This window comes from Erithacus rubecula (assembly GCF_903797595.1).
Source record: "Erithacus rubecula genome assembly, chromosome: 5".
Lineage (NCBI taxonomy): Eukaryota > Metazoa > Chordata > Aves > Passeriformes > Muscicapidae > Erithacus > Erithacus rubecula.
In genome coordinates, this window is record NC_136687.1 from 59,799,830 (window position 1) to 59,944,008 (window position 144,179).

Here is a 144,179-nt window from a genome sequence, read left to right on the forward strand (position 1 = left end):
TAATACTTGACTTTAGATGTTTTAAATGGTACTAAAATCTGTTGTGGCTGGTTCTGACTGGCTTGTGCCAAACTCCCTTAAGGATGTGATTCTCTTCAGTTTTCCATGTTTTTCTGTCATACAGAATAACCAATTTTTTGTCCTTTAAACATGGATTCATACAAGAACTTGAAAAAGCTATAAGTTAAATAATGCTTGTTGTAAATGTTATTCATAATGACACCTTGTGTCAAAAGTAGCTTACACTACTGATTTCTTTCTCTGTCAGGTCAGAGAATTTTATGAGCCCTTAACTAGTGCCAACATTTCATCAGAAACTTTTGCAGCTTTTTGGAAGCCCTGACTTCTGGAATTTTTTACTAGAAAAAGAGAAGAATGTGTTTTAGATATCTTGGTTCTTCTCTTTTGAATGGAAAAGCCTTAAAAATATAAGCTTAATTCCTCCCTAGTGCCTAGACAATACAATAAAAAGGGATATATCAGAAGAAAAAGTTGTTTTTAAAAGGCATTTGAGGAAAGGAATTGTTTCAGTATTGTATATAAATTGTATAAATTTTTCATTTATAAATGAATTTATAAGGTCAGGAATTGACAAGGCTCTCTGTATTCTCGAGCTGAATTTAACCTGTGCAACTGGAGGCACAGAAATGACTCCTCCCCTTTATTTTGGTGTCAGTTAACAATTTAATTTTCTCTGTTTGTTGTGTAGGTCAGATGCTTTTCCTGGTTAGTGGATTGCAGGAACAGAAAGCCCCCTCCCACTCTTTGTGTGTTATAAATTGAGATAACCTTTCAGATATGAAATAGATGCATTTAGATTCTGAATAATTTGGTGCTCAGCAATGTACTCTTCCACTCAGTTATGAGTCCACCTTTCATTTGGAGATCACCTTAACAAAAGAAGGTGTGATACAAACAATCTGGTCTTCCACTTTAATCATTCACTTACAAAAGGTTTCTTTATTTGCTTTTCAAAGAAAATTCAAGGTGTGAGGTTGGCAGGAGTCCCAGCTGATTCACAGTGACTGTGTAAAACAGTCTTGAGTAAAGCCATGGCCTCTTCTGGGTCTTTTAGCTTTTATATCTGTGTGTAAAGCTTGGGCAGGCATGCATGAGAAGGGAAAAGTGGGCTGGGAGAGATGGGATCTGGATGTGTAAGACCAGGTTGGATGGGCTCTGAGCAACCTGGTCTAGTTGAAGGTGTCCCTGTCCATGGCAGGGGGTGGGAAAAGAAGGTCTGCTGTCTTTTTTTTTCTTTTCTTTTTTTTCTTTTTCTTTTTTTTTTTTTTTAAGGGTGTCAGCTTGTGAGAGAAGAGAAAATGGAGAGTTGTCTGTTTTGATCTCACAATTTGGAGGCCCTTAAGGAAAGTCACCTGGCAAGATCATCAAAGCACTGACTTACATTAATGACAAAGTAAGAACATCAGTGGATCTACATTTCCTATGTCTGAAGGGAATACATAGGGAGCAGAATTTACTGACCATTGGGAAGGGTACTTAGTTAACAAAATTGCAATTTTTTTAGAAAATAATTTCTCTGGCTATCATCTGGTCATTTCTTGTGTGACCCCTGTAACCTACTGATTATCTTGGTGTGTTTTTCCTACATTACTTGTCCACACACTGCTTTTCTCTTGCATTATTCATGGAAACCTTTTCCCTTTATGCTATCTTGTTAGCCAGGCATTGTTTTTGCCTCCTGGTCTGGGTTATACAGGAAGAAAATGTCAGTGGGCAAACTTGTATCTTGTTTGGTGCCCCTTCCAGAGTGCTGCTGCTGTTTTGTGACTCATTCTTTTTTCTACCTGTGGTAATTTATAGCAGCTGCTGCCCTTGAAAGTGGAGAGCACAAAGGTGAGCATGTAATTGTGTCTAAAGGCAGATCCCTGAAATGCTGAGCTTTGGCATAGGGCTGTGGTGAGCATCAGAATTACACACAAGGATAGTCCTTGATATGGGAGAAACAATAACCCATAACCAGTCACCTAACCAGCACACACCCCTGCTTGATCCAAAAAGGGACCAGACACAAAAAAAGCTTTCTCTGGAGAAATGTTTGGGGATGACAGCTAGAAATTTTCTTGTGCCATTGCATTTAAGGTAGCTTGTTGAGGTTTACTATTTTTTTTCCTGAAGGAAACAAATGACTACTTGATTCAACAGTGTTCCTTGAAAGGTAGCTGTCAACCTTCTGGGAATTCCAGATCAGAATAATAATTGCAGGATTATTCTAGCTCTGCTGGATGATGTTCCTTTCCTAATGCTTCCCCTGAGCTTTGTTTGAAGTCTCTTATGAGTCTTTTTCTTAGATGGAAAAGGGAACAGAAATACTTATTTTGCTCTCCTATCAATCCCTAGATAGGAGAAGGGATATTGAATGTTCTCTTTTTACTCATTCACTGTTGCCACTTTCCAGCAGACACTTCATTATAATGACTTATTGAAAGCTCTGGCATGTGATCACTGGAAGTGGCAATGAACATTTAGAATTTAATATTGAGCCAGTCTAAAGGAAGACAGTATTTCTTGTTCACTCTAGTCAGTGCTCTCAGACTTTTGATGTCTGCTCATCTTTCCAATGAAATCTGATGATGTCAGTGTACCTGAAATGCTGAGAGTGTTTGGAAAGTGAGAATAAAAAGAAGAACAGAGTTGACAGTAGATCTGTTAGAGAAAGAAAACAAAAACATTGTAGGAAAGCAACAGATATTGTCTTATACAGAGAATCTAAGATCAATATTAGTAACTATTTAGAAGGACCTGATTGGTGATTTTATTATATGTTATAAGTAATTTTTCCTTGGTATTGGGCTCACATATAAACAGAACAGAAACTCTTTAAGGAGCAGAATCTGAGTTCCATGTGCTCAGGTTTTTGTCTGTGTATCAGTTCCACATACTTCCAGTGTTTGGTTTTTCCCCCACTAAAACAATTTACCTCCTTTTATGGGGAGGATGGCTGCCTTCTCTAGGGATTCTTTTTTTGGCTGTCATTTATATAAACGAGTAAAGAACAGCATCTTGCCTTCAGAATATTCCTTTTAGAACTCAGCAGGGACACAGTGGCTGGGATAGCTACAAAACTACTTTTTTCAGTTTGATTCATACTGAGACAGAAGTGGGTCTTGAGTTTTTTATAGCCACCAAGACCAGAACTGCTGACCTATTTGAAGCCTGGAGGAAATCTGCAGGTAGATAGAGCCAAACCACCCAACCTCTGCTGGGACTTGCTTCCAGGATCAGCCACTGCCATTCTGCTCTCCCTGCTGTCAGCTCAGGCTTTGTAAGGAGTGCAGAGGTGAAATTAGCACCACACCATAGAGCTGTTCCTGCCTACATGTGCCCCATACCAACTTTGTCAACTAACCCTGGTGTCAGGTTGCCTTAATGTGCTGAAGTAGGATGAGTTAGGAGTTGATCCATGAGTGGATCAGACATCTCTGCCTTTGGGGCAGATGGGGAGGAGGGCAGGGAGGGGCAGCAGCCCCAGCTGTCCAATTTTCCTCTGCTGCTGCATGTCTGGCACAGCCCTGTGGTCACAGGTTACCCCTCATTAAAATGTCCTTCCTGCACAGAGAGCTGCTGCTCCTTGTTCTCAGTCAGACTGAGGTTTACAGGATCAAAGGTTCCAGTCTGGCTTGACACATGGCCACAGGCTATATTTGCTTGTGAGCTCTTCCCACCAGATGAGCCTGAGCTGTGCAAGGCTTCCTCCAGCCCTCAGCACATGGAGAGGGAGGGCTGCACTTTATTTTATTAAAACTGATAAATGAATGATTTCCTGATGTTTGGCAGATTACAGGCTGAGGAATACTGATCATCTGAGAAGTCTTGACAGTGTCTGAGAAATTTCAGTCACAGCCAAGGTCTTGATTGGCAAAGCAGTTTCTAACATTTGTATTTTTCTTGATCAACTTTCCAAATTCAAGTAAGATGGAAATTGATGTGCCTGATGAAATTTATCTGTTTGCATACTTCAGAATTTTATCTAAGCTATATCTAGACTACATACTGGGTTCAGTTATGGCGTGTACAGTTGTTTTATGTGCAGAAATGGGATTTCAGGAGTCAAGGATCACTTGGGATGCAGAATGCAGAACTGAGAGAGGGTATGCACTCCTGCCAAGCCTAGTGATACAGATGTACCTCAAACTTCTCCTGTTTCTGCTTATGATGACAAAATAAATAGTATTGCCTTTCCTCCTGGTATGGAATCCATTAAAAAGACAGACACTTGTTCTTTTATGCTGAAGAAGCTACTTGTGCTGGAAGTGGAGCTGAAAGAATCTAGCTGTAGGATGCTATGGAAGTACATGGTCAGCAAACATGAATAATTGGGAAGAAAATCAGAAAATACAGATCTGGGTAAATGGGACAAGTCATATTGTGAAAGTTGTCATCAGCAACTGTAATTTTTCTTCTTGGTTCTCTTAATATTTTTAAAATTGTTTTTCAGTCATTTTTATTCAGTCTTATTTATATGTATTAGTTAGTGAGAAATACAGAAGAAATACTGCTGGTGCTCAACCCCTGCCAGATTGTAAAATCTGGAGAGGATCTCCTCTCAACTCCCAGTCATTCTGAGCACAGACTGAGCATAAAGAGGCAGATGGCCAGAATGTGGAGGGAAATAGCAATAATCCCAGTGAAGCACATCCTTTTACTCTAAAACTTTATTCTGTCAAAAGCCCCACCCTTTCCTTACAGTTAATTCATATCCTGATATTTTCAAGTTTGTTATTATTTTAAGATGTCAAATCAGATATATGCCTTAGCAGAGGTACATCTGATCTATACCTTCACTCAGTCTGCTCAGGATGAGACAAGTAGAAGTTCGGACTATATTCAGATTAATTGTATAACAAGTACACTTGCATGATAGGAAAAATAATCTATGCTAGTTCTCTGAAATAAATGTTCCACTTCTCATTTCATTTTCTCACTTTTGCAGAGCCCCTAAATGAATAAGGGATTGTTTGTTGTCAGTTAATTAAAACTGTTGACCAGATTATTTATTTAGCCCAAATTTATAGAATCACTTGGCTTCTAGCATAAGAAAGACTTGGTGAGGTTAATATAGCACAGAAAAATGTCAATTTAATGTAGGAGTTGGCATTGGTTTGTGCTAAATTTTATTTTGGTTTTCTTTTTTTTTTTTTATTTAGTACTGAAGTTGTGAATAAAGCTCATCAGATATTCAATCTGTTTCTGTCTCTCTGAGGTGAGTGCTAGACAGTGAATTAGTCAGGTGTTGGGTTGGGTGTGTTGTTCTTCCACTGCTCCCCTCACCTGCATCCTTCCAATTAAGTTGTCTCTCTTGTTCAGTTCAGATTATTTGATGAAGATAGAAAACATCTGGTGTCTCCTGTGGGCTTGCATGGAGTCTGAGGTGGAACAGGCACACAGGCTTGGCAGATTGCTGCAAGACTCTTTCCCACACAACCCCTGCTACACAGCATGTCCCAATGTGTCTGATTGCAGCACACCAAGGCATTGAAATCAGCAATGACCTGCCTTGGAAGGAGAGTGGGGAGAAGGGGAGGCATTGTTGTTCCCAAGTCCTGAGGTGCCTGGCTCTTCTGAGCCCTGTTCTCCTAGCCAGTCTTCCCCAGCTTCCATTTTCATAGATTCAGCTTTATAGTTTTTCAGCTTCCTCCATAAGAACTGAGGGGATGTGGGTGAATTTGTCAACCAAATGCTTTCATTATTATTTGAAGCTTTGTTATTTCTCCTGCTCCATCCTTTTCTCATTCTGATCTCTTATTCTGAGTGTGTGCCTCAGGGAAGCAATATAATAATATTGAATTCTGCAGGTCCTCTCTCTCTCCAACAAGCACACACTGTGTGTGAAACCCAGGCAGTGTGCACGGAGCCATCCAACTTTGGGCTGTAAACTGAAAGAGGAAAGGTTTAGGTTTGAGATTTGGAAGATATTTTTATGATGAGGGCTGTAAAACACTGGCACAGGTTGCCCAGGGAAGTTGTGGATGCCCCATCCCTGGAAGTGCTCAAGGTCAGGCTGGATGAGACATTGAGCAACCTGGTCTAGTGAAAGGTGTCCCAGCTCATTGCTGAGAAGTTGGACTAGGTGACCTTTAAAGCTCCCTTCCAACCCCAAGTATTCTGTGATTCCAAGATAATTAAGCAGGAGGAATTTGGACTGTTTGTCCTCTTTAGGAAAGAAGTTGTGAATGCAGTGCTTTCAAAAATCATGAAGGAATAAGATGATATCCTATGCAGGCAGAACAGCAAACCTCCTCAGTCTGTTGTGGTGTCTTGGAAATAACATGGGTATTTCTGCTAAGCACTTTGCATCAATAAATACTATAAGATCTTGGCATTATTAATTGTCCTCACATTCTGTGACGCAGGAAAACAGCCAAAGGTGAATAGTCTTAATTCCCAGCCCCTTTATCTAATTTAAACAGTATTCAGTGACCTTTAGCCAGAGAATGATTTTTCAAAAGCCTTTTCAAACTCTATTTTAACATGACATCCAGACTTTCAGCTGTGCCTGAGATTTTGCCCAGTTTAGGGGAAGGTCAGGGCATCATATAAAACATACCAGCTTCTTCTAGCCATGTTCCAATAAAGAAATAAAATAGATCAATAAAGCATGTTGAAGCCATTATAATACAGATTTTGGAAATTCCTGTTAGCAGAGCACTTAGGGGTATTAACTGAAAATGTGTTTTCTTTAAGGATGAGTGGCTGCAATATCTGCTGTCACTCAGTGACTGGGAGCTTTGTCTGAATGCAGATATCATCCCCAACTCACAAATGTCTTGGCCAGGTGGCAATCTTTATGTGCCTGACACATTGGTAAAAGGTGTGTCAAAACTCTGATCATCCTTCAGCTAAACTAACCCTGTTTTGGAAATTTGGCGATTTTTCACTCAGGTGTTTGTATCTATGTAGTCCTGATTAGGCAACAACTTGGCTCCTCTCTATTAAAAATGTTAAATTATTTGAACTCTGAAGTTATTGATGGGCAATAAAAGATACATAAATAATAATGAAAATCGCCAAATTTGATAGTATGTCATCAGTGATTCAAACAACAAAATTAATTGGTCTTCTTACTAAAACCAGAATTCTCTGTGTACTCCAGAGCAAGGGAATTACTTAAAAGAAAATTCATAAAGTGCTTAATGCTTGACTTGCTGTGGCATTTTTCCTATTATAATTATAAAAAAATTTCTAATTGTGCCCTGCTGTATTTTCTAACTGCTCATCTTTTATAGATGGGGTAAGTTCAGGAAATTAAGATAGAAGGAACAGAAAGACAGAAACAAATATTTGCTGCTTTTTTTTTTCTTTTTTTAAGTTTCCTGATTTGAATGATCTATTATAAAATATGGTCCATAAGTTGCACATATTGAACTACATCCTAGTCTGATCATCCATATTTTAAAGAAATTGAGAAAAGCATATAAATATGGATAAGAATAACTGATCTACTTACTTTTAAGAAAACTATTCTGTCATGTATGGTTCACATAAGAAAGAAAATCCCAGGTGTGAAACAGCTGTGAAATTTTTTGTCTAAAAGAATTTTCAGGTTTTAATGACCTTAATTTTCTATAGAAGATATTCTTTAATCCCCCCCCCCCCACCCCGTGATGCTTGCAGAAGCAGAACAAATGACTAATATCTGATTAGTTGTAAAGTAGATGAGATAAAGCTTTTATAGCACTATGTATTTATTTGTTTACAATGGTCCTAAGAGTGTTTCTCTGAGCACTGATGTGTTGGGTGCCTTGTGTTCTAGGGCAGGAGTTAGCATGCTATAATTCTGATAATTATAAGGTCATGAAATCTATAAAGCAGTAAAATTGCTGCCTTGTCTTTTTTGGTGGTGCTCTGGGAACAGAATACATGACTTGTGTGTGTTTGAGTTCTGCTGGCCAAGGATAAGGATACAGGACTGACAGCTGCCATAGATGCAGTGCTTTTTGCAAAGTGATCAAGCCTTGCTTTGGAAACTACTGACATGAACTTAATTTTCTAAGCAAAGTCTTGACATAATAAGAGCCATGAACTTCAGAAGGGGTTTTAACTTCCAATGAATTTGTTACAGTTTGGAGACACTCCCAAAGTACCTGCAGTCTGATTTCCCATGAAGTTACATCCAAAATATATTTCTGGAAAATGGATACACCCTTAAGCAAAGGAAACAAATGCAGAGTACTGTTTTGCTCACCAGTTATTAACTTTTAACCTCAAATGTCAGGTACGTTTTAAAAAAACTAAAAATAAAGATCTTCAATAACAATCCTCAAGTAAGTCTTTCTTAATAATTATTGATCCTAAGCATTAGTGCCTAAAGGAGATAGAAATGAATCTCACAAATGTCATAGAGATAACATCAACAAAACGTTTTCTGTAGAAGTCACAAATTGCAAAATGTTTTCCTTTGAAATCACAACCAAAAATAACAGCAGCTCCCTTCTTAAATGGTTAAGCAACATTTTTTAATTTGAAAGATTTTGATTATATACTGCTAGAGGGTGATTTGTTGCTTTTCAATATTTGTTTATAGGGACCTTTATAGCAGTTGAGTTCGGAGCTGCACTTCTTTTGGTAGTTATTTTTTTTATTCTTTACCGAAGCTGTAAGTATGAGGTCTTGTAAACTAACCTGTGTTTTCATAAAGTGGTATGTGGGATTGCAGATCTCTATTTTAGAAATGAAGTATAATGATCTATAGCTGTGAAGTTAACAAGTTGTCAAGATTCTTAAAAAATGAAATAATTGTTTACCCTTAACTATCCATAGATACTGAAGCTTTGTACCAGGTTTTTAAAACCCAATTCTAAATTTCAATGAACATTTATCTGCTTTTTACTGTTTGTATATTTTTTAGTGTTTTGAATAATATCCTGTTTTTCCTAGACATGTAAACTGAAAGCATCCTGGCAGCAATTGCTCACTGTAAATAGTGTATTAGTGGGTCTTGCTTGAAACTAGATGATATTGGACTCTTTATATTAAAAAAATGGGAATGAGATGCCATTTTTTTTTTCATCTGAAGGAACATTCCTTGTGAAGGTGGCTTCAGCAGAGCTGTCTGGAAAGCAGGATTTACTGTCCTGAGTGCAGCACTCTGCCACTTCTGGGTCCCAGGCTAATTTTGCTCTATGGTTTTCTGTACAGCTTGGTCACTGCCAGCTTAGGGACCTTCACCCAGCCCTCCATGGGGCAGTGGAAGCTGGACACTTTGCTGGGATTAATTTGCTCAAATGTAGACCCTCTGTGTGTCTCCATGTGAATAAATGGTTAGATTCCATTTGCAAGCACTGAAGAAAAAGGGTGGATGTCTGGGGCACAACTGAGTTAATTTCAAATGTAGATATGTAAAAAATGTCAGATGGCCATGGTACTCAAAATGCCCTTTTCTCTTCTATTTGTTTAACAAAGCCTATGATACAATCTATAGTTGAATATAATGAATTCTACCCTATGTGACATGCTGAAGTTTAGTCATCTAAACTTAAATGTTGACAGATAATTATATGTTTTTGGGAAATTCAGAATGGTCATAAAACCAGGAGAAGTAGCAGTCTGAGGAGCTGAAAATGAACATTCACAGGTTCAGCCTTCAAGGCTAGTTTGAAAATGTTGGCCTTTCTTTGTCTGCTATCTTGCAATGGCAATCCAGAAGGATGATAAGGATGTGCCTTAAAACCTGAGGAACTAAGTTCAGGTAAAAGACAAGTAGAGGAAAGGAGAATGATAATATTTTCAAGTTCCTTGTTGAATATAGGTAAAACCTTACAAAAACAAAAAGACTTTGTAAAACCATGGGTTAGGCCTGCCACTTCAGCCAAGTACAGCCAACAGCTGGCCTGACAATTACCCATGAGAAAAAGATTCTGTACCCATGAGAATTATTTTGTACCCATGAAAAAGAATGTAAACATCTTTGGGAACAAAGTCTTTGGCAAGCACATACACTGGCAACTACTAAGCAATGAACTGAGTAGCAATGAGTTACTAACCAGTTAAAATTAAACACTATGCTTTTAGGAAACCATATAAATATGAGCTGTGAGCAATAAAGATTGGTTATTGCTGCATGAAGGAAAGGTGTCTTCTCTGTCTGTACTGCATAAAATCCCTCTTTTTCCTGAATTACTCATGCCCTCCAAAAGTTTCCTTTCTACTTTTCCCTGTGTTTGTTTCTCTGGTTATTAATGTTTTCTCAGTCTATTTGTTAGATTACTGGAGTCACTTTAAGGCTAGAAGGTCTTATATCTGTTGGAGCTTCTTTTTCTTGTTTTTCTTGTGCCACTTTTCTCTGATGCTGAAGCCTTGCAGTGGATATACCCTATTTTTACCCTCCTTGAAGCATTAAAGGTAATTCATCTGGCAAACACCTCATTCTTCTGCCTTTTCTCCTGTAGCTTGCAACTTATCAGCCTCATTGATGCACTTTCTTGTGCATCTTAAATGAGTAATTAGCTAAGCATTATCTTGAATTGGCAGATGGTAATTGCTGTATTAAAATTCTGCATAACTTATTTGCCATGTAGGACTCAGCAGAATTATATGTGCCTCACTAGTGAGTTGATTAGAGATGCCTTAGGCATCATATTTCCCAAGTTTTAAAAAATTACTTACAGTTTTCAGATTAACTCAGAACAGGGCAAAGGTTAAAAATGAGACAGCTGGAGCACACTCTAAATATTCTGCATCTTTTTACTAGCCCAGTCTAACCCCTGTCTGCCTCCAATGACCCATACCTGAAAGAAGAAAAGGATAAATATTGTAATGAATCCACTTTTCCCAGGCAGGATTTCTATTTCCTGTAAAAAAAAAAAAAAAAAAAAAAAAGAAATCCAAATGAGAAATAAAAAGTTGGAGTTTGCTGAACTGCTATCTTGCCAGCATTGGAATGGTGAAGGTATCATACTTGGGATATGCCATGATGTTAACATGGTGGAGATGGAGATGTTGTCTAGCAGAGCTGTGGAGTATTTCCATAGTACATAGGAGGGTGGACTGTTTTCAAACAGAAATAAATTGTTTGATAGTCACATAAAACTAATGATCAGTGTCTCAGCTATGTGCTGAGATTAGGCAATGATTATTTCACTGGATGAGATTTAGGAGTAACCATAGTTAAATCACTGTACAGGTATTTCTTTCTGCACCTCTGTGCTGAATGTAAACATGGTGATTACTTCCCTTTCCTTCCATCAGCTTGGGTGGCAGGACAAATAAATTTGTGGTGTTTCTGGCTGCTGCTGCCAGCTGGTGGAGTCACTTTTGCAGAAGAGGTGGTTTATTTCACCAGGTTCAGCATTTTCTTGTTGGTTCATGACAGAGATTGTCATGTAGCCAATGCACATTCTTATTATGACTGGATGAAAGAAGCTGCTTATGGACCTTCATCTGTCTCCTTCCAAAAAGAACATAAAGCTGAATTTTTCTTACCTCATATATTAAGAGGAACAATAGATGTAGCTATTTAAATGCACAAACATCATTAGCTTCAAAATGAGGAATTGCTAAATTTACTTTAATCCATAAAATCTGTCTGATTTTTTGTTGTTGTTGTTTAATTTGCCATTGGATATATATTGAAAAATTTCATGGCTGATAATCTGATAAAATGGTGTTTGTGTAGAAAACACTAACTGAATAAGGAACTGAATAAGGACCTCCACCAAAAAAAGTGAAATAATACTTGTTCAAGGTTTTTCTGGAGGAATTAGTTTGAAATATTTAAGCACTACAAAGTTTTCTGACCTGAATGAACAGTGTAAGAGACTCAGAGGTCTCCTTTACCTTTGGCTTTTTTTTTTTTTTTTATTGCCTGGAGAAAACTTAATGTAATAGTGAAATGTGCTATAACCTCTCTCAGAGGTCCCATTCAGAATTCTATCTTCCTCTTCTTTAACATTTAAACCTGACCATTACTTCCTGAGGAATTTAAAAAGGAAATGTTGAGATGTTCTCAGTTTAAGTGCATACAGATGTTCAAATTGCTTTGTGAATAATATTCCACAGTGTTAACAAGGGGGATAAGTCTTATTATAGATATTGGTGAAGATCAAGCTTAGGGGTTTTTTAAATTTCTTTTTTCATGTTTCTTTAAAGTGGTTGAAAAATACATCTAAGAAAACTTTCCTCTAAACTGAAAGAAAACAAATCATACAGCAGGATGGTGTCGAGTTTTAATGAGTGGATGGTCTAAAAATATATTTTAATCAGAAAGTAGAAAATAATTTTTGCATTGTTTTCTCCAGATTTAAGTCTGTCTCAAAAGGACCTAGGCAAATTCATGGTGGAGTAGTGTTCTGGCAATTAAAATAGGGATAATTCAGATGCAATTTTTATGTCAAGAGCCCTTGGGAATGCAAGCCTATGTCTTATCAGTGGATGTTGGGAATCCAGTTTGCCAGGCTTTGAAGAACTGCTATGATGAAATGCTATGATGACATTAAGCTAATGTACAGCAGTTAATGTGGGAACAAGAAATGACTTCTTTGTTGTGAAAAGAGATGACCCTAGAAGAGAAAGGTGAACAATACCAGCTCAGTATTAACCTCTTGCCTCCTTTTTCTCCATCAAAAAAATAAAGCTTGATATTTTTTTTTCTCTAAGCTTTTAGTTGAGAGTGCACCAAGAGGTTACCATGCAAAGGCTTCAACATGAATAAGTATGACACTATTGATTAAACTACTCAGATCTGCAAAAAGGGTGACATCTGCTAGTTACAATGCTTGTTTCTCTGATTTTCTTGCCCTTCTCAGCCAACCCACTGTGTGTGAGCAATAATTGTGGAACTGGGCCAGACTGTGGTGCCTGGAATGTTTTGGGGGTGTAGATGAAAGCTGGCCAGCTGATGGGCTGCAAAGGGTGCTGAGTTCTGCCTGATGGAGGTGTCACTTGAAGGCTGCCCTTTACTGAGATTCGTCCAGAGCATTTCTATTTTATTTCTGCCTGCAAAAGCTTTAGATGCCAAGCCAAAGGTGCTTTTAAGCCTGAACAGGTTTTGTTGATATACAGAGTGGGGACAGTAGAGAATGGAGAGATAAGCATGCCACAAGTGAAATGTGTAAAAGAGCAGTTGAGATCCTGAACTGTTTCACTAGTTAAGTGATTTAATACTCTTTGCTTGGAGTGAGATTCACTTTGCACTCTGCATCCTCAAAGTTTTGTTGTGCTAGATGCATCTGTTAAATGACTTGCAGTTTCCTTGCCAAAAAGGAGGAAATATATACAGTAGAAAAAAAAAAAGAAAAAAAAAAGTTACAAAAAAAGTTTTATTACAAGATAGAAAAGGAAGGAGGATTTAAAAAATGGGAAGAAAAAAACCTGGCATTTGTTAGTTGGCTGTTCATGTTAATCCTCTTTAAGACACATGTGACCTCAGTTGGAAAACCTCTCACATTTTTCAATCTGTTGTGAAGCAGTGAGCTTAGTGACAGTCATAAGAACCTTTAAAAACCTCTGAGCAGCTCCTAGCCCCTCTCAGTGTCACTCTCTCTAGGTTGGCACACCAGCACTGCTCAGTGACTTGGACCAAATGATAAATACTAAGCCTGCTTCTATATATCAGTCAGCCTGTTCCAGGACTGCTGTTTCAAAATGACATGTCAGAAATTGATGTGTGGATTTTAATGCCATTTTTGAAAATGACTCGAACATTTTTTAATTTTTGAAGTGGAATTTAATAATTTGTAGTGTTTGCCAAAAAAAAAAAAAAAGCCATGCCCTGGATTTCAGCTGTTAAGGTTGTTCAGAGGAGTTACTAAAAGTCCTGAGCAGAACATAATGCTGAAAGATTTCCCTCTTGGATGACTATAGAGGTAACAAATTAAAAAAAATTAAAAGAAAGTGTAATACAATAGATCGTATTGTCTCTTATGTTGTCAAAGTTGGAGTAGGCTCATACATTGTTATTTTCAGTACTTATCCAGATTAATTTTGGTTGTCTCAAGGAGCTGGATTTTACTACCATATAAGCCCAGAGCTACAGACATGGGGTTAGTTCAGTTTTTCTTTACTGTGTGGGATCTTAAATTTATTACCAGGAAGTGTGGGCTGACTGAGAACACTAATAATAATAATAGGGCTCATATGGTTTAAATGTATGGATTAACTGTATGACAATGGTTTTAGACCTTAAAATGAAACTATTACCTTCCATAATTCAGAGGAAAGAACAACCTAGAAAAGAAAGAAAATGGTCAGGTTTGGGTTTTTTATTTCACCATTAATTTTTCTGCATTATCTACACATAAGAACTGAATAGAACATCTTTCTGCATGAAATGGTATTCTATGCTGAGCTCAAGTGAAGTTTATTTTTATCCCTTTGGTGCTATCATGCTTTTTTATTTTGCCTAAGTTTTTATCACAGTTATACTGATGAAATTTGATGTTGTATGATTTCTTTCATACTGTGAGAAACGAAATATGCAGCTGTCTGAAAACACCAAACAAATAATTTATCTTTTCTCAGATCTCATCAATTATGAGAGCTTGGGTTTTTCTGTGTATAAATGCTTCAGGTTGGTTGCCAGTAAACCTGGTAAACATAGAGAAACTGAATGAATGGTAAAACATGAAAAATATTTATGAAAAGATCTATTTTATCTGATGGCTGTGAGATGATATGTCAGGAATTAAATACAAGGGTGTATTTTCTTGTACCAAGGTATCACTTTTAAATGAAACCTTTTATTCATGCTGACAAGCTCTTTCTTCTTCCCAATTGATTTCCAGGTCCTAACTAGTATTCATGAATTCAGTGACAATTTTAAGACTGTGTTTTTAAATGTAAGTGTGTCATCTCTAGTTTCATGGGCTGCTCCTCTATCAACTGAAAAGGTCATCTCTCAAATTCACATGTGCATGTAAATGTAAAAGAAATTCAGTTTTTCCTTGTAAAATGCTCCAGTGAGAGTGATTAAAAAGCATCCTGTAAAGTGAGTCACCATAAACAGAGGAAAAGCATTTTGGGAATATGACCTTGAGAAGCCTTGAGGGACCTTGTCCACAAATCCTACTGCCACTAAATTTTTGATGGCAAGTAGTAAAACTCAGTGCAAAGGTTGAGTTCTATTTGAAATTATATTTTAAAATAAACTAAGAGTAAAGCAGTGCCTGGCTGCACTTAGATAAACCTCAAAGCAGGTGATACATGAAAAATAAAACTTACAAAGGGACAATATATGAATGGAAGCAGCCAGGCAGGCTGGGGGCGTGGCCATCAATTTATGCACACAACTGCATTTTCAACATAATTAGCTGTCTAATTGAGCATTATAGTTTAACTGACACATTTAAACATGTAATTCATTTGAATGCACACTGCTTGTAATCTATTTCTAATGTTTTCTTTTCAGGATGGCATCAGAATCTAGAAGAGAAAATTATCCTTCTGGTGAACAGAAAAAACCCCGAAAGTATATTGAGAAGCCCTGAATGCAAACAAATTTATGCAATTTGAGATCACAAGGGGAGCATGGAGGCCAAAAATCTGTGCAGAGAAAGTTAAGTACTGAGCATGACTGTACAGACATGACTTAATTTCAAATACCAGAGATGTGCTGCACTTCATGTTATCTGTGAAAATCTGAGTGATGCAGCTGGCACCCAGGTAAGAAGGATATTGTAGTAACTGAGAGGTTTAAACTGCACATCTCTCTTGTCCTGAGGAAAAAAAGATCCTTTTCTCAATGTGATGGATAATGCCATATAGATATGGTTGGGTTTTTTTCCTGAACAGGCACAAGGGCACATCATCTATACTTTGTTAAAATATACAAAGTGGTCTGGCAGCAAGTTGCAGAGGAAGGAACAGGAAGTCCCGTCATTCACAGTTGCACATTCCCTGATGTGCTAAACTTTTCTCTTTTATTAACTTTCAGGACTTATTTTCTGAGCAGAACAGAGGCAGATTTCCTTTTAACCCAGCAAACTTCAGTGGTTACAGCTCATCGTGTATTTTGTGGTGCTGAGCTATGAATCTGCTGCTTCAATTACAGGAACTGCCAACAGACATCAGAAAATCCAGAACTTAGAGGCTAAACCATTCCTGCTTTTTATCTTTGGAATTACTTTTGCATACTCTGATTTCCCCTTATAACAAAATGTAGTAACAGCTACAGTTAAGGAATGAAAAAAAAAAAAAACAAGCAAAAACAACAAACCAACTAATGTGAAATTTTGCTGCCAAAATAATTTTTCAAACCTGAGGTTGGCACAGTTCCTGGCTTTTCTCCTCACCTTTCCCTCTGCTCTCCACACTCCCAAGTAATTAATTATCAGAAGGGAAGAGGTGAAATTAAATGCAAGATCATGCAAGTAGAAATAAAAATGTATGAGTCTTTTACCCCAGGATGAATTCACTTATTAGGAGATCCTGAAGTTTACAGCAGTGGATTTTGCATATCTGGATAGATAAGGTAGAATAAGCCCAGAAGATAAAAATATAACAGTGTATGTAAAAGGATCTCTGAAATTTGCATAGGTTCCCAAATACATGGCTGGCATGAGGAAAGGGAACATTTGCAACAAAACTGGTCTTTGTACCCTTTATGGGGAGATGAAGGGAGAGTTAGGAAGATGGACTGTGACTCAGAGCATCGTTTCTCATTTCCAGTTTTTTGACAGAACAATTGTCAGGAGGTAGAATTTCTATTTTGTTTCCCAGTGTGCTCAGAATAGCTCTTTTCAGGAGAAGCAGGATTGGAAATATAATGATAAATACATTATAGAAAATAAAATTCTTTACTACTTTGACCTTCCAGTCCCTTACACTGTGCTTCATGGTGATATCCTCCATTTTGTGAAGGGTAGCAAGGCTGTCCATACAAAGGGGAGAGCACTTCAAAAAGCTCCCTACTCTTGTTATGGGATTTGTTGGGATTTCTGGATTAGTGCTTCTTCTATTCTCCCTTCACAATAAAGAAACAACAAAGCCTTTTCCCATTTGGAAGGCGAGGACCAGTGGAAGAGAATCAGAGAAATTGCTCCTTAATTGCCTCTAATAGAATAGTTCCTGTTTTAATGATATTGCTCATTCTTGCTCTGCTTTGAGAAAAACAGATTCCTGTCTTTGGAGTCCGAGTTGAGTCTGCTCTGGTGGGAAGCAGGAATTTCATAGCCTGAGGGGCAGCCAGGACAGTGAAAAGCTCTGGATTAAGTTGCTTTGCTTGGTGAAGGTTTAGTTGAACTGTCTGGGATAATGATGAGTACTGGATCAAAGAGTGAATTCTACATTATTCATGAAGATTCACTGAGACTTGGGCATTCACTGCCCCCTGGAAAGGGGCATGAAAAAAAAATGGAAAGTAAGAAGAAATTCAAATGGGAATGGCTCCTATTTTAGTTCAGACTTTACTGAGTGTGTGCTTTCAAGTGGAAAAGAAAAGAAGTGAGAAATAAATATCATAAAATAAAATAAAGCAACAATTAATGGCAAAATATCCCTTATGTAGCAGGTTCATTGCTGTCATGTCTGAGGAGAGGCCTTTAAGTATGTTGTTTTCAGAAAGGTGAATTGGGCTATTTTCCTTAGTTTCTCTGAAGGGTTTCATAAATTGAAGATAATTACTAACAAAAGTTGTACCCAGATGATTAATGTAATCTCTCTGCTTAACCTATACTCCTGTCCAAGTAAACATTTATTTATTTTTTAAATTAAGAACAAATAAGAGCCTGAATTGTGTAACCTAAAGTGAATTTGTTACAGGAGTAGCTCACGTTTTCCCCAATTTAAATTTCTGTGGTATTTTGACCTATTCTACAGTAAGTGATTTACATGCGATTTACAGTGCAGCATCTTTCTCTGCTCCCTCTTAACCCTTCTGTCTACCACAGAATATCTTTTACAGGGAGGAGTTTTCCTACTCAAAAATGACTACAGCTAACTTGGTGTGCTGTTTTAAATCAAGTACAATTTTGATTCAGCAGATAAAGAGATATCTCCTTTACTCAATAAAGGAGATATCTATATATTCAGGGTTGCATACTCAAGGGGAGGCCTCTTCAGTGTGGGACAGGTCATGCAGAGGGAAGGATTTGCTTTAGCTCTAGAGACAACTTTTTATACGTATTTTCTACTCTGTGTATTAGCTCCACATTTCAGCTCTGTGTGTGTTAAAAGATAAGTGAGAGTCTTTTATCCTATTGAATCCCTCTCTGCCACCATCCCCTGTGAGGGGACTGTTAGCCTCTAGAAAAGTGTGAACAATACTGATTATATTCATTTCTTTTAAGGCAAGAGCCTTCAAATCGTGCTCTCTTACAGAGCTCTCTCAACTCTCTTTGATTGCAAACAAGGTGTTAACAAAGGAGGATAAAACTCTGAGGTTAGTGTCCATTTTGTTGTAAAAGAGCCTGTGATAAGAGTAGGAACATTTGATAGGAAAGCCTCCTCTATTAATCTTTGGGCTAGATTAAAGGTGGAAGGATGGAAAATGCTGGATGTGGTGCAACGTACACAGAGAGGGTTGAGCTGTAAGTTTGCATGTGAAGTTTGAGTTTGAAATGTGCTTAGAAATCCATGTCAGTATTTTTTGTTGTCCTGGAGACTGAACTCCTCAGGATTTGGGTAAACTGCACCTCCTCACAAATGTGGGAAGAGGGCATATTTCTGGCATGGTGGCTGTTTTGCACAAAATTTTCAAGTCTAGAAGAGGCAAGTCAGAAACACCTTCATCCAGCCCACGTACTGTGTCCATCTGCCATACATCAGCTTCTTAATCTTCTTACTAAATGTCACAAAACATGGCAAAATTACTATGCTTGAATAGACAGTGTCTCTGAAGAATAGATTGTGAATGTGGAAAATAGGAACTTTGTTTTCAAAGCAAAAACAGAGGCTGACCTCAGCAGTAAAATGCTCCTCTCTGTTGAAGTGTGGGAATAATATATGGACATGCACCAGTACAAACTGCTGAAGCACCTTGGCATTGCTCCAAGCAAGTGCTTTTTCTGATGGAGTTTTTAATACTTCAAGAAGACAAAGTATGTGTATTTAAATGCCAATAAAATGATTCCCAGCAGGATCCACAGGCTGCATTTCAACACTAAACTGCTGTGACTGTGTGAGTGATTGACTGCCAGTCACCACTGAAATATTTCTGGGCATGGATGTGCTTTTGTTTATCTGCAGGTCAAATCCCTTGTGGTAAACTCTGTCAATGCTTCAACCCTGCACTGAGATGCCTCTGTCCAGCTCTGCTGATGGAGATGTTGTGCCATTGCTGCTAAAGCAGCCCTGACCACCCCAGAGCTCACTGACTGAATCCTGACCTTGCTGCATTCATGACCTGCACCCTGCCCCAACCAAGATTTGTTCAGTCTCCAGACAAAAAAAAATCTACTTTAAATGGACCAAAAGGGAAAAAATGTATTGCTGCAAATGGCAATTGAGACATGGGTGAGAACAATATGAGAGCTGCAACTCTCATTGCAATTGTTCTTGGGTAAGAGTGTCGTTTTCTGCTTAAGAAAAATCAGATTTGATTTCCCCACTTAATGGTCAGTAAATTGAAATTTTGCTTAAGTTCTCGAATTCTCCTCTCCAGGATTTTTGCACAGATTCTTTTCATAACAGAATCCAGCAGCTGAATCTACCTGTCACATCTGTGAACTGCTATAAGTATCATTAACCCTTTAAAAAAAAGAAAGATATGATTTATAGTGGAAAACAGTGATTCATAAAGTTTAGCACTTGATCAAATAGAAGAGTAATACAAATGGAAAATGGCACTGTATGAATGGTATGAAAAATACAATAAATGTGAATAGGGAGTTGCTAAAAAGCCAAGGTTAAATTTCACAATCTATGCAGTTGTGTGTTTTCTTCACATTACAAACTTTTTATCTACTGTGAAGGATTCTCCCATGAAAAATGGGTAAATGGGTTAGAAAACATTCTCAGTGCTAATTCTGTCTCTGTTTGAGTTTTTCAATATTTTTTTTCTGATGTGCCAATTAATTCTTTTCACATGCCCAGCCTAGCCTGAGTCATCTGAAGTAAAATCCTGAAGCTGCCAGCACTCTTACCATCATGCCAGGTACCCGGCACATCCAGTTTTAATGGAAATTTACCCTGAGGTCTTGATTTCTTGACTGCCACGGGGTATCTCAGTGTTTGCATCCAAAAGCTGAGGAAAGAATAACATGGTGACTCTGAAATTGTTGTCTCATTCTGCTAATGCGAAATGCAAACACAGTAAACTCAAGAATAATATTTATGTACAGCATTGCTTAGGTTATGATTACATATATCCTGAATATGAAAAATGAGATGGTATAAAACACACTCCTATTTTCACATCCACAGGGCTTCAGTGAGAATTGGCTTTCTCTCATGTGGAGCTTTCTTGCTCGATACCAGGTGCTAATGATTCCTGTCTGCTTAAAAAAGACCCATTAAACTGTCAAACCATTCAGCCAAATTCATCATGTCATTTGAAATAGAGCTTTAATAGTGAGAAAAATAAGAGGGATTTCTGAAATCCCTTTTTCTTTCCTTCTTTTGCAGCTGAAAATTGACTGGCAGCTATCAGCAAATTGAAGACAGGGAAACTTTCAGAAGCATTTGCCTTCTAAACTGCTGTTGCCTGAAGTCCTCTTGATATCAGATTTTTATTTGCTTTCTGCATTTTGTAGGAGGCTTTTGACCGAGAATACAAGAAAAAAATATTTGAATTGCTTTTGGATTTCTCATAGAGGTTTAATCTTACTTTTAAAATCTGTGAGTTGGATGTGTATTTAATTCCTTCTCATTTTTCCATTTGCTGCTAAATATGTTTGTATCCAGCATGAAGTGGACTGCAAAATAATGGAGCAATTTTTAAGACTTTGACTACAAAATAACTCCCCCCAACATTCTCAGTAGTTCCATTTTTAACTGAAGATTTGACCTGTAGTAGAGATAACAAAGAATTTTGATATTCTCATAGCTGTATATTTGCATTTGAACTTTAAAAATCTGTCCCAATCTGCTGAGATTTTTGTTACTTCATGATGATTTATTCTCAATGACACCTTAGTATTTTTAATGCTTATAGATTTTTTCCCCCTCCAGTACTAGTTAAATTCCTTCTCAACACTTACAATAGGAGCTGAAATCCCCAGTCAAAACTTCTCAGTGCTAGATTATCTACATGAAACAAATACTTTTAGGTATTTTGCCATCCTTTGACATTTGAAAACAGACTGCTGCCTTTCTTCAGGGCTCCTTTCTGAAGCTCACAAACAACTTGGCATTATACACAGAAGACTCAGATCAGTTTTCTAAACAACATTTTTCATGCCATGCCACCCACATATAAGAGTTTGGGGCTTTCCTCGCCTCTTCAGCCTTGCTGTGCTTCCTCTTTCATTCCTGTGTCTCCAGGCAGCATGTGTGCTGGAGGCTTGGCCTGTGGCTCTTTGGACTTGTTTGATGCAATAAGCTCATAGATAAATGCCTGGAAACGTTGTCAAGGTATGCTCTCTACATCCAGAAATTACAGAGTGTGGGCTTGAGAATTGGGAACTCAGGTTCAGGCTTGAACTTCACTTTGCTGCATTACCATAAAGGTGAATGCTTTGTGTGTGTTTTGTTGCATTCCCCAGAGGGAATACCACAATTGTAGCTTCTTTGGAAAGACACAGCTGTGTCCAGATGTTGGCAGAAGCTCTGTTAGTGTGATAAACCGTGTCAGTCGTGCTCAGTCTGAGGTATTGTGGTGTTGCTATTCCCTGTGATGCTCAAGCACTGAGAGGTGCAGCTGGCAGGAAGGTCATTCACACTGTGAGAGGCCACTGATGGCATTCAGGCAACCAGCCTGGCTTGCTGAATATTCTGGCTGATGCTTTAGCTCTTTGCAGGGTGTAGGTGTAGGATTTGTAAGCTTTTCTGGTAAGGATTTTTGGCTGGAACAGACAGTGGATAGATTGATCAGGGCTGGTGGTGGGATTCAAAAGGAAACTGTTTCACAGCGATGATCTCAGTTGTGCTCTAAAATGTTTGTTCAGGAGAAAATGCCTATGAATTGGAAAAAAAACCCCAAAACCTGAGAGAAACAATAAAAAGGCTATGCACAATGCCAGATACCATTAGAGGCTGAAGGTTTATTTTCAGAACATATTTTTTAGAAACATTGCTTCAAATAATTTCATCAGTCTAAAGAAAATTGCACCTTATATATTTTTGTTCTGCTTTTAGAGTGAGTTTTTATGGAAGAATGGGGCTGTTCTGAGTGTTGGACAGGTTAAACCCTGTGCTTTCAGAAAAGCTCTTTGAAAAGACACTGAGCACTGTCTGTTGTGTTCGTGTAGTGGTCTTTGCTCTGTGATGAATAATTGAAGTAAAAGTGGCTGGTGAGGTACAAATAATCAGAAGAGGTTTTGTGAGTGTACTGGAAATGTGGTCAGCAGACAGATATCACCCTCTTCCAGCTTCATGACCTCCTCAGGACTGGGCTCAGTTGATTCTCAAGAAATTCCCAGAATGTAACAAATAATCCCCCAACACCAAAGGAGTATTCCTTTTCCTGAGTGGAACTAATTATTGGAAGTAATGCTGGAACTCAAAGGAGAAAAGCTCCTATTTTTCTTGTTTTTGTGGATAGCACTGAGAAGCAGTGTACACAAGTGTACTCCCTGGGAAGGCTGCAAATAATGAGTTCACTAGCAAGCTGCCAGGACTTAGGAAAAGGACTTTTCTGCATCCAGCCTTCCTCTGGTCCTACCTTATAAATTTCACAAGTCCTAAGCTTTTCATGCATGCTATCCCCCATACCTCTGAATGAGCCAGCACCCTTTTCCCTGCATGGGAGAGTTCTAATTGCTATGCCCAAAGGGGAAACATGTGTTCTTCTGGCTAGTAATCAAATTATATTTGAAAGCCATTATACTGCCCAGCATTTGTACTGGATGTTTGCTGCAGACATCTTGCTGGGAGCTGCCTCAGGGTCGTCTGGTTATTGAGCATTTGGCTCAATCTTGGAACCAGCTTCCTGTGTAAATGAAGGGTAAACATTAATTAAGAATGTCTACTTGTAAGTATCAGATGTTTGAAGATGTCATGTGTTTCTTCATTAAAAAGCCTTTGAAAATTAAAAACAGGTCACCAGCCCAACTCAGTTCTGTGGTTAATGCTTTTTGCTGGTTTGATTGGATCCAGTTGCCTAATCTTATTGTGGAACCTGCATCAAGAGAAAACAACTTGGCATGACTCACCTAGTCCTGGCTTTACTTGTGGAGGTTGTCTTGGTTTGGACTGTGGGGTGACAGGGAAGGTCCTGTCTCCAACAGGTGTGCAGGGAAGTGAGGGATCAGCTGCTGAGCACATCAGCAGGTGGAGGCAGAAGCAGGATATGTTCAGAAAACTGGACAAGCACTACTTGACTGCTATGCAGTCAAAAGATACAATCACTTTGCTTTTTATCTGTCTGCATTTAAACCAGATAAGCTTTTTTTTTATGCCTTCTTTTATCTCAGTGCCAACTATTACAGGTGAGTTCACACTGAAACTATGAGGCTTTAAAAACCCTGGAGTTTTGCATGTCGATAGTCCAGGATTTCTTCTTTCTCACATAAATTTGAAAGCACAGTTGTGCTCTGAGCTCAGTGCCTGCTTTTTGAAGGATAAAATGGCTTGACTGATCTTATTTTTATTCCCAAACCTAGGGTCTAATTAAGCAATACCTGTAAGAGCAATAGTGTCTCACTACACCGATCTAATCTGAAGCTTTTAGCAGTTGCAATAGTTACACCACGAAGAATTTCCCCCCTTCGGCATATATTATAAAGGCTGTCCCTCGATTAGGTCAAAAGTGCTTGAAGGCTCCTGATTTTTGATGTGTTTTAGGAAAACGCGCCTCTTTTTAACCCTTTAATAGCTCAGTTTGAAGTTGAGCAGGTGAAGAACACGTTTTAGCATCTGCTGACCTGTTTGTCTGGTCGGGGCAGCTGTGCGATAGCACAACAATGTCATTAAATGTCATTCCCGTTCTCGGGGATCCTGTGCTGCGGGGGTTGCCCGGTGACACGCTAGAGGCGGCTGTAAACCTTTGCTCTGTGTTTTAACAAAGGGGAGGCTGCGGGAATTCCTGCTGCTGGGAATGACACAGCTCCTTAGGCTGCCTGGGGGTGCTGCTGAGTGACTCGGGGTCACCAGCACCGGGGCTTTGCTTTATGGATCCTCTACCGTGGGTCCTGGTCCCTGCAGAGATTTCCGAATTAGCACCACGGGCTTGGAGAGAGAGGCTGAGCTGCGACACTCCGAGTTCAGCCCCCGCAAACTCAACTTTTGTCGGGAGTTTTTCGAGAATGAAATTGGATTAGACCCAGGGATGACGTATCCTGTTTGATTCCTTTCCCCCTTGTGCTTTGTGTTTAGGCAGGCTCTTGTTTCTGGCTCTGGGCTGCTTTAAAAAAAAAAAAAAAAAAAAAAAAAAAATCGGGAGCGTGTCTCGGGGTGTCTCGGGTGCTGTGCTTGGATTGATTGGCGAGGTTTAGCTGGAGCTGCTTGCTTTGTTCTTCTCACCACCCCCGGGTCAGTTGCACAACATGCCCCTACGGTTTAAAAGAGGAAAAAAAAAGGGAAAACAAAACCAACAACCAAAAGGAAGAAGAAAAAAAAAACCGCTGAGTAATGCCAGCGGTTTCTCAAATGGCTGATGCAAACCTGGAGAATTTGCATCATCATTCAGCCAGAGTAACTTGGTATGACAAGAGCTTAAATACAAGTCCATGCGGAAGCTGAGCTGGTTTCCAATGATAGGGCAGTACCACAGTGTGAAAGCGCAGGTGTTCCGAGCTGGGCTTGGATCACAGGAAGGGCTCGCACACTCTTGGAGAGCCTGCTACCTGTGTGCAGGAGCGGCTGGGAAGATAAGGGAACACAGACAAACTAGTTGGCTACACAGAGAGGGGGGGAAAAAAAAAAACTCTTTCAGTTTCTGCTGAAAACTTTTCTGCCTGTGCTTGCCAGCAGCGTGCTGGTGGCACTGTAGCATGTTTAGGAAAGCTGCTGTGCCCACGGTCTCTAATGGAAGCTACTTGCAGGGACAAGCTAATGGCAAGCTGTCCTCTATGGACAGCAGACAGCCAGCCCGGGAGGGAAAAGTTGTGCTGAAGAAGAAAGTGACGCTTTTGAGGGGGATATCCATCATAATTGGCACTATCATTGGAGCTGGCATCTTCATCTCTCCCAAAGGCATCCTGAAGAACACAGGCAGCGTGGGCATGTCCTTGACTGTCTGGACAGTGTGTGGTATCCTCTCGCTTTTTGGTAAGTCCCTGAAAAGTTTCTAATTGGTCTAGAGGGGCAGCCGGTGAATTATTGTGATTATTTCTCTGATTTTACTATTGGATGGGAAGTCAGAGTGCAGAGCTTGAGCACCAATGGGACTACAGAAGGTCTCTGCTGCTCGACGGGTCTGTGCATGGTGCAAAGACTTGCCCCTCACTCCCAGCACCAGCCATAAAGCTGGAAGCATAATTTTTAATTATTTTAAAAAATGGTTCTCTAAAGGAACAGGAAAACCAAATGTGCTTTTTCCCCTATAGAATGTGCTGTATGTATGTTTTTGTCCTGTCTAAGAGATGTGTTTTTGGTTTGCTTGTAAAGCCCCTGGCGACTGGATGAGCACGCTGCTTGAGCAACACTGAAATGTTTAGACAGCTCAACCTAGTTTCCTAGAGGCTAGAGCAAGGTCTGAGAGGAATAATTCCCAATAATGTCAGCTGTATTGGCATGAAGGGCAGCAAAACAATAATACTAATACCTCCTCTTCCCAGCTCTCTTCCTTCCTCACTCATGATGTTGCTTTGAAAGGCTGCAAAAACCAGCATGATGGAAGCAAATTTGCCCTGGGAGGTTTATTGCTGGCCTGCTTATTGTGGGAGATTTTGCTAATTCTTTGTATTCCTGAAGAGTGTTGAATTCTGAAGTCCAGTTAAGTTGTTCTGTACACAAAACCCTCATTCACAGTGGAAAACCCCACCCTGGCCTCCGTGGGACAGAGGGTTCATTGACCTATTCAATGAGTTAATCTCAAAGAAACTGAAGAGCTAACATGAATATTGGCTTTATTTAAAAGGGAAACTACTTGTTTACTGGCAGGAGGTGGAGAGGACAAAGAGGGAGTAAGTGTCTACTTAATAGGCGGAACATGCAAATGCCACCTTGTAAATTGGCTCTGAGCTTAAAAGAAATATTCTTCACAGGCTAAACCCACTTAGATCAAACAGTCCAAGTTAGAATCCATTTGGGTCAAATGGTAAGTGGATGGGTACAGTGTGCAGCTTAATCTCTTGTACAAGTGTGGAAATTCTGCCTGCAACAAAATTCCTCTATCAAGAAAAACATCAGATGCTATTTGTAACCCTGTCAAAAGACCTTGGTCTTTTGAGTTACTTAACCCAGAATTTGCTTAAGCACTGCATTTATGGCTGCAACTTTAGTAGTAGTAATCTTCTGGCTGGCTGTGAAGACAGCTTTACAAAAAAACCCAAAAAACAACATCCCAAACAAAAACAAAACCAAAAAAATCTAAACAAAACCAAAAAACCTCTCTCGTTTATCAGACAGATTTTTTGGGTCATTTTCCAGGCCTCTAGATATGAAGAACTGTGTAATTTGGCACAGCAAAAGGTAGTATCTTGTTCTCAGAATGGACTCGTTACAGTTTGTTTTTCTGGTTGTTCTTGCTTTTTTTATTTTTTAATATTTTTGTTTTTAGGTCCCTGCATGACTCAGTTATAGTTAAATCACGTGTAGAGATCATGTAAAGTCTTGCTGAGGCTGTGTTTATAACATATTAAAACACACTTTCATTTAATCCTGAACCTCAGCAGAAGAGGCTGGCAAAAGAAAATGCAGGAACAGGTTTTTATTAATGTGGTTATTAGGATTCCTTTAAACACATCTTCAGATAAGCTAAAGGATAGCAGGTAAAAGTTGCCACTTAAATTTTTGCAAAGCCCCAAACAAAACAAATGAACAAGGTTGGAGAATTTGTCATCATGTGGTGCAGCCTTAATGGGCTTGTACCTGTGCTGTGGTTTTGACAGCTGTAGTTCTTATCTGAGAGCATTGAAGAGAGCTGGAATGAGTTTGGGTATGTTGCTGATCTTAACTCTGTGTGATGCACTGCTCACAAACTTTATTACTGGTTATTCCTGGCTCCTCAGAGTCCTCCAAGAGGGCTGCCTGTGTTTATTGGTTGTGGAACACTTTTGATGTGGTTCACCTGTGGAGCTGTGAATCCCTGGCTTTGTAACAGGCTGATGGTTCCTGACCTTTCACTGCATTTGTAGTACACAAAAACACTCCACCACTCTTGAAAAGCCATGGCTAAGCCATCCCCTGAGTTTTGTATGTGAGGAGTTTGGAGTGCTATTGAGGAAAATTGTTGTTCTGCAGATCCTGCTTCCAAATTTTGGCCATTTGGTTGTTTTTGTCCATGGCCAAGGAGAGGCAATACAGTTTTCAGACCTTCAGAGTTTGATCCAGGCATCTCTGAGGCTGACAGGAGTAGATCAGCTTTGATAACAAGCAAATCTTTCATTTAGTGGTGTGGTCTGGCTGCCTGGGAAGTAGGGTGGCAGGGGTGACACCCCAATTTTGTTGTCACTTTTCACAGATGCAAAGTAGTAACAACACATTGCAAATGGCTTGTCCAGTGGCTTTAAATATAACTAGATAAATTATTTGGTTTACTGCATGTCTAGCTAAATGAATTAAAACTTACAAAATCATTGGAAAAGCATTAAAATATATAAAAAGTAGTTGGGATACCATGGCAGCTCTGTTGTTTAGGCTATTAATGTTTTGATAGGTGTTTCTGGATGTCTCTCATGTTGGCACTGTTGAATTCCCACAGGTGCCCTCTGCTATGCTGAGCTGGGAACATGCATTAAGAAATCTGGTGGTCACTACACCTATATCCTGGAGGCCTTTGGCCCATTGCCTGCATTTGTCAGGGTCTGGGTTGAGCTACTCATCATTCGGTAAGTGTGCCATGACTCTTTCTTTTCTGATGGCAGTGCACTTATCAGCCATAAAGAAAAGTCTCTGATATTTGTTGGGTAAAAAAATTCAAATATGTTTTGGTCAATTAGCTGTGTTCTTTTGCTATGATTGGTTCAGAGAGTTTAAAAATGCTGTTCTGCTCATCAGCTTTGAAATGTTCAAGGGCACACATGTGCATATATGGGAGAAATAAGAAAACTCTCTGCCACAAAAATGGAATTACTTGCCTTAATTTTGCTAAGCTTACTATGTCCATTGATGTCTCTAATAATGTACAGTGAAAGGGAGAGGTCACTTTTACCTTTTTTCAGTCTTGGTACTCCCTTCTGGAGCAATCAGTGTTATCTATGGATGCAGGAATAACTCCTAGTGCAATTATTGTCCAGTAGTTTTCAGAGTTAGGGGCACCATCTATGCTTTAGATCTCAGATTGGACCCTGATTTTTTTGTTTTGTGGGGTGTTGGAGAACTTGACTCGTACTTTGAAAAATCACCAACTGACCAAATAAAGACACATTGTCTTCACATACCTAAAATGTCCAATATTGCCTTGGTGCATAAGCCTGTGACTCATGCAGCCTTTGACGTTGTGCAGAAGAATTACAGTATAAAGATGTTGAATCATATAGAATAAACTTTCCTAATGTGAATGGATTGACGTATGAAACTCACAAACAGCCTCTCTTTTTATTTCTACAGTTTTGTTGAGTTTGGAGATCTTGATACTTGTAGAGCAGGGCAACTCACTTACACAAAATGACTTTGGGAATGCTCTATCCCTGCCTCAGGCTGGTTAGCACTTCCTTCCCCTCTCTGCTGCAATCAGGAGATTAGTCACAAAAGAGGCACAAGCCTCATTTCAAATCACAACTATGTTTACATAACACTGGCAAGCCCCAGCATAGATTGTTGAGTTTAAAAGTGCTGACGGTGCTGAGTCATTATGAATCTATAAATCCTTATGTTGTTTCCAGAGGAAATAATTTTGTATGTCAGATGGTCCCACACAACCTCCCCACTGAAACATAACCTTTGAATTAACTGCATAATTTCCTTCAAATGTGATGAAAGGGCAGATGTTTCAACTGTATGAACCTTTTGCCAAGAAGGGAAATCAGGCAGTGGAATGAGATCTGTGTTTTCACAGTGCTGTGAATGGCTGTATCATTTCACATCAGAGTATCAACAAAAGTGAACAGTATTAGAAATCCCCCTCTTAATCTGCACCTGGTTCTGCAGAGGCAATTTATTAACCCAGGCACAAACACCCACAGGAAGTCAGGCATCATAAATTCCTTTCCTCATAAAATAATTATTTTTTAATGTATGACAGTGTCCCAGGAGTGTTGTGAAAATGCTGTTAGTCATCATGATCTGCCCCACACCCAGAAAATAATCATGTTGTGTGGGAGAGAACATCAGTGGATTCTTTAATCACTCAATCTGAGAGACAGTGAGGAAGACATACATGCTGTAACTTGCAGTGATAGAGCAGCAGTGCTGAAACTCTGTGTAGAGTTTTGTACCTGACTCCTGCATCAGGAAATGAATTGACTGCTGCTATCAAAGAACTTGAGACCTCATTTATGTTTATTTTTTCTTCTCAGCAGATGAAGTTGCTCACACATGTCTCAGCTAGGCTGCTCTTTCTTCTGAAAAATTTCAGGGATTATCACACTCATAGGCTGGTGGAGGAGTCACAACCAAAATAGACATTTCCTGCTCTCATATATCTCTGCAAAGCCACTACTTGACAGTGGAGGACACACTTAACTACTCTGCTCACAAACCAATTAGTTCTGCCTAACACTGCACTGCTTCTCACCCAATGCAACTGTGAACCTTTTTCTCTCCCAAAGCCAAGTTGTGTGTATTTTACATACATACTTAAATACCTTTAAAAAAACCCCAACAACTACTTTTCAAACAAGTGAAGACAGCAGTGTGAGTGCATTGCCTGTGGGGCTTCACTGTGGTGGCTGCTGAACAAAGGCTGGAAGGAGTGTGCTGCCAGGTGCCTGACTCACCTGTTCAATGTGCTGGGACCCTGTCCTGGTCCTCACCCGGTGCCTTCCTGTATCCTTGCCCTTCAGTGAAAGCTGCTCATGCACTTTCTACCTGCTCCTGAACACACAGGAAAAACATAAATCAGTAAGGTTGGAAAACACCTCCAGGATCACTGAGTCCAACCACTAACTCAGCACTGCTGAGTCCACCACTAAGCTGTGTCCCTAAAACTGCCATCTGTGTATTTGTTTATTTTTTTTTTTAAATACTGCACCATTCTTTGAACTTCTGCCTCCACTGTTTGAATGCACTGCCAGCAACATCTGCTCCTGGCATGGGAGTGTCAGAGGCAGAGTTATTTATTAGAGGTGTCATTTAGGAGCTATGCTTTTAGAAGCTTTTTGGTGTAGATAGCAGTGATTGCTTCTTTAGAAAGGCTTTTCCTTGAAATGGGAGGGCAAAATCCAAGCTCTGGGAAAAGGAGCTGAGACTGAGGAAAAAAATCTGTGACAGCTCCAAAGATCTGATCTTTCATCTGATCTAGGGCTCTCCAAAACTACTTATGGAATGCAGTACTTAAAAACTGGATGTGAATTAGAAATATTGCACTGAGGTAGAGTCAGTAAAAGTCTGTAAAAATCCAGACAATATTTGCAAAGCCATTTGCTGGCCAGTGAGAGGAACATCCCCATGTGTGGGAGATGCACATGCAGCAGACTTGCTCATCCATGCAGAAACTTACTGGGAAAGATTATTCTGTTCTGTGCTGCTCTGCAGCTTGGTCCAACACAGTGTGTGACTTCTGGGTTGAGTCATAACACAAAGAAAGTGGGTTTTGTTTCCAGGGTGCAACTCCCTCGTGGAAAATTCTTTAATTGTTTAGTGGAGAGCAACAACGTCTCTGCAGAATTTTTGCCCTGTTCCACAGAAATTTTATCAAAATTCTGTGAAGTGAGGTGTTGCAGTTTTTTTTTCCACAAGAAATTTGCATGGGCTCTCGTTCAACTTAGAAATCCTTTGAGAGTTGTGTGCCCTTTTGTCCTGTAATGTGTATGTGATAAACCAGAGATGCCACCAGCTGTCCTAAAAGGTGAAAATGTCCTCCCAAATGGAACATGAACAGTAACATGCAAGCACAGGCTAATTTGCTACTGATGTGTGTGAGTGCTAAGGCTTCTGCCAAACAACTAGATTCTCTCAAAGAGAAAGGTTGTGTGGATATTATGAGCATTTAAAGTTTGTAAATGCAAATTTTGTGTGGGGTATTGGAGAGCTTAACTCTTACTGTGATAAGCACTAACTGACCAAATAAGGAAATATTATGTCTTTCTTCATATTCCTTTGTTTTATGGTATTCTATGGTATACTACAGGGATTTTTGCTTTCACTTGCAGTGCTTGGAAATTGTTAGTCAATAAAGGGAACAAATTCTCTTTTTAATTTAGAAAATCCCACTTAGACTGTTTCAGAATTTAGCAAAAGTCCTGGGCAGATTTTGGATACTTATTTTAATAAAGCAGAATTCTCAGCTTGAATGAAATTCATTTGTTTGTGTCTCTGAGGGGTGAGATATGTCTGACCACTAAAATCCACTGACTTTTGTGAAGGGTGTTGCCTATATAATCTGATTCCTGGCTATGTACATTTAAATGAGTGAATGAAGATTTCTGTTGATACTTTTCCTTTTTGACTACAACTGCTTTGCAACATGGAAACTGTAAGAGCCACCCTGGTAAGAAATGTTGCTGTCAAAATCAGAATCACTCAGTAGTGCTGCATTCAGAAACTATGCTACATGTCAGCAAAGCCACAAGAAAGCACCAAAATCAAGGTTCACAGTTCTCTGATAGAGAAGTTACAGCATGATCCAATATGAATAATGACTATGTATTGTTACAGATAAATTTTGTGACTTTGGTCTTTCTCCCTCTAGCCCTGCTGCCACAGCAGTGATATCACTGGCATTTGGACGCTACATCTTGGAACCTTTCTTTATGCAGTGTGAAATCCCAGAACTTGCCATTAAACTTATTACAGCTGTAGGCATCAGTAAGTATCCAATTTTAGATTTCATGGAAGGGTAAAGATTATACAAGTTAAAAAAACAGCACACTGAGCAGGTAGTTGTTGGATGTCAGTCATTCATTGCTGTGCATCCAGTGCCAGGGGCACCTGTGTGACATTTTGCCTGGGTGTGTGTGTTTGTGAACAAACACAGAAGCAGAGGGAACAGCAGACTTTATCAATGACAGGGAAAACCTGAGGCTGATTCTGTTGGCACTTGAATTAATGGCCAAATTTTCATGATTTTTGTAGAAGCAGTTTCAGTCCCTAAGAGATGGCAAGGCAGTGCCAGAGATGTGGAAGAATGATTACCTTCTTTAAGTGCTTTATTCTACCTTGTTTTATGTTGAATGCCAAGTGTGATATCATGAAGAAATATATCTCTCTTGAGTGTGGACAACATGAGGTTATCTTCCCCAGTCCCACTCCTTCCATCCTGGCAATAATCCTTATTGAGGCACTTGTGGTTCAGAAAGCAGGAGCTGAATTTTGGGAGCAGATCATAGAGCCTGGTGCATGGTTATTGCTGGCTTGTCCTACACTTGCTAACTTTGTAGTTAGTGTAAAAGGGATCTTTTAGGGTTACAGAAAGCCAATATTTGCAGTGGAAAGAGGGATACTACCCTGAGAGCAGAGGCTTTACAGTGTACCTGGGCTGGTGTGGAGTATGCATGAAATGGGAAGGCACAAAAAGTGTTTAGAATGGGACTCTGGAGCTTGTAGCATCTGAGGTTTGTTTCCAGATCTGCCTGGTCACTGGTGAGAATGCTCCTTGTGGGCACACATTGGAATTCAGCTGTGCTGGGAGGGAGTGCAGAGTAGACCTGAGTAATTAGTAACAGATTGTTCCTTTCAATTTGCTCAGTGCACATATCAGAAACAAAAACGCTGGAAAAAGGAATTAAGACATGCAAAATTATCAAAGGCCCACAGGAGACCCCTTCAGCTTTGCACAATAATAGGTTCAGATGACTTTTTCTTTCTTTGGGGCAAGGAGTTCAATTCACATTGAAATTTCCAGTCTCCAGGTTACTGTGACTTTTTGTGGGAGTTCTCTTGGTAAGATTTCCTTTCTGCTGGGAGTGTTAAAAAATCAGTATGTGACTGCATTCCTTTCTAACTTAATTATGCACAAACTATAGGTTTCATAGGAATAATTGAATTAGGATTTTGAATTTTGAGGTCAATGGCTTTTTACAGCTACATCTGTCTAAAACATTTCAGTGCAAGATAAGAGTGAAACAGATGTTCAGAAACATTAAGGTCACTGAGACAGAAGGAATGTTAAGTGAGGACTCCATCAAAGCATTTTGTTAATTGCATGTGATTCAAGCACAATAGGTGAACAGTTTGATATATGTTTTTATTACTTTTAATTAAAGTGAAGACCTGTGTGATAAACCAGGGATTGGCAAAATAATTGAAAAAGTAGCATTACAGGGGAGGTGGAGTTAGGCTGAAACAACCACACCTAAAAGGAGAGGGGAGGTCACGGCCAGCTGCTCCTGTGCAGAGAGTGGGTCTGTGCAGCACAATTAGGAGGAGCTGGCATTTCACTGGAAGAAGAGATTCCTGTAGAAAACTCAGTGGTGAATGGGATGATGTTGAGAAAAGCAGTTCTCTGTCAGCCTGAGGCTTCATTCTTTGCAGTGTGCTCTGCAGTGGAGTTTAATTTGCAGTAGTTCTTAGAACTTCTGCTGCACTTAAGCTCAGGGATCCCAGAGTGTCTGATGTTATCCTTGTATGGTAAGAATCAGCTGCTGTGGTGGTAATTGTTGTGAAAGTTTGGTACTGGGCATGTAGGCAGAGTGATAGGTGAGATTAAGTTGGTGAGCTGAACAGACACTTTGGAGCCCTGAAGATCTTGTAAGTGAAAGTTGATATTGTTTCTTGACATGAAGAAAAAGCCTATCACCGTGCCTATCATTGCAAAAAAGGCCCTATATTCATATAGTGCTTTATTTGTATCTATTAGTTATTTTCCTAAAGGTAAATTTAAATATAATGGTAGCAGGAAGGGATAAATTGCACTGTGTAAAGATATCAAACTCTTCTATCAGTATGTAGCCTGAATAGGAGCTGAGCCTGTTCCAAACTTTTCACATGGCCTCTGTGTCAGAATGTAGATAATTGCACCAATTAATATGTGCATTTGTGTATTTTAGGCATTTTACACAGCAATGATATATAATTTCCTCCTCTTTTTAATTTTTTTAAAAATATTTTTTTGGGAAGTCTGCCAAAAACCTCAAATATCCCAAACTGTTAGAGGTAGAGTTATGCTTGGAAACTGAGGTTAGCTGTACAGGTCTATCAGTGATTGCTGGCAAATGCTCCAGCCTCCACTTTTATTGGTGTCTACGTGAGTCTATAATTAGATTCCTTTTTTCCCCCTCATTGTGGCAGATGTTGCAGTTGCCACTCTGCTGCTGACAGTCTTCAGACAAGCAGTTTGCATTAAAAAAACCTCTTGGCTTACAGGGATGTGCTCTGATACCCTCTTGCAAATATGCTTTGATAGGTGCTTCTGTGCTTACTGTGACTTTTAATTGGCTCATTAGGGTCTGCAAATTGAGGGTATTTTTGGGCGTTTTTTGAATGCCTTGACTCTAAAAGTCTGACAAGTTATGGGAGAGCAGTTTTCTTGGTCTCCTGCTGAGGCAGTGGTACATATATTCTGAAAAGTAGGCCAGGATGTAATGCTCACTGCTGCTTCCCCCATTAGATTTTGTTATCCATCTATAGCTGTGTCTGTGGGAAGGAAATACATTGTGAAAAACATGCTTGGTGTTTCCATTGTGTTTGATTGTCCATGATCCCCATTTTGTTCTCCCTTCACACTCTTCCTGGTCAGGATTCATCCTGTTTTTAGCAGTGTGTTTAGTTCAGGTAATCTTCTGTGCTCCCCATACAGTCAGTGGAGAAAGAGGAACTTCCTGAAGGTAAACTATCTCACAGAGACATTGTTATTCATCCTCTCAAGCTGTCTCTTCATTGAGGATGCAGCCACACTTAATGCCTGACTTTTAGTTAGAAAAGTTAGACCTGAGTCCTCCTTTCACAGCCCTTTTTCTGAGAAACTGCTGCTCCTTCTGATATTTGCTGTGGTCCCTTCTCAAAGTATCAGCAATCAGTTTCTCTAAATATCTCCAACAGAGGTGTTGGCTAATGGCCATAGTCCATTATTAGTCCCAGAATGTCCTTCCTGAACCCTGGCACAGCTGTCATCATATTTTCTTGCTTTTTAGCAGCTTTCTTCATGGCTCCACTTCCCCATTGCCTTTCACTGCACTTTACAGTTACTAACACAACCAGTACTATGATGCTGGTACATGATACTAGTGTAATTCCCACATTTCTAGACAAGTGTCATGCACACAGAACCATTAAGGCCAAATATTTGATAATAAAATACCACTACTGTTATTAGTAACATATAATAAGCAATAATGTATTTATATTATGTAATATTATACTACATTATAAAGAAGACTGAATTCTTATAGCCTAATAAGTACAATAAAATAAAATCTAAAATATATATAACTGGTCTCAAATTTTCTAAGCACTGAAGTCTCAGCCCTGCAACCTGAATTACTATTGGTGCAGTCCCCCAACTCCACACTTACTTTTATGAAGGACCATCAAAGGAATTTGTATCAAGGCACTTTTTACAAGAGCAAGCAGTGATAGGTGTCTTGGTTTCAGCCAGGTTAGAGTTAATTTCTTCTCAGTACTCTTACAGGGCTCTGCTTTGGATTTGGAATGAGAATACTGTTGGTAACTGATGTGTTTTGTTTTTTTTTTCCAAGTCCAGTTTATCCATAGTCAGGGACATTTTTCCCTGCCTCCATGCTCTGCCAGTGGGGAGGTTCACAAAAGAAACTGGGAAGAAGCATAGCTGGGACAGGTGATCCAAACTGACCAGAGGGATATTCCACACCACAGAACATCATGCCCAGTATATAAACTGGGAGAATTTAAATGGAAGAGTATCTGATCTGGGTTTGGGAATGGGGGTCTGGCTCTGTTCAGTGCCTGGTGAGCAATTGTATTGTGCAGCACTTGCTCTGTTATCATTATTATTATTGACAATTATTACTGTATTTTACTTTGTTTTCAATTATTGAACTGTTCTCATCTCAACCCACAAATTTTACTTTGATTCTCCTCCTTATTTCAGTGGGGAGGAAAGGGGGGGAGTTGAGCAAGCAGCTGCCAGGTTTAATTTCCATTAAACCATGACCATTGGATGAGGGGAAATGGCTTCATACTCGAGAAGGGATAGTTTAGGTTAGAAATGAAAGAAATTTGTCTGATGTGGGTGGTGAGACACTGGCACAGGTTGTTCAGAGAAGTTGTGGCTGACCCATTCCTGAAGTGTTTGAGGCCATCCAGTGACTTCTGCTGTGTGCACCAGGAAGGTGAAACCAATGCAATAGAAAACCTGGAGGAGCTCTCTCCACTCATGTTTCCTGCCCTGATCTGTGTAAGGTGACAGACTGATTGCTGCAGTCAGCTTGAACTCTAAGCTGGGTATCAAATTGCAGATTCTCTTACACAAAGAACTCCTCCTTGACATTTTGTTGTGCTCTGGTCCATGCCTGGGCTTCACTTTCTACAGAAGAAAAGTATGATATCCTGAATTTTCTAGGAGAATTAAAATAAGCTAGTGCTTGACTATGGCACTAGATTTTTTTTTAAACTTAAATGCTTTTGGTCAAAATGAATATTTAAAAAATATATTTTACTTAACTGACAGTTGTTAGTCTTGCTGGTCATCAAGGCCCAGGAACAGAATAGGAGACTCAAACAGCACTAATATCCATCAGCAATCTAAAGGGATCTTTCAAAATTTAAATGAGTCAAGATATGTCATTGTAATATTGGAGCAATAGAATAATGAATCAGGGCCCTGGGATTTTCTGTTGTTTATAATATTGGTATATAAAGACATAAAAAAGAAAAAAAGAAGTATTTCAGTCTCAAGTGAAACTTTGCAGAAGTCCAAACAATTTCTTTGTGTCTTTAGAACACTTCAGTTCTAAAATATGGTAAGATAGAGATTAAGTAAAAAAGTAAAGATAGAGTGAGTAAAGATTTTGATCTTCAAGATCCTTTTCTGGTGAAAAAATTGTGATGTTGTGAGTATATATTGACTTGCATATTGCTTGTTTGATAATGGAACTGTCTCTCTCCCAAATAAAAATTCTAGAGGAATACTCTTTTTTTCCCCCTGGAATTTTTATTTTATTAAAAGTATATATAAAAATATATTAGGGTCTAGTTTACTTGGAACCTTCTCCTTGTTCCATTCAACTCAAACTACTTTCAATGAGAACCTCATTAGTGAAGAGAAATGGTATAAAAGAGTTGAGATAAATATGTGGGGGTTTTTTCTCCAGAAAGACTGTGCCATGCCAGATTTACAATGCTACCTCCTACAAACTAGCAAGTTGTGCTGTTGTGAGTCCTGAGATGTGTGATGTGGCTGATGATTTACAGAAACTGGTGCTCTTGAGAGAGCTTGAATTAAGGGAGGATTGGGATGAGGAGCTGCTTCATCAGATCCATGTGATGGCAAGAGAGAGAGGAACATGCTTGACCATGTTTACCTGAAGCAGCAAGGGAATGAGGTTTTCTGTCTAGTAAAATGGCTCCTATTTTCCAATCTTTCAGGATTTTTTTAAAATTTATTTCTAATATGCAAACTCATTCTGTTTAAACAAACTAGAATAAGTGGCACTAAAATCACAGGACCTGCCCTCCTCCTGTCAGTCAGTGCTGTAGGAAATGCTAGAAGATGCTGTCCCTGACCCAGAAGGAGATATGAGCTGACCAGGCAGGATGTAAAAACCTGCAGGTGTAAAAACTCATTACATGCTGGTGAGCTGCAGACCTGGGCTTTGTTTTCAAGAAGTAAAAGGTCTCTGTTTCTTCACTGATGCACAATGCTTGCACTCTGCCCCTCCTGTATTTCTGGTGGTACAGCAAAAAGGAGGGAAAAAGTGGAAAAGAGGACCAGAGGTCAATTTATGTGCAGCCTAAATGAGGGTGAGAAGGTTTAATACAGTTATTAATTATTGTTTTATGAAAAATACAAATCTCTACTCAAAGCAGCACAGACAAAGAAACCTGGAGTGACAAGAGCTGGGCTATTAATTTCTTTCATCAGAAGCAGGGTCCTGCCAGGCATTTGTCTACCAGCAGGTGACAATTCTGGGTCAAGGAAGCTGTAATTTGTCTGAAGGGACAGATGGATGGTCAGGGCAGTGGGTAAGGCACAGGGGCTCAGCTCCTGGTGTGGTACCTTGAAAGGGAATGGGAGAAGTGGGAGGACAAGAGCTGGAGAAGGTTATTGGGGTGTGCTTCAGGATGCATCAGGATCTGCTGTTTGTGTGACCTCTCTGCTGGCAGAGAGTTTTGTGACAATTATTTCTTTCTGACTTCTCTTTTTCCCCTCACAGCACTGGTGATGGTCCTGAATAGCACAAGTGTCAGCTGGAGTGCCCGCATTCAGATGTTCCTTACCTTTTGCAAGCTTGTAGCAATTCTGATAATTATAGTCCCTGGAGTTATCCAGCTAATTAAAGGTATGAAATGAAAAGTAAATGCTTTTAAAGAGCTTTTATCTTTACCCTCTGCAGTCTTTCCCCACTTGCCTCCACCACATAATGCTTACAGCAGCAAAATCTCTTAATTAGTCTGTGCTTGCTTAACTGAGGCTCTGCACTGTCATGCCACTGATAATAAGTGGAGCTACACTGGGATGAGCTGGTATTTCCTTCAGCATGCCAATGAGACCTTCCCAATCAGATTTGCTTTTCAAAGGAGCAAATGGACTGCTCTTCCCTGTGATCTGCCTTTGTGACAGAGGTGGGATGGGATTTAGAGACAGATGTGCACACATCTTCCCAGGGCACAGACCTGGGCCAGGCAGGATGTCTGCTCTGTGCTAGTCCCTAGTCATGGTACATGTGTATGGTGCTAGGGGGGCTCACAATTCACAGAACCACAAAACAACGTGGTAGATTGGGTGGAAGGGACCTTAAAGATCACCTAGCTCAAACCCTCTGCCATGGGCAGAGAAATCTTCCACTAGGCCATGCTTCTCACAGGCCCATCCAAAGCCTTGAGCACTTTCAGAGCATCCTGGACAGCTTCTCTGGAGAATCTGTTCCAGTGCCTCACCACTGTCACAGGGAAGAACTTTTCCTAACATGTAACCTAAACAATGCCCTCTGTCAGTTCATAGCCATTTCCCCTTGTTCTGTCACTGCATCCCTTGTAAAGGATTCTTCTCACAGCAGATACTCATCTATCTGCAGAGACTTTTCCATTCCAGCCCTCTGAGCAGCAGGTGGGAGATGGTGACAAGCTCCAGGTCACCCTTGTAACAGCCACACAGAGCACAAACAGCTATTCAGCACGTGGGGCAGAGCACTCCTGAGAGAACTGGTGGCAGATTTTATCTAGAACATCCCAGGGGATATTATTTTCTGAAGTTCACAAACCCTCCCACCCAAGTGAAGAGCACAGTGTTAGTCTGTGCAGTGAGCTCAGTGTCTCTCTTGGCTCTCTGTGGTCAATACAGACTCTGAAATAAAAACTTCCCTGTGTAGCACTCTGCTGATTCACTATTTTTGTTTTCTTGTTTTTCACTTGCTTGCTGGCACTTGCAATGCTTTTTCCTGTTGCACATGACACATGAAATGGGTAAAATTCCTCTCTGTTCCCATCCACCCCACTTCTCCTAGACCTTTGGAGCAGTCAAACCAAGGTTTGCTTGGGGGTTCTTGCCCTGAAGTAGCTCAGCTGGTGTCTCTGATTCTCCACTGGCACCTTCCTCTGGCCACAGTTTCTCCCTTAACCAAAAAGCCTCTGCTTCAATGGGAATTTTGACTGAGGGCTTAGTAAAAACAGAGTAAAGGGTAGAGGATTGACTCATTTCTAATTTAACTCTGAATTAATTAAGATTCTTCCTGCTCCATACCTGTGGAGAATCATTGCTTCTCAGGAAATTTGGGATATGGTGGGGATATCTTGCAAACCATAAAGCACTTTGTAAATGGATAAGACCATAACAAAATTTTTGCATATTTGCATCTACAGATATGTGGATAATTCTTACTTGATGTAATATTAATACAGTATTGATTACTGAGGTAGTGAGTTAGTAAACTCATTTTTCAATGGTAGAAATGTTTAAGATTTTGGGTTTATTTATCTTGTAAATGTTGCTTCTGAATGAAATGCCAGCAAAGTTCCTTCTGATTAAAATGTTGAACAAGAGAAATTTCCTACATCAGAAACCTCTGAGCTCTTTCATGTTGATGTAAGTCACTGCTGGAAATGACAGAGCAGTGAGTGTCATCAAGTTCAGAATGCTTTGAAACAAACTAACAGGTCAAATTCTCCTATTGCATGAATACAGAAGCCACAAAGCCTTTTACAATTGCTGGCAGATTATGGCTGCAAGGGTTGGGTCAGGATTTAAGGTCAAGGGCAGAACTTGATAACAATGAGCTTTTGGGTAATTAAATGTTCTGTGATGTGTTATATATATTTTTTTAAGTAGTTATGACCAAAGAGCTTATTTTTCAGCTTTTTTTTTTTCCTTTTCATTTTGCAGGAGAAACACAGCACTTTAAAAATGCCTTTGCAGGGAATGATGCCAGTATTATGGGATTACCACTTGCTTTCTATTCAGGAATGTATGCCTATTCAGGCTGGTAAGTGGATGAAACTTACACATTTTTCATGAAAACAAACACTAATGTGCTCTAACAAAGACATTTATTTATATGAAATAGTGAGTAGCACATTCTGCATCTTTTGCCAGGCTACATCATACAGCTAGGGTAGTTTTCACCACTGTTCTATATGCTCAGTGGTCATTGTGCAAGCAGCTCTGCAAAGAAAAGATTTTTCTTTTAAGTGTTCTATATATAAACATACACTGGCCACCACAATAATTGTACCACAAGAAAGGAATTTTCTTCATTTTTTCATTAAATATTTTAATAAAAGTATAAAAGGACTAATGAAGCTTCAGTTTTTTTGAAGAAGTCAGTAATGATATAAAAAGCAAATCTATGATTCTGTTACAAAGTTGTGTGGACCTTAGCCTTGCTTTGTTAAAGCAGTATTTGACAACTAAGAATCAATGAGAGTAGTATGGACCACAAAACAGAATTAAAATCTCAAGATTTTTATGCTTCTCACTCTGAGAGATTTGGAGCATGCTTAAAAGAAGTGCAAATGGCTTCCACAAAAGTCAAGTGTGAGCAAAGGTTTGAGACTCTACCTTCAGGTGTCCTGCTTAGAACTTTCAAATTCTTTCCCTCCTCCCCCTCCAAAGCACACAGCAGCTGGTTTGAAAGGTGCTGCTGCTTCTGGCAGCTGCCTTTACAATTTATCCACATTGTGCAGTGCCAAAGGGCTGCAGCAGCAGCCTGGGGGGAAGGATCAGAGCACAGTGCACAGAGTGGGCTTATTTTGAGATAGCTTTGTCTGCAGCCCCTCCCTTGGCTCCCCAGAGCCTCACAGGCAGCCAAGGTCTTTACCTTGCACCAAAGGCTGCCAGATAAGGGGTTTATTTATTTCCTTTGGAGGGACAATGGGCTGAGCATTGGTGTTCTCTGCCCATCTGTAACTCCCTGGTTGCAGGAGCATTGTAAATCTGCACACTGGAGTGTGAACAGAACTTTATATATCAAATAGCAGCGGGGGGAAGAGACCCAAGAGAGTCCAAAGCCTTTTTCTGGGATAGATATATAAGAAAAGAGCCTGGCATTTTGAAGCCTCAAATAAATGGAATTGATTATGTGGACATTCTCTACTTTCTTCCCCCTGTCTCCTGTAACTATTTTCTGTCTTTCATATCCATGCATGTGATGGTTTCTCTCTTTTTCAATATTAACTGAAGTTTTTGTATGAAAGCAATTTTAAAAGCTCTTTAATATTATTCAGTGTTTCTTTCCTGCAAAATGTTTCATCAAAATTACTGTCATTCTATTACTTCTCTCTCATTTTTCACATAATGTTTTAAAACCTTACAATAAATAGAATCTTTATTTTTTTTCCCCTTTATACCTTCTGGCTTTTATTTTGAAGTTCTTATGTGCCACTTATAAAAGAAATAAGGAGCAAAAAGACCTAATTTGGCTTGTGGCTCTTCCCAGCTCTCTATTTTATTTTGTTATCAGCTAAAATTCATCACCTCAGAGCACAGAGGAGCAGACCATTAAGTGGAGCGGCAATATCCTTGCACTATCAGTTTCATGGGGCTAAATCAATACAATTTGTTGAATATGGAGGAGTGTTGCATGTGTTGGTGATGTGTCCTGGGATGCAGGCAGAATTTTATGCACAGCTCACAAGACTGTTAACTTTAAACTGTTAACTTTTAATGATACTGCTTAGAAGAAGAAAAGCAAAGCAATATCTCTTGTGTTTGTGGGTTCATGCTGCCAAGAGCAAGTGCAGACTATTGGGTACTTACAATGCTGGCTGAAAAAGGACAGGTGGAGAAAAAAATGCAAGGAAACTTGTCTTTGCATCAATAAAAGGACTGATGCTGGGCTATCATAGAGTGGTTTGGGTTGAAAGGGACCTTAAAAATCATTTTGTTCCAGCTCCCCTGCCAAGGGTAGGAACACTTCCCACTATCCCAGGTTGCTCAAAGCTCCATCCAACCTGTCCTTGAACACTTCCAGGGATGGGGCATCCACAGTTTACTTGGGCAGCCAGTTCCAGTGCTCCACTACCCTCACTGTAAAAACTTCCCTCTGTATATCTGACCTAAATCTTCTTCTGTGCTCTATGCACTAGAATGTTTAAAAACAAATACTGATGCTTTTGTGTAAGGTGACAAAGAATTTCAAGCTCAGTCACAAAATCACTGTTTTTATAAAGCCATGAGCTACTTGTTCTGGCAACCCAGTTCTGCTCTGAGACTTGTGATGGGGCAGAGCTCCAAACTTTCTGCCAGATCAGTTACCAGGTGTTTATTCACTGCAGCACTGTGGCTCAGGTGCCATTTATCTTCCTGCACAAGAGCAGGAGGCCAGCACAGGCACTGTATTGACTGCTCTGTTTAGTTAGACTGACCTGACTCTGAGCCTGTCTCTGAGCCAGGCACAATTGTGATCCAGTCAGGCACAGCCCTGGTGCTAATAAATGCAGAACAGAGGGTTCAGTGACCTTGAGGCTTGTTGTTGCTCTGTATGCAGGGCTGTGCCTGGTGAGCAGTTCCTGTGAATTCCCATGCAGAGCTGTCTCTTGGATGCTGGAATATGATCAGTGCAACCTGTGCTGGAGGTTGTGCAGGAGCATGCAGGGCTGGCAGCCTGTGTTTGAGATCCTGTACAATAAACTATATGAAAGTTCTTGTTTGAGGAGGGGTTTTCTGAGGCTTCAGTTAAGAAGCCCTTGCTGAGTACTCTGAGAATTTTTGCCTAGCTGAAACTGTAAAAGGCAACAAGCACAAAGGGAATATAAGGCTTGAAGGGTGCATGTGTGTGTATACATGGAATTAGGGTAAACCATGAACTGCATAGAATGTCAGGGGGAAAAAAACTTACACACTGACTTTACATAGTTATAAATTAAGAGCAGTGCTTAACTAAAAGCATCTTGATTCTTAGTGACAGAAACACAGAATGAAAATGTAAGAATATAAGAATAAATCTTATAATACATTTTATAACTGTTTTTTAGGTTTTACCTCAATTTTGTTACCGAAGAAGTGGAAAACCCTGAAAAGTATGTACTTAATGTTTTGTTTGACTTTTGAAAAATGGTGGTGAAATTTAAAATGTTACAAAAGTAGTGATCTTTATAAGTTCTGCATGCTGGTCAAGCTGCTTGCCTTCCAGCAGATCTGGTGTCTATTTGAATTGCAACTGCTTGAAGATTTGCTATTTTTGGTCTGTTGTGACCTTATTATGTATTCTGCTTTTATCTGCACAGAAAGCAGAAAATTAAGTAGATCTCTAGGGCTCTGGTTCTCCCCCTCAGGATATGAGCAACTACCAGTGGCTCCTTTCAGTGGAAGTTACTGATATCCTGTCAGGGAAATCTTCCCCAAGAAACTTACCTGCTGCAATATTTTTCAGTTTTGCTGTGTTTAAGTATTAATCAAATACTTAGTTCTACTTGTTTTAGATGTCTCAGAAATGCAGGATCTTAAATTCACATCACACAGCATCCAATCTAATTAAACTGAACAGGGGATATGGGTTGGAGCCTGTTTCCAACCAGAGATGAATATTCTCACATCACCTGCCTGTAAAGCATGGGAAGAAAAGTTATCCTGTTAGGGAGAGTTTGATTTGTCCCATCTAATTTGGCAGATTTGTTTTGGTACATGGAGCCAGTAATAAAAAGCTGTTAATGTTTTGTAAAAGTTAGAGAAAATATGCCTTTCCAAATCAATTGGTTTACTTCGAGGAAAAGAAGCTATTTACTTGATAAAGAAATTAATGGCTGAATATATATATATTTTTTAAAAGTTTTAAAAATAAGATAGCTGGCTGGGTAGCAAATTACTTACTGTTTTAAAAGGACCTCCAGCACTGTACACTCAGATAATATGAATCTGAAACATTTAGGGAAAGAAAACCCCAAGCCATTTATTGGGAGCATACAGAAAGTTGTTATTGATTTCTTCAGAGTCTGAACCAAACCTGGTGCTTTTTCAGAGGTTAAAAATCATTATAAGGCAATGGATGATGAAACATGAGGCTGGTAGAATGGCAGATTTCCATAGTTTCAGTGATTTGAGATGTGTTGTGTTAGTGGGCTCTTTGATTTGATCAGGATATGTACAGTGAGGATTGTGTGACAGGAATTTGAGACCAGGTAGAAAGCACTGCATTAATATTTATGAGTATTCATTATGACAGATACCTATGTACAAATGGGTTTTTCATTGGTGATCTTCAGTTCTGATAAAACACCATTTTAGGAGCTGTGGTTTAGTAGAACATGGCTCTGGATGTATTTAAAATGTGTAGATGTGGCACTTGGGGACATGGTGTAGTGGTGAAGTTGGCAGGGCTGGGTTAATTGTTGGACTCAAAGGTCTTAGAGGTCTTTTCAAACCTGAAGGTTTCTAAGTTATTTGTATCAGTAGAGAGCAGCTGGCTAAAGATTCCCAGGCCTCTAACACCCAACTCAAGCTGGATGATCTAGGGTTTAACTACCAAGGATCTGTGCTCTTTATATATCATGACAGGCAGACAGTAAAACCAAAAAACAAACCACATTTTTTTTACTTTTGAAAAATTGTTGTATGACAGACTGATTTTAAATGTGGAACTAAATGTAGGAGTGGAGAGATTCTGGTTGAGAATATCTACTACTTCAGGAAATTCTGGGGAGATAGATTAGGAGTCAGAGTCTTTATGGTGATTAAATTCAGCTAGAGCAATATAATTTTTAAATTATTGTGTGATTACCATCAATATTGTGTGATCTTTTCAAACATGCAGATGTCTACACCCTTTCTGACTTTTCATACACTTCTGTGTCTCTGCATTTCTTTCAACTGTATTTCTTGATAATTTTCATTGTATCTATTTTGATATATGTTGAGTTGTTTTGTGATTTGAATCAGAGGAGTGCCTATTTTTGAACATTTTGCTCTCTGCTGCATAGGACAGAAAAGCACCCCTTGATATATCTCAGCTAAGAGAAGTTGGTTCAATTCTGTGGTTTTTTTTTTTTTTTTCCATTGCAGCTAAGATGTGATGGAAGAAGACTGTCTTTTACTATCTTGGGAGAGCTTTTCTATTCTTCAGGTTATCCTTGGAGAACTGCTGAAGTTAATTTGTGCTGCCAGTGAGGATGTAATACTGGAGGGCAAACCACATAACCTGGCTGGTTTAGTGTATTCCAGGATGGCACTGGAAAAAATAACAGCTCGATATTACATGTACAATGTTATCTCAAGGCTCTTAAAACTTGCTTTCATCACTCTTCCTCTTGAGGCTGCACTTTGGGAGGATGAGTAGATGCCCAGTTTTTACAATCTCCATACCAAGGTATAATATGGAATAGAAGATTAAAAAAAATTGCTAAGTAAGCTGCAGGTGATGGTGGGGCAAATGGGTTGTTATTGTCTGTCCTGACAGATCTCTGCACCACCTGTAAATGGGGATTCTGGACTCCCTTGTGCTGAAATAAGCAATTAAATGAAACATTTGGAACATATTTTTAATCTGGTTGCCACCTGTGAATGGCTCTGTTGGAAAGATCTCCTGAACCAAGGCCTGCTCCACCACTGTTCCCAAAGCTACAGTCAAGGGAATAGTGTGGATTAATCTCAGTGTCAGCTCCCACTAAATCCAGTGTAAATGACAGATAAACCACTAATTGTCCTGCTGTTGTAGGGGGCTTGGAGCTACAACTTTAAGGTCCTTCCCAACCCAAACTATTCTGTGGTTCTACTGTATTGTACTTCTCTGTAGGTATGATGCAGCTGATTTTAAAAAGGAAGAGGAAAGTACAGGCTTGAACCACTTAAAGCTTGTAACAGCTCCAGGTGTGCAATTTGTAATGTTTGTCAGTGGTTAGGATGGATGCAAATTACTTACAGCAAAAGAGGTGAGCACAGTGAGATCTTCTGCCCTGCACCTGCCAAAGTAAATATTTGCCTGAGAATCAGTCACAGTTGTGCCTTTCCAGGTGTGAGACAGCTTTGGAAGTAACTGAGGTGAATAATCAGCTTCATCCCATGAGAACCAGCAGGCTGCAAACCTCCAGTGAATGTTCCAAAGGGATGTGCCAGGTTTACAGCAGAGGTATGGGCAGGAATGCTCTAGCAGAGAGTGGGGATGGGGCTTTGAGCAGCCTGGTGGAAGGTGGCAACAAGATTGGAACAAGATGATCTTGAAGGTCCCTTCCAAACCAAGACATTTGTAGAGGTGAGCCCTGGAATGAGATGCATAGGAAGGCAGAAGCATCTGCTATTAGACTTTGGTTCCCAGATGGGGATTGCATTTCTTTCCATGGTGTATGGCACCAGGAAAGCATTTTGGGGCATGGCAGGTGTCATTGGGAATGCAGGAGAGAGGCAGGGAAAGGGGGATGCTGGTGCCCTTGCCCAGTCCCCTTTGTGCTCCAAGCAGCTGTTTGTAGAGGCAGGAAGGGCTTTGGAGGCTGTGGGAATCTGTGAGGTGCAATAAATTCCACACTGAGGTCTGTAAGTAGGAGAAATACTCTGGGTCTTAGGCACTGGGGTGCTGAAGCAACATGAAAACCTAGAGAGGGAGAGCAGGAATGAGAAAAGCAGGGAGCAAGCACCCTGTACATTACAGAAAAGAGAACAGAAAGACTTAAAAAAAATCTCAAAGTGAATGTCATTACTTTTTGAACAGAGTTCTGGAAGTAGTGTTGAATTCTCACTTTGGAAATGCCACTGTTCCCTCTTTTGTGTAAGGACATTATTATAACCCCAATTATCATAAGATGTGAAAGGAGCTGTTTCTGTCTCTTGCTAAACCCCCTTTTGATGGCTCATTTTTAAGCCTGAACTAATTTCTTTATCCCTCTTTGTTCAAGTGCTTCTCTCATGCAGCTATTAGTAGGTCCTGAAGAAACACCAAGTTAATGTTTATTTTAGAAGGAGCCATGGTTGCAGTGTTACTGTGCAATCTTTTAGAAATAGCCTGAAATAATTTTATTATCAAGAATATGTGGAACAACATTAAAGTGCAACAGAAAATTTTATTTTCCTTTTTTTTTGAAAATTATGCTTTGTGTTTATGGGCTGGATCAATAGCAATTGTTGCTTCAAATTAAATACTTAAATAATCCTTAAAGCTGAACTTCACCAAAACAAACTTGTGCAGCCACATCTCATGCAGCTTTGATCTGTTTGATTTTCTTACACTATAAGGATCAGTCTCAAACTGGGGTCTTACTATATTGTATTGTTAAGTAATAAGTGAATGAAGGAATAGTCAGGTCTCTAAGAGAGTTTGTCACCTGAAAAGTGCCAGGAGCCATGTTGTCTGGATCAGGGAATTTAGAGGACTAAAAATCATGCATGTTGAACTTCCAGACTCATTTCTTGTACACAGTCCTTGATCTCATCTGTATTCACTGTGTGCTCTCAAGAAACAGGTTGAGTTTTTTCAGTCAAGACCCTAAAAGAGCTCATGCCTGAAGAGCACTTCCCTCTTCCCTTCCCAGGCTGAGCAGAGTCTGGAATCAGTGCTAAAGTTCATCAAGAATTTTGACAGCCACCAGATGAGAAGATGACACGAGTGTTTTCACATCACAGCAACATCTTCAGAGCCTGGGCAAAGTCAGAGGCAGGTTGTGTCAAAAAGAGAGTCCCACTTTAGCAAAACTGTGCTCCATCCTCACTATGAGTAGATGATTGGCCTGAATGCTTCAAGTTGTGAAGATTTGTGTTGGAAGAGAGAGAAAATATTGTTTCACTTTAAGAGGAAGAAAACTTAGAGTCAAATTCCTCACTGACTTCAGGGCAGTCTGTCATCAGGTGGGCAAATTGAGAGAGATTTTAATTTATAGCCCTAGTTTAACTAAATAATTTTATTTCTTTGGCAGTGTAGGTTTTTATTGGTGTTGTTGAACTCAGGAAATATTTTTCATTTAGTGGACAAAAATGATAGAATTTCAAAGAATGTGGATTCTGACAGCATTTTACAGCATAGGTTACTTTTTAGTTGCAGTTAAGTGCAGATGCTGTTTGGCATTTTGTCTCTTCTTTTTTTTCCCCCCATTTCTTCCCCCCTCCCTTATTGAACCATTTCATTTGCAAATATTTCATTTCTATCTGTAAAATAACTTTGGTCCAGCCCAGGCAATCTATCATTGTTTAAAAATTTACACAGTGCAAAGAACATATTATTGAGATGTATAGTGTTTATAAGTGTGGTCCCAGATTGATAAATCATGTCTTGTGCTGTTGAAAAACCACAAAATGAATTGCTTTGCTATGACCTTGGGGTCTGAGATCAGTCAGTTTGTCTATTAGATTTTTCCAGTGTTCTTCTCACTTCATTTATTCCTTCTTTTCCAAAGCACCAAGAAACAGTAGCTGTATAGCAAGTCAGCAGAGCTTGATGTCTTCAGACATTTTGTGAAATCAGGATTTCTAAATGTTTGAGATAATCTATTTTTTTACTTTTTAAATAATGTGAATGTCATGTCTAGTTAATGTGTGCCACCCATTCATTCTAATTATAGAGTCAACTTTACATCTATGAGGACTGAGTGAGAGAAATAAAGTATTAGGGGTGCTTTCTTCACTCTATTTGAGCATTATAGAGATGCAGATGGATGGGAGGGGAATGGTGGCTAAAATGCTTCAATTCTTCCAGCTCTCTTGTTATTTGTAGCCATCTGATTTTTTGATGCTTCACATTAAAATGCAGCCCTTGAAACTTGAATTGCACTCATTGTTGCTCATTGTCAATATATTTTTTGTTATTTTGTAATTTAATGACAAGATTTATTCTGAAGAGGAATATTGATATCAGTATTCTTAGACACTAGAAAGGTTTATCTGCCTGGAGTTTGAAATCTTTCTTGTGTCATTATATTCTACTTATTCCTTAAAGACACATTTGAATCCAATTCATTTTCTTCATGTCAGGCTACAGTGCCAAATATTCAGTGCAGAAGTTATAGGATTACATTGTGATATTTTACCTGAAGATAATCAAAAGAGACAAATGCTAATCTTTCCAGTATTTTGTAAAACCCATTTGCTCATATGAATTCATATTACCTTAAAGGGGAAACCAGGTCAGTTAAGCGAGCATTTGCATTTTTCCTCTATATATTATTTGTGTCTTGTTTTTTTTTTTGCACTTGAATACTATTCTTCATCATAGAATGAGAATGTTCTAATTAGCCACCACACAGCTATTTTTATGTGTCTTAAATAGAAGTTTTATACTTCCTAAATTCAGCTTTATCTAGCAGCATTACAGTCTGCTTAAATTTTTTCAGTTATATGGGAGGCATCTCAGATGAGGTGTCCAAACCTGGTGAATTCAACAATTTCTACAGTTTATCTGTGCCCTCTGTAAATGATAAAATCGTGTTTTCAGATCTATAAAATCCTTTAATGGGGAGATGAATCTGCCAAATAAAGAAAACAATTTACTAGCTCAAATGTACTTTCATGAAACCAAGCATGGGTTTTGCTATTTGTAAAATGTATGTAAAACATTTAATTAAGAATGTAATTCAGTAGTATTTGTGTGTGTTTGAGAGGGACAAATAGACAATTACTAGATCTCAGGGGAGTTGACTCATGAGCAGGAGATTGTTCTTAATAAAATGATCTTGCCTTTACTTTTGCTTTCTTGCTAACCTAATTATCTCCTTACTATTTGCATGACTCAAATCTTCAGCTCATTAATTATTGCTTCTTTTAGAAATTACCAGTAATTCATTTTTGAAACTAAGTCTTTCAGTCTTGGATTCATGCTTTTTAATGAATTCAGATTTCTGAAATCTCAATGTGGGAGCTAACTTTTTCCCTTCATAAATTTATTTTATTCTTTTTAGTTGAAGGATGCTTATCTTGCTGGAAGTTGGAAATTCTCTCATGAGTGGGACCTGAATATTCTTATTGCTTTACTTTTATTTATATTGTTTTTTTCACTCCTAGTTCAGGAGATTTTAGACCAGGCTTCTCAGGGCCCCATCCAACCTGACCTTAAACATTCCTGAGTTCTGGCTTTAACCTTTCCTCTCTTCCCTCTTGTATTATTTAGAAAGCAAGCCAGTGGGAGATCCCAAGCCAGAATTTCAATGTAATAGTAAAATTAGGATGAAGGCAGTAATATAGAAGCACAGAGAGTCAGAATACAGCCTGGCACCCTGTTGGCCAGGGTGGTGGTAGCAGGTGATTAATGGTGGCTGCAATCCTCCTGGAGTGACAGATGTGGTTCTGTTGAAGCAGTGATCTTGTAGAAGGCTCTGGTCTTCCTCTGGAGGTCCAGTGGTGGTAATGGAGCTCTTGTCCTCTGGGATTTCAGTGGATAAAGCTGCTTGTGGTGTTCCAAATCTCAGATTATAGCAAGGTAGTAATGCTTGGTTCCTCCCCGAGTGGAGCATCTCACATTGGGATGGTGTGATTTTATCAATCATGCAGTGGGACTCAATGGCCTATTAGCAGAAAATATCCCCCTGGAGGCAGGATGGCTCATGGAGGAGATAAAAGAGCACTGCAGCACCTGGTTTTAACAACTAGTAATAGAATACATACTTTTGGTTACATCTTACACTGTAATCTAAAACATCTCTCCATCCCACCCCCCAGGAGATGTGCCATAAATGCCCTAACCTGAACAATCTCTTGGTTCTGCTGGTAAAAACCGTGATTGAGTCACATGTGTTCCAGGCAAATGATTCAAGGGTTGCAACTTGCTTGTGGACACCAATTAGGGTCTGTCTGTGATAGAGTTTGTTGGGGATCACTGAATTCACAGGGTATTTCCAACCAGAAAAAGAAATGAAGCTGTGATTTTACCCATATTGGCAGCTTGAGTTAAAAATGGGGAAAGAATAGAATTGGAGATGGTGACCCAAACTAAAACCCAAATAATTGGTTTCTTTGTCTTTTCATTAACTTCAATTACATTGGACTGGATTTTTGGATTTGATAATGGGGGTTATCCTGTAATCTTGTAGTGAAGTAATTTCTTTGGCCCTGCAATTTCTGAGAGCTTCAACATAGTAGCTACCATCTATAATATAATTAACTGAGGATGCAGATTCAGTCCTTCTGTTCTTATTTTCCTTATTCTTGGCCATTGAACACAAATTCCTCCTGAGTGTCCCCTGCCCCATGGGTGCATTGGGTCCTGCATTACAGCAGGGCTGTGTCACAAGAGAGAGGGAATAGAGATCACAGCTGGAAAGCAGAGTGCTTTCTCCAGTCTGGGTCTGGAGGGAGCCAGGTGTCTGCAAAAAACACTGCAAATCCCCTGCCTTGTCTTTGACAGATGCACTTTGTGTCTGAGCAGTGCTCTGAATTCACCAGAGCAATAGATGCAGGAGACAGAGGGGCTGTGGAGATGGCTCAGTGCATGAATTCACCTGTCATCTGGGTGATCACAGGCAGAAAAGGTTTCAGCAGCAGGGACAGCAAAAGGGCTGCAGGTTTCACTGGGCACTGTTCCTCTTCCTTGCCTCTGAGGCAGGCAGAGGCAGCCCCTGTGTGCCTGCTGCTCTCCAGAGGCTGCATGTTTTCCTCATGCATCTGGTTAGGGACTGCCCCACTAGATGCTGTCACAGTCTAAATTGTTCAGGGATGTGTACATGACACACATTCAACACTTTTATTTTTTGGTGTTTATATCATTGCTGAGTCCCATGGTGAAGTTTCTAAACCCCAATTTAGAATTTGAATTGGTTCAGCTGTCTTCAGGTCTTTCCTACTTCCACTTCATTATCTTTCTATTTTATGTAAAAAAAATTTAAAAAAAGGAAACTTTGTTCTGTTTAGAAATTGACTGCAGTGAAGAGCTTCCTGTGTCAGGGTTTAAACTGATATGTCAGTCAATATGTGTAAATTAGAAAAGAGACTGATGTAATCTATTGTGTCTGTAAAGATTTCAAAGATGTACCTTGATCATTAATTAAGACAATAAGGATGTCTTATAAAACTGCAGTTGAGAAGACTATCAAATGAAGCAAGGCAAGGTCACTTGCATAATTGCCTGTTCTAACATTTATATTCCTTGTATAAAATACTCCTACTCACATAAAAGTTGAGCTGAAGGCCATGCAAATATTCAGGACTAGGCAATGCAGCTTTCACACTTAAACTTTGAGGGCACACTAAAGAAACACTGTAGTTGTCTTTTTCTATGCATTTGTTTGATTTTTATAGACTGAGTTATTATTTCATACAGAGTTATAGCACGCACCTGCCATGGGTGTTGGAGGAGAGTGAGTGGGAAAATGGCAGAATAAAAATGAGTGCTATAGATGCAAGGTTAGATACAGTAGTGCTGTCCTGGGTTTTATCTGTGGATATGTGTGTTGAAATTAATAGTGCTACCTCTGGTCTTTTCCCCCTAATTGTCTGATTCTAACTCCTTCTATGTCTCAAAAATGTAATAAGGATAGTACCAAGATATTAGTCAGAAATCAGGAAGGTAGTCAGCTCCCTGAAAAATCAAATTTATTCAGCAAACATAGGTGGAGGATGGAAGGAAAAAGATAGCTTGGAGGGCAGAGAGTGTAATACCATCCTGCCATATAGCAGGGCATGGTTTATAGCAGATATATATAGTTAGCAGTGGTTCTGTTCTGAGTGTGCTGTTGGGAGGGAGGATGGCAAAGCAGGGTGGGAGTGCTGCCTGAGGGGTTGTCCCCTCTAAATGGCTTTAGAAGCCATTGCTTTGATATGTTTGTTTTCTGTTTATGTAGACTCTGTGGCTTAAGATAAAAGAACCAACTTGAAATGAAAATGACTGGATAAATTCCCTCACAATTCTAGAGACAACTGAAACTTTTTGAAGATTATTTGTTAGAACTATTTGATATTCTAAAAGTGCATCATTGAGGCAGGATCCTACTGCAGGAGAGGTGGGGGAGAAAGGTTCCTGCAAATTCATGAGTGGGCAGGCAGATTTCATTAATTCATTGGTGAAAGTGGAAGGTGCCATGGCTGGGTGTGGGTGAGGCTTTGCTTGCAGTGTACACAGGTGGGACAAATCTACATTTGAGGGAAGAGCCCTCAAACAGACTTTCCTCTGCCAAGCCTGTGGCACCTCTTTAGAGGAAGCAGAGCCCAGGGAGCTCAGCTGGATCTTCCCATCCTTCTGCAGAATGCAGAAAGTGAGTCCTGGGTGCCAAGACTGTGGCTGGTCACTGCACAGGGTGCTGCTGCCTCTGTTCCATGGTGTCTTCAGGGTGTCAGGATGTGACAAACCCACATGCTGGCCCTGTGGTACGTGGTGTTGTGCCACTGCACAGCAGGTTGCTCCTTCCCAGCCCTCGTGGCTCGTTTTGTTTGCCAACGTGATAACCTGCTGAGTGTAAGGTTTGTTTTCTTTCCTGTTGGTGGTTTTGCTTTTTTTTTGTTTTTTAAAGTCATTCCTGTTTGTTTATGTGAATCATGGTTACTGTGAATCAGCTCTCCTAAGGAAGTAAAACAAATGTTTACCCACGGTCTCTCTGGGTAGCTGGAAATATTGTAATCTGCTTTACTGGCAGGATAATGTAATGTAACACAAAACATTGTAACCTTCGAAGTTTCCATTGCCCTGGATTTTCCTTAATTTTCACCAGCTGAAACATGTGCAAAACTGTTCTATTTCTGTTTCCCTGAGGGACATAGCAGTACCTGTGCAAAAGGGTGACAGTATCCTCCTTATGAGGAACCTGAGCAGCTCAGCAAAATATTCATGGTAGGAATAAAAATCCCTTGGAGACTGATGTTCTGCTGTAGAGATGATGGGTTTCTCAGGGCAGAGCAGCTCTTCTCTTGGCCACACTGAAGGTTTCTTTAGACATTTTTCATTCTTTTTTTTAGTGGTTCCTAAGCAGGAGGCCTGACTGAAATTATTGGAAAAGAGATGGGCAGCAGTGTGTTAGGGGTAGATAGAAAAATGAATGAATTCACAAGGTGACAAGTCCAGCTGAGGTGGGTCAGAACAGTCACTGCAGCTGCACCTTGCATCTCTTGTGATCCCAGGGGTGCTGCAGTCTTTGTGAATGCAAGCATAATTTTAGAATTTCTAGTGTGGGTGCTTTGTAGGCAAACCTCTCACAGATTTTCTCTTTAAAACTGGAACCTGGCTTTGTGTGGTATTTGAGCTCTTATTACTGTGTTTACCAAAGGCATTAGCTCTTGTGGAGGTGACTCAGAGCACTCACCCTAATGTTTTGGTCTGAGATCTAAATCTGTGTTTCAAATAGCACTGAAATCTCACTGCAAACCCCCATCAAAATTCCTTATAAAACTGTAGATCAGCCTTTTCTCATGGGTACTGGCAGTGTTAGGTATAGAAAAAGTGGTCTCACACCATTTATCCTGGTATTTGTGAAAGCAAGGCCCCCCCACTACCCATGGTTAGTCATGTAGGGCAGTGACAGCTGCTTCAATTTACAGTGCAGTTTTGTGATCTGTATGTGGTGCATCCTCTCCTGGAGCCAGAAGGGGATGACCCTTTTCTGCCACTTTTTATTTCCTTTTCTCTTTAATGCTGGGCCTCAAAAATGAGGTGTCAGGGCAGTGTTGGGTAAGCAGGGTGTTGTACCAGCACAGGCAGCAGCATCTTGGTTGCCATTAGCAGCACATCTTTTATTGGAGCACCATTAGGCTGATGCTGGCTGGCACCATCTGACAGAGCTGGTGAGATGACTGTCAGAGAAAGCAAGACAGCATTTCTTACTGGGATAAGATACAAAATCAGATAATAAAATACAACCAAAGCAATGGGCAACACAAATTGCAAGGGCGGTATGCTGTTTATTGCAGTCATGCAGATAAGAATGGAGTTTTATAATGCACAAAGGGTCATTAACATGTGCCATGTCACCATGAGTAGTTACTATTTAGAACAGCACAGTCAAAATTCCAATTGCAATGGTATTAGCACACACAAGAGAAGGAATGTGTTCCACTTAGTTCAGCCAGCACAATAACTTACTCTGGCACAGCCTTTTTGTATGAGACATTAAATGGTGTTCTCTTGTCTGATTGTTCATCTTTAATCAGCAGTGAGATTGCTGGCTTGTGTTTAAAATATGTAATAGTCATATCAAAATGAGACAATTTGGCTTTGTTCATTTTTCCTGTAGATGAGCACATCCTTTCTTGTGTTACAGCAGAATTTCCATCAGAGGAGCAATGATCTTAGCTAGTGAATGCTAAGATTCTTATTCCCCTGCACACCCCTTCACTGCATGGTGGCTGCTTTATGTGAGTGCTTATGGGTGTGCAGATGTTCTGGGAGTAAATTCTGGTCAACTTACATGTTGATATTTGGCTGTGAATATCTTGGAATTTTAAACATATAGTGACAGTGATATTTTATTTATATATTTTCACTTATAACTAAGTGACTATTAGGGTTTTTAGTAATTTGAATTACAATACAGTCTATATCCATGAAATGTAAGCCAAGAGGATTTATATGAGATTATTAACACTCCAATGGTGCTGTGAAGTGAATAATGTGCATTTCACAAGTTGCAGTGCTGTGGTTTATGTCAATCTTCATTCAATTGTAACCCTTGCTGTTGAACAAGTGCTGTTATTTGCATCTTCACCTTGTCATTATGTTTTGTTTATTGTGAAAAAGTGGACTATATAATAACATTATTTAATTTTTTGAAGTATGGTGGAATGGAAAATCCCTTACAAGAATAGTTTTGATATCATAATTTCAAAGGACCTAACAGCAATTTAGAGATCTCCCCCACAGACCATGAGAATGGATAATGAATAGGAGCACTCTGATATGACAAGAGGTTTAATTCTATGTGGGGATATTTTAAAGGAAAGAAAATTTACATTCATCCAACACTGTAAAGGAATGTCAGGCACTTCTAGTTTGTCATATCTTTTTATTAAAAGAAAAAAGAGTTGCTAAGTAAAACCAAATAAAAGTCAAGATTTATCCACAAGGAGCATAGAAGACCATGGAATTCCTTTTCCTTGGGCAAAACTCCCATTAGAGGATAAGCTGCTTGTGAGTCTAAAGAAGAAATATTTCAATAGATGTGAAAATAAGCAGAAATGCTTTAGGATTCTTGCTTGGTGGTTGTGAAAGCCATGAAGAGAAGTTTTTCCTTAGTTGCAGGCTATCCCAGACATTAATAGATCCAAGCTGTAGGCTACCTCACCTTGGTGTTAAATGTTGGCAAAGTCACAATTCTGTACTAAGAATGACCCCAGTTTTCTCTGCTTTTAAGAACATAATTTTGCCCACAGAGGCCCAAATGCTGCCATTTGCTTTGTGCTTATTTTGGTTGCTGAAAAAATGTCTTGCAAGCAGTATTGCTAAACTAACACAAAAATTTGTCCTGTTGATGCTATGGGTCAGGGTAAGAGATAGTGTGGTAAATTCAGTATAAACCCTCAGTATCACTTTCATTTGAAGATTTTAGTATGAAAGAGTAGGGCAGAGGGTACACTGGGCAATGTGTAGTTGCAAAGATAGTCAGCCTTAAAATCCTGAGGCTCATGGATTATACTGTCCAAGATAATTGAAATAGGCTAATAAGTCTGGCTATTCCATCTCACTACCAGCTGCAGGGAACTTGATTTGCAGCAGATTTTCAGGATTAGCTCTCTGAGGTTATGTTTAAGGTTATGTTTAAGATTTCTCAGTTTAAACACAGAAAAAGGAAACCTCAGCCTTACTGATAATTTGGAAAATTGTGCATATTTTGCTTCATTATGTAACTTTATCAAAAAAGAGAAGGATGATCTTTTCTCCTATGCCTGTGATTGTAGTTTCAGCATTATGAAGGTTTAGTGAGAGAGGATTTCAGCTTTCTATTTCCTTACTCAAAGCACAGAAGGCAATAAAATAGAAAGAATTGATATTCCCATTTGAACTCCATTCAAGTGCTTCCAGTTACTGTGTGCTGCAAAGGCATATTTGAGCTCACATTTGGAGTTTTTTTCATTTCTGTTCTCTCTCAGAACTCCTACAGAGTTATTTCAGTGTGCTTTGTGGGCTGTCCCACATCTGTAGGCAGTCTGCTGGGCTGTCCTTAGCAAGACCATAATTTCCCTGCTTTCTGCAGAGAAAACAATTTATCTGCCAGATGGCACCTTCATGGCAGTGCAGTATTGTTAAGACATCTCCTTATAATTTCATTTACACCTTTTTGTATCTTTAAAAATGCTAATGCTTTAAGGCACCTGAAGTTACCATTTTTTCATTTTGAATTCTTTCAGAAGAAGAGCCTGTCTTGGTAAATGATATTTCAGTTTCCATGGTGCTCCTTATTACAAATTGCTGCTCTTTTCATCACCAAATGCTGCAATTTTCATTCATGCTGAAATATCAATGGTAACATACAGCAGCAAATTGTTCCTTTATGATCCTTGGCATTGTGGAAACTCTCCTGCTCAAAATTAAATGTCAAGGAATTTAGCAAGTATGAAAAATCTGGCTCCATTTATGCACATACAGAGACATATTCTCTTCCCTCTGTGCACCTAAGCATTTACCTTCCTTTATTACTGTATGGAGTCATTAATATGCTACCAGTGATGTTTCCCAAAAAAATCCAGCTTTTAGAGGGGTTGAGGGGGTAGCATTCCTTCCTGTACCTTCCCCTGGAACTGGGTGAGGTGTTTTGTATTCAGGCTACTTATTGCCAGGCTGTGAGCTTGAGCAGCTCATTTTGGGCATGATAGCAGCTTTGCCAGCCTGTTCTCTTGCATTACTCAAAGTGTTGCTCTGCCATTTGCCCTGGCCCAAATTAGGAACATATATATCATCAGTGTAGGCAGTAGAATTAGTAGAAAGTAGTGGGATTGCTTTCACAGCCACTGTAATCTCTTTCCCTTGCCATGACACTGTTATGCAGCAGATGATGGTTTAGGTTTCTCAGCTACGTGGCCTGATCCAGCACATTTCCCAGATCAGGTTCCCTTGTTTATAATTCTAAATATCCCTCACTCCCCCACTGCCTGCTACTGCCAGTGGTCCATCTTCCCTAAGAAAAGTGATCCTGTCTGGAGAAAGTAGACTCTGTCCATAAATCAGGTGCTCAGGGAATTAATAATTTTAAATTCCCACGAGAGCCTGCTGTAATAAATTAAACTAGTTTTAATGCACAATTACTTTGCTTCCTCCCTTTCACATTTATTTGAGTCTGGCAATGAGGTATGTGCTGGTATGGAGCAGTGAAGAGTAAGTTAGACCCACTATCACATGCTAAATAAAGCAGCTTGGAGGAAGTGCTTTGGATTGTGCCTCTGCCCCCTTCATTTCCATAAAGGAGCTGGGTGCAGGCTGAGTTTTGTTTTTTCAACCCTGTGTCAGGTTTGTTGTTATGACTTCCTTTTCTCCAGGCAAGCACTGTGGTTTACTAGGGCTTCTCACCATAATCTACACTACTGGCTGTACTGGGAGCACTTCCAACAAGTACACATCAGAAGAAAATAAAATGCTGGAGCTTTTTGAGGGAGCAGAGGTGCTCCCCTCATCCTCTGGCTGGGAGAGGGCTGGACAGTAAAGGTAAAATCTGAGATTTTGTCCCTCTGGTGGAAAAGGTCACGAACTTCCTCGAGGACTTTAAGGTTTCCCACAAATGAAATAAAAGGAGGGTGATGTTAAATGATGATGTAAGAGAGAAACATAGAAGTCATTCATCAAACTCAGGAGTGACAATATATTTGCATTTGAATCCTCTGAATTTAGGCTATGCTGTTTTTCAAAAGGCAAGCTTTTGTGAGAGTGGAAGAGAAACTTTTAACTACAGGTCAAACCTAAGCCTCACTTTTATTGCAATACACTAAATAAATAACCATGGTCTTCTGGGCATCTTCATTACCATTTCAGGTTCTGAAATGCAAAATGCAGATCCTTTGCTATAGATCCTGCATTTTCCAGGCACCTGGCCTCCCAGACTCTAAGGATAAGCAAACTTTGGTTCCTAGGGTAGTTCTAGTTCCCTGCAGGTATGACTATAGCAGTAGGAAAGAAAAGCAAGCTCCTTGGGACTTTCAGGTTCTCAGGAGGGGTGTAACTTGGGGTCAAGTTACAGTGCAAAATAAAAACCACATTTGGTTATTCACATGTCTTTGGAAACAGTTGTAAACTTTGTACACTAAGTTTGCAACTGAGGTAACATGGAGATATTGAACACTGGCACTTGGTGTACTTATGCAAATAGAGCTGACTGAGAAATCACAGGGAGTGATAAATATTTTATGTTTCAAGTCTGTATTCCACTTCTTCTCTTAAAAAGATTTTTAAAATTAGCCCCCACAGTAGCTCTGTTTGCTGCCTCTTGTGCTCAGTTTCTGGCTCCTAACAGTGCTCACATGCTTGCTGCACAAGAAATGGCTTAGCAGAGACAGACTAATATTTAGTGCTTTATTTAATCTCAAAAGTCCTTTGTGTATTTAGCTGTCATCTTTGATACCTGCTGTGTTGGCACAGTTTTCTTTGGAAATGCCAGTAGTGCTATCCACTCCATGCAAAATGATTCAGGATCCTGCTTGACCGTGAGGAGTGTCTGGCTGGTAGTTCAAGTTTCAGAGTGATCCATTCTGCTCTTCCAAGAAAGATGCTTCATAAAAGGTGTTGACTTGACAGGGTGGGGCTTGGACCATGACATAAATGAGCACCCTGGTCAGGTCTTGCTTGGCAACCTGAATTTGTACGCAAAGACATTATAGCCACTTCAAATCTCTATTAAAATAAAGCAGATCCCCTTGTAGGCATAACAACTATTCCCAGTTTCTCAAGGGCTGTGGACAGATTTGCTCCTTGAGACTTGAGCTGGGAGGGTTTGCCTGAAAGATGTTTCATGGAAAAGAGTGTCACCCTGTGCAATTAATACCCAAGTCTTAAAACAAGGCAGTGTTTATGCTAATTAGTTTTTGAGGAAAACCTGTTGGAAAAAGTGCTGAAAACATCTGAGAAGTTATTAAAATTTCCTGCCTTTTGCAGGGCAGTGGTAACACAGTATCACCCTTTAAAGTCAGTTGGTCATGGAAGACCCTATTTATGAACTGTAAGCAATTATAATCTGAACCAATGAAGTCAAACACTGAGCAGAAAATAAGTAATTAACACACCAGAAACTCTTTTCCTCTCTTACTAGGTGGTAGAAGGCAAGAAGGCTTTTAAATGCAGACTGTAGCCTGATTCTTCACTCTTTTATCCCCGTGTCATGCTGCTGTGTCTCTGAAGTAAGAGATGTGGAATCAAAGCATGGAAATGAGTAAGGGGAGCCCTTTAAAACTCACTCCAGCAGTAGCATCCATGGAGCATGTGGTGGTGTAAACGAGAGTGCAGCTTAATGACTGGGCTTTCCTTTCTTTCATTCCTCCTCAAAATAAAAAAAAGATCACAGGATGATGAAGGGCAGTTATGTAATTGAATATTGTCTAATCTGCAAGCCCACAGGCTGCAAGTTCCTCTGATCTGGAGCATAAGGATGGAACATATTGGGAGGAAGTGAAAGGAAGAGATGGTTTGCTGATGGGAATCTTCACTTCAATAAACAAAATAATAATAGCTTGTCACTGCAGTCAGCAGTTGCTGAGACATTGGTTAGCATGCAGAAATATGTGGATTTGAGAGGTGCTGTGATGATTCCCACCCCTTTTGTCTCTCTTTGATTCAGTCCTGGGAGGTGACCTCCTCTGAAGTTTTACATCTGCCTTTTCTCCTAGCAGATGGGTGAGATTGTAGTTTTTTCACCTGTTGACATGGTGAGGATTGTTTGATCCCTTCAGTGTAATGTGTTGTGTTATAGGCTGCTTTTTACATGAAAAACATGTCAGGCATAAGTGAGTTTATATCAAATTGTACTGCTGGCTGTCCAGGATTTGGGATTGCCACAGCTCATGGAGTGACTTCCTGGGAATGGTGAGACACAGTTTGGACTCTGGAACACAGCACTTATTAAAGCAAGCATGTGTGTATTCCAGTCTTGCACTGAAGCCCTGGGAATATTAAATTTCTCTTGCCATTTTCTGTATTTGGTGGTTTGTTTTTTTTTTTTTTTCCCCAGTGTCAGGTTATTTGGATAAATTTGCTCTTGTGATAAATTTGCTCTTTCTCTGCCAAGCTTTGGTGCTATGGGAAGAGCAGTGGATGATTAGATTTTATTTTTTTTTTAAGAGTGCCAAAATCTGGAAAGAGTTCAGTTGACCATTCTGAGATCTTTATCAGTAGGATGAGATTTGTGTTCTCTTCTAAGATTTTTTCCCAAAGAAATGTCCTATTAATATGGTCAAGTTACCCATTAGAAGTTTTAGCTTTAATGAATCATAATCTTTAAAAATATAAAATTTTTTTCTTGAATTTTCTCTCTCTAGTCCAAAAGTCTCAGCTAGCTGTGAGGCAGCTGTGAATTTGTTTTACATCAGAAATATGGCTTATCAGTGTTGTAGGCACCCTGTGTTGTGTGTGATTCATAGAATGCAGAAGTGAAAAGGTGGAAACTGTATCAAAAGTAGCAGTTTAATGGAGAATAGAACCTAGGTATGATTTTTCTCATTTAGAGACAAGATTTGGAAGTCTGGAGAATATCTAAAATATTCCAAGAAAATTGGTACAGTGATCCTTCAGGGAAAGGAGGTATTTTTTATTGCTAATGGCATTAAATCTTTAATTCTAGCATGGAGACTGTAGTTCACAGCAGAGTCTGATAATGGGATCCTGTTGCAAATTGTCTCTTAAATTGGATGGAAAAGACACAATTAAAGCCCTCACTCAGTGGTTCTGCATATGGTTCCTACCTGTGGGCCTGTGTTTTCAGGAGATTTGAGGTCCAAGTGTGAATCTGAGCAGAGGTGTCAGTGAGAAACGAGCCACAGTGCATTGCTCATCCCTGAAATCTCAAAACTGGCCTTTTATTTCTGCCTAAATCTGTCACTGGCAGCAGAGGGTAATAAGCAGCACTTGGGAGGGTTGTGCAGGCACACACAGCCCTCTGAAAGCTGCCAGGAGACAAAAGGCACTGCAGCCTGAGCACTTGCTCCCTCCAACAGGGAATTGGGAGCTTAGAAGGCACAGCATCCCTTGTGCTGCTCCAGGCTGGGTTATGATTTGCAGGTTTTTTAATGAGTAGTGGTTCCTGACTAGTTCTGGCTTGTTTAGGGATTTTATTCTTCTGAGTGTGATTTTTTTTTTTTTTTTTTGAAGCATGATTATTCACACCACACCTTCCTACCCCAGAGTTTTGAATAGAAATTAAACTGGGATTTAAATTCGATGTGAATATAAGGTGCTTAGTAAGAGTTAGAACTAACAAAGATAATCTGTTAAGTTTAGAGATGTGCTTTCAGTCATTTAAGTGATATTTGTGAAAAAATTCCAAATTTGTTGTATTTTGCTACAAACACTCTTTTTAAGGTTGGAGTCAGGGCTCATTTTCCCAAAAGTTTGGTGCTTGAAGCGTTAATCTGCGATGCAGAAAATACAGATAAAATACCTGCTCTGAGAGGCTTTAAACCCATGTATCCCCACCTTGAATGAGATGCTAAGAGGATTGAATTCAATTTACACCCAGGTCAGGAAAGCAGCTTAACTTAACTGAGTGCAATATATCTGATAATTGACTTACAAACCCCATTTTGGCATATATTATCACCACACAGAGCTGCAGTATTTCTTGTGTCCATACCTGTAGGTTTTCCAGGTCAGCACATGTATTCTGGGCTCTTTCTCTAATCCCTGCTGTCACCTTCCCCACCAACATCCTTGACTGGTTTCCCTTTTTCCAGTTTTTTCACCTGAGATGTGTGCATGGGGTAGCTGTGGTTTAATGCATATCATGATGTCTGCCCAGATTTGGTGTTACATTACTGGCATGATCCTCTTACCTGCCTGTGTGTCAGGGTTAATGGGAGCACTTGACACCATGGTTTCTGAGGTGGGCAAGAGTGCAACAATGATACTGTCCTGCTTTGCTTATTTATTTATAAATATATTTGTTTATTCAGTCTCAGGTTAGAGCTTGTTTTCAGCTCTATACTGATGTGAAGGATCTGTTGGAGAAATAAGGACTGGTAGTGAAGAAGATCTTTAAATTCTTACCCAGCTGTGTTTCTTTGAGAAAAATATCAGAAAGAATGGATCTTTGTGTTGGTTTTCAACATGCCTTTTCCTTTGAGGTGATTACAGTAGTCCTCTAGAAACGTGCTGGTGACTCTGGAATACCAGAATTCCTAGTTTTGCCTTGCCTTTCTTCCACCTGCTTTGATGACCTCCTCTAAACATGGAAACCTCTCCAAAAGCAGCCTTGATGTAGGGAACCAGCCATGAAAGAGGAGCTCAGCTCTCCTCAGAGGGACCATAGGAACCATCACTCTCAGCCTTGGAACTACAGGGTTAATTTCAGGTCTGAGTTTTTTCTTGGTGTGATGTGGATATCAATAATGTTATGTGGAAAGAGACCAGAGTGACACTTGAGGCATCTGGGTTTTTCTCCTGGCTCAAACATTTGCTTGCAGTGTGGCCTTGGACAAATTATTTGTGCCTCTGTTCCTCATTTTTAAAACAGAAATAATTCTGCTTTTCTGACTAGAAGGACATGCTGTATAAAAGTTTGGCATTATTTTATATTTGTTGGTTATTCTGTCATTTAGCTAGGATGGCAGGGGATTGTTCTTTTCCACACCATTTGTGCTGTGCTAAATTTACAAATTTGTGCTGTTTCCATTTCTGTGCCATATTCTGCTCTCATGTTCCCCTGAATAGTGAGAGAGATCACTGGATGTGTGTAAAGGAAGCAATGCACCCAGGAGGAAAGGGCAGAATTTTTGGATGTTTTGATATCCAGGGGAGGATGTCAAACACCTCTGGGTGTTTGGGTTCAGCTTGCAGTCAATCTGAGTGGGGAACTTAAATGGGAAGTGGGGGATCAATGGGAAGCACAGGGCCCACAATCTCCTTGGTGTCCCCAAAAAACTCCTCCCCCAAATGGTTTCTCACCTCTTCATTATGAACCTATTTCCTTCCTCTAGACTGTTTTGTTTATTCCTTTTTTTTTTACTAGTAATTTCTACTGATGGTATTTTGGGATCACCAAATATGCACTCATCATGATTAGTGGTTTCTTCTCATGTTATTTGTTTCATGTTCAGGGATTAGCAACCAGATTGCAAAATAATGAGCTGCCTTGTGTATTTCAGAAACATACCCCTGGCAATATGCATTTCAATGACTATCGTCACAGTTGGCTATGTGTTAACAAACGTGGCTTATTTCACTACAATCAGTGCTGGGGAATTGCTGCTTTCAAAAGCTGTAGCAGTGGTAAGTTACAGAAGAAAAATGCAAAGATCTTCCTGCTGCAGTTATGTTTGTTGGTATTGTTCTTCTTTTCAGGGGGGAAAAAGATTGGGTGGACACATCCAGCCAGGTTTTAGTTTGGCAGAATTTATTAGCATCCCTGAGAAATTTGATTTTTGACTGACAAGTGGGATTGCACTTCAGATCCTCAGTAGCATTTATAATGTAACAAAGGACAGTATTTATTTACCTCTTATAACAAAGTCAGTAGGACTTAAATTTCATAGCCAAGTACATGCTTGAGAAATTCAGAGCTAGATTGTTAGCTCAGCTCCTGGGAAGCAGGAATTACAGATATTTATGGAAGAGAGAGCTCTGAGCTATCTTGTGTGGCAGAATACAGTAACTTTGTCTCTGCACAATGTTTGTCCTGAGTATTTGGGAAGGGGCTTGCTGTGAATGCTGGAGCTCATTTGGGAAAGAGTTGCAAGACAACCTGGCTGGGAAATACTGCTTTGATTGTTCTTGCTGAATTGTGGTGATGACATTGATTTTTATATTTATGGTATCTGAGTCACAATGAGGAAATAAAAAAATCCCATTCCTTTTCCAGTTGTGATATTGCCTGTGGCTATTTCAGTTGACATGAGTTTTGATAAATGACCAAATTCTGTAGCTAATGGGAGGTCTAGAAAGAAATGTTTATTTTATAAACATGACAAAAATTATGCATGTTGCCCCAAACTCCAGTTAGGGCTCTTCTGCTAACCTAAAACACTAAAGTCTGAGTGGATGGACTGGGTAGTACCAGCTGAGTGCAATGAAGGCTGTAGAAAAAAGATCAGACTTTGATCACTTCAAACTTCTTCTTTGGAGCCATAATGGTCTAAACTGACAAGAGGCAGGGCCTGATTCTACCTCCTCATCATTGCTTCAGCAGGAGATCTTCCATGCCCTCAGCTTAGCTGTAGTAGCTGTGCTCTCACAAAAGAGGCAACAAATGCACAGCAGAGTTTTCAGTGAGGAATCAGAGAAGGGGTGTAACTAACACCATGATATTTGTTAATAGAGGACAATTATTATTTTCCCATTTCATGAAAAACCACTGTGTGTTTCTGTTTCCCAACAGACCTTTGCTGAACGACTGATGGGAGACTTTTCCTTAGCTGTGCCTGTGTTTGTTGCTCTCTCCTGCTTTGGATCTATGAATGGTGGTGTTTTTGCAGTGTCCAGGTGAGCACTGCTGATGTTCCTGGGGGTAGGAGACACACTGAAAGTATGGAAGCAAGGGGGAGGGAGAGTAGGGTTCATTCCTTTAGCAGGCTATGGTAAATTACTGCACTGTTTACCAGGTGTAGGGCTTTTTCTTTATTTAGTGTACTATTTTTAAAATCCTTTGAATGGTTTGGAAATTAATCTCTCTGAGGCTAGCCCTTAATAAATGGCTGCTTTTTGACATAAAGGAGGAAAACTGGAGAAAAATTATTAACTCTCCAAACACTAATCAAGGAATACCTTCATAGGTGGTTTTGATTTCTGTGTGTGGGTTTCTCCTGCAAATGCTTTCATTCAGAACACCTCAAACAAGACTAAGAAATGCTGCTCTGCTCTGTGCCTTTCATGAGCATATTCACAGTAATGAGCACATTTAAAGCCTGTCCACATTTGTTTCCCACAGGATGTTCTTCGTTGCATCCCGTGAGGGTCACCTTCCAGAAATTCTCTCCATGATTCATGTCCGCAAGCACACTCCTCTGCCAGCTGTCATTGTTTTGGTAAATCATACAAACAAATGTTCCTGCACTGGAATTCATATCACAGCCTTGCTCTGGAGGATTCAGACAGAATTTGGGCACTGCTTGAGCCTCATTTATTAATGTGAACATGGGCTTTGGGCAGGGTGGAGGACAGGAGAAAAAGGAATGAGATTTGGGGATTGTTCTCGTGCTATCATCTCCTCCTTGCTTTCTTGCCTATCTCTGCAATCTAATTCATATCTTATTGCTCTGAAATTCTAAGAACTAGCTACTGATGGGCTAGTTTCCTTTCACAGAAACAAATTCCAGTTAGACAAACAAAAAAGGAATTCAGTTAACTGAAAGTTGTACTAAACACCAGCATCTGGGAGTGCCCTAAAGCCTTATTAAGGTAGCAACCTTATAGTAAAAAATGCAAACAGTTTTGCAACTAAGATAATGGAGGGGAAACCTCAGCTGTCCAGCATAGTGGTGATTAAAAAATGAGAGAACATGTGCCTGGGAAATAATCTATGAATTTTCTAAGGAAAACCACTAGTGCTTTAGTGGAAATCCTATTACTGACTTCTAAAATAAACAGCAAAGGTAAATGTTGGCCATGTGTTAGCTTTGTAGACTAATTTGTATGATAAAATGTTAGGACTAAATGTCAAAATACCAGCTTCAAAGTTCAGATTTCACAGTGCCAGGAGGATTTTCACTTAACTTGCAGTGTTCATAATCATGGGTGTTCAGCCCCTCTTTTGGGATCAATGACTGCAGTGTATCTGGATAGGCCTCTGCCATTTTTAGGGACATACAGCCAAAGCAAAAGATGCACCTATGAATCAATGCTAGTAAGAGCAAATGCTTGTGGAATTTAAATTGGCTTTTGCTATGGATGCCTATAAACTCACTGCTGAATTATTGAATTTTGTATGTGTACATATAGCTATAGGCTTTGAAATTTTGAAAATTAGGCAGTGTGATTATGGTGGAATGTTGTAATGAAATTAATTTTCAACAAACATTTAGTTTGCATTTATTTCTTTGGGTATAGTCATACCTTTTGGATAAATTACATCGACTATATTTTTGTGGAATGAAATGCACAAAATGTATTAATATATTATTTCTTTTTCTCACAGACATTTTCTGCTATTGCATATGGTCCTGTTACACCAGTGCATTGATTTCCTTTGAAAAAGTCAGATTCTCATTTGAAGATGTCTTTCCTTTAAAGATTGCAATTTTTTAGCTCACCTTATTGCAAATAGAGCAGTGGCAGGACACATTCTACATCAATAGTAATTTCAGCATTTCCCTATTTTATTTCTCCTTCCAAGCTCTGCACACTGTAAGAAAAGAAAGAGCTTTTGAGAATAAACAGAAAACGAAGTTGTGCTTGAGGCTTCTAAATTAAAATGCAAAATGAACCCAACCAACACCTTTTTTTGAAATTAAAAAAATCTGTTTATGTGTGTATGTTGCTAGAGAAATTTCCCAGTCTGACCATTCACTGAGCTACCTGGACCAGAAGTATTCCTCAGCAGTGTGAGGAATTTGATAGATGTGGGTAGTAACTCATAGAAATCATGAAATCTGATTGTAATCCTGCTTTCTTGTGTTTTTTTCTTGATAGCTGTCCTTCACTTGCATTATTGTATATAGCTTGCATTATAGTTGTAACTGAGATTTTAAACTCTACTGAGTCTGTAGAGAAGAAATCTGGCACAATTTCCCTTGACATTTACATAGGAGTTTGCTTAATATCTGTATGTCAGAACCAAGCACTTTATAAGTTGTTAGAGGTTGGAGGCCAGAGACACACATTTGAAATATTGATCCCTCTGATTTAAATCCATGTTGTCTGCACTGCTTTGGAAAAAAAGGAGAGAGAGGCTGTGAATCTAGATAAATAATACAAGTTAGTCTTTGTCTAATGATTTAGCTCAGTGTTTTACTGCATCTGCAGCTGATTCCACCTGTTGCCTTGTTATAAACCTGAAGGCTCTCACTTACAGAATCTGGATGAAGAAAGAGGGGTTTGGTGAATTTGACTTACTCCTTCATGCCCAAATGCAAGGACATTTTCTGTCCAGATACTACTACATGTAGCCTTCACTAACCATCTAACTCATGACAAAACACTTTAGTTTATACATGACCTTCTGCTTGCCTCAGTCTTGTATCTCAGACTAGCTGTTCTATGAGGAACTGCATTTATTCTGCTGTCCCCTCTCCTCCTTGCTCTTCAGTAGCTGCCTGACAGCTAAATTCTTCCTTCTGCTTATAAATATTTGCATTTACAATGTGCAGTAAGTCCATTCTCTGCAAGTGTGAAAGGCAAACCCAAGCTGGTGGCAGCCCAGTGTGCCCAGCTGGCATTTCATGGTGTGGAACTGTCCCTTGCCATGCCCTCTTTGCTCACTTCCCCTTTGGATCCTGGGGACAAAGACTTTTTCCTTCCACAAAACAACTAGAAACCTCTGCTTTCAAAAGATCAGATGTGACCAAAATTTAACTATTCTTATCATTTGCATCAGCAACAAGCAAGTAGACCTGCAGTGAGCTCATAACCCATGGGAATGCTGCCCTGGATGCTCCAGCACTTGGGTGGTGCAGTGTGCCTGTGTCTTTTTGTCTAGGTCATGGGGGACAGATTTGTATTGACTATGTGTGGCCACCTAGGGCAGGTATATATTGATCCAAAATGGTCTCAGGGGACAGCTAGACATTGATCACACACCTGATTTCATGACAGAGGCAAGCCTGTGGCACTCAGGTGTATGCATAGGGCTGTGCAGCTTGTCCCTGGGGGAAAATTTGACATCCCTGCTGTAAAATAATAGAGATCGATCTGCTAAACCCCTCTTATGCTCTGAATTTCTTTTGCAGCATCCTCTCACAATGATAATGTTATTCAATGGGGATCTCTACAGCCTCTTGAATTTCCTCAGCTTTGCCAGGTGGCTTTTTATTGGACTAGTAGTTGCTGGGTTGATTTATCTCAGATATAAACGTCCTGATATGCCTCGTCCTTTCAAGGTAACATCTGCTCTCTACTCTTTTACATGAATCCTCCCTCCTGTCCATCCTGTAGTCAGACAGCAAGGGAGCATTTCCTGATGTAACAAGCTTTTTTTTCAGGAAAAACAGAGTTGAGAGAAAACAGTATTTTGCAGTGAATACTGAGAGTTTTCCTGCAAGGTCCTCAGCTCTGTTCCATTCTGGAAAAAAAATTTCTTGCCTCTTCCCTATGTTTGGGTGGCTGTTGTGCTGAGATGGAGGTGTTTGCTCAGTTTTGCCTGTCTGTTGTATTCAGGTTGTGTGATGTAAGCTATGTGAAAATACCTGTGAAAAAACCTTGAGCCCTGTGCAGTCACAGAGGGTTCAGACTTTGGTTACATGTGCCAACCTGATTTTCAGCCAGACCTCTATTTAATGTCTCCTTTGATAAAGGCCTGGATAATTTTACCACCAAAAAGTTATTCAAGCATCAGAATTTTTGAGAGAGAGCATTTACATCACTGCATATCCAATATCAAGCATGCAAATAAGTGGTTAGTGTGATTATTGTAATATTTGACACTTGCTGTGGATTTGCAGACAGAAAATATTAATGGTCCCTTGAATAGTAGCTGTTTTGGCCTTGGTTCTGTTTGTTATTTTTCTTGTTTTAAGTAACATCATGCAAAGTAAGTTGTCCCATTATGTATCCAGAAAGATAATATCCATCATCAAAAACTGAGAAATATATTCCTATTCAGATGCTGCCAAGAAGAGTATTTTGTGAAGAACTAAGAATGTGTACTGTTGCATTCTTGTAGATATATTAGTAAATAAGGAGGTGAACAGTACAATCTATTTTGCTTTGATTAAAAAAAAGAATGTTTTGACAGTGCACAAAAGAAGAACAGTAATGCTTTGAGGCATGAAAGGAAGAGAACAATCTCCAAGGAATTCTCAATTCTCCATTACACTTAATGTCTCATAAGCCATGCCTTTAGGCATTTCCTTCAGAGAGTTGCTAGGAGAGTGATTGTATTGGTGTTCTTGAAAATTGAGCAAATAAATTTGACATGGTTACTTTGTGTGTTTTCAACAGTGACACTGGCAGTGCTATCAGTCATACAGTCAGAAAGTGCTTTTTCAATGGGTATCAGGTGCATAACACTATCAAATATCTTTATCACTAGTCAAATTGCTGTTTAATTTGCTGTCTTCCTGCTAGATTTTGATTTTTACCTTAGGAAGAAAATCAATATGCTCTTAATAGTTTCAAAAGGTGACTTGAGCTCCTGGTTGTGTTTTAAAATGTTTCCTAATGGGTAATTATCAAAAAGGAAATCTTTACTGTGGTTAGAGCTGCTTACTTATATGCTGGGGGATTAGAGGAAGGACTTTTACTATTTAACTTATTTACAGTCCTTACATTTTAAGGGAAGTGAAGTGCTGGAGTGTTTTAGAGTGTAATTAAGAGACTTCTGTGGTACTCACTGCATAGCAGTAGGCTACAGCAGACTGCAGTGGCTTCTGCAGTCACTGACATTTTGTGTGCCTGCTCTAGACACCCTCATTTCTCCAGAACTGTCCTGTACTGCTGGGTCTTATCCAATTTACATTTCATGGGAAGTTAAATGCCTTAGTCATTACTTTACATTGACCTTATTATTGAATGGTTCTTTGTGTGGTTATTTTTCAGGTTCCTCTATTTATTCCAGCGTTGTTTTCCTTCACCTGCCTCTTCATGGTTGCACTGTCACTTTACTCTGACCCAGTGAACACAGGGATTGGATTTGCAATAACCCTGACTGGCATTCCTGCCTACTACCTCTTTATTGTATGGGACAACAAGCCAAAGTGGTTCAGAAAGCTTCTGGGTGAGTCCTGGTGTGGGACTTCTGTCCTTCATGCTGGCTGCAGGAGTTTCTCAGAGCTCTCCCTGTGTTGTGAAATCCTTTGGATCGATGCTCTCAGCTGCTGGGAGCTGCACAAGTTGCTTTTGGGCACGTGCTCCTGCTGCTCTGCCAGGGGCAATCAATGTCCCCTAACTAATGAGGTACATTCACAGCAAGGCTGCTCTTCAGCCAGTGATTGATTTTAAATGACTGATGCTGCTTCTTCTCTCTCCCCTACAAACATCTAATTCCTTTTAAATCACCACCATCTTCTCCTGAGCCTGTCTCTGTGCTACTAAGGACAGTTCTGCCCTCCTTGGAGAATCTGTTTGGAATCTTGAGCAAAACAGCTGTGGTGAGAGGATGAGCTTGGTGTTCCCCACTGAGACCATGTGTCTGTGTTTGGAATGGGACTGGAAGTGTCTGGAAGGTTCAGGCAGGTTGGGCATGCACTGAGCAGTGGCTCCAGGTGATGCCATGGCTGACATGCCTCTATGGAAATTATTGCTGTGCTTCATGAAGAGTGACTTCAGTGTCACTTGGCTAGTAGTATTTCATGCCTGAAATACACTGAGAATCCTTCCTCTACCATTTCTGAAAGGTTTTGAAAAGATTTGTGGAAGTTCTGATGTGTTAGAAAAGGATTATTTGGAGCATTCCAATTAGAAGTCGGTATCATTTATTATAGCTCTTATTCTCATTTCATTTTGTTACTCAGGATGATAGGCTTCCAAAATAAAGGGAACATTCAAAACATAAAATAAGACTGGTGGCAAAATATTTCAGAAATGATGGATAATTTATTAAAACAAAAAGAAAAAATATTTTGCTGCAAAACTAAAACAACCTGTGAAATCTTTAAAAATAGTTGATTTCTATAGATGCTGAATCAAAAGTGCATATTGTTTTCTGTGCTTCATTCTTAATTGGTGATTTAGAATGAGCTACTCACAAGAAAAAAAAACCAGTGCTTTTATATGTAATTACCAGTACAACCAGTTGTATTTTCTTGATATAAATATGTTTTGGAGTTGTATCCTATCTGCTGTAGAATATGTGAATTTCCCACTCAAATACATGCTGGAAAGTCCATAGGCAATAGGGCAGAAAGTATTTACAGAAAAAGGTGCTAGTTTAGGCTAGCTTAGCAAAATCTTAATTTTATAGCCAAAAAAACCTGTAAATTACTTGCAGTGTCCTGGGAATGGGTAGAAATCTTCAGTACAAATTAAAGCAATTGTGTGCAGAAGGACATTCTATTAAGTAGCTGGGGTTTAGTCTGTTTATAATTCTTCTGTCTTGACATTTAATGTCTAGAAATTTTTATCTCATCAAATCCAGGAGCTTTTTTTGGCATTTTCTGTCATGTCTCAGAGATTTTGGAATACAGTTACTTGAATCTCTGACCACGGGATGCCAGTGTTGAACTGCAATACTTAGGCAAGAGAAAGAATATTCTCTTTAAGCTAGACTGGATGGATGTGAGAATTCTTCTGCCAGCTGTGACAATGAAGGTGAATAATTTCTGGCTTTTGAGATAGCACAAAATTCTCCTCCTAGAAAGAAGTCTTTGTGCCTGTGTCATATCCATGGATGGGCATGGTGTACTGGCTCAGAGGGGAAGGCAGCAGAAGCCAGTCAGTGAGGGAAGCAGCTTGTTTGCTTTGCAGTTATTATCCCCAAAATAACAATAGTAATGACAGAAAAGTGATCCTAGCAGTTTTGAGGTGGAGCAGAGTGGAGATTTACTTGTGAAATAAACAGATTTTTCTTTTCCCTAAGAAGAAGCAATAAACCTTCTGTGTGGAGTCATTAAACTGGTATTTTTCTGGGAGAACCATTGTTCAGCCTGAGAACATTTACAAAAGATACTGAATGAGGATAAATTCACTTAAGGTACCTCTGTGAGATATAGAAAAGAAATTAGGCAGCTGCAAGCTTGATATTCTAACCTTGAAACAATATGCCTCACATAGGCATGAAAATGTAATTCCAGACACAAGGTAAAGGACAGTATAAAAAAATGAGACTGTCATTTAAGAGGCAGATTTTGCCAGAATAACTGGGTAACCTTCTGTGAGAAGGTATATGACTTTTTTTTTTTTGTTTAGGTTTTTTTGTTTCTTGTTTTTGTTTTTTGGTTTTTTGGTTGGTTTTTTTTGGTTTTTTTTTTTTTTCCCCAAGTTGCTTCAGGTGCCCAAATTAGCTGGTGTGGGGCTTTGAAAAGTCCCCTTCTTGAGGCATTGACTGGTTCAGCTGCCCAGCTGTGCCTCAGCAATGAGGGATGCCTCACAAACCCCATAAGGTGCAAATCCCCATGGGTACAGACTTGCCCCCCATAAGGGCAGAGGAATATCCTGACAGGCTTTGTAAGGATCAGAGAAAAGGGATATTGAGCAGCCAGAATGAGCAATGGGATAAAAGAGCCAGCTTCAAGATACATGTATTTCTGAAAGGAGTTTCAGGCTGATTGCATTAGCAGAGCCCTGGAATGGATTACCAAGGAATCCTCTCCCAAGGCTGAAAGTCTTTGTTCTGTGCTTATGGCATTTGCTATCCCCATTCTCCTCACAGAATTGCTGCAGTGAACAAAAGGTAACTTTACAGCTTGTAGGGTGTGTAGATTCTGGGATGCTATTTTGCAATGACAATAACATTTTGTACTCTCCTCTTCCAAAGGAATTTTGCTGTAGCACCGGATGTGCTGGGACAAATACTTTTCAGCTAGTACAGGCTTCATTTGACCTCTGTATTTTTGCTTTTTGTAAAACTAATGTGTTAATAAAAAAAGTTGAGCCTAGCAAATCTTAAACAGCAGATCAGTGTGTAAAAGGATGCATCACCAGCAGGAGAATGCCTCTATCTGCACTTCCTCAGTTGAAAACCCAACCTTATACTCACACTTAAAGCATCTATTTCTGCACTGGGTTGAATTGTGAGGAGGTAAAAAGTTGAATCCTACTTTTTTTTGTAACTGAGCCCCTTGCTGGAAATGAGATCTCTTTATATAACAAAATATCTCTGCCAGGGTTATTTAGCACCAGCAGAGGATGACACTTGCTCACTTAGGGCAAAGTGCTATGTGCTCAATTTGCTTCTCTTTGTTGAGTTTGTGGTGGGATCCACGGGAGATTATCTCAGCATTTTGTTGTTACAGATTTCATGCCCAGTCATATATATGCTATAAAATTCCTGCTTTCTTTCCTCACCTAAACTTTATGTGGTGCTTGTGTAGATACAAGATCTGGGTGTTTTTTTATAAAGGTTTTCCCCTGGGACCCATTTGCAGTGAATTTTCCTCTCAGAAAGGGAAAATTAGGATTTCAAATGGGCTGGGGAAGTTATCTGCACTGCTATGGTATGTTGTCTTGTGACAAATGTGAAACTGGTCCTGTAACTAGCTACTGCTCCAAGCAGACAACATAGAGGTACTGGCTGCAAACAGATTGGAACATTTTCATAGGGGAAAATGCTCCTTATACTGATTTATTCTGAGTGCATTGAAACAAAAAAATGCAAAGAATGCCAGCTCCCCCAGATCATCTGCTCTGCTGTGGCTTCATCCCAGGAGAGAGAAAATCTGCTGCTGGAAATGCAGCACTGGGCAAGGTCCTGCTGCTGCTGGGTCTGTCCACTTAGGTGAACAAAATCACAGGCAGCTCTAGAGATGCTCAGGATTTCTCTCTGCTGCTGTGCCCTTTCCCAAGAGCTTTCAAGCCACTGCTCAGCTTCACAAAATTCTCTTTTTCCCTGTGCTTGTCCTCACAGCTGGAAGGGCTGGGATGGCAGGGGTGAAGCCCTGCTGTTTTCCTGCTGCTGGCTTTCCTCCTGTGCTTCATCCTTGCTGTGCTCAGCCCAGCTCTGTCCCCACTAGGGGTAGGGAAGGCAGATGGGAGGGAAATGCAGTGCCTGGAGAATCTCAGCCTCTCTGCCCCTGTCAGTTTTATAGTCCAAGGGCAACCTGGCTTTGCACTGAGCTGGTGACATGCAGAGAAAAGAGGAAAGGATGCAAGAATCTGCCTTGGACAGGAGGTCAGAGAAGTGGTTTCAGTTCATATCTTCTGTGAGTTGCACTGTTTTACCCTCCTGGCTTTGCACTGTGTCAATGTCAACATTCATGCCAGGCATTCAAGGAAAATCAAAACTTTCTTTTACAATTTCAGCTTATTTAAAACAGAATACTAAGGAAGAGTGATAAGTGAAAGAAATTGCAAGAAAATATTCTTTTACTCTATGTGCTATATGTGAATTAACTGTGCCATTTGCACATCAGTACCTTAAAATGAAAACCACCAAAAGCACAAGAAGGGAACAAATGCCCAGAGTCAAAAAAAAAAAAAAAGAAAACATGGAGCTACTTTGGATTGGATGGATGATTTTTAAATTTTTTTAGAATAGTAATTTTTAAAAAATAACCTTTAAAAGCATGCACACTTCTATAGAATAAGGTTATACTACCATACCCTTCAATTTTTATTGCATATGCATAGCCTTGGATCAGAGGCACAGAAAACAGTTAAAGAGAAGAAAATTTTGAGTATAAATGATATATGTATGTGTGATATATATGATCTGTTTGAAGCCTATGTGCAAGTAGCTTCCACTAAGATAATTTTCCTGCTTCTCCTTCATCTTTCCTGCAAAATCTGACCATGTGTGTACTTTTATCTTTGCAGGCAAGGTAACCATAACATTGCAAATCCTCTTGGAAGTCATCCCAGCAGAGGAAGATCAAAAATCATGATCATCATGTACAGCTTTTGGCTTGGTGTTTGATTTCTACCTGAAATAAAAGAGTCGGGAGATTTATCCCCCTCCCTAACATGCTGCAAACTGGAGGAACAAGTCACAGTCGTGATGGAGGCCGAACAAGTTGCTCACCAGAATTCTCTTTTATCATGCTGTAGCATTATTTTTTTTTTTTTTTTTTTTTTAATATGGTTGGTCTACATGTAGAAAGCAAGTCCTTGTGCTACGAGGGAACTCTTTGCTATTTCTTTTGGTACAGAGTCTTATTTTAACAAACTGCAAGTTGATCAAGCTGAGATTTTGTTTGCCTTGTCACTGGAGATAGGTTCAGGTGATGTGTAATATCTGGGTGTGCCATGAAGAATGTGTCCTTCTTTCTGTCCCTGGAGATCTCAACTCTCACCAGAGCAAGGGTGAGGCAAAGCTGCTGAGTTTCACATGTCCATTCTTCCCATCACTCTGTTTGGCAGCCTGATGTGACTTTTGACTCTCTGGATCACTCCCCAGACCTTTGGGATGGCAAACTCATGGTTTCTTCATTCCAGACTTCTTATACCACAGCCAACAGAAACACCTTTTGGGACTTTAACATTTCTGCCAGTGGGGCAGAAAGATTTTATCACGGGAATTTTAGCAGTAATTTTATGCATGTTAATATTTTTTTACCAGGCTGGAATTGATCACTGGTTTTGCCAGTGTTTGTGTACCTACACACACAAAATCCAGCAAGTTGAGCAATGACCTTCAAATGAGTCAAAATACTGGAAGGTCACCTCCACTGCTGTATGAATATTTCCTATCTGGAAGCATATGGTCCTGCAGTTATCAGTCAGGCAAACCTGATTTTAAAGTTTCATATCAGTGTTGGTGGGCAGAAATAGATGTCAGTTGGTGGGAACATGGGAAAGACATGAAAATGAATGCAATACTTTTTTATGAATAAGGTATAAGGCAGGCTACAGCAGATTTGCTGATTTGAGTAGGATATGTGCCTGATCTGTGGGCATTTCACTCAAGCACACTCCATTTAATAGTGCTTTGGAACACTGAGGAACATGTGCTTTCCATGTCTTCTCATGGATTTATCTCAGCAGAAACAGAGATAGGCCTTCAAAACTGATAAAATAAACTAAAATGAAATTCATCTCCAGAATAATTTTTGAGCTGGCTCAAATACGAGCTGAAATGTTGCCCTTTTAAAAAGATAATTCTATAGCAAAAGTTTTTTAATACTTAGAAATTGAGTTTTGTACTCTTAATGACTACCCAACCTTAAGGTTAAGGTTTATTATCACTCTGCTAATAATATAGCACCTAACTATTGAATGCACTACTATTTGAGCTGTCTTCTTTCAGCAAGTCATGTTTCATGAAAATTCTTATGGAACTAAGCAACACTTAACTCCTAAATTGGGAGAAAAGCACAACTAGTAGCCAGACCACTACAGTAAAGGGAGAGTGTGTATTGTATGTGTGTTGTACATATCCAGAATATCTACTGCTTTAAAGGTGTACAGTAATGTGTCTTAAATGTATACATGTTTTTTTGATTTTGTATCTCTGTGGTGGAATTTTACAAAAGTAAGAAAATGCAAGCTTATGGAGAAGAGCAGTAATTTAAGGCACAGAAAGCATTTTGCAAACAGTGTTTTTCTTTAAATGTTTTCTGTTTACAGTAATTTAGTGTTAGCATAATTTTTTTTTTTAGGCAGACATTTGGAGAGAGTGTTTTGTGTTGACAGTGGATGTGTTTGTTTGGTACTTACATTTGAGTCACAGCTCTGCCTTTGAGGCCATCCCTGCTCATTATGGTTTGGCTTCTGTTGTCATGGAGCATCTTCAAAGTACACAAACTCTCCTTCTCTCTCACAGAAATAAACTGTGTGGCACCCTGCAGGAGTGCACCCAACCCATTCCTCCCTGGAATGCAGAGTGCACGGGATCCAGAGCAGAACCACTTCCAGAGCGACACTGGATGCGACTTTTTCACACTCTTTCATCCCTGTGTGTTCACTCCTGTTGTGCCCCATTACTTGAAAGTTGAATTGTGGGCAGTGTTAACTTGTAGAAATAAAGGGGCTCCATAAATGTAAATGAATGTTGCTTCATTTTCTCATCGTGGTCTTTAAGGTTTAGGGATGTTTCTGAAATCTGATTCAGTGAACATATTTTTACTAGGTTTAGTTCATGTAAAGGGTTAATTTGTCAAGAGGGAGATCCTAGGACTTGTTGATTGTGAAATTCTATATTTTAGGAAGGAAAAAAATTACATGCAAAATAATTTTTTTGTTTGTTTTTTTGAAGATGCAGAAGGATTTTAATTTCAGGTTTAGTTTCTTTAGCACATGCAAGTATGGTACAAAATAATGTAGTTGGGTTTCCACTGTATTATGAAAGTCACTATTAAGGTTTTTTATTGCACTTGAAAGTGAGGCCTATCTTCAGAAATTGAGGAAAAACATTTTTTCTCTAAGCATCAAGTTCTCTTATAAGATTGTTAAGTATTTCTTTTTCTGAGTCATAGAGGAAATTCTTCTAGGCTGAAGGATAGACTTTATATAAAATTTTTCTTATTAGGGCTTGAGGTGGTTAGGCCAATGAGACTATTTCTATGGAGAATTTCAGTGGTTCTCCTTCTGCTTGCCTTTTGGACTTTTATATCAACTGGATGTGCCAAAAGATATATTTCTTTTTCTTTAGGTGGTTGTTGCTGGGTTTTTCTTCCTTGAATTTGTTGTTTTTCACTGAAGGCAAGAGAAATTAACATCTTATGTGAGTAGAAAACACTGCTGAGGTTTAATTTAACTCAGAGAAACTGTTCAGCACCTGAAGCCTCTGAAGGGGCTGACATGCCTTTGCATCTCCTAATGTGGAGCATCACAATTCCCCCATAAGAATTATTTATTTTCAATTCAAATTTCAGCAAAGGCTTTTTGACCACACTACATCTTCCATATTTTTCAATCTGAATGAAAACCAAACCAAAAAATCTTTGCTTGGCAAAGGTTCTTGTGCCTTTCACTATATGTATATAAATATTGTCTGAATATGTATGATCCTGCTTTTTTTATTTATTGTTTCTTTTTTATTTATTCAAAGAAACTTTTGAAATAATTTTTCCTTGAAGTGCAAAGATTCAAATGGATAAAGCTCCTTTTCCAACAAATGATTAACTTTATTAAGAGAGAGTTTGGATCCTCTTCATATTCCCTGCAACAGGAATGTCTAGAGTGTTGTGATATATATCAAAGCTTTGATATTTTCTAAATATGATATTTGTGATCCAATATAAAAATGCTGTGGCTACAGTCAGGTTTATCCTCCTGTATCTCATTCTCTGCTCCCAACTCAGGCTACAAAACGTTCCCACTGCAAAGCTTTTCTACAGGCCTTTTTCAGATCCAGGAACTGACCCTCATCTCCTTTGAAAGGGCAATGCCACCTCTTCCTTTGTGGTGCACCTAGAGCTGGGTGTTAGCAGGTGACCTTAGCTCTAGACAGGCTCTTTGCTGAGCCCAGAGGTTCTTCTGTTCAAGGGAAGTTGGGTTTTAAAAAGTAGCTGGCTTCTGCAATCACCTCTCTCATTTGTACTTAAAATGTTTTGTAAAACTGCTAGATAGGAATTTCTTGCTGTTTTTTTTTTAAATGTGTTTTTGTGTGTGTGATTTTTATTTTTTCCTCCCTTCCTGTTAGTTATGACAAGTTAAATGTTATGGGATCTTCTAATTTTACCCTGTGCCTTTGGCTCTGCCTGAAGAAAGCCATTTGATGCACTTTCAGCTGCCAATATCTCTTTGCCACTCAGTCATTACAGTGTAATTGGATCTAAAGCACATGTATAATTTGCTGCTAGCAATGCTGGCTTGTCTTAATTATGACTTCCAGCTGATTTCTGAGGAAATAAGCATGGCATGGCAGTCAGACTGGTGCAGGTGAATGAATAACTCTTGCTGAGAACTTGAGCTTTCCTGCTATCAAGCTGTTTAAAAGCATCAAGGCAGGATCTCTGGCTTAAACTGGATGGAGCCTTTCAGAAGGGCTTGTGACACAGCCCAGGACACACTGAGTGCAAATGTTTTAGACTCTGTATACATGTGCATTCTTCCACATCTGGCTAAATTTGTGAGAGAAAATGAGGAAAATCTGAGAGGTATAAATGTGATCTCCTAGGCAGATGATTTCCTCAGTGCTTTCTTCTGCATTCACCCTGACTGAAGGCTACAAATACATTTTCACTGAGAGCATTTCTATTCACTTTTTCTTCTGCAAGCCAGCTCTTTGAAACATCTGTATTTAATTTTAAGCTGGATCCTATTCTTGCCCATCTGCTTGTGATTTTTTAAAACCTCCTATTTTTCCTCACTTGAAAACTGTTATGTCATAGAAAACTGGTTTTCCAGGTTGTAACAGTACTTTTACAAAGCAACACAGTCATAAATTAGGGTCACATAGAGCTCTGAAGTGGCTCCAAATAGCTCCTTCCTCACAGGCTCATGGAGTTTTGTTTGCAGATTGCAGCTAAAGGATCTCAAAGTTTGTCACAGCAAATACTCAGCTCCACTCAGGTATCAAGGATGTGGTGTTTTATTAGAATCCTTGCACTTGCACTTCAGCACCCTGTTAGAGGTCCTGACTTGGCCAGCTTGGCATTAGAAAATTTGGGCACGTGGTAAATCCCACTTGAGGTAGTGAAAACTCTGTGGGATAGTGAGTGATGTGGAAAAGCTGAAAGACCACATGCACAGCAGTGAATTTTATTATTAGCCATCTATGTATACTTAATTACAAGTTAGGGTTTTTTTTTTTGTTTGTTTTTTTTTTTTTTTTTTAATGATTTTCATTTTTTTTTCCTTTGTATTTGAGCATTATTTCCAGGACAGCTCTCCCAGGTGTTCTTCTTAAAAAGCTGGAGCAGACAAAGAAGCTTTTAAGGGAATTCTCACTGTATTTTCTCTACATGTATTGCACAGTGCAATTCAATATTCATAAATCGCTTCTAGCTGCTGTTAGTATTTCCCACCTCTGCTTGCTAATTCATGTGCCAGATATATTTTAAATGAACCACTAAACATCAGGGGATTTGATTCTTGTTCCACATGCAACAGCTCACTATTGAACAAAACTCCAGTGCTTTGTACTAATGCTAAGCCCTGCCTTTGATTTTGTAATAAACAGAGGATTCAGAGGCAGAATAAATCAGATCCTGTGCTGTCAGGTTGGCAGAGATGATTGATCACACCTTTCTGGCAGCCCTGCATTTGACTCCAAGTCTCATGCAGCCCAGCTTTAGATCATATAGAGGCATCTGGATGATGGAAAGCAGGCTGGCTTGGAAGGCAGCATACAGTGCTGCAGCACTGTCATATTTATTTAGTGGCATGTGCCTGCTAAAATGCTTCAGGTTGTAGCTCATGGTAATAATTCTCTGTTGTGTTGAATCCATCTTGGCCCATTTTTATTCCTTTACCCATATTTTAAACAAAAATTGTTTTCAAAAACTTTCCACTGTGAAAACATAAAGCCTTTATCTGAAGCAGACACATGTGGGTAATGAAATAACTCATTTCTGCACTTGCTAAGAGTGCTGCTTTTAGAAATGAAATCATGATGTGTTAGTCAAAAGGTTAGGTGGTCACCCAAACATTCATGTTCTTCCTGCTGTAGAAAAAACTGTCTACTCAAGTATCAGAAACTCTCTGGTCCTACAAATTTGAGTTTGATTGCTGTTTGGCTCTTGGTGATGGATGTCTGCACCAAAGCTCTGGTATTGAATATTGAATTTGGATCAGAAACCCAAACATTTATCTGGGCAGAGGGAGCAAGAAGCAGCAGCCTGTGAGTGTCTCCCCATCCTGCCTTGTTGGTGAGGGGTTTGTGTATCTGTCAAAGGAGCAGAACTCATTTGGAAGCTGCTCTCATGGAGAAATTGCAGTTCATTCATGTTATGAATGTGCCTGCACACAAACTGCAGACTGGTGCAGCACATTGTGTTGGGTTTTCTCACAATTTTTCAAGATGTTATTTGAGATGCATTTGTGTTTGGCTTGTATGGCTTTCTCTTTTATAATACAAATTATTTTCTATATATAGATGTATGTATTCTTTAGGGCTAGTGATGCAGAGCTGCACTCCTGTGTTGCAAGCTTAAGACAATCAATGAAGTATTATTTAATGCATTCCAACTTCTTTTTTTTAATACTATTTCTAAAGTAAATTGCAGCAAGCACACAACTATCCACCATGGAATAATAAATTGATGTAGAATGTGTGGGGGAAAGGCAATAAGCCAGAATCATTAAAAAGCTCAGTGCACCACTCCAACAACACAAAGCAGTCATAAAGCTGAGCCTGGAACTGCACACAGCAAATGGTGTACACCAGTAAATCTGGCCCTGGTAATTTTATTGCAAATGACACACAAGCCAGAAAAACATTTAGATAATTGAAATTAACACTTTTAACAATGATCTATAAAGCAGTGAATGATAATCAAGAGGTTCTTCCAAGCTCTTTGTAGCAAACCTATAGTGCTTCAAACTCTATTTTTCTCCAGTATAAATGAGACAAAATAACACAGATCCTTTTTTCCTTAAGAATAGAACATCTTTTTTGGTAAGGTATCACACCAACCCCTATTTGCCAAACACTACAGCTGTGAAAGGAATGAAGGCTTGTTATTTTGGTCTCGGAACAAAGTTAGATAAAAAAGGAAAAGATAATAAAAAGAAGCTGTTGGAAAAACATGAAACAGATTTTTTTTTTTTTTTTTGATTGATGCAAATCTGCACCTGTGTTTACTTATATCAAAGTGACTGTGCATACCAGATCATGTGAACATAGCCCCTGGGTAGGTAGAAAGGCTGCTGCAAACTTTGAAGTCCTTTGGAGGGTGTAACCACTACTGTAAGACTTTGGATATTCTTCACTGATACTCTCAAAACTATTTTTTTTTTTTTTTAATTTCATCCATTTCTTATTTTTCAATGTTACTCTTAAAAATACAACCATTTCCTTTCTTTCTAACTAAACTGATGAAAGGGAATATTCAATCTCTCATCTCTTTCAACAATTAATCAGCTTTTTAATGTTGGATCAGCTATTTTAATCATTGTTTGAACACATTATTGGCCACTATTTCTCATTAAGCTGCCTGCTCTTTTACCACACCCCAAATGGGCAACAAACCTTTAAAATGGATCTGGGAAGGAGTGGGAACAGTGCCTTGCATTATGTGGTGCACAGGGGTGAAACAGTTCCCTGTGGATTAGAACTAAAATCCCACCAGAATCTTTTTTAAAACTGAGATAGTTTTGCTTATCTGACTTCTCTGCAGAAATCTCTGCCATCGCTTTCTAGTCTATCAATCTGAGCTCTTTCATGAATACCAAATTCATTTAAAAAAAGAGTCAGTAAAAAACATGTCTGTAGAGGAAGCAGCAGTATTGGGAGAGAGATGGAAATATGAGTTTGCATTAGATTCTCCTTTTTTGTCTGATGATAGGGGTGCTTCAGCAGTACTACTGCAAATATTTTAAAAAAACCCCAATAATTCCTCCAGACTTATATAAAATGTTTTGTTCTCAAGTAAAAGCAGGCAAATATGTGTGTGAGAGAGAAGAAATAAATCACTGCAGGTGGGAGAACATATAAGAGCAATGTTCTGTGTACTAATCTTGAAACTTTGGGCAAGGAAGGAGTGTTTCAAGAGAGGAGTTGTGCTGCCAAAATTTTAGGACTCTGATATCCCTGTCTCTTCTCCCAAGTACCTCCAGCATCAGTCTTTCAGGTGCTGGCACTGTGGAGAAATTTGGCTGGAGTGGTTTGCCCTGTCTGGGTGGTGGAAAAGGTGCAATGTACCTGGGAAAGTCGTCAGCCCCCATGGAGAGGCAGCCCCATAACCAGGGAGACTTTGGAATACAGTGAGCACAAAGTCTGGGAAAAAATGGGTGGCTTTTGAGAGCCCACCCAGAAGCCCATGTTTGTGACAAATGTAAGTTACTGGAAGCTCTAAAACCAGGAAATCTTTTAAACTGAGCTCCAGTGTGAAAGAAATTGAGCTCCAAAGTGAACATAGAGGTGCTGCCAATGTTGTGTATTGTGCTCCTGTCTCTGTGGGGGATAATTAATTCAGCTCCCTGGAGAGATAAACACATCTCAGGGGGAAAAAAATAAAAAAAGGGCTCAGTTCATGAGGGCAATTGTGGAAGCTGGGTTATTTTAGGAGGCTGGAGAAAAGGAGAAAGATAAGAGTTGGGAGACAGGCTGCATTGAGAGGATCAGGATATTGTGCCAACAGAGCCATCACCTGCAGGAAAGAGTGGGCAGAGTTTTCTCCCTGTGAATTTCAAGTCCTGATGTCTTGAAGGGGAAACTACAGGCTTAGAGTCCCCTTAGAGAGGGATGCCAGAGATACAGACCCAACTCTGCAGGGATGCCAGAGGAAACTGGTGGCTGCTGTACGAAACCTGAGGGCAGGTAAGAACAGCCTGGGACAGGTTATGACCAGGAGGGAGCTGAAAAGAGGTCCAAGCTGTTGTGGCATTTGTTTGTATGAACAAAGAATTGAGTGTTCATATAAACCTTTAAAAATATCTGATTGGCCTGCCATGTTTCTCCCAGTATTTACATTCAGGCAAAAAATGCATTTGAGTGTGGGTGACATTGTGTCAATTAACAAACTGTGGTTTCTTGGCAATCATATTCAACAGTATTTGAGCAATATTGTTTTGAAATCTTTAGTCTGCAATTTAGAAATTATATCCATTTAAAAAATTGTGATTGATTGATTGAGACAGGCACACAATATTGTTTCTGTTCTTCTAAGGCACCTACTGATGTTGTGATTGTCCCATACCTGGAAATGTTCAAGGTCAGGTTTCATGGGGCTTTGAGCAACCTGATCTAATGAAAGGTGACTCTGCTCATGGCAAGGGAGTGGGAATAAAGTGATCCTTAAGGTCTTTGCCAACCCAAACTATTTTATGATTTCATTCCAAACATTTATATTCAAAGAATAATAGGAAGAGCATGCACAAAGAGCTTCAGTTACAGTTACACTTTAGAAGTAATAAAATAATAAATTAAAAGACAGCAACAGATTTTGGGTTTCTTTTGGAACATCTAATTTGATGTATTTTAAACTGAGTAACTGAGTATTCAAATTTAAGAGGAACTTACAGAGCCATAATTCAGAACTTGTAGTCTCTTTTTGGAATGGTAAATTTTTTGCTTGCAGTTCAAGTCCATTCCAGAAAGATTTTGTTCATTAGGGGGGAAAAAAAAAAAGTGCTTTGCTTTTATTTTCTACTCAGTTTACATTCTTACATTCTGGGCAATGCTAGGAGCAGGCCAGGAGCTACCATTCCAGAAGCAGCTGTCTGAAATCTAGGCAGACATACAGATTTTACATTAACAGCCTATTCTGCAGAAATCCTTTACTCTTCATTAACAAAATACAAGTTTGATGAGGATCTTGATACTGCTGCTTTTTAATTTAGATTTCTGTTATTATAAAAATTGATTGTGACTCCACTTCAGTTGGTTTTCCTATCTATTATACCATATTCAATACTTTCTTTTTAAGACAACAAATTATGTTTAGAGGTTCTAGTCCAGAATATTCTTATCTTTCATAATTTCTTTCTTTTTTTCATTAAATGTATTTCTTATAATTGGTAATGCTCAGAGTCCTGCATTTTAGTCTGCAGTTTTTTTTTTTTTCTTTCTGCCAAAATCTTCAGCATCATTCTGCTGTCCTTGGTACTCAGTGTTTGTTCTTGTAAACAACTACAGCATTTCCTTTAAAAGATATTATTAATAGGACAAATAGGAATGGCTTCCAGCTGAAAGAGGGGAGGTTTAGAGTAGAAATCAGAAATTGTGAGGGTGGTGAGGCCTGGCACAAGTGACCCAGAGAAGCTTCTGGTGGGGATCATCCCTGCCTGTGGCAGAGGGTTGAAACCAGATGATCTTTAATGTCCCTTCCAACCCAAGTTACTCTTTGATTCTATGAGTACCTCAGTAGAATATATTTTCCATTTTATAAATGTAAGTATGCAATAATTCAATTTTCTTGATGATCTATGGCTGGTTCTGCCACTACAAAGCAGAAGTGGTTAAATACCACTTTACCAAAAACATTATGAAAGACCTCTTATTGTGCTGTGTTGTCATTTCATTTCAAGTTTTTATATTTCTTGTTCTGAATGTTATAGCTCAGAATATGAATGCTCAACTCTCTTCATTCTGGTGGTAAAAGTGTTCTGGTAGCTGTAATCCCAGAACATAGAAATTTCCTTACTGAATGTCTTTGTATCAAAATAATTGGTATCACTTCACAGATTATGCTCAAGCTTCAGCCTGGGTTACAACAAACTCTGCAACCTTTGTGTAAAGGTACACAAAGTACCTCCCCACATTACCAAAATTTTACATTGTCAAAATATGTTTTTTTAATCTACCAACCTTATAGTTTTCTTTTTAGTCTTTATAAAAAGTTATAATCATAATAACTTTATTTTTTTCTCATGTCCTATAGTACAAGATTTCTCTTGGCAACTCCTTTTGTTTTCTTTGTATTTTAGGAGTCACACAGAGAAAGGTAAAGGTCTGCAAGGGCTGTCTCCTTTTGGATACCTTTATTTACAAATATATATATCTGTAAAAAATCAGAAGAGTACTTTCCTTTGCTCCTTATTTTTTTCCCCTCCCTTAAGTGGACCAAGCTGCAGCAGAAAAATTGCATTCCATCTACATGAAAAGCCTTCCAGAAAACAATAAGAGCAGATTAACTTCAGAGCTGTGGATGCTGGGTCTTTGAAGATGTTTTCATTTTACTGGCCTCTAACATCTGAATACTCAGTGCAAGACTGGAAGGTCTCTGTAGTCACTGGAGACAAACTGGTCCTCCCAGGAGGCAATGTGGGCTATTCTGGGGTATGGTGGATGAATTTTTCCAGCTGTTTTCTGACCATGGACAACACTTCTGGACTATAGAAGAACACAAATGACACACTGGGTGCCAAGACAACTGAGAATTCAGAAGAGATCAATCCCACTGTTTGAAGCAGAACCAACAAACCCAACAAGACTATCCATCCAGCTAGCAGTGCATGTGCCTGAGTGAGAAGCCAGGATAATGTGCAGAAGGGAGAAAACATTTGAGGAGAATGCAGAAAAAAGGTGCTTCAGTCCCACTCCAAAAGGTATGTTGTGTCTGCCACTGGGGCATTTGAAGTGACCTACCCCTTTACATGGAATTAAGGGAAAACAGGGTTTTGTTGGTTTGTTTGGTTTTTGGGGTTTTTTGTTTGGTTGGTTTTTTTTTTTGGTTTTTTTTTTTTTTTTTTTTTTGGTTTTTTTTTTTTTTGTTTTTTTCCCCAGTAAATCTCAAATTTTGAAGGAGAAGGTGTGAAATATACAGTGGTAAGTGCCAGTGGTGGGAACCTTCAGTTTAGATCTTCCCACCCCTGCAGTATTACTGGGGATTCTCCTCCCCTTCTTCTGAGTCTGCTTTGCCTCATCCAAACCCTTATGTGATAAATTTAGGCAATGGAAGCAACAGGGAATCCAAGAGGAGTGCTTTAACAGGCATGGCCGGAAGGGATTTTTACTCCCCAAGTCTTTCTCTCTGGTCCCATTCAATTGAAAATGCTGCAGACAACAAACTGATGGTTTATTTTCTGCAACAAATAAGTACTTCAGAGAGAATCTAGTGTTCTGATCAACAGACAGCATTAAAAACATGCAAGAAGTAAGAGGAAAATCTACTGCTAGCAAAACAATGCTTGGCAGCCCAAATCTGTTACTAAAATTCCCATTAATCCCCAGCAATATGATCAATCTGTGCTGAAAATTTAGTCTTATATGTATGAATTGGAAGTGATCTTATCAGTGTTTTACTACATCAGGTCTGATAAACTTCCATATCTATTTCAGTTAAGCTTGCATTGATCCACTTAGAAGATAATTTTGACTTTCATTATTTTTGGGGGGCAATTTCATTTGTCTCAGACTGAAGTAAAGAAAAAAAAGTGTAACTTAGCAGTTGAGGGATGCATGAACTCTTCCACATGTGCATACAAATGAACAGCCACTAACATATTTGTGTAGCAGAGGTGCCTGTGTGGTGTTTTGGAATTATCCTCTTGGTTCCTCAGTTCCTGGTGTTGTATTTGGGTCAGACTTTGGTGTCTGAGCTGCAGCACACCTATGGAAAGAACAGTTCAGTGGGTAGCAGAGACTTTTCTCAGTCCAGCTGCAGTCAAAGTTCCATCTGCAAGTCAGAAAGTGTACAAGTGAAAAGCTTTGTTTCCAAAAGAAAATGAAGGGTGCCAAAGAAGGAGACAGGTGTGAGGTGTAGGTGAATACCAACTTTAATAAGTCATTGTTAGGAAGAAGGTTTCTTTGTTCTTTTCTGCAAAACAATAGTCAGAGGGATGTAGCACCTCTCTTGTGAGGATAAGCCAAAAATGGGTTGTTCTGCATAACAGAAGGATCTTGAGAAACCTTATTGTGGCATTTCAATATTTACAAAGAACTTGTAAGAAAGATGGACAGACTTTGAAGATTTTCTTCAGAATAAGAACTGTTCTCTATTCATAATGAAGGGCATCACCTATTTAGTGGAATGATCACAGCAAAGTTTTATTTTTCAGAACAATGTGATTTGCATTATGATAGTAATAGGACAAGGAGTAATGGTTTTAAATTAAAATAGGTTCTGTTTAGATTTGATATAAGGAAGAAAATTTTTACACTAAGAGTGGTAAAACACTGGACAAGCTCCCAGAGAGGTGGTAGATGACCCATCTCTGGGAACATTCAAGGAGTGCTTAGATGGGGCTCTGAGCAATCTGATCTAGTTAAATATTCCCCATTCATTGTAGAGAAGTTGGACTGGATGACCTTTAAATTTCCCTTTCAAACAAACTATTTAGGATTTTTTTCAGGTAAGGTTTTCAGGTTAGGTAATGTCCATAAGTGGAGGGGAGTAGGGAGGGAAGGACTGTGAGAAGCCCCCCTTTCTCCAATGTATCTGCCAGTGGTTTTGGGTTTGCCTTCCACCAGTGAAAACATAAATAGCTCCTGGAGGTGTGGAATAGAGACAAGATCTCATCCCATTTGAGGGCCTCTCATATGAGGCAAATACTCCCCATTTCCCATTGTCCATGCCTGCATCAGGACTGTGCCTCCTGTGGCCACCAGCACCAGGAGAAAAAGATTGTACAGGCAAGACACTAAGCTCATGGGGAATTTGAAACATTTTTTTTAGTACTGACATGGAAAGTAGGCATTGCTGCACTTCTTCTCTGAAGTGCATGAAGTTATTGAACAATTACAAAAAGAAGAGTGAGGCCATAAGAAGTACCCCTGCTGTGGTATTTTTTCTCTGTAAAGATGTCATAGACAAGTTTCTTTTATTTATAGCTATAGTGGCATATACTGAACTCAGTTTTTCAGGAAGTATTTTGCTATAAGCCTACTTTCTGTCTTTACCATTGTTATTTGCACTCCATAGTCCGACAAAGTTATTAACAGAAGGTCTGTAAATTCAAGTCATTAAACAGGCTATCTATCATTCAACTGAAGATAATTCAGAATAATAAATTGAAAACATCAAAACCCCTTCCAAACTGTGAGGTGGACATCTTCTCCATAGATCTGGAGACACTGAGTCACTTAGTAAAGGCAACTGGCCCCATCCATCCAGTGGTTCACTGTGAATCAAAAACTCATCACATTTGTCATGGTTTGTCATGGATTCCACTGCAGCAAAAGAAGACTGGTGGAAATGGAACACCTGACCCAATATGCAGAAAAACTCAAAAGTTTCTTGGTTACTTGGGAAGTGACTCCCTATGGTCAATCTCAGCACTTCTGTGGGAAGAGACAGAATTGAGTTACAGCTGTGGGAGGCACCTGCAGAAGCTCATGGCAGCACAGAGCAGCACATTGCTGATGTGGCAATAGATAATTAGTGAGAATTACCATATAATGAATAACTGTGTCTTAAAGGAGTGTGTGAAACCAGCTCCTTTCTTTGAGCAAAGGATTCAGATTCCCTGCTGCTCTGAGAAGGTGCCTCCATCATTACACATCTCCATGGATGCAAGTATCCTGCCTGTGCAATAAGATTGGATTAATGTAGTTGTCCTATTCCTAAATGCAGTAGGTATTACAGTCTCCTCAACAGAGAAAAAAAAAACAGGAAAAAGATACCTCCCTTTTCAGGAGAGCCTGGCACAGATGCTAAATTCTTTAGAGGTTATTTATTCACCAGGATAACTGTTGATGGATGAAAAGTCTAAAGCAGAGTGTAAAATATCTTGCTTTTCCAATATTCTAATTCCACTTGGAAAGGCTCCTAGTGGCAGACTGAGCACAGAACTGCTGCAAGAATTGCTCATGGATTCAGCAGGGAGCAGGAGACCTCCTGGCATAGCATCTACCAGTGCCACCTTGGGATACTCTGCAAATTTATGCTTGCATGAGCCCCAAGTGTTGAAACATCCTGAAGTTCAGAGCTTTGTGAAACATGCACTAAGCCTGCCTTCCTTCTTGAAATATTGCCTTATATAGGCTAAAACATACTGTGAAATTTTGTGAAACACTTAATCCCAGAAAAAAACACCCCTTTAAAATCAAAACACTGGGATACATTATTACTACTTACTCATAATTTCTATTGATAAAAATACTAATAATAGTGATTATCATCACCCTGCTGTATCTTTCCTTTCTGGTGCTATGACAATTTCTGCACCACATGTGTGCTATTCAGACAGTTCCCCTTAAAATACTTACTCTGATTTACTGATAAATGTGCAATTTGCAAATGAAGTCCCCAGCTGAGCAGTGCACTCCTAGTTAGCAAACCCATTCTTGCCTCCTATAAATAGATGTGTGCTTAAGTGCTTTTTCAGGTGTGACTTAGACACATAATATTGGGCAGAACAAGGGTCTAGTAGAAGGCAACATTTTTAGCAATGCTGTACAGAGCCACCATTTATCTCCTGCATGCAACCTCTACTCTGCTAAACAAATTTTTGTTTAGTATAAGTGACAAACCAGGTTAAGCAAAAGAAAAACGTTTCTTCTCTCTGGCACTGCTGTTACAGTTAAACTCTGCAAAATTGGCTTTTGAGTTATTAAAAACAGATCAGGAAAAAGGAGAGGGAAGAAAGAAATGTTGTAAAACTCTGCAAAGATAAGTTATGTGGCTGGTATTGAAAGAATTCTCTTGCTGGAATGTCAATAAATAAAACTTGAAAAAAATAGAGAAAATCAGTGGAACAAGTTCTGAAAGCCACCTGGTCTCTATGTAGGAGGAATTAGCACATAAATGCAGCTAACTCCCTCAACATTTCATTTCTGGGAAAGTGAAATTTTGAGCTGTGCTATCCTCCATTATCCATCTCATTAGTCATCTTGCAATTGTAATTGGTATTGCTAGGCTAGATGCCTGCATTCCAGCTTTTCACCTACCCCTGTTGAACAGGGAGTGCAATTAATCAGCTCTTCTAGGGCTGGCTGTCCCTCTGTGAAGTGCCATCAAAAATCTGAGTACATTTTGTGAGGAGAGGAAGAATGTCATTCTGGAAGACTTCTCTCAGTGTTGGTGCATTTTATAAAGGAGCCTTGGGAGCTGGACATTTTCCTAGTGATGTTTGTGAGCCATCTCAAGTGGCAGAGGAATTAATCTCAGGATTGAAAGTGCCCTGGTTTCTTCTCTTTCTTCATACTACAACTGTTGTAGTTTTGTAATTTTGTTTGATGTTATTTTGTATGCTGCTTCCTTTCTTTGCAGGACTTTTATATTTGCATGCAAGAATCACATGAGAAAAATTGGGTTGGAAGGCACCTCAAGGCATCATTTGGTCCACCCTGGAGTCTGGTTTACAGGCTGATACTAAGTGTGTGAGTAGGACAGAGGGAATCGAGGATGTTGGACATTATTGCCTCTAAAGGTCTGTGAACCTTCAGGCAATGTTTGTGGTTTCTCACAGAGAAAACAAACCTCTCTCACAGCATGGCACAACAGCACACATGGAGCCAGCAAATAAAATGGCTGAAAGAGCAACCAAAGCTCCCATTAGACTGAGGATAACACTCAAACAAAATTCTACTTTTAGAATTTGATGTGTATAAGTGACATAAGTCCCTTCTCCCAAGTAACAACAAATAGGAGAAGATTAAATGTCTTCAACTTGCACCAGGGCAGGTTTAGATTGGATATTAGGAAAAAATTCTTCATGGAAAGGATTGGAATTGGAATAGGCTGCCCAGCAAAGTGGTTAAGCCACCATCCCTAGGGATATTAAAAGATGTGTAGATGTGGTACTTGAGGGCAGGGTTTTTTAATGGCAGTAATAGGATAACAGCTGGACTCATTGCTTTAGAGGTCTAGAGAATAGTTAAGAAAGAATAGTTAAGGCAAGTCTGGACTTTAAAAAGAAAGAGAACATAGTTTTCTTTGTAAATAGGCCTGTCAGTACTGCCCACTCACCCCAAATATAAGGCAAATTTTCACACCTCTTGAATTTTTTGCTTGTCTAAAACGTTTGGTTTTTTTATTTTATTTTATTTTATTTTATTTTATTTTATTTTATTTTATTTTATTTTATTTTATTTTATTTTATTTTATTTTTTATTTTTTAACAGAGACACAAGTAAATTTATGTATATAAAAGGTGAATTGTTTTTATGGAAAAGTTTTGGTCAGGAACAATTAATTACTTTTACCTCCAGGCACCACTGTAATACCAAACCCAGCTCCAGGTTTAGAGAGATGTAAAACTTTAACTTCAGGCACTCCTCAGCAAGAACAAGTGTTTATTTTATCACCAACTGCTGAAATTTGTGGTACTGAAATCAAGAGCCAGCTAAAAGCTGACTCAGCTGATTGTTCTTGTGAGATGGACAGAAGGATGCCCAAGTTGTGTTTGCAGGGCAGAGTGTGTAATCTAAATTAATTCAGGGGATTAATTGATGCCTCATAAGTAATCTCAGCAGTTGCCCTGCATTGCACTATTTGAGGGCCAGAATTCAACACTACACTAATTTTGCAGATGTAGCACTGATTCATCTGGTTTGGATCTTCTTATCTTTTCACACAGAGAGAGTTTTAATGACACTCAGATCATTCAGAGAACCACACTAGCCAGACCATTAAATCCAAACTAACTCTTCAAGGAGCCTAATTCATTTCCTATGGGGCAGGACAGTGCTGCTGATGACTCCAGTGAAATATTTAAAGTGCAGTGTATTCCACCAAAAGAGAAACAAATGTGAGAAATACATTAGAGCAGGCAACTTGCTCAGTTACTACTGGGGCTTCCTTCTGCTTGTAGGGACACCAAAAAATTTCATTTTAAACCACATGTTCACCCTGGGTGTTGCACTGTGTAGACCTGCATTTCATATTTACTGTGAGCTCTCTGGAGAAGTCAATATTGGAGAGAAGAGTGAGTGGAAGGCAGAGATTTCTTTTAGCAGTCTTGAGGAATTCAGAAACCCTGGGGCTTTTAAGATATTTGTTTGGGGTTTTTTTTTTTTTATTTTTGGAGGATAGGGAAGGGGGGAAGTATGTGTGCTAAACCTGTGGCAATAAAAAACCCAAAAACTCAGGAAAACTAGGAGGAAAAAAACTTTTTGAGAAATTTCTATAGCCTCTTCCCTGTGACAGCCAGCAAGTGGGATGTGCTCCTGGGCTGTGAATCATAGAATAAATGCTGGGCTTTCAACAGCAGTGACATTTTCAGGACAGACCCTAGGTTCCTGAGGGTTGCTTTGTCTGGTTAAAAACCACTCATACTTCTCCAGGACCCTCTCATCAAAATCTCATCAAAATAAAAATGTTTAAAAAAATATTAATAAATTAATAACAATTAACAGAAACCAATATTTGATGTTTGGAAAATCCCATACATCTCAATGAAAACATATTTTTCTGGAATTTTCCTGGCTTGCTTTGTTTGGGTTATTCTCTCAGAAAAGTGTTGGCATTTATTAAGACACTTCTCTGGTCTGGCTTTGCTCCAGCAAAGCATGGCCTGGTTCCAGCCTGCTGTTAATGACAGTGCTGGAGTGACACACACCAGTCTACTCATTATTGTGCAGAGGCATGAAACTGCACAAAATAGTCTATTTAACAACAGAGAAAATAGGTAAACTTGACAGGCTTTGGAAGCAGACTGGCTATAGTTAGGCACTGGCAAGTGTAAGAAGCATAATGTAATCACATGCTTCTATTGAGCACAAAATCCATTTGAGAAAGAAAAGTGGAGAATTCTTCCCTCCTAAGTGGTATAAGGAAATAGCTGATTTCTCCAAAGGGTTGCTTGAGGAGGAATTGATATTTTGTTGATATTTTGATTTTCCATGTTTGGTTTATTTTTTTTGGTTTTTTTTTTCATTTATTTGTTTTACAATATAAACTCTTGCTGTTATAAATGATAACCTTTCTTTCCTAAGCAGATGCTTAATTGTTTCTGGTAGGTGTTCAAGGTTTGAGCTTTTTGACAATGCTCCAAAAGCTAAGAATATCCTCTGCAGCTCCCAGCATTTCAGTTTTGAAATTCATTGCCTGCCCTGTTTGTATGCTGAGTGCAACAGCACCAGAACAGAGCTGATGTGCTGTTGACACACTTGAGCAAAAGGAAATCATAGGACCCAGGATGCTCAGTAAGGCCCTGGAAACAACTGAAATGCACCAGAGAAAGCAATAAGCTGCAGCTCTCTTTTAGCAAAGCCTTGTTTTTGAGCCTCCTTTTCTCAAAGGACTGAGCTGCCGGAAGACCATGAAAAACATTGTTATGGGTCAAAGAAAAGTTGTCCCTACAGCATCTCCAAAACCTGGTTTAATTCCTGTGTGTTGTTTTGTGAGCTGGTCTCTTAACAGTAGTTTGGAGATGGTATTTAAATGCTTTAGGAAGTGCAAAAAGGGCAAGAAGTGAGTGCACTGCAGGGAATTAAATGACGGAGTTATGTATGAGGTGGTGTTTGGATAGTACATTATCTCCAGGCCTAGGAGGAAGGTGACAGAAGGGGGTCTAATTGCTTGATGTAGTCCCTAAGGGTGTTCATACAATAATAAATGGCAGAATGTGTTCACACTTGAAGGGAATGGATAAATAATCCATAGACCTTGTCTGAAAGGAAGAAATAAAGAGTTCAGACTACCCATAAAGTCCCTAGTATTTCCCCCACGTGGTTTTTGGCATAAACACAGGCTAAAAACATAACTAATTTTATAACCAGGTTATACACATATGTGTGCATAGACATACACACAGGTGTATTTCAAGGTGGGATGTATTAGATGACCAGAGAAGAAAACCTGTTGTAAATAATGCACAAACATAGGTATTCCTGCCTACTTTTTACCAGCATTTCTTTACTTCTGTTGTGCATAGCTTTCCTTGTTTCCCTTTGTTAACTTATGCAAGGGGAAGGGCAGAGGAGGTTCCCTTTCCATATGACATCAAGTTTCATGACCTGCTGCTTCCAAAATCCTTTTTCCTGTTCTAGTGGCTCGGAAATGCTGCAGGACTGCAAGAGGGAGGTGGTTCTTTGTGCCTCCAGGGAGAGGAACTTTTTTCCACTTGGCACAGTACTCAGATTAGGCTGCCCATGGCCTGGAGCAGGAAAGGTTTTGTGTGTTCTTTTCTTTGTTCTGCCCACGAGGAAGCAAAATCCCCAAACCTGTGACAAGCATGCTGTGTGGAGAAGAAAGGAGCCAAGGCACTCTGAAGGTGAGGTCACACTCTTGCAAACTACAAATTTTTTTTTTTTTTTCCCCTCAAAGTGTTGACAAATTGTTCTGTAATTATGTTCAGCTCCAACAATGACAGATATCCTTACAGAAGAGATAACAATCATTGCTGCTGGCATGGCATTCCCTTTCATCTGCTTCCCAACTTAAATTTAACTTTTTTAGGGATCAATCAGCTCCCTCCAAGAAGGGCAGCAAAGCTCCTTTCCTGTCAAGCTGCCTGGGCTGTGCTTGCTAAGGTCTAATGGCCCAAACCTCTTGCTGCTTGTGAGACTTGTACAACAGCCATGATTTTCTCCAAAAATCTAAAATAACACCCCCCATGTCCACTTGCCTGCTGTGGATTTTATTTCCTTCTCTTTCCTCCCTGTCATCACTGTTTTTTATTATTGTTATTTTATTTATTTGTTTAATTTAGTTTCTATTATTAAACTCTTCTTAGCTTTATCCATGAGGTTTCTTTCTCTTTTTCTGATTCCTCTCCCTGTCCCACAGTGGGGATGAGGGAGTGAGTGAGCATCTGCATGGTACTCAGCTTCTGGATGGAGTAAAGTCTTGACAGTAAGAATTCATCAGCCTTCTCTGAAGGCTTGTCAGTATTGAAGAGATTGAATGATAATACAATCAGGAAGCACTGATGTTCTTCCCTGAAGTGTTTTCCTAGGATATTTTAGGATGTTTTCTGTGGCACCCTAAATCAGTTCATGAACACCTCCAGCCTCACAAAGCAGTAAGAATTCACCCATCAACAGATCTCCTCAGCTTTTATTCCTGTGGTAGATTGCTGTGAACAACAGGGCAATATGTAGGGAAGAAGTACAGCAGAAGTTTGCTGGTCTGGTTTTTGAGTATTTCATACAGAAGGTGCATACCCATAAGGTTCCATTATAGGAATTTTGTGTGTTGATCACAATGAGCAAAATGACAGTGGTTGTGCAGAGGTGTTTGTGTTAGCAAATTTGTCCCAGATTTACGAGGTTATTTACTCTGAACTCTGCAGGTACTTTAAACCTGGAGCTGAATTTTTTTTCTCCTTAGGCAGTTTAATTGGTTCAAGCATTAGCAATGACCTTGCCAGAACAATGACTTGCTTTCAGATGTGGTGAGAGGCACACGGAAGATGCTGTTAACTGTTGCCCTTCGTTGGATAGTGCATCTGAATCCTGAAAGCTCAGAACTCATTGTCTGTAAATCACAGAGGATGGCTCTTCCTGTGCTTGTAGAATATCAGCATGCAGAAATTTTAATCATTATTAGAAAATGAACTTTCATCCAAAAAGCTTTAAATGTTGCTTTGAGCAGCTCCAGTGCTGGCCAGAGATCCACTGATAGGGCATGAAGGGTGACACAGGCAATGTGTGTTAGGTGAGCTGCTGCCAGGTTATGTCTGGCAAAACTGGGTGACTTTTAATAGTTTTGGGATTAAATCTGAGTTGATGGATGGAGGTTGGCATATGGTGACTACTCTGAGTGACAAAAAGGAGAGAGGGACTCACACTCTGCAAACACAATTCACAATACAAAACCTGCACTATGTCCCCTGTTGCATGTTCCTGGAGGTGAAAACCATCCCTGTTAAGATGCTGGAGGTGTGTTGTGGCTTGTGAGTCAGAATCTTTGAGGAGTTTGTGGTGGGAGTTGAAAATTTACTGAAGTGTGATGTACAGGAAAACAGGAGAGCTCCTGACATGTGTCTGGTGTCTTTGTTCAGCCTGGTGAAAATTTATAACATCATGTCTCCTACCAGTGGGTTGAGACTCCCTCCTGGTGTGTTACAGGCTGTCTGTCCTCTGTACTGGGGAGTTCTTGGGATCTGTGATGGCCATAAAAATGAGCAGAGAGAACCCCTGAAAGGACAGTATCTGCCAAAGCCTCCATCCTACAGACAGTGGCATTATCTCTCTGCCCTCTGCCCTTGATTCTCTCCTTGGGTCCCTTAGCCAGAATGCACTAACCCCCTCATAGATTTTTTCATGATGACACAGCTGAAAAACAGACTAGAGCATATGTTTGAAATCTAGATAACAGAAAGGCAGATTGTGCTGGGAGAAAGTCCAATACAATTTAAAGAAAGTCATGCTGCTGTAAGGTTCCATCACTCAAAGTTACATGATACAAAGAAAAAAACAAAGTGCAGAGTACTTAGTTTTAATTTAGTAGAAGTAATTTTGATTTGAGCTAGGCTGCATGCTGTCTACTGAAAAAAATAATTTATAGACTTTAATTGTAAAACAGTGAAGCCTTTTGCTTCAAAGAGCCCATCAGCAATCTGTCTTTCCTGTTTTATCAGTAAGTGAAACTGAGAGCAAATAACAGATGGTTATGTCCCTTAGTGCCAGCAGTGAATGTTCATGAAATATAGCACAATCTACTTCCTATGTGCTGTGTTTTTTAACAGTAGTAGTAGGTGTGGGGCAAGATGAATAATTAGCTGAGATCAAAGATCCCTTTTTTCCTACTGAGAAGATGGCAGTGGCTGGCACTTGGGAAATGACCATATTATTTTGGTGTGATGGTTGGAGCAGAGACAAACAGCTTCAGAAGACATGCAAAACGAATTTTAAGGTGTGATAGCAACATGAAAAAGATGTTTATGTCTGGATTCAGATCCTCCAAAAGAAAAAAAAATATCCAGTTAACTCATTGCCTCATCAGGAGGCAAATAAACCTCTTCTAGCAGACAGAAAAACCCAAGATTAGATTTTCTAGTGGATTTAGTAGTGCAATGCAGGGAGATGATGGAGGGGGAGAGCCAGTTTGCAGTGCTCAGATGGCTGGGTAGGGCACTGGATGGATCATGGCTCTGATGATCAGCATCCTCCCTGGGCACTCAGAGCCCAGCCCAGGGACAGTGTGCTCTGCTAACACAGCCACAGCCCTTCTGATACCTCTGTTGCCTTGAATAGCACCAGCTAGGCTTGGAAATGTCTGTTACAGGGACAAGACTGGGGGTTATAAAAACCAGCATGTTGAAGGAAGCTGTTCAGCCTGCCCAGCAGAAAGCAAAAGAAATGTTTAGATGCCTTAAATGAGAGTCAACCCTCCTCACTGTAAAGAATTTCTCCCTATTATCTGATCTAAACCTGCCCTCTTTCAGTGTGAAGCCATTCCCCCTTTTCCTAGCACTACCTGCCCTTGTAAAATATTCCTCTCCACATCTTTTGTAGGTCACTTTAGGTACTGGAAGGTAATTTAAGATCTCCACAGTGCGCTTTCTTTAGGGATAACGCCCCCAGCTCTCCCTGCCTCTTCACAGGAGAGCTATTCCAGGTCTATGATCACAAAACTGGGCCCTCTGCACTCCCTTGGAGAGGTCACTAGTATCATGCCAAGCTTTCTGAGGGCTTGAAGGGATTTTGGCTTCTACCACTACAGAGAAAGAGATGTTATCTCCTTGAGCTGGGCTTCCTCACTGATTAAATATTGAATCCGTTTTTGCAAGCAGAGCCACTTCAGCAGGAGAAATTCAGCATATCCCTGAGTGATGAGGGAAACCCTTGCTGGTGAACACTCCAGGGGATTTGTCATGGCATAAGTGCTGGGGAGGTCTGTGTGTATCCAGCCTGAAATAGTTCTGTGTGTTAAGGCAGGTTATAGTCCAGTGTCAGCTTCTACATTTCAGATGAATGCACTTTTTTGCATGATGAAGAACAAAGTCTTATCTGAAAAATCTATTTCTTCCTTTTCCAATTACAACATGGACAACTGTTTTACATATGTTCACCCTCTGTTAGTTTATGTTTAGCTACTCAAGTGTTGCTCTAGCTCTATCTGATAGAAAATGCCAGGGGGCCAGATTGTTAAATAATGTAAATTAACCAATTCCACTGATATCAGCTGGCTGTCATAAGCAGGAATTCAGGGCCCTGAGGGTTCATGTGTCCATATTCCCACTTCTGGGTGGGTTTAACAGAAAAACAGTGTGATCTCTTTGCAAACAAATGGAAACATGTAAATTGAAGTGATGATTCAGCTGTGGTGGTTCAAACTTTCAGAATGTGAAATGTACCAGAGCCATGGGACTTATTTTTGCATGGTATTCAATCAAAGCTTACAGGTATAAGGGCTTGTTCCACCATTCTGAGCTTCCCAAACATTTCAGGTGACTGAACTGGTGCTAGGCTGAATATGAGTTGAATTTCACTTGGTTTAAAATTATATATTTGGAAAACTAAAAAAAGTTTGGATAGAGGTGAATTCAGAATAAACTGAAGTTCAGATAGTGTTTCACTAGGATCCGACTTTTATGTGCTTGTGCACAATGAAATTCCAAGATATCACATTCATATTAGACTTGGAGGAATGTATTACATAATCCTCTGAGTAAAAAAACCCAAACTCCATGAAACCAAAAACACAGGCTTTTTAATCCTCCTGGAATGGAAAATGAAGAATATTGTATAGTGCACCCATATAACTACAAACAGGATGATATATTTGCAAAAGTGAGATTCTGGCATATTTTGAAATATAAAGCTGTAAAGAAGCCATTGAGGAAGTAAGAAAATAAAACCCCCAAACCAAAGCAAGAATCATTATCAGAAGAGCTAACTATAACTCCAAACTGAAAATATGTTCTGGAAAACAAACAGGAGATGCTTTAGTTGCAGTGGCCAAATACAGAAGCAGTAATAAGAAAATAAGAAGAAAAAAAAGACAACAAGAGGCAAAAATATTTGGAAGTCTGATAAGCATATATATACAAAGTTTCTTTGGCCTTCATTTTTGCAGTGGTTTTTACACTTACATTGTTGAATGGCTGTAAAATTCCTCTGCTCATGTTGAACTGGGTTATTTGGAATATTAATCATCCTGTCAGGGGCAAATCCTTCCAAATTTAATTTAGTAACTACTTGGTTTACTTTAAATGTTTTTGTTTGTTGAAACGAGTATTAACTTCTAATTCATGTGTGCCAAAGAGTAACAAGGATTAAAAAACACCACCTTCCCTGACAAAGAAATGAAACCAGACATTTTGGTTACTGGTACTACAGAACTGAATATTATAGCAGTAGCTATGAGAGGGTTTTTTATCCATTATATATAAAAAGCCAACTGAGGAAAAACTGATGATAAACTACTATGTAGACATTATGGGTTTCTGGTAGTAAAGAGAGAAAAACATGAGTATTTTATGATGTCTTCAGGCTCTGAGGACACTTATACACCTGTATCATGTTTTTTTAGTTTCAACACTTTCATTATTATCCTATACCATCATGAGGAGCAACATAATTTTTCTACCTTTATGGCTTGTAGTGGCCACATATACACAGACTTCTGAGGAAGAAGGTCCCCATCAGTGTAGTATTTTGTGTATTTTGTCTATAAAAATGTCTTCTCCTTGTGTGCTAAATCCTAGTATTGGGAGGGACCAGGAAGCCTGAAGATATTTTTTTTTTCTAGAACAGCAATCCCCCTTTAACAGAACTTTGGGAAAAAGAAAAAAGAAATGCTGGTGTTATTTATATTTAAAAAAAATTAAGAAAAAAAAAGTGTCATGAAACAAGCAAAAAAAACCCCTCAAAAAACAAACAAAAAAACCCACTCCCCTATAAACTGAAACTGAGAAAAAAAAAAAGAAAAAAAAATTTCCAACTAAAAAACACCAGTAAAGTGATTTTTCTGCTGTTTTCTTTTGCAATTGTAATGATAATATTTCAATGAGAGACTCAGTAATAAGAAATACTGTGGGTGACAAACTCCTAACTGCTTTTAAAGAGTTCTGCCATTTTTTTTTCTCAAATAACACATTCCAGCAAGTACTCCTGCTTAGTTGGGGTCCTCATTGAAAAGCAGCAGACACTGTGAGACTGCTAATTTGTAACCTACTTTTCCCCCTTTTCAGTGATGTTCCAGTGGAATTGCAGGCGCCTTGGAGAGCTGGGAAGATGCTGGATTCCCCTCAGCAGCTTTTTCCTGCCTCTCTGGTTTGGTTCTCCCAGCAATTCCCACTAGATGGTAGCATCAGCCCAGCTCCAAATTCCAGCCATCCCCTGGTATACCTGCAAAATATCACTGGGATGGAGAATTTTATTATTTATTTATTTATTTTTTGACAGAGGAATTCAAACTAAACAGCTAAGAGGAGGGCCATTAATAATGTCTGAGAATGAGCTATATTTTTGCATTTGTATTTTGCAACATAGAGTTCTTACTTGTGTTTAAATTTATCTTTTGTTCAGGTGCCTCATTAGGATCAGAAATCCTGGACCCTGTTCTGCATCTGTTTTAGACTTTTATCACCCTAATTATTCAAAATCAGGATTCTTTCAGAAAGTATAGTGGTAAAATGGAGCCAGGCCTACAAGCCCCTGCTTTTCTTCTGGGATTCAGTGAATATCTAGAATGATAGAAAAGTGGACTTTAGTTTCCCAAGAAAATGTTTCCTGTTTTGCTTTAAAAGCCAGTTATCTTTAAACTTTCCATTTTCCCTGTCCTCCTGACCCTCTTAGGCTGTTTGGAGTGGCAGGTACAGCAAAATACTTTGATGAAGAGGATTTTTAAAATGTTTGGTAAGTTGAGCAGAAACTTTTAAAAGGGAAGACAGGAGTTCTTTTTTTTTTTTTTTTTTTTTTTTTCCATGAATAAATAAGTAAAGTCAAAAATTTACAGAAGATTAGGGAGGAATAAGGAAGGATTCTCGTGTGTGCAGTCTGTATATTGCACAGAACAGAGAATGAGATGGGGATCAATATGCATTCTTCCAGTCATGTCTTTCTAAAGTGTTTTAAATTATGGGATCTTCTTGTTTTCAGCTATACTCTTTTAAGATAGGAAACTACATAAAGACTAACAGTATGTTAAAACCCCAGATATTTTGCTCATGAGGCAGGTAGTGACTAAATTAAAGCTTTATCTCAGCCATACTAATGAGATGCAATTGCATTGCAGTCTTTAATTACATGATTGCTTGGACCAGACCTGCAATGCATATAAATGACTGTAGCTCCCTCAGAGCCAATGCCAGGGTACACTAACAGAGAATGCAATTCCTTCTCTTGAACAGAGTAATTTTCCAGAGAAGAACCTTCATTTACTTGAATTAGAAGAAATTCTATGTATAAAATATTTTAATCTTCTCTATTTACCCACAGGTGTAGGGCGCTGCATGAGCTTATCAAGGGAGGTACACCAGGAAATGTGTTGTTGTGATCTTATATTATTAAAGACTGATCATATACTTAAAAACCTGTATCATCATCCATATGAACAAGGGGCAGAGCCCTGGAACCCATTTTTGGCTGGCAGCTGCCTAAATGTGCACTTTCCCCATTCCATTACTGTGTAATTTTATAAGGCTGCTCTAGAGCCCTCTTCAAGTATTATTGCAGTATTTCTTTCATATACCTCTCTCATGCCAGGATGCAAATATATTGCTCCTAATGCTTCAACCTATTTTCGTTTTGCATCAGCAGTTAAGGTAAAAAAAGCTAAATTTAATATTTCCATCCCTCCCCATACAATTTCCTTGATTATAAACACATAATGCTTTTGGATTCCCTGTGCTAAATTGCTGCAGGTTCCCTGTGAACATTAAAGGTTGTTGTTAAATGCTGACCAGTTTTAAATACCCCAGCAGGCATTAAAAGCCTGCCATGACTTGGCCACATCTCTGACAGAGGGGCTGCAGTGCTGGGTTTGGGTATCAGACACTACAGAGAGGACCCAGGCACACCCTGCACCCTGCCATGTGCAGGCTCCTCTTGCCTTGATTTTTCATGAAAACTGTTGTGTTTTTAAACTTCCTGGAGCTTAATTAATAAACATGACAATGAAAGTGAGACTTGGCACAAAGCCCTTTCCTATCCAGCACATGGGCATAGTAGGGTAATTGCAGTTATTTACATTTGGCATCCAGCTGACTGAACTAACAGCATAGTATCTTTTTATTTTTTCTTTTTTTCCTCTTGGAGTAGAGAGGCTATTAAATTAAACAGGTTAATGTAGCTGCAGCATTTCACCCCCTGCTATCCCTGCAGCCATAGTAAATCTGCCACCTGTTTATTTCCATAAAAATTCAATTACAGCACCACCAGTTTATTCTTCTTATGTGCGTTGTTAACTTCAGGCAGTTTCAGACTCAAAGTGCGTGGCCTGTTTCTTTCCAAGGCTGCTTTTTCTGATGCTTCTCCTTAGCTTTTCATTTTAAATATCCCAGCCACACACCCCTTGGAAATGAGGGAATAGAGAAATGAGAGAATTTCTGCCGTGGTTCTTTGCCTTGGTGGTTGAAAAGGTGAAGCAACATGTGCAAATATATAAACACATATTCACACATCTCATCCCAGTGTGGGGCACAAACACAAAACTGGCTGTATGTCCCCAGCAGCAGCAGTTAGAAGAGGTTAACAAAACAAGCTAATGACAATTAAACCAGACATCCTTTAAAATGATGCATAAATTCTTCCCCTTTCTTCCTCTTTCCTGACTTTCTCCTCTGAGATACACAAACACATCTCTCTGTAGCAAGGAGGTTCTTCATATTTGGGTTGCATTAGATAAAACAATCTTTGCAATATCATCCTTGAGACTCTTGTCACTGGATCAGAAGCAGCAGGTGGCCTGGACTGGCTCTGTCTCAGGCTGCAGGTGTGACAAGAACTGGACCTGGGTGTCAGAGGGAGGAGAGAAAGGGAAAGTCACCTGGCAGACTTGTTTTCATGCTGTCACTTCATCCCCTTGGGATCCTTAAGGGAATGATAACATTTCTTCCCCTCTCTTATTTCTAGTGGGACAAATAGTTGAAAATGTTATTCTTACAACAGCCTGATTTCTGGTCAGATGCTTGACTTTTTTCATTTCATCACTGTTTCCTCCTCTTTCTCCACCTTCACCTGATTTTGTGGTTAAGAGCTTTTGCTTCTGTCAAAAGAAACATTTAATGGGCAGCCTGAAGGTCAGAATTCAGAGAAAGAAAGTGACTGAGAAATGTGTATGCTGTCATCCTCGGTTCTGGTATTATGGGAATGAAAGGATCCTTTTCCATGTGCTGCTGCTGGAGAGCATTTAAGTAGTTAAGGAGAATAGGAGCAGGGTGCTATAACTGCAGAGAGGAGGGAATAAAAAGTGTTTGTTGTTTTTTGTTGTTTTTTTTTTTTCTCAAAAAAATACCACATTACCAAAAGAATACTGGCTTATAAAATATTAACTGCTATTGTTGCCTGTTTCATTATTGGTTTTGATTTTTGCAAATCCAGACCCACTCCCTCTGAGCAGGTTTTGTGACTGGATTCTTCCTCCTGAAGTCAGTTAAGAGAACTGCAGTGACTTGAAGGATGCTGTGGTGGGGGAACTCTCATTGCACCTCTCTGAAAGGGAGGATACACTTCCTTCATCCCACTTTCCATGAAAACACCAGTTATAAATCAACTGTGTTGCATTTGTATAAGGAAATCCTGCTACTACTGAGTTGTATGGGTTTTATCTCACATGTTCAATAGCCTTTGATATGAATACTGTGTCTAATCTGAGTTTTGCATAATTATTTGTTATGTATGACCAATGTATTGCTCAGGTTGGATTACACTAACAGTCTTTGGAAACCTCCCTAATTTTTTATTTTCTGGTTTCCTCTCCAGAGTCACATTCTTAAGAGAAGGATGGCTGCAGAACTTTGTGAAATGATTTAAATTTGGAATGACAATATTTTCAAAGGAGAGTTAAGAGAGGATGAATGAGGTTTATGTAATGGTATTATGTCAGAACCAGACATGGGTGAATTTTCTTTGGATACCAAATTACTCATCTTCAACACAGTTAAACAGTAGGATCTTTTTCCTTCTGGATGATTAGAGTCTTTCAAGTAAAATTCTAATTAATTTTTTTCTGTCTTGACAATCATCTTAAGCAAAATTCAACAAGAAATTTATTCCTCTGCTTACATTTAAGAATGCGATTGACTTGGGGTTTCTTTACATGCCAAAGTTCAAGTTTGCCTCCTGGTTCAAGTATTTGCATAACCATGTTGAAGTCAGAGTAAATGTTTGTGCAGCAAGAGGTTCTTGGCAGGAGCCAGAGCATCAGAATCTGGTCTTTCTACAAAATGCAGGATAGCAAAATATTGCTGTTTTTGTTGTTAAGTAGTAAGGGCTTATTTAAAGAAAGAAAACTGTGGTGATGTTTGCTCTTGCTGCAGGTGATATCATGTGGTTGTTTTGAAACTCTTGGAGTCATAAGGCTGTGTTTTATTAATCTCTATTAATTGACCATGAGCTATATCAGAAAGATTGTTTAGGAAATTATCAAAGAAAATCCAAAGAACATTGGACAGTTTCCATATCTTTCTCATTTGGGGGTTTTAGGGTTTAACTGGCAGATTTAACAGCACCCTTCCATAAGAATGAATAGGTAATAAGTTATTTTATCTTTATAGAGAAATTGTCATTGTGGTGGTGAACTTTTCCACATGACCCCTGAGAAAAAACCCCAGATATATCTTTATAATATCTTGATATATGCTCCTTGTATCTTTTGTGAGTAACAATTGACCAATTAGCCCTGTGAAGCTTTAAAAGCTTGAAATTGTGTGCAAGCAATACACAAATGCTATTCATCCCTATTGAAATGTGGCCTTTTGGAGGGTAAAATGTGACAATTCTTCCATATAAAAGCAAATGACCATGCAGTAAAGGTAGATTCTGTGGGTTGTAGTAAGGCAGCATGTAATTACCCAACTAATATGTGGGCCAAGAAGTCAGAGACCCATTTTATTCTAGAAATTGTTCTCTTTTTCATTAGGAAGAATGATGCAACTTTGGTTTTGTTTTTGTCTTTTCTGTTTGTTTGGATTTTATTTTTGTTTTTGTTTTGTTTATTATGTCATAAAAAAAGAGTTTTGGGTTAGTTGAGTCCTTTTTAACATAGAGCACCATCCTTTTAGACTCTTTTTATTAATTTCTCAGCAATTATCCTTTATGGGACATGATCTCCTAAAGAAAGTTTTAATGCAGTTAATAAAGGACTTAGGCATGGTTTTTATAATAATTCAAGGAGGTATTCTGTCCTGAATCCAGGACACTGCATTCAGATGATCTGATCTTACCAATTCCTCTCAGAATTTTCTAGAAAGGAGAAATGTTAAATTATTGTGCTGAACTTCCTGGAGGAGTATTAATAATTCCTGTTATCTTCCATGTTTATTTATTTCAGCCTAGCAGATGCATTTGTTATTTACTGTCTTCAGAAAAAGATCATTTTATCCTTTATCAGGGCATACTTGCTATTAACTAAGACATACTGAGGGCTCTTTGTCACCATACAGTTTGGATTTATTTATATATAACTTATTCTCCTACTTTTATGGTTGGATAAAGTTCAGTGCCAGTTGGATCTTGAGTGCTGTTCTGATGAATAAGTGGATTTCATCCAGAATTAAACAAATAGGGCATTTAGAAGAAAAAACTTAATAACATCTTCAGCAGATTTTCCATGGGGAAAAAAAAATTTGGAGACTGCCTGTTATTGTAACACAAATTGTTTGGAAAAGGGAAAGGTCTTCTTTCTCTTTACCATAACTACAAAATGAAGATGGATTTTCCCAGATTGTGGGAAGAGAATGCATGGTTTATCACTACTCCAAAAATTAAAGAAGTCTAGAAATTGCTGCATTCACAAGCCAAGAGGAAGCCACTGGTGATATCTAATTATCCTTATTTATGTAATCCAAAATACAATTAGATAAGGAATCTACATTAGTGAAAAAGTTAAGAACATTGTACAAATATTTTAAAAAACTAAGTACATATATATACATGAGGAGGGAAGAAACTTACTTTCCCCCTCCCTCCTTTTCTTATCCCTTTTTTCTCAATTTTAATTATTTTTGGTGATGCAGTTTACAAGAACTGGCAGAATAGATTGGGAATGGGAATATGTTTCCTGATTTGACTTTCTGTATAATTGTGAAATCAATGAAAGCTAAAGTTGTGTAAGAAAGAGTAGAGAACAGGCAAAATTTCCAAACTGTTGTTGTGCACACAATTTTAAGAGCTATCCTTGTTCCTATTAATGCTAAATTTTCATGTAGAACTTTGTTTTAGCACTTGGCCAACTAAAAATTGCTGAGGGTTGACAGCATTGCTCAATCTTCCTTTTTTTTCTGTGAGGAACAGATGCCACTATTCTTCTTAAGGAGTAATTGTGAATATACCAGTGAAAAATTACTGCATCCAAATGGAGTACCCCATTCGAATAGCTGCAGGAAGACTGCCAGCTTTGAAAAACCACTGAGAGCCAGAAGCTGGGGTGTTTGTGGGCATGACACAAGCATGACAGAGCTTGTCCATCATTCTAAAAGGAGATAATGCATTTGGAAATTTGTGAGCTTTAAGGGATAATGAGTGTAAAGGCAGACTGGGAGATCATTTCCTCTGTGTGTCCCTCCCAAGGATAAGCTGAGGGCTAAACACTGTTTTTTGTAAGTTTTGTAAGATCCTGTAAGTTTTTGAACAGAACTTCTTGGTGGTGTGAATAAATAGCGTGGTGATTTTGTGTTTTAACCCTCTGGTTGAATTTTACTATTTGGAAAACAGGAACTCAGCTCACTTCAGAAGTTCAGATTGCATATGGAATTCTCTCTTTTATCCCCTCTCCCCCTTAAGTTTCATTAAACTTTTTCCACCAGTGGTAAGACCCACAGTGCAATTAAACTTAATGAGTGATTCCTGTGTGCTCTCTAGAAGCAGTGATTTCAGGATTCTTAGATTATATTTCATGTGAAAAATCAAAGGAAACAACCTCCCAGTGTTTAATTTTCCCTTCAGCACTATTAGATGGTTGGATTTGCTGTGGCAGAAGCATTCCTTTAACTCATTGGAATACAGTGACTTGATCTTTTTCTTCTTTGTATTTCAGTAGGGTTGCCAGGTGGCTACATAACAATTTACTGTTAGATTTTTTGGTTTTTTTGTTGTTTGTTTTTTTTTTTTTTGGTTTTTTTTTTTAATAATCTAATAAAGAACATAGAATATATTTATAAAAGTGATTTTTGATCAGAAATTTTTGTTTCTTATCTTGGATGTGATCAGGCCACAATAGGGCACAGAACAAGTTCCATAAAAACGGGTTTAAAAAAATTCAAGTTAGGTTAATCCAGAGAAAGTTATGTCAGTTCATCCTGTTGAGATTTATATCTTTGTATCTTCTCATTAGATGTTTGTGTGAACATTACTTGATGGTTGCTAACAGAAGATTGTTTTGTAGATACATATAACCTTTATTTTTAAAAATGTGAGCTGCAGTGAAACCTTGAAAAGTCCTATTAGGAGTGTTTGGAAACATAACAATTTCACATGGGCTGCACTTCATACTTGGAAAACAGTGTGACAAGGTCTAGTCTATTTTTAATTGAAAAAATCAGATAAGCTATGTTTTCAGTGTTCTTAATTGTCACTGATACTCTGAGAATATCAGTCACAGTTTACCTGTTGAAGTCTTGATTTTGAGCATCAGATTAAGGCCCCTGATTTGTTGCATGAATTAGTTTTACTGTTTATTATTGCTATAAATGAAGAAGATCTAAACAGAGTGCTGCACACTGTATTGCCAGAGTTAGTTACCCTTTGTCAAGTAGAATCACCAGTTCTAATCATCTGTCTCCTGCTACATTTTATGGACTACATAAGAGAAGAAACAGCAGCAGTGTGTGTGAGAGAGCTCATTACTTTTAAAGGTGTTTTGCAATTCTTTTATTGATGTAATTAAGTCAAGGGAAGAAGTTGTGGAAAGGCTATTCTAGATAAAGGCCACAGAATCCCCTGAATACAGATGTTCAGGGACAGGTAGGGATCAAACACAAAAGCAGATATCCTTGTAAACAAATCTATTTATTGTGCTAGCAAAGTAATCTTGACAAATGAGGGGCAGGGGAGCTGTGTGAGAGATGTTCTCCTTCAAGTCCCTGTGTTTCTGAGGTCTGAGCAGCTTTCTGGAACAGAAAAAAAAAATAGAGGAGGGTGTTTGACCACTCTGGGAAAGAGGAAATTAAAGCAGCATGTGAATTCTGCAGAAACCAAGTAATAGCAGAGTCTGTGCAGGTGATGCAATGACACACAAAATCTCAAAATTAAAATAGAGTCCTTTCATTGTAGGCAGAGCAGATCTTTTACTGCTTATCTTATGGTGAGAATAAACTCCAGCGTTGTGTATTGACTTCTGCTGTTCTGTAAGCTGCAGGAATAAGATGCCAACAAAAAATTCCTTTCCTGATTTGGGCATTGGAAAATTGGGATACAAAATACTGTCAATCTGATGATAGATGTTTGTTACTCTTTCTTTGTAAGATTTTGCAGCAATATTATTGATGTCATCCTTGTTCAGTTGCAAGCTATATATAAAAAGAAACTATTATTCTAAAATATATTCTGTTTTTGAAGTCTGAACAACTTTGAAAAAGGTTGAGATGCTTTTACAGATTAAGAACAAAAAACACTGGAAATATAATTTTCATCAAAATTATCACTTTATACACTTTTTCTACTTGCTCTCATCTATCCCAATACATTTTTTGTAATCAAAATGTGCACAATCAATCTCTATGTGTACATTATCCTATCATCCAGTCATTCTTTCAATTTGTTTTGACAGGATCAAGGAAGAAATGTGAGGTGCCAAGAAGAGAAACAATTGCAACAGAAAGAAATGGGCTTGTTACAAGCCTACACGCAATTAAAATGTTATTTGTTCTACTGTGAAGCAATTAACAGCTAAGGCTGCAGGAAATTTTTAATTGAGTATTGATTTGAAACAAAAGCAGTGATCACTTAAGCAGTTGTGTTCTGTTGAACAGCCCTCATCGTGGCTTAATGCAGGTTTTCAGACAAGTGGGTTAATTAATCTGTATATGACATTTGCCTTTTTTAAAACCTTTTGGAGGATCAGGGTAGGGATGTTTTGAATGATCACAAATTGTAGAGTTTGGAAGAGGTTATAGGTGACAATTATGAGAATTCTGCTAAATTATATAACAATGCTGAAGTTTCATCTCCAAAAAACAAAGCAGGCATCTGAATCACCTACAAGTTCAGCTGAAGGTCCTTTGCAGTGTTTAAGTTTTAAATCTGTGGGGATGTTATTGAAATGTACTCAGGAAAAGGGAACTTGGACAGGAGTCCCAGTGGAGAAGTTTTGTTGGAAAAGTTTCTCATGTCTTAGAGAAGCATCTGATTGAGACTGAAGGACTTTCACTCCTTTCTTAGGCACAAAAGCCAGTTTCCTGACAACCCCTCCTTTTTTTATTTATTTTTTTTTCCTCTTCTGGGGAAAGAAGCAGCAGGTTCTTTTTCTCCAGCCCATTTTTTTGCATGATATGTTTGTCTCTTTCAGTTTTCCATTGTTTCTTGTCTAATAATTCTCTTTGTACACCCTTATCTAGTACACCTTAGATTCTACTTTCAGCTGAGAAATCAAATATGTAATTTTAGTCACAAAACTTAAAATATTGATGACAAACACTAATTGATGTTGATTATAGTATGCATAAGAATCAGAAGTAAAATATCTTTGGAAAAATATCTATAAATGTCAAATAGATTGATAGGCTTTCTCTCTGTCTCTCAATGTGCATATAGATTTAAAAAAAAAAATCACTGTATCCTTCCTTTTTCTTCTATTTCTCTGCATTTCCTCCTCATTGATAATTGTGCCAGCACGGATGAAAATGTTAACTGTGCTCCTATGGAGCTCTTTCCAAATTCTAGCTTTTTGCATGGCAGACTGGCCCAGAAGACATTGCCTATCCTAAACTACAGACTATTATCACGAACAAAAATACATGAATTGCAATCTTATGTTGCTGCCTACTTAGAAATTCACTTTTTGTGTGAATGACTGGTTGCTACTCTAAATCAAATGTCTAATGATATTGAATGAAATTTACTGTAGTTGCCATTTGATAGATGTGAAACTCAAGAAGAGAGGCCCAAAGTTATGCAGAAATATCTTAGTATTAGTATTAATATTAGTGTTAGTATTTCATCCTCTCCCCTGAAGTTTTAAAAAAGGAGTCTGGGGAAAACTGGCCCATGTGAGTTTCTGTAATGAGCTGAGGGTGAAATTCTGGTGCTCAGAGCTCTGCTGTAACCATTTTAATTTTCTTGTTAACAGCGAGATGAATAATACACTGACTCTTCTTGTTATTTTTAATTCAACAGACACTGCAGTAGGATGAGTGTTGCTAATTATGATGAATTAATATTAGGCTAATTGTGCCCAAACTGGCAAGTTAAAAGATTGAAAAAGTACAAAGTACTCTATCTTTCAGACAGACTGAGAAAAAAGCATTTAGCAAAAGTAAAAATCCCAGACCTTCTCTCGTATTCCATTCAATTTCTCAAGTACATTTTTAAGTTTCCTTTGCCTCCAACATCTCCAGAAAACCAAATTTGACCTGGCTGAATCCCCTAACAAAGCTAAATATATGTTTCTGTCTGAAAGAGCTAGATATATTCCTGCCTGACACACCTGTCAGACTTGCCATGCCTGAACTGGGGGAGTCTGAATAATGACTTAATTTGATGAAGAGCAATAATACAACTATTTTGTGATCCTGAATATTCTGTATTTCCCTCAGCTTTTTGCACACACAGCTTCAGAATAGAAAGGCTTTTTTTGTTTTTCTTTTTTTGCAAGAGAGTATATCTGAAATTTCAAGGGAAAGGATTAATGTTCATTGGTACTCATGTATTTTCATAATGCTTTGAGCCCTTTGATTTTGATGCCCACTTTGTTTTTGTTACAAAAGTAAGAAATTCAGCATAAATTATGCCCGTCCAGGAAGACAGTAACATGCATCCCTGTGTTCCTCCAGCATAACTTTTGAAAACAGCTGTCCTGTCACATACTGAGTGGCAGGGAATGACAAAAGCATTGGAGGAAAGCATCTCTGATGTCTTCATGTCATCTGGTACCATCCTGAGAGTTAATGTGGGAGCACATAAGAACAGTGACCTGATGCTTGAGAAATGGCAACTCATAATTTATACTGGAAAATGTGTGAATGACAACAAGCTCTGATAATCCAAATATAATTTTTCTTTAGACAGTCTGGTGCTTGCAGTACCTGAAGGGAGACTACAAGAAAGATGGAGAAGAGTTTTTTGTAGAAATGTAGTGACAGGACAAGGGGGAATGTCTTCAAATTGAAAAAGTAGGTTTAGATGAAATGTTAAGAAAAAAATTCTTCACTGTGAGGGTGGTGAGGCACTGGAATGAGTTACTCAGAAAAGTGGATGCTCCATCCCTGGAAGAGTTCAAGGCCAGGATGGATGGAGCTCTGAGCAAGCTGATGTAGCAAAAAATGTTCCTGTCCACAGAAGGGGGTTGGAACTAGGTGTTCTTTAAGGTGATGATTTATTCCATGTTTTTTTCTCCAACCACCCACGTGACATGTGACAAACACATGTCTTCAGAAAGGCTGAACAGATTTTTGATTGATTATTTATGAGACAAAAATAGTCTCTACCACTGGTACCAGTGGCCCTTTATGGAAGAAAGAGCCAGCAATGTTTAGTGTTAATATCTGAGCACAGAGTGATATAAATGGGCACCTCAGTGCTGCCCATGGGGAGATGAAAATCTCAGGCACAGATTGCCTTGGTGTTGTGTGCATTGACAAGGGATTTACTGTAAGAATTATTGGCTGTGGCAAGCCTTGGGGTCTCTTCCCTCCAGGTAAGTAGATTCTGCATTAAAAGAGAGTAAAGTGCTTTAGGCAAAGTTTTGATCTGAAGGCAGAAATGTCACAGGGACATTCAGAAATCCATTTTTGGTGCACAGGACAATGAAAAGAAGATGAACAAAACTCGTTCTGCCCATGCCATAGGACACATTGAATTTCTAAGTAATTTGATATGGTATACTATAAGAAGTCTTTTCTCCAGCAGATTAGAAGGAAAACAAATTTTGGAAAATAGTGTTCACTTGTGTTCTACAATGCTCAGAAGGACATTATCCATCTGGTGTCTATATGCTCATATCACACTGTCTTCTCTCATCAAGTCACTTTTCTGTGCTATGGGACACATTTATTTCAATGACAGGATGGTTTTGGTATGAGATTCCAACCATAACCAGATGATATGATAAGCTTAGACAGATAGTGATAAACTTACCCACTGAAGTGTTTTCTTAGGTCTTGTAATATCTTGAGTGAATAAAGCAGTCAGTCACTCCATCTTCATATTTCTGCTTTTTTTCTTCGTGGTAGAATATATGCTATAATTCAGAAATTATTTCAGGAAAAGAGGTATAACCACTAGGTATGCATATTGGTATATTTTGGGAGAAAAAGTAGTTCCAGAATAGTCTTATATATGCTTCACTAGAAAAATAGATTCTTACAGTTCACAGGTTAAAGAGCAATGTTTTGAAAGATGTTTTCTATATGAATTCCTTTAGTTCTGAGAGCTTGGTGACATTTTAAGGAAAGTTTGCAATATTTCTTACCTTACCTTAAAAATTTAAAGCCTCTTCTCTAATGCAGATTCCCAAAATATTTAAGTAACCAATTCCAAGGGAGAGAAACTTTGTTTGGTGCTTGCCTACCCTTGGCAGACTGTGCATTGTCAGGTATCAGTTGCCAGTATTGCAAGTTGATACCTGAATCTCAGCCACTATTAAGTTTCTAGGTCCTATAAATATAAACCTCTTGCATCTAAAAGAAAAATGTAATGGATATAAATCCACTGATTCTGAAGAGCAGTTGTTGCAATGCTTTTCTACTCATTTTTATCCATTTATATCTCAGCTATGTGGACCAGAGATGGATATAAGGTAAACTTGACAGGGCATGCCACTTGGAATATATCAAAGGCTTTGGGTTGTTCAGGTTTCTGTGTGTTATTAGTAGGGAAATCTTTAACATCTTAAGGCATAATATTAGCAGATTGAACTCATTGCTAAAGTAAGAGAAACTGCATTTCCAATGCTTCATGACAGAGTTTACAGCTCTTAATACTTAGTGAGGCATTGATGATGAGGCATTTCTCTATTCCAAATGGACAAATTATATTGGCAGATGTAACTGCAGGAAGATAAGTGAAGCATCTTATTTTTGAACTGGAAGTTGTGCAAGTGACAAAGGGCAAATTGCCAGTGGCTTTCTCTCTCTGAAGCATCCTCTGTAGCATGAACAGACATTAACTACTCTTCACAAACTACCTGTGGGTGTTTTAAAATATTTATTACTTTCTCTCTCTTTAAAGTTAAAGCCTGCATCTGCCCACCACCAAACAAATCCTTTAAGAATAGATGTGGTTTGCTGCTTCTCTGCAGTTGGTACTTAGCAGTGAAGAGAGAAACTTGTGTCTGCAATTAGAAATTAAATTCCTCAGCCCCCCTAATGTGTGGGAAGTTCTCATTCCTTGCCCCCTTGTCACAAGGCTGAGGCCTCTGGCTATTCTGAAAAAGCCTGGGACTCCTAAGACAGACATCTCAACATTAATAGTAATAATTTAAAAAGGTATTCACCTTGCATTTTTAAGTAGTGAATAATCCTTGTCAAGTAGATAAGAGCTGAAGATGAGTAGTTGTTATAACCACCATTGTTTGGGAAAGTAGAAATGGACAATTAACTACTGAATAGCACCATGACTTCTTGGGAGGAGCATGTATAATGACCCCCTTTCTGGTACCTGTGGATACAGAAATCTAATTATGGTGTATTTTTACATAGAAGTTATATAAGCAGGCAGATTTTCTTTTGACCTGCTCTTTTCAATGGGCCCAGTTAAATCCTCCTGATTTATTCTGGTAGGTGGCACCTTAGTTCAAAATTGGATAAAGCAGCAACACTTCCATTATGAATAGTAATATTTTTTTCCAAAGTTATCTCCAAGTTGAAAGGGAGGTGATTAACTAATCTGAATTGCTGAATTCTGAGTGTTTGCACTCTGATTCAATATAGGTTTTTTGGTAGCAAACTAATCACTGCTACTTAATATATTCAGTGCTATACATACTATTGCTGCAGTTTTTAAGTACAATCTCAGATTCTGCTCAATTTAAGAATAACCTTAAAACCCTAGTGGCACAAGCTCTCCAGAGATCAGAAAGCAGCAGTTCCTTGGCCATTAGCCCCAGAATCACCATGAGAAGCATTAGTGAAATCATGATTTTCACCTTTTGGAGCACAAGAGAGAAGGTGCTCTGCTCTTTGCTCACCCAGAGCAGACTGGGCTGCCTGAGGCACAGACACTCCTTCTGCATGGCCACTGATCAAGGTGTGTCCACTCTTAATTCACTACAAAAACTTGCCTGTAGCCACAGAGTAAATTTGGGAGTGTTAGCAATCCTCTCCTTTGCACAGCTTTGTCTTTGGGAGCATAACAACTTCATCCCTTTTCTTTCCCACAGGGAAAGCAACACAGTTCTGTAACTCTTGCTAGATATTTATCAGGTTTTTTAGGGTTTTGTCCCCTGCATCTTATGTCACTTTTCCCAGTGCCCCTTGCTTTAGAATGCTTTGTGCAAAATGCAACAATTTCCTTTCTTTTAGAATAAGCCAACTGATTTCTGTGTTCTCCAAATCAAACCCAGTGGAAAAGCAATTTTGGACTAGTAATTATTTAATTTAAATATTGGCTTATTTCTACAGCAGTAGATGATTAAAAAATTCTTTGGGGAAAAACATTGAGAAACTTGTTCTGGGAAAGTCAATAAGAATTTTATGACATTACTATAACACTACTGGTTTTTAATTCCAGTAAAATTTGGTAAGGATCTGCTTACCTTTCATAGAGCATCTAGATATTTTTCTGCTGAAAGTCAATAGGCTTGTTCACTAATAGATTAACTCACCAAAGTCTGGATAACACCTATCAGAACTGAGGGCTCATTTCCCTTTCTGTGCAGGCTGTATGGGCTGTGGCACATCTTCTCTGACTAGCACAGAGTGTGATAACTTGTGCCTGCCAGCTTGGATGAAATGTGGTGGTTTTGTTTTGTGCAGTCTTTTGTAGTTACTAAGTTCACCTTCTCTGCCAGGTTTGCTTTCCCAGGAACAACAGGCTCCAAGCTACCTGCAGCTAGGTGGGCATCATCAGCTCAACCTTTGAGCATCCAGCCAAAATTTCTTGCCCACCAAATAAATATCAAGTGACTTTAAGTGCTATGCTGTTAACTGAAAAGTTAAAACCACATAATGGCTATGCCTGACAACTCTGACATGACATTCTTTAAAATTCACTCCCATGCCAGTGCTAAATTAATTCTGTGAATTCTGACAGCCCAAATCATGCTGCTTTTCCTCCAAGCCCCTCTGTGTACAGAAGGATCATTGCAGTTCACAAGGGTCTCAAGCATGGATCTGGGCTGTGCATTATTCTTGTCTGTTTGAAAAATGTAGGCAATAATAAAGCTTGTGTTGTTGACTTGGAATTGTTTCTCAGGAAGGATGTATGTTTGTGGTCAAGGTCAAAGCAAAGTAAAGTAAAAACATGTTGATTTTGGTTGGGGGAAAAAAAGAGCTGTTTTTGAATGTCTAAGGTTCCATCAAAAAATGTATTATATAATCACCCCAAAGTGGCCTTTCCCCCCCTGTGGGTGACCCATTTATTTTGTTTTGCCCTGGCCCTCCACAGCACTACCCATGTGAGTACATTTCTTGTATAAACTGTTAGGATGTTGTCATTTGGTGTCATTCCTAGTTACATGCTTGCTTTGTCTTCATTTTTTTGAGACACTGGGGAATAAAACTTAAAACTTCCACTGTGTCTGTATCATAAATCAAACATTTTGGTGGAAGAAAAGGGCACACTTTGAACAAAAAATGACAGAAACTTCAGTCAATATAATACCTAAAGAGCAACAGCTTGTCTGCAGCTTGAATTGTGTTTAATTAATTTGAGTCAGCATTTACATATTTAGTATGGTGTATTAGTTTAGAAAACAACAAAGAATAAATTCATCCTTCCAATGCATTTGATCAATGTATGAAAATCAGAACAAAACTTTTTCTATCCTGTTTTTATTTTATGTGCATTATTTAAATAATGTACACCCCTGGGTACAGCTTATAGAGAAGTTAATTCAACTATTCTATCACTTTAATTCACTTTCTGAAAATGGTTGAGAAGAATTTATTCATGCATTCCCTGAAATTTCCTTTCAGGGTTAAAATGCTTCCCACTTCAGTCCATGTACTCCCATGAAGTAGTTTATGTGGGATTCAGCCCTTCAAAGTTTATTTGCATTTTCTATGGTCTCTAGGATGCAGATGGGTTTTGGAGACCTGCAGTGGACAGACTTGTGTCTCTTGTGCAGCCTAAGGGGTGCAGAGTCACTTTTTTAGGACACAGAAAGGGGTTTCATCTCTGTGTTTAAAGCTATGAGAAATAAACCCAACATGAATAAGGGAATGCCCTTTACCAATATTGTGCAGAACTAGGAGAAATTGCTTGGTATAGTATGAATTTGTAATAACCATGCCAGGAAGATTGGCTATAATCCTAAATATTTCCTGCTCCTTCAGCAGGAAAATGGTTGTCACCAAATTTTAATGCCATACTTGCTGTGAGTGTTTGGTATCAGTCTATTAAAATACATGCTTTTTAATTTCTTGCTTTTCACTTTTATCAGAAGAGGATTAAAAAGGCTGAACATGGAAGGAACTACAGCATTTTGCTCTGTGGTGCAACACATGTGAGTTGCTAACTATTTATAACTATCATAAGAGACACTTATATCACTTATCAATCTGCCTTCTGAATTTCAGGGTGGGAGAGCAGAGATGGCAATATAAATATGAAACTTTTGCATATTATTCTCTTTTTATTGTTTCATTATTGACATGAATTTTAGAAAAATGACCACAATCCATGGCTGTCTGTAGCTGGGGAAGTTTTCTTTCCTCACTGAAGGTTTCATTGTCCTCATCCAGGCATTTTGGTTGTTGTCCTGAGCAAAAATTAATTTTAATAAACCCACAGCAGTAAATATTTAGAATAAATAATAATTTTACAATGGCAAGTGTAGGTCAGAGCTAGCAGGGAAGCCTGCTAAGTAAACCAAAGTAATAAACTGAAAATGAATCATAAACTAATTTTCATGACTGACAATTCCTCTCTGAATTAGAGAAGAGAGCAGAATAACTTGAGAGGAGTTATGGGGAAATATCAGTTTGATTTATGAACAGTGAGCTTGCTGTGGACTGTATATGAACATGGATTAAAATAAAAGCTACCCCTACTTGTTTGAAGTGAATCTTTAATGCCACAGTAAAACTTGAAGAGAAAATAGAAGCAAATGCTATTCTTCCCACTAAAAAAGAACTGAGGCAGAAATGTAAGATCAGACAAAGAAACTAGAGTCAGAGGTGGCACTCTTGCTCTATATTCTACTTGTGTAAAGATTTATTTTTGTCTTTGATAAATTCAAACAGATGCAGAGAGAATGAATTAGGCTGATTTGGTAAGGTTGACACAGCAAAACCCCTGAATTCCTTGTGAAGATAAAAATGGTGCCCAAATATTTGGCCTAAAGAAAGGAGGGAGTTTAATGAGGTGATATATGTCTAGCATTCAATACTGAGCTGAGATTCACATGTCCAGTCCCCCTCTCTAAGGGATGCAAAACTCTAAGGGATGAAACAATTAAACCCCAAATCCAAATTCTAAAACAATAGATGCAGAACTTCCATATCTATCTTTCAACTTTTGCCCAGTTTTAGACAGTAACTCCTGATTCTGTAGCTATAACATCCCCCCCACCAACATTTATTCTGTTGTAAACCATCTAAACTCTCTTAACTTACAAGAGAGGGAATAATTTCTCTGAATGAGAGCCAGTGGATAGTGACAATGCTCTTGGGAGCATCTGAAAAGGATGGGGTTACAAAGTCTTGATGCAGTTGGGTTATATTTGAACTATTAAGATTATTTTAATAATTAATATAGTTGTATAATTGATACAGAATTCTAGGTATGCATTTAAAAGTTTTTTTTTCCCCTCCCTAACACTATTTTCCTTTCCCTTTGGTCTAATATGCTCTTTCACCTGGATAATGTAAATTACTTTTTATAGATTTATTGTCCTCTTGTTTCTGTACCTCATCTTCTATATAATGTTCTTCCTTACTTATAGTCTAAAGGAGTGATTGGCACTGTATTCTCTTTAGATGACAAAAATATAGCAGAATATCCCAACCAGTTAAAATAAAAGATGAGGATAATGAATTTTCGGAATTTATGGCCACTTCACTTATATTAGAACATAGAAATAAGAAACCTACCATCTATCCAAGAACTCTGATAAACCAGGATGTATCCTAGGGAGTTTAAGACAAATAAAGCTTAATGGCAAGGACTGTTGATTTTTATAGGTAGTAATTTTATTTAACTGGATTTTTTTTCCAGATTATTTAGTGGTGCTCATTATCTGGTCTTTATCCATGCTAAATAAGTGTTCACTTTCATCTTACCTGTAACTCAAAAATGCAGTAATTTAATTCTCAGTTCTCTGTCTGTGGTTGATAACTGCCTTATTCTCCACCATTATGCAGTTAATAAATAAAAATTCAGATTAATCAAGACTATAAAAAGTCTTTTGTATCTTATTTCCTTTCTACACCCCAGGTTTATTTTTCACAAGCTCCTTTGTAACATGTACATGCTCCTGTGCAGCATGTGAAAACCAGCTTATTTGTGAAGTGATTTAGGATAAACTTTACATATTTAGTTAAAACAACTGACTTCCAATTGTTTTGTATTATTATAGAATATAGTTGTTTATATGCATCTTTTTTTTTCAAACACATTTCTAGTCTCCACCTGTATTTTTGCAGAATATTTACTCATAAAGACTTATGTTTGGATAATGCCTGCCATTGAAAGGTTGTACTAAAAAGTTGATTTATTGGTATAAAATTGGAAGAAATTCCTTTAAACTTTAAGTTGGAGTAGACATCTGCATCCCACAGGGCTAAATCCCTCTCTGAGGCTCCTGATTGCTCCTTGACTGCTTGGATTTCTGGGACTCTGGCTGTCCTATATTGCCTTGGAGTCTTTACAAAGAAGTTTTTGGGATGCCTATTCTGGTTCTAAATGGAGTAGAAATCAGGAATTTCTGTATGGAAATTCCATGGGTTTGCCTCCTCCCAGTTCTGCTCAGCCTCATAGAAACATGGAAAGGGTGGTGCTGGAAGGGACCTTAAGGATAATTCTGTTTTAGTCCCCCTGCCATGGTCAGGGACACTGTCCACTAGATGGGAATGCTCACAGCCCATCCAACCTGGCCTTGGACACTCCCTGGGATGGGGCATCAACAACTGGGCAAAATGGAGATGCAGAGACATTAACTGCAAGTGAGCACGATGATTGTAGAGATATGGGCAGAAGAGAGCAATTTCTTTGTTGTTGGATTTAAATGGAAGGGCATATATGTGCAGGAATATTCAAAAGGAATATTCAAGGAGCAGACCCCAGACCTGTTAGTCAAAGGCAAGGTATTGTGGAAGAAGTTCAGTGATGGAAAGGAAGTGGAAGGATGACATGAGTCCTTTAAAAATAGCCAGACTCCCAAGAACTAGCTTACATTATCAGCCTGCAAAACTTGATTTAAAGAATAGAGCTGTTTCTGAGTTTTAAAAACACAAAATCAAAACTCATGTCGACTCTATGGCTTAAAAACATTGTTTTTTTTCCTAGTTCAATTAGAAGAAAAGAAAGAGCCCTTCTGGCTGTGGCCATGTATGCCAACCACCAGCCAGGAGTAAGGCTTTACAGCTGACTTATAAACCCCTGAGAGATGGGTTTTCTAATGGAAATACTGACAGCCCCTTGACTAGCAACACTAGCAGGCACTGTTGTAATAAATGAGACTGAGAGACACATGATACAGGGCCCAGAAGGTAATTAATGGCTGGAGTGAAATAAAATATAGACACAACATCCCGCAGAGAGCATGACTCAATGGAACAAACTTGTAATAAAGCACAAAGAATGTCTGTTTAGTAAAGAGCTGTGTGAAACTGCTTGTAAAATAAATCATGAGCTAGTGCTAGAGACATCTGAGCTCTCTGTATGTTTCTTTTAAATAGGGGGATTAACAAATGCCCCTTCACTGTAAAAAGCCATTTTTGGCAATGCAGAATTGCAGTTAAAATAAAATGAGAATCAGTGAAATGCTAAGTGCACCTATGCAAACAAGATCTTAACACACTTGTCAGCATCAAAATGGCAGAGGGAAGTTATGGCTGCACCTACCACCTCATCTTTTCAACCAAATAACTTTTGGGCTAGCTCTCATTCTGATTTAACCCAACTGTCTTATCATTTGGAACACTTGACTTTATCCTTGTAGCATGGCAAAGCAGGCACCAAAAGAGCTCTTATTCCTTAAGTTCCTTCCTCAAATGCTAAGCTTAAAAAAAAATTTTAAAATCACCACCACAAAAACCTCCCCAAACCCAGACTCTGTTGCCTTGTTTCTTGCTTCCACTCATTTATAAGACTGTAGCTACAATACTTGAAGGCAAACAATTTTTTTGGGATTATCAGCTAGGATGCCTGATCACAGTTTATTATTGTCAATTTATTAACAATGTATTAATAAGCTCCTACATTCTTATTATTAATGTATCCTATGTTCACATTTCCAAGGCAGAAAAGTAAATTGGTCCAGATTGCTAATCCAATTGAATTAGACAGCACAATTAATGTGTTCCCAACACTAACAGCTCCCACAATGCAAATCTTGGAAGCTTTGAGATTTAGGGTGATGCCACTGCTACTTTAATCTTTATCAAACAAGCCTCAATCCAACATTACTTGAATACTTGATGAATGATAAATTTGAGCTTCTGTGATTTCTATCATTAATTAACACATAAGAATATCAAAGCCCACTATTTAAAACTGGTGACTGAAGTTGAAATATGACAGCACTACAATGTTAAAGTTAACTTTGTGATATGTGAATTGTGTAAAAAAAACAATCAAAAATATCTGATCCAAATACATTTGTGTAATTTTCTGTTTCTGCTTTGTTTCATTTTATGCATCCTTAGGGGGAAAAATCAGAAATTGCTTTCTAGATTCTTATGCTGCAAATCTTCAGTATTGGTGCATCTCAATGTTTTTATTTCTTGGCTGAAGAGCAGGAACCTATTTAGTGTCAAGCTCTGTACCACAGGGAAATACCACACAAATAATCTTTGTGACACACTGTTGGAGAATAAAACACATACCTTACATCATCTGCACTTCAAAAGTTGCTGAAGAAGTTTGTTTTGTAATTTCAAGCAGTCTGCTATCTAGTTTTGCCATAGTTTCAGTTCCCTATCATTCTCAGAAGGCAAAATATCTTAAACTCAGTCCTGTATTATTCTTTTCATGTTAAGATTTTATTAATAATGCTTCAATAATTATTCCATGTGTGAAACGGCCAATCACAATAAACAGCTTTATATAAATCTGGGATAAACAAAAAAAGAAAACAACCCAAGGCCCCTTAGAAATCTAAAAAACTATTTGAAGTGTAAAATATGCGAAGTAAACTAGAAAGACCCCCACCTATCCTTGGCAGAAAGTTTGGAGGCTCCAATAAATGAGCTCTAGCAAATTGCAGAGGGTGATTTTAATTATATTTTCTCTGCCTTTCACTTTGCTTTGACTCTGACATGTGGGTGGTTGGAACAAATGTTTTCTCAGCTGCTACAATCACGTGATGTTTATGCTGGACATTTACAAAATGTGCAAATAGCAGCTGAAGTGAAGTATGGGCCCTGATTCTTTCTTATTCTGTGTATAAAATCTTGGGCATTTGTTCCATTCCAGAGCTGGATATGGACTGCTAAGTGTTTTGGACAGCTAAGTGGTACTATCCTAAAATCCTTCAAATGTGGACCACTCTTTTCCCAAAATCCTGATTTATCTTGTACTTGAGCAAAAATAATTTAAAAATCATTAGTTTGCTTTTTTTTTTCTAAATTGACTATTTGCATAGACAGAAATCATTTATGCTTCCTGCTTGTACTGTGTAGGAGACAATTTATTGTCTGCTATTTGGGGTTTCTGTCTTGGATTTATAACTAGCTGAGTCTCATTGGTTGATTTATAGAGAGGCTGCAGATGAGTTCCTATATATTGCTGATTTAAACTAGATCAGTTATCTAAATCTTTATTGTGCATAGAAAGAACCAGGAGTTAAATTTAATGCCCTTGACACTTCAAAATATCAGAGAGAGAACTCAGATGTACAGGAACAGTGGCTTTTTATCATCATTATTTATGGACTTTTGCATCCAATGTCATTTGTATCTTAGAGTTAGGTGGCAATTGGGAAATTTTATTAATTGCAGATCAGGTTCAACATTCTTTCTATTGGAAATGAAAAGGAATTTGAATCATTTTTATTTGATAATGTTGCAGTAGAATCAGAAGCTTAATTGTTCATGCTGGGATTATTTAATATTGCAAAAACAGTGCTTTAATGATAGCATTGGAGCTTTGCATGTTTTGTTCAGCCCTATGAAAACTGGAACATGATTTTTAATACATTTTGATCACAGGAAGTATTTAAAGAATGTATAAATAGAAAAGGCTAATGGACATTGCTAGTGATTGAAAAATCAGATAATAGCACAATGAAAAAAACTTTCTCCCCATTTTTATCCCCTCCACTGCAGTAACTGTGTCTTTCAGTGGATTCTTCTGAATTATTAAGGTTTGACTGCAGAGTTTGAAGTGAAGTCTATTAAAACAACCATTTTCCCTTTCCTCAGTGTAGCTCTCAGTGTAGAGTTTCTGTATTAACTTGACTGTGTCATAGATTTGATGTAGGTTGTTCTTATTTCATTCTTGAGTATTCCACATACTTTCCTTTTACACAATGTGTCATTTATTCTTGTTGTCCCTTGAATCCATGACTGTTTATTATGGCTGTTTCAGTGCCTATTAATTTTCACATTTATCACAGCAGAAATGTTATCTAGTGCTCAAATCTATGGTTGTTACTACTGTCATCAGGGGTAATGTTAATTATGGTTTCTAAATACTGCATATAGTGGTAGAATCATCTTTGTCTTCAGAAGCAGACTGATTAGAGAAAAGCCATTTATTGATGAAAATCTCAATAGGAGGATGACTTTCAAGTCTCTGCCTATTGATAGCTAGAGCTGATGGTCTCTAATTCTTCAGAATTTCCTTGCCATCTCTGTTCAAGTAAAACAACTGACAGACCTCCATACAAAGAGCCAGTACAGGCTTTTTTCCTTAAGTGTATGTTAGGAGTTAAAGCAGTTTGTATGCAAGAATGTTGTTTTTTAATTCACTTCAATTAGATTTTAAACTTCTGTTTCTCTTCTTTTCACTGGCTGCATTCACCACAATTTATACAATGTATTCAAATTTCTCAAGTTGTTTTCTCAGTGATTCTTTTTTCTGCTATATTAGCCTGATCGTTTGATCATGGCATCAATCACTGTGCCACATTTTTCTTATGGCCTTATGCTCTCATTAAAGAAAATGAGAAGTAAGAACAATCTGTATGGCATGAGAAGTTACTTCTATCTGCAAAGGTTTTTTGAAAACTAGTCCAGATTTTGTTCTTATATTGTTCCTTGGCAGAAAGATGGTTTTAATTTTTAAATGGTTTTTAATTTTGCCATATTCTCACATAGAATAAGTCAGTCTTCCAGTCTAATCTTGATTTCTCTCTCTTATTTCTTTCAGTTTCTCTGCTCCTGCTAGGAGTAACTCCACTTCACTTCTTTAGACCCCAAAGTTTATTCTGGTAAGTTTACTGCAGGTAATTTACACCTGCAGCTCAGAGCTGTTCTATGTCTGATCAGAACCATGGGGGACACTGATATTTATGGGATCTCATGGTGTTTGCTGATACTGATCCTTGGGCTGGCCAGGGTAAAACCCTTGGTATGCTGGATTAAAGCAAAAAAAATCCTCAGGTGGGAACCTGAAGTTCTTTTTAAAGGTGTAGTTCACAGCTGTTCACAGATTTTAAAGCACAGTTTAATTGCACCCTCACACTGGACAGGTTTTGAGAGCATTGAGGCTGAGAGGAGGAAAACTCCTCACTGGGTGTCAGAGTGCAGCAGTTCTGTGCTCTTGTCCATGATCCATTCTCCACATTTACACTACCACTGGGATGCTTTAATGGATTTCCAAGGTATTGACACCTTCTTTTTGAAGGGGGAAGACTTGCCAATAGGGCCACATCTGCACCTGACTTCACCTGATGTGAACCCCTGAAAACCTGGGGTTAATTTCTTCTGATTTAAGAGTACCAAAATCAAGTCCATCTACCAAGTTGTTTCCTAGGTTTAATATCAGCTTGGAAAATAAATTCCCTCAGGAAGTTAATGGTGGTTAGGCAGGTGATTAATCCAGTTTGGACACTGGTTTGTTCTATGTCTTTTTTTGAAATAGACATCAAGTTTGGAAGTAATAAAACCCAGATTATAAAAGCATGGCATTCTGTGGCTAATATAAACCAAAGGGACACTGAGGATTGTTCAGATACCTAGGTGTGTCAGCTTAAAAAAGCAGCACTAACACTGTTGGACTTTATTAATTTCCAAGTGCAAGAAAAAAACCAAGCCTCAAACAAAAGACAAAGCAAACAACAAAACAACCCTCCCCAAAAGAAAAACCTATCAAAACCCATTAAAATCCCCCTGCATCTTTCTCCCTCTTGTTCCTTTCTTTCAACTGACATTACTAGAGAATGAATAGTCATGCATTATGCAGCACAGTTATTCTATGGGAAATGTTCACAGTCATCTAAATTAATGGAATAAGTATGTAAACTTCCAACTGCTAGACTCAGAGGATTTTCAAGCACAGATACAGCAACAACAGCTGGTTTCTTTAAGAATTCTAAGTAAATTCATTTTAAAAAATTAAATATGCCTACATGCAGCATATTTTGACTGAGTTGCAAAGAAAGAATCCCCATTGCTCTGCTCTTACTGTAACATATTGCTTTTCATGCTTCCCCCAGAGTATTGAAAGAATGCTGCAGATGTTCTCATTTAAACCTTCTGTGTCCTGTTAAGTAGATGAGAGAGAAGTCTCTGTGCAAAGTCTCAACCACTTTTCAGAATGAAATTTATGAAATATTTTCCTTCTTCATCAAGTTTTTTCATGTGAATGTTGAAGTTCTATAAAGAGTACCAGCTTTCACTTTTTGGAGAACGTGAGGAAGTTGTGTGCCCAAACAAATTAAGCAAATATAAATTAAATTCAAAATTTCAATTGAGTTTCAGCATTTGTATTTGATTTTATATTAGTGTTCATGAGCCAAACAGTGTAAAATGGGGAACTGATATCTAAGGATTTATTTGCACCATAATTAATACTTACAAGTTATTTATTTACACATTGAAGTTAATACTCCAACAGCAAAGAAGGTGTTAAGTATTTAAATTAATTAATCATGTTAATGCATACAGATATAGATATAGATTAGATATAGATTATATAGATAGATATAGATATAAATATAGATCTAGATAGCTTTGAGAGGTGGATTGGACTAAAGCATTTGGTAAATATGTGGTATAGAGTGGTATATATATGTGGTACTCTGAGCTCCTTACTATATTATCAAATATTATAATTGCATGGGCTGAATGGTGTTGGACTGTTCAGAAAACCAGGCAGGAAAAGGATGTGATTTCAACCCGTTTTTTTTTCTGAGGAATTTTTCTGATCTCATCTGGAGAGAAGTACCCTTCAATGTGGATTTGTACTGTAAAATCATGGTTCCAGCCCAGTATTGACTGGAATGGAGGGAAAATCCTTCCTTTGATCTAGAAGGAAGGACAATCTTCACAAATGTCTCTGGTATCTGGTTGGAAGCTACAGCTGGCAAAGCAGATGATCTTTCTTAGATGGGATAAAAATGAGAAATATTTTTGCAAATACATTCACTTATTATTTATTCATGAAAAGTTAATGTCTACAGTAGTATATTAATGTCATTGATTTTGTGTATAATTGACAGGTAGCTTAAGTTGTTTTACATGGATTTTAGATGGGATTTAAATATGGTAGTAATTTCTAGACATGTGTGGAGCTGACCAGGAAACTCAAGCTTTAATTTATAAAATGTCTTGCTTGCAATTAATATAAACTTTTTTAGTGGTTACCTAATTTCACCCCATTTTATTCTTCTGTTGGATTACTTGTGATCTGATTGCTTGGAATATCTGCATGGTTTAAATTTTTTGTTTGTATCAGATTCCAGCTGCAGACTGAGAAAATCAATCACGACAGCAAAGAGTATAGAACATTTCCTATTAAGGATCCCCTCATGCCCTCAAACTCAAATAAAAGATCAAAATTATCCTTTTCCCTTCTTCCTCCTGCACCCAAATTTGTGAGCCAGTGTCTGGAGTGTGAATGATGGGACAGTGAGTGAAATGAATTGTCACTCATTCAGTGCAAAACTCATGGCAATTGTAATAAAACACCATTACCAATACAGCTACACTGGAGTCTGATTTGGCTCACTATTGCAAACAAAAGTGAGTCTAAGAATTAGTTTATTTTGACCTTATGTAAGGGATTTCAGTCGTAACTTTTGCCCCAAAATTCTCATTAAACAGTGGAAGTGATTATTGTACTTGAGCTTCAAACCAGCAGCATTTTGCAACCGGATTAAAAATATATAAACTGGTAATATTGCTTTGTTTCCAGTGAGAGTTTGAAGCTTTCTACAGAAAAATAATAGAACCACCTCATAAATAACTTTGAGGCTTTTCAACATAGGGCAGTCAACCACATAAATAAAATATATCAAGTGTGTGCTGGATTGAGCTATTTAGGGTTTATTGCAATTACTTCTAGAGTATGAGGATTGATAATATAAAATTCAGAATGTGGCCTTGAACACTGCTCCAAAGCTTCCTCGAGTAGAGAAATGACACCTTTGCTCAACACAGATTTTAAAATGACCCAGAACTCTGGAGGCCTTTGTACAGAGGACCTCCAGGGTGAGTACATGAGTCTGAAACAATAATGAGCCCTTTACAAGGTTGGCTGAGGGAACTTATCTGTCATTCTGACATGCTAGAAGAAATCCACTGGAAATCTTGGTGGCAAGAACATGAATTGGACTTGCTGAGATTTAAGATATCCAAAAGCAGATTAATGTGAAGACATTCCATTAATCAACCTGACAACAGGAAAATTCAGGCAGAGGAAAAGTATAGAGCTGTCTAGCAACAGAATGGCACATTGCTATTTTTTTTTCCATGCACATTCTAGTGCTAGAGGGTTTCCTGAGCTATTCTCACAAATTTTATGTATTGTGCTGCCTATTACTTTACATGGCACTTCATTTTTATAATCAGATTACACTCTTTTAGTGTATCTGACCCTCTAAACTTTGTGTTCCTTTTCTTTCATGCAGCACTGGAATCAACAGGGCAAACTTCCTGGAGAACAGTAAAAAACAAGAGGGTCTTGTGCATATGGCTTGTGATTCCTAAATATGTAAGCTTTTATTATCAGATTTCGTTAGTCTTCCCATTGTACTGAGTAAGGCAAAACATTTCCCTGCATCCTCATTCCTTTGAGGCCTTGGGCTTAGCTGGAGGTCACACAATCATTTGTTAATATTAGGGTTATATATTTGGACAGGTAGGAAAAATACCAACAATTGAACCATTAGTGAAATTTGCACAGGTGGTTGATTTGATCAATAAGATCACCTTATTGCTGCAGTATGACTTTTATCTTCCTGGTATTTGGTAAAAACTAAGAAATCTATCTATCTATCTATCTATCTATCTATCTATCTATCTATCTATCTATCTATCTATCATCTATCAGTTTTTCTTTAAAACTAAATTCCCCATGTAAAAAACCTTTTTTATAATAAACATTCTCCATATAGAAATGTAGCACCAGCCTTTAAGTCACTGTCATTTTTCTCAAATCTGCATTTCCTGCATCAGGAATTTGCTAGGCACCATTAGAACTGCCTCTCTGTTGTTAAGGACTTGATTGTGTGCAGGAAATGAAGGTACTAATGTCAATTTGTATGATGCCTGTCTGATGTCCTGAAATGTGGATTGGTGATAAATACTAATGAAATATTGCTAATGTGCTGTATATCAGTTAATAGAGAAATGCTGTCTCATATTCATTCCAGCTGGCAGCCAGAATCCTTTGGGGTGACACTACCAACACCAATTTATGCAGCAGTAGCTTCATGTTCTGCAATTTTCCTTGTGGTAAAGTAGCAAATAATAACGTTTTACTACCAGAAACTATGTCTGGAATATTATCCATGAATGTGTTCTAAACAGCAGGAACTTGAAATGGTTTAGAGATAGTAACTATGAAAAGCAAAAAGCTATAGTTCACTCTATTGTCTTTCCAACTCTGTCTTTCAGCATGTCCCTTCTGTCTCCTTTATTCTTCCCTTCACCATCAAGGGCCTAGAGTTCAAAATTTATTCCTACTACAGACAGTCTTCTCTGATATAAAGTTTCCTTAGTTGTAGGAATCCAAATTTCTAACCTAAATTCCTTGGCAACACAATATCTTAGTATGATGTGCTTTTTTTCTGCTGCTGGAATAAGTTGCTGTAATCAGACTAAGATAAAGTCAAGGAGTACAATTAAAAAGGAGCAAAGTAGAGTCAGCATAACTTTTCATTTTCTGCTGCAAGAAAACAGAAGTTTTGAAAACAAATGATATTTAAAAAATGTAAAGCAAGCTGCTCACTCCCTTTAGTGTCTTCTAAAATCCTATGTTGAAAAATTCTGTTCCCCAAGGATTTCTTGCTTAGATTTTTTTTTTTGCCAGAGTTCCTTCAACCCTTATGTGAGCTTGAACTGGCTTCTACTACAGAGTACAGTTTAAATGTTTTTTTTTAAGGCCATGAGTAAATCATACTATGATAAGTTAATAATCTATGACATGTTATTTTTTTATAAATAAAGGAATTTCACAGTTTAATTTTTTTAATCTCAGTTTCTGGCTAAGCAATTTGAACTTGGATTAGGAGTGGAGAGTTTGGTGTTTTGTATTTTGCACCTTGGAGAAATGGGTTTTTAGGAGGGTATTGCCTGTTTAATGCTTTATGACTAGAAAACTGAAGAAACGTGAATAAAGAGCTGAAGGAATTCCGGAGAAAATGGTTATAGAGCAAGAACAAGCAAAAAAGTTTGTGAATTTTTGATTAATATTTTTATAGAAATGTGAGGTACTTAATGAATGTGATCTACTACAAAAGCAGTTCATAACCAGTTGTGCCAGAGTTGTCTTTTCATTTAAAGATCAGTGCACAGCATATTTGCTTGGCCATGAACTTTATTTCAGCACAGTCCTTATCTGACTTTGAAAAGACAAAAGAAAGCCAACCTCAAAAAAGAATATACTACATGATCTTTTCTTTGATTATTCTGGACAAGGAAAGACTAAAAGAAGTATTTTGTGTGGCAAAAGAAATTGGATTTGACAGTTCCTTTGTGAAGGGCTGCAGAATAACCAACAAGTTCAATGCCAAAAAATGACATTAACAGAGTGGTAAGGTTGGCTGGCAGCACATAGTGCTTCCCCAAAATGCCAGTGTGAGGGCTTTAATATAAATGAAAAGAAGAGAAAAAAAAAAAAAAAAGAAAAAGTCCTTCAGGTTATCTGGACAAGCAGAAGCAGGGGATGAAGAAATTAAACACCTTTGCAATGTTTCCTTGCATTAATATGCACTGAATATGGGCTGAGTTTTGTAATTGGGAGTCAGTGTTTTAGATTCCAGGAAAGTTTAGCAAGGAGCCACCTTCACATTAATTATCATCCTTCGATTTTAAGTCTTTTGTCAGGCAACCTCATATTTTTCATGTTCTTCAATAGAAAGAAATGTTTTTAATGTGCTTAATGAGGATGATGCAGTTGACATGTATGCATAGGCTTATAATGCCCTGCATCTCATTAAAGGTACAAATTAGTATGTGATTCATAAGTGTTTCTCCATAGTCCTGTAGAGTTTAAAGAAGAACAGGGATAAATAGGGTATATTTTGAAATATTTATAGGCTATACTGTTTGACAGGAAAGGTAGAAAATTCTCAATATCCAAAAGAACTTGACAGTTTTGTTACACAGTAAAGAGAATAGCTAGAAACATATGAGAGAAGATTGATGTGCTTCCAGACTTCTCCCATAAAACATAGCTCTGTCTACCCAGGACAATATTATCCTGTAACTTCTCTTTTTCAGTCTGTTGAACTGGAATCTATGACCACAGGCATAAAGTTCCTCCATGCTTTCCAGAGTTTTCTATGGCTGCAGTCACATTTTGCCAGCAAATTCAATTATTCATCCATTCTCTGCTTTTGTAGGGCCTCCTTTTTTTATATTCAGGAGCTAAGAGCCTGGGAAGTGAATTATCTGAAATTATTATTTTGAAGATAGTGTAAAAACCACTTTATTGACCTGTTTGGAGAAATATGGTATAAATGACTAGTATAGCTACCACTGTTTAAATTTTAAAGTGTTCATGATTATGCAGCCTTGCTGGACTAATTTTTGGCTGGAAGGTTGCAGCTTACAATGGTTTAGGAAGGACTATTATGGCAGACATAACTTTTCCTATGCTGTTGCTACACAAATACAACACCCTTATTATTGTGCTACCCCATGTTTCCAATGGTATAAAGTGACAATGAAAATGACTGCCAGATGTGTTTATTAATTTTGATTTTCCAAGGAGATAGATCTTTAACTACTTTTAATAGTCTCATTGCCTTAGGTCTTAGCAGACCTGTCTTTTATGGAAATGTAGTTTTTGTAAAATCTTGACAATAGTTGTGCTATTTTAATGTCTCTACACAGTTTATATTCAATGTTTTTAGCTTTTTTTTCTCTGATCTCAGCAAAATCTCATTAAAGTGATATATTTTAACTTAATGAAATTAAAATATAAACACTGCTTGTCACTTTTTGGGGGAAGGAAAAAAACTAAACTTGAAGTAGTTCCACATACCAATTAAAAAAAGGGCACAAAGGATGTTTGAAATGCTCATTTTAAAATATTAGAAAAGTTATTCTGAAACTTCAGCACAGCTTTATTTCTAACTGGGGAAACTTTTGTTTTGAAATTGTGCTTTCTGTTTACTTTTCAAAGCCTTTATGTTTGTCTGGAGGCAGAATTCTAAACCATGCTCTTCTATAAGTGATGTTTTCCTTTTATTCTAAAATTAGGCCTTCCTTGATTCATCATAAACTCTTACAAAATAAGTGCTTCATGGAATGTGATAATGTTATTGAAGGTATTGCTTTGAAGAGATGATGGGAATATTCTACATGTGTGCTGACTATTACATTTAGTGTTGCTATAGAAAGGAAAGATCATTCTTTCAGGAAAAGTACCAGTGCCATCACATGCTACTGTTAACACAGGTGATTCTCTTGTCTTTTCAGCTCCCTCCACATAAAATCCTTGTCTCTCTTTCCCCCAGTGAGGTTGCAAATGTTCCTGCCAATTTTCACCAAAAGAAAACACGATTATGGTACATGTATTTATAGTAACTGCCTTTGTTTTTTAATCTAGAATGTATTTTAAAAGGATATGATTTTCTTCTGCACTGTTGTTGCCAGTAGGCACATCAAGTGCATTTCTGTTGCTGTCTTTTATGCTTTCCTTGCTGCTTTTGTCACAGACTATTTTAGAATGTATGTAGGTTTCTGAAAGCTGAGCTAGTACACTTAAAGACTGCTGAGTGGCTGCTGTCTGGGATTGGGGACATCCTGAGTTCACCAGTCCCTGGGCTGAGTCTGAGCTCTGCTCTCTGTCTCTAGATGGCAGTGGGCATACACTGTGCAGCTGCTTTTCCAGTGCAGTGTCACAGGAAGAAACTACTTCAGATTCCTCTTTTCAGACTCTCCTCTCCTCTCCTCTCCTCTCCTCTCCTCTCCTCTCCTCTCCTCTCCTCTCCTCTCCTCTCCTCTCCTCTCCTCTCCTCTCCTCTCCTCTCCTCTCCTCTCCTCTCCTCTCCTCTCCTCTCCTCTCCTCTCCTCTCCCTCTCCCTCTCCCTCTCCCTCTCCCTCTCCCTCTCCCTCTCCCTCTCCCTCTCCCTCTCCCTCTCCCTCTCCCTCTCCCTCTCCCTCTCCCTCTCCCTCTCCCTCTCCCTCTCCCTCTCCCTCTCCCTCTCCCTCTCCCTCTCCCTCTCCCTCTCCCTCTCCCTCTCCCTCTCCCTCTCCCTCTCCCTCTCCCTCTCCCTCTCCCTCTCCCTCTCCCTCTCCCTCTCCCTCTCCCTCTCCCTCTCCCTCTCCCTCTCCCTCTCCCTCTCCCTCTCCTCTTCTCTTTCTCTTCCAGTACCACAAAAAACAGTATTACCACTTTCTCCCCTGTCTCCTCAAAATAAGTTTTCTGCATGTCATCCATACTTCTGTACAGGGTTGCAAATGCACTGGAATAAATCTCTCTAGATTATTTATTTTTTTAGCAACTAGAGAGATTCTGTCAGCATAAGTTCAGAAGGTTCAGTAGGACCTGTTATATTTTCAGGAGTCCTGAATCTTTTCTATTTTAAGGTACATTTACATGTAATCCAGTGCAAATAGCCAGAAGGCCAAAAGGAAAACCTGCCAGTGTTTGCTTTTCTTGTTACTGGGTTTTAAATATGAACAGGCAATATGCAAAACAGAAAATTAAAAGAAGAGACAGGAATGTGGCTAAAGAGTTAATTTGGAATATGAATGCCAGAACTTGGTGCTGGTTTTCCACTTAGGTGAGACAAGTCCTGCCTTCAAGCTGCTATGGATACACACAATTTTGTGCCTGCATTTCAGTTCCCTTCCTGTTAGAAGCATTATTTTTGCCTCTGGTGATTGATGAAATAGGCATGTTGAATTGTGAAGTACCAAATGTTGGAGGAAAGGAACATAATGGGAAGTGAGGAAGCTGCTTTAAACTCTCAAATGCTACTTTGGGAACTTTATCACATAAACAATTAATCCAAATTATGGAAACACAGGATGTGGAGCAAAACCACTGAAAACCAAAAACCATATATGAGAGAAAAGTGCATGTAAAAAGCATTTCCAAGATGCTGTAAGTAAATGAGCATAAAAGGAAATGTCTTTCAGATGAACATAGAAAAGTAGAAGTAACAGAGTCAATTACTCCAAGCCTGCAAAAGCAATTTGATATCCAAAATTCCAGATGAAACTCTGTGTCCCTTGGAGTCAGAGCTGGCTATAGGAAGTCTGTGTAAATAGGATTTCCCTCTCCATTCTACAGGTCTGTTATATGTTACTGGAGACCTACATTCTTTTAAGAAAAGGTCATTTCATAACAAACATATGCTAAATTCTAGATTAATTAAATTAGGACTTTATAAAGTAAGCTGGTAAGTGTGCCCCAGGCCAGGAGGACAAGGTAATTATTCCATACTTGAGGACCTTACCTATGTGGCTGTTTTGGCTTTGATCCTGCAGCTCTTTATGTCATACCTAATCTGAAACAGATGGGCTCCTCTGCTGAAGTCATTGCTTGCTGACCTGAAGTTTTCCACTGAAGCAAGCTAGCATCAGATGAAACATTTGACATGAAGTCAGAAGAGTAATAAATTGAAAACTGCAAACAAAAAATTCAAACTGAAAAGTTGTTTCTGGTCATATTTGAATCATAGAAGATTCTGGGTTGGAAGGGACCTTTAAAGGTCAATGTCCCTGCAGTGAACAGGGACATTTTCCTCTAGAACAAGTTGTGCAGAGCCCTGTCCAACCTGACTGTGGATGTTTCCAGAGATGAGGCATCTACCAACTCTCTGGCCAACCTTTTTCAATGAGCTGGATGCAGTGCTCTGTGGAGTCCCAGCAGAGGTGATGGATAGAATCATCTTCCCTAACCAGTGAAATTCTTCTTGTTTAACATTTATTGGAGAGAAGGAAAAAAAATAATCTTACAATATTTCCTTAGGTTTTGCCTTATTAATTCTCACTATATTGTTTTTCCCAGCAAATATTCATCTGAAGACACTTGGAAAACAGTTGTGGAGGGAAGATTTTTGGGTCACAGTACCTCTGAGGTGAGATGCACTGTCATTATGTGTTATAACATACACACCTATTTGTGGGAGATAGCACACCAAAGATAAACAGCAGACCTGGGTAAATTCTAGACTGATCCATGAATCAAAAGGATTAATTAATCTATTAGCTAAAAAAAGCCAGAAGTAGATAAAATAAAAGCCAAGTCTTTCTTCCTTGTTCATGGGGAAGCCCGCTGAAGGTCACTTGAATTTTAAGTCTGTAGGACTGAGCACTGAAGGTGTAGAGAACTGAGCAGATTTTGGTTGTGGTTTTATATCTCAGCTTCACTTGATGTTTGCTGTTTGTATGTGATTGTTAGCAAAGTTTAAATAGCTGAGTATGATTTAAGATCAAGTAGGAAGTAGAAGGAAGGGATCAGTGGTGATTTATGAGGCTTAACCAACCAACCAACAGGCATGTGAAGACCATGAAGTTATATAATGACTTTTTATATATATATAGCCCCTATTTGTGCAACTTTATGGACACAATCAGGTTAAGTCACCACAAAATTACCACTAGGAAAGCAACAATACTTATGGCACAATTAAAATAAATACATGTGCAAGTTATTACAAAAATAATTCTGAAGTATTTGCTTATGAACATTTTTTTTGTATACACCTATAAATATGTGACTTGTGATCAAAGTGATTCCAGTCAGGATCCCATCATAGGAGCACTCTTGGAAACTTGGAGCTGAGGCAATAACTTGAAGTAGAAAAATATGTTAATTAAAACAATATATGGGACCAAATAGCAGTCCAACAAAACACATCCATGATGATCATTCAAGGCAAACATCTTTCACACTGGAAGTTTTCCATGGCTGATTTCCTTTATTACTATAATCCAAGAAAAATGTTAATGTATATCCTGAAAAGACAAGATGATTCCCCAGAAGAATTCCTGCACTAGCATTATTTACCAATCCTTTAATATATTCTGTTCTTTTTTTTTTTTTTGGCTTAAGAATAGAGTGATAAATAAATGTCTTGAGAATCAATAGATATGTTCAGTGTGTTCTTATTTGAAGCCCATGATTGAGTAAACCTTAGTAATTTGGTACTCAATGTGTTATGAGTTTTTTTCCTGAAACAATCAAACTCTTCTAGATTTCCTAGGGAATTATATTGCTAGCAAAGTCATTAGTGTTTGCACATCAGTTTTGAGCCAAATTATGAATATGCCTGAATGCAAAGGGGTAAGTTTCTAAACTACATCATTACAGAACAAGTGTATTGAGGATAAGATTTTTTTTTTAATCCAAAGTGCTTGGGGAGTTTACCCTTGAGTATTCAAATTAATCATTAATCACAAAAGCAATTTGTTGGGCATTTGAAAATCATTACCAGTTTGAGAGACTGAGTTTCTATTTCAAAGCTTTCAGTGGGCAAAAAAGCTACAGCTATCACTAGAGAATACCCAATCTACAAAGTAATTTAAACACTGTGTTTACAACAGGCATATGTGGTTTAATTTTCACAGTTTTTTTTTTGCAATCTACTTTAATATATATCATTCATTCTTACCAGGCAAAAATAACCTTCAGTAAAACTAGTATGTTTGATATGTTGAGCCTGGCATGTTCAAAGCCAGTCTGCAGAGTTCCTCATGGGACAAATTGGTGGGAAGCATCTTGCCCTGCAGAAGTCCAACAGCAACTTCAAGCTGAGTTTATATGCACTTTTATAGAGGCTTTGTGGTGAAAAATAAGTGACATTGGGGTAGGATGAAGGATGCAGCAATTTTTAGGAGGTTGTTACTCTCTTATGTGACAATTATAGTATGAGTTTGGGCCTGTGTAACTTTACAAGAGCATTTCAATTTGATGTTTAATAACCTTCCTCTCAGTAAACAGGCAGCTCTGAAATCTGCTATTCTGGCACAGATATGTGAGTCCTGGGCATCTTGCCTTTTGGAAAATCCTTCACTAAGTTGCTTTAGGAATTAGCATTGCTACAGAGGCACGTAGCTGCAGAGACCCAGATAGTGAGGAGGAATATTTGAATTTCTCTAATTTTTCGTCTTTAAAAAAATGCCTGTATATGGAGATAATGTTTTGTTAAACCATGTAAGTTTTATTATTTGAGTACAAGGATTATTTGCACTTTTTCTATAAAAATGGGAATTTCAAAACTAAATGAAAAAATTTGGCATGTAAAACACTGTTCTAGTTTGCAAGCAAACCAGTGGGACATCCCAAGTCAGAACTACAATTTAATATGAAAATTAGGATAAAGGCAATCATATAGAAACACAGAGAGTCAGAATACAACCTGGCACCCTGTTGGCCAGGGTGGTGATAGCAGGTGATTAATGGTGGCTGCAATCCTCCTGGAGTGACAGATGTGGTTCTGTTGAAGCAGTGATCTTGTAGAAGGCTCTGGTCTTCCTCTGGAGGTCCAGTGGTGGTTATGGAGCTCTTGTCCTCTGGGATTTCAGTGGATAAAGCTGTTTGTGGTGTTCCAAATCTCAGATTATATCCAGGTAGCAATGCTTGGTTCATCCCCCTGGGATCGTGTGATTTTATGAGTCATGCAGTCTGACATTGATGGCCCATTAACAGAAGATATCCCCCAGAGGGAGTTGAGATAAAGATCCACCACCTCACCTGGTTTTAACAGTTTATGGAGATGGTGATATAATGCGTACTTTTGGTTAAATCTTACATTGTAACCTAAGACAACACCTACCTGTTTTCTTTTGTCTATAGCAAACCCCCTCCTTCCTAGGAGAGCTTCTCTTCCCCATGATGTGAGACATTAAAAGGCATTTCATGTCCAAAGAAATATATATATATTCTGTACTCTGTTCCTCATGGAATTTTTGGGAAGGTAATTTACTATTTCACACATTATAGTTTTACATGGGATCACTTATATGTTACATTTATATTTCAGATATTATCTGCTTGGTGAGGGCAGATAACCATAAATGTGAGTTGGGAGCTGGAGCTAAAAGATTGCTTTAGCCTTACTGGAAAATGTCTTGGTTTATTCTTAATTAAGGCCCTTAAACTGGAGTTTAGAGTCAGTAAAAACAGTGTATGGATGCATCTTAATTTCTGAGATCCTTGTGCAGATCAGGCAATCTGGTAAGTAAAAGATCACGCAGAATGGGTGTTCTACTTGTAAAAGCACAATTATTGTGATTCAAATACTCCATACAGTTGCCTTATCACATTTAGACTGAGTTTGCATTTAAGTGGATGTGAAATTTAATAGCCAAATATATGTCATAAAGCTGTTTACTGTGCAAGAGTAGTAAGCAGTTAATACAAGTCCATCCTCAGCTTGTAATTAAATAGTCACAGATATAATATTTCTTCCATTTTATGGTATTTCTTGCCTTAAAAGAATTTCTCTACTGATGCAGAAATACAGGTTGCATTGGTACAACCTGTAGCTATTTGCTGTAAGAAAACAGCTGGGGGTGTTCATGGGAATAGCCAACTAAATTCTAATTATCCCATCAGAGATGAGGTAGAGGAAAGATGCTTCAGGACATGACACAGGACTGGATTTTTGGACTCTCAGTCACAAATACTATTGTAGAGGTGCAGATGAACTCCTGTCTCTGTGCTGATCCTGTGGCTGCCTGACTGAGCTGCTTATCTTTTACATCCTGGCAGAGAGCTGATCAAAACTTTTTAATTGCCTGACTCCAACAAAGTCTGTTCTTTGCCTACTGAGCTGCAGAATAGCTTGAGCCCTCCAGTGTTTGAAAAATACTGTGTAGGAAAAATAATTGGAAACTAATGTGTCTCCCTGACAAACTTAGGGGAAAGAGAAACAAAAAACAACCCATCAAAAATTAGTTTCTTCCTTCTTTTGTCAACTTACACAAAGCTTATAGGTGAAAGATAGATTTAATTAACATAGCTGGAAATGTTATGTTTTCCACCCTAACTTCTACATGGATGGGAAAACCTCAGAGCTGTTTCAGATGGTGTCTCTAGGATTTGTACATCAGAAGCTTTTATGGAAATTATGAAGATATTGTACAGTGTTATGGACAGAATATAGATGATCCTAAAATGTTGATATCACCTTGCTCTGCTGGAAGTCCTTTTATTTCCCCTTTTAATTTCTTTGTGAAAATTCCACAGGAGAAGAATATTATCTGCTTGTTTAAATGGTTAAAATTGTAGGAAATGCTTAAACATCTCCCTACCTGACTGAAGTGAAAATTAAAATGCCTATTAATGCCACCATGCATAAGGCTGTGGTCTTTGCATAAAAGCCTGTGATTGCACAATCCATGCCTGAGTTCCACAGTGTGTTTTTCAAAATGTGCCTTTAAAATGTACTGCAGGATATAATGACAGCAAAGGGCAGAGTTGAACTGTGCATCCATAGCAACAGGATACTCCAGTGGCTTGTAAGATGCAATAACACCCAGCTCCTTATCAGATAAATTACTATCAGGTCCAAAGTGCCTTCACCCACCCTCATTGCTCTGTGAAAAGAAGATAAAATGTTCAGCTGAGAAATGTTGATAAATGCCAATGTGCCACAAGGCAAAATGTAGCTACCAGGACCAAGAGGGTGTCAAGCCCTGGAAATATGAATAATCAGACAGGAACACCTCCAAAACTCTTCAATATCTTTAGTTTTCCAGAACCTGCTGATTTCCAAAGCTTAAGCCAAATTATCATTATGAAGAAAAAGTCAGCAAATGTTGACAGGCAAAAATTGTGGTTGGTGAAGAAAGAAAAAAAAAGCTTTTGCTCTGCAATTTAAACAAAACCCAACAAAGCTTGTTTCAGATTACTTTAGTTTTGTGTTTGGGTTGGTGATAAATTGAGGAAATTTTTTGTTTAGTGTTTATTGTGTTTAAAACCTCAGTAAAGTCAGTAGATAGTTATCTAAGGGCCTCAGTACAAGCCATGCTAGGAATTTGGGATTAACCAGAGTCAGAAGGAATCTGCAAGACTCAAGGCTCAAACATCCAAGAGGAATTTTACCGTGTCATATAATTTTGGCAATTATAGTGTGATTGTGCCAAGGTCTAGGCACATGTATCTATTTGATATTCTAACACTCCAATGCACATGTATCTGCACTGACTTATCTGCTGACATCATTAGAGCTAGCAAATGCTGTCAGTGACATCTCTGTAAAACACTTCTGTAAATGCTATGCTCTATTCTTGTTATTTGAATATATTTTTGTGTCAAAGGTATGACAAGTTTGCATGACATCTTCCTGCTGCCATCCAGCTATTCTGCTGGAGTGGCCAGCAGTTTTTATTCACACAGAGCCAGTGCCTTTTCTGCTCTGTACTGCCATGCTGCTGAGGAAGCTGGGGATGCTTGAGAAGGGGACACAGCCTGGATAACTGACCCCAAGGGACCAAAGGGATATTCCAGACCACATGGCCACATGTTCAGTATATAAAGTGAAGAGAAGAAGGAGGTAGGAGAGGGTATTTAGGCTGGTGGTGTTATCTACCCCAGGCACTGCCACCTGTGATGGGGCCCTGCTGTCCTGGAGATGGCTGAACACCTGTCTGGCCATGGCAGCAGTGAATTAATTCCTTGTTTTGCTTTGCTCTGCTTATGTGTGTGGCTTTTGCTTTCCCTGATAAATTGTCTTTATCTCAACCCACTAGTTCTCTCCCTTTTACCTTCCTGACCTCTCCCCAAAATAAGAATGCCCTACATTCCTAGCATTCCATGAGAACATGTTCCATGATCTCTTGCTCTTTCCTACCTTGAAGAGTGCAGAAATCATGCAGACCATGAGGAAACCTGAGAGCTGAGTCCTAAATCCATCACTAGATGGTAGAAAATAATATTCTCAGTGTATTCCATCTGTCTTTGATTTACAGCCAAAACATTCTCTGTATGCTGCTCTGCTGATTCAGATGTAAGGGAATATGTGGATTCAGATATGGAATCTGGGAAGGATGTGAACTAGTTTATAAATTAGAACAGTTGCAGAGCTGGTGGATTTTGTGATTTTTGAGCTGCACAGTTGTGGTAGGGGAATGGATTTATTAGTTGGGAAAGGCTTGTTGAAAATTGTGCACTGATGAGATATTAAGGAGTCAGAGTTTTATAACCTAATAAGGAAAGATAAGAGTGTATGCAACTATGATGTTTGAAATACTGTTCTGTCTGTAATGAAAAAATAGCATCTTTTAAAATGTGATTGAAAGACAGTGTATACAAATAAAGTAGGACATTTTGTTTGCAAAGTAAGAAGCTTAGTCTCTGCTTTACATGTTCTGAACAATTCAGTTTATTAATGGCATAGCTCCAAAAAGTAAGTGCCATGATACAGCAATGAACTTTCTTGTGTGACCCACATTCACAGTCAAAATGTACTGCTTTATTTCTGGTGGCTCTTTCTATCCCTACTGGAACTGTTTTTCTACTTGCTGTTTGTTTCAGAAGCTGAGAGATACTGCAGAGGAGTGCTCTATTAAATGCTACCTCCAGGAAAAACTGAGAAGTTCTAATTAGCCTCAGAATGCAACTACAACTGTGCCAAACCTCTGACATTTACAGAGGTAAAAGCAGGCTGAAAGATTTGGGGTTTTGTTTTTCACTTTTATGTTTCTGTCTGCAAAGTTGGATTTTACTTTTAGTGAAAATGCTGGTGGAAGTTCTGCATAGCTCACAAATTAAAATTCTGTCTTCAGAATTGTTCGGAATAGTTTTCAAAAACTGGCTAACTGGCTTTTCTTAGGCTTTGTGCACACACCAGATAAAACATATAGCATAAACTGTCCTGAAATATTATTTCCTTTCTTATAGCAAATGGGATCTGAAAATAATGGATGATTATTTAAAAGGTCAGATAGTGTTCATTTCAAGGTGAGTAGATTTTAGACTGGCTGTCAAACATTCAGGGGCCAGCATTTAAACTGCAGAAGTAATAATCTGTTAGATTTCAGAAATTACTATGATATATAAAAATATCCTCGATAAAGATCTAAGAATAAAGGTATTGTTAAATTTTTAATATTTTTATTAATTGCAAAAATGGTAGAAACCGGGGTGATATTGAAAAATGTCAGAAAATAAATATTAGAGGATAAATATTTATTTTTAATATTTATTTCCTTGCTTTATATGTCTTCTGTACATTTCATAATTTGATATCACACAAAGTGGTGATTAAGAGATGGGGGGAATATCTTGCAAATCCATGTATGTTTTGAACATCATGGTGATGTTACACCCATGGCAAAGAATAAGAATTATTTTACTGAAAAGCAGAGAAAATCAGTTTATAGTGCCTATCATGGTTAATTTTAAAACATATAGTAGAAATTACTTGCCAGTTGCTGTAAGATATTGATATTGATATCCCACCTGATGTGGGAGGTGTTCAGCAGAGCCTCCAGATAAAACTGCAGTCAGAGCCCACTGTTCCCCCAAGAGCTGCCAGTTAATGTCCAAGCAAACTTTCAGGAGAAGGAGTTACTCAGTTCAAAGACTGAATTCTGGATCAACACACAGAAAAAGGAAGAACTGAGAGAATTTGTAGACATTTAGAACCTGCTGTGCTGCTCTGTTCAGTGTGGTCCCAGTGCTGCAGGCAGCAGTTCCATTGCAAACTACAGAACATAATTTTTTTTATACATTTGGAGAGAGCTCTCAATCCAGACCTTGTTTCTTGCCATGGCTTAGAAGCAGGTGTGTCAGAATTGTCACAAACATTTAGTGGATACCTGAACTTCTTGCCCCTCTGAGGTAGGGTGTAAATCTACCAAGCTGCCAGTCAAAATGAGTTTTTTGATGGCTCCTATTAGCACAGTTGAATTAGGATATTGCAGTTTCTTGAGATCCAAAAGACTTTTAAAAACAAATACCATATATGGTGGTGTAGAAAAAGAGAGAGGTGAAGAGATATTTGTCTTTCCCCCCCCACATTTCAAAATGAAAACTGGAGTTAAAATGGTGTGTGGGATTTATGCCTATTTGCACAAATACATGCATATTTATGTCATGAATGTCCCTGAAGTGTACCTGAGGCAAAGTGG

General features: G+C 38.6%; 1 protein-coding gene across 9 annotated transcripts; it reads left to right on the forward strand.

Moving 5' to 3' along the window:
* The first annotated feature begins 15,365 nt into the window (after window positions 1–15,365).
* On the forward strand, window positions 15,366–78,495 carry SLC7A11 (solute carrier family 7 member 11). 9 transcript variants are annotated; one of them, XM_079306301.1, is made up of 16 exons: window positions 15,366–15,615; window positions 18,271–18,331; window positions 19,138–19,374; window positions 20,515–20,727; window positions 25,032–25,257; window positions 27,854–27,980; window positions 31,943–32,058; window positions 38,541–38,666; window positions 40,706–40,805; window positions 43,795–43,839; window positions 64,919–65,042; window positions 66,148–66,251; window positions 66,697–66,793; window positions 69,653–69,802; window positions 71,460–71,637; window positions 76,332–78,495. In XM_079306301.1, exons 5-16 carry the CDS (start codon window positions 25,059–25,061, stop codon window positions 76,397–76,399), a joined length of 1,434 nt encoding a protein of 477 aa, XP_079162427.1. In that variant the 5' UTR covers window positions 15,366–15,615; window positions 18,271–18,331; window positions 19,138–19,374; window positions 20,515–20,727; window positions 25,032–25,058; the 3' UTR covers window positions 76,400–78,495. The 9 variants fall into 9 exon arrangements, with proteins under 9 accessions (XP_079162427.1, XP_079162426.1, XP_079162431.1 ...); XM_079306300.1 differs by lacking the exon at window positions 18,271–18,331; XM_079306305.1 differs by lacking the exon at window positions 18,271–18,331 and having other exon boundaries at window positions 25,183–25,257; window positions 76,332–76,881.
* Window positions 78,496–144,179: the final 65,684 nt, after the last annotated feature.

What these genes read in the sequence shown, in the direction of transcription:
- SLC7A11 (XM_079306299.1), top strand. Translation starts at nt 24,981, where the DNA reads ATGTTTAGGAAAGCTGCTGTGCCCACGGTCTCTAATGGAAGCTACTTG. An exon ending in AGTTATCCAGCTAATTAAAG is followed by an intron (nt 38,667 to 40,705) that starts GTATGAAATGAA and finishes TTCATTTTGCAG; the next exon opens with GAGAAACACAGCACTTTAAA. An exon ending in GAAGTGGAAAACCCTGAAAA is followed by an intron (nt 43,840 to 64,918) that starts GTATGTACTTAA and finishes TGTGTATTTCAG; the next exon opens with AAACATACCCCTGGCAATAT.